Source organism: Phyllopteryx taeniolatus, chromosome 15, assembly GCF_024500385.1.
Source record: "Phyllopteryx taeniolatus isolate TA_2022b chromosome 15, UOR_Ptae_1.2, whole genome shotgun sequence".
Taxonomy (NCBI): Eukaryota; Metazoa; Chordata; class Actinopteri; order Syngnathiformes; family Syngnathidae; genus Phyllopteryx; species Phyllopteryx taeniolatus.
This window is the reverse complement of record NC_084516.1, coordinates 6,640,787-6,783,508: the sequence shown is the minus strand read 5'-3', so window position 1 is coordinate 6,783,508 and position 142,722 is coordinate 6,640,787. Positions and strand designations below refer to the sequence as shown.

At 41.3% G+C, this 142,722-nt stretch overlaps 8 protein-coding genes across 15 annotated transcripts in view; 5 read left to right on the top strand and 3 right to left on the bottom strand.

Moving 5' to 3' along the window:
- LOC133490091 (calmodulin-regulated spectrin-associated protein 1-B-like) overlaps positions 1-8,276 on the top strand; it is a 26,078-nt gene extending 17,802 nt beyond the window's left edge. For all 4 annotated transcript variants that reach the window (XM_061799686.1, XM_061799689.1, XM_061799688.1 and 1 more), the window contains 8 exons: positions 8-89; positions 203-2,429; positions 3,153-3,289; positions 3,361-3,569; positions 3,660-3,747; positions 4,521-4,642; positions 5,625-5,743; positions 5,820-8,276. In XM_061799686.1, coding sequence (XP_061655670.1) covers positions 8-89; positions 203-2,429; positions 3,153-3,289; positions 3,361-3,569; positions 3,660-3,747; positions 4,521-4,642; positions 5,625-5,743; positions 5,820-6,110 — 3,275 coding nt within the window. In that variant the 3' untranslated portion in view covers positions 6,111-8,276. The remainder of the gene's footprint in view (positions 1-7; positions 90-202; positions 2,430-3,152; positions 3,290-3,360; positions 3,570-3,659; positions 3,748-4,520; positions 4,643-5,624; positions 5,744-5,819) is intronic.
- Positions 8,277-8,985: 709 nt separating this feature from the next.
- Positions 8,986-36,423, bottom strand: kcnt1a (potassium sodium-activated channel subfamily T member 1a). 3 transcript variants are annotated; one of them, XM_061799690.1, is made up of 31 exons: positions 35,427-36,423; positions 33,269-33,430; positions 28,612-28,691; positions 27,979-28,117; positions 27,264-27,311; positions 26,649-26,697; positions 25,654-25,713; positions 25,486-25,560; positions 24,584-24,667; positions 24,143-24,237; positions 23,803-23,983; positions 23,549-23,713; positions 22,707-22,843; positions 21,861-21,924; positions 21,636-21,744; positions 20,830-20,938; positions 20,265-20,414; positions 19,559-19,785; positions 17,449-17,665; positions 16,607-16,712; positions 16,324-16,496; positions 15,492-15,563; positions 15,274-15,408; positions 15,008-15,119; positions 14,802-14,903; positions 14,184-14,267; positions 13,604-13,732; positions 12,987-13,272; positions 12,059-12,133; positions 11,894-11,978; positions 8,986-11,262 (listed from the first exon to the last, which is right to left on the bottom strand). In XM_061799690.1, exons 1-31 carry the CDS (start codon positions 35,573-35,575, stop codon positions 11,145-11,147), a joined length of 3,777 nt encoding a protein of 1,258 aa, XP_061655674.1. In that variant the 5' UTR covers positions 35,576-36,423; the 3' UTR covers positions 8,986-11,144. The 3 variants fall into 3 exon arrangements, with proteins under 3 accessions (XP_061655674.1, XP_061655676.1, XP_061655677.1); XM_061799692.1 differs by having other exon boundaries at positions 12,071-12,133; XM_061799693.1 differs by lacking the exons at positions 33,269-33,430; positions 35,427-36,423 and adding an exon at positions 32,010-32,291 and having other exon boundaries at positions 12,071-12,133.
- A 153-nt stretch (positions 36,424-36,576) lies between these two features.
- Positions 36,577-40,544, bottom strand: timm10b (translocase of inner mitochondrial membrane 10 homolog B (yeast)). Its single transcript, XM_061799695.1, has 3 exons — positions 40,156-40,544; positions 39,679-39,774; positions 36,577-37,214 (listed from the first exon to the last, which is right to left on the bottom strand). The coding sequence occupies exons 1-3, from the start codon at positions 40,180-40,182 to the stop codon at positions 36,942-36,944; spliced, it is 396 nt and encodes a 131-aa protein (XP_061655679.1). The 5' UTR covers positions 40,183-40,544; the 3' UTR covers positions 36,577-36,941.
- A 1,281-nt stretch (positions 40,545-41,825) lies between these two features.
- Positions 41,826-47,151, bottom strand: psmd5 (proteasome 26S subunit, non-ATPase 5). The gene is made up of 10 exons (XM_061799694.1): positions 46,938-47,151; positions 45,979-46,123; positions 45,519-45,632; positions 45,317-45,445; positions 44,661-44,770; positions 44,395-44,537; positions 44,141-44,332; positions 43,081-43,190; positions 42,854-42,994; positions 41,826-42,202 (listed from the first exon to the last, which is right to left on the bottom strand). The coding sequence occupies exons 1-10, from the start codon at positions 47,108-47,110 to the stop codon at positions 41,945-41,947; spliced, it is 1,515 nt and encodes a 504-aa protein (XP_061655678.1). The 5' UTR covers positions 47,111-47,151; the 3' UTR covers positions 41,826-41,944.
- A 2,801-nt stretch (positions 47,152-49,952) lies between these two features.
- LOC133465109 (beta-1,3-galactosyltransferase 9) lies at positions 49,953-52,075 on the top strand. The gene is made up of 2 exons (XM_061747558.1): positions 49,953-49,973; positions 50,098-52,075. The coding sequence occupies exons 1-2, from the start codon at positions 49,953-49,955 to the stop codon at positions 51,190-51,192; spliced, it is 1,116 nt and encodes a 371-aa protein (XP_061603542.1). The 3' UTR covers positions 51,193-52,075.
- Positions 52,076-53,250: 1,175 nt separating this feature from the next.
- Positions 53,251-62,510, top strand: LOC133464975 (surfeit locus protein 4). 2 transcript variants are annotated; one of them, XM_061747235.1, is made up of 6 exons: positions 53,251-53,570; positions 56,286-56,472; positions 59,523-59,599; positions 59,682-59,725; positions 59,797-59,983; positions 61,042-62,510. In XM_061747235.1, exons 1-6 carry the CDS (start codon positions 53,523-53,525, stop codon positions 61,306-61,308), a joined length of 810 nt encoding a protein of 269 aa, XP_061603219.1. In that variant the 5' UTR covers positions 53,251-53,522; the 3' UTR covers positions 61,309-62,510. The 2 variants fall into 2 exon arrangements, with proteins under 2 accessions (XP_061603219.1, XP_061603218.1); XM_061747234.1 differs by lacking the exon at positions 53,251-53,570 and adding an exon at positions 53,701-53,855.
- A 2,524-nt stretch (positions 62,511-65,034) lies between these two features.
- Positions 65,035-99,187, top strand: ass1 (argininosuccinate synthase 1). The gene is made up of 15 exons (XM_061800241.1): positions 65,035-65,194; positions 66,469-66,595; positions 67,656-67,724; positions 69,099-69,287; positions 71,145-71,201; positions 71,291-71,365; positions 72,142-72,212; positions 72,294-72,324; positions 80,217-80,307; positions 85,388-85,472; positions 85,841-85,905; positions 89,180-89,311; positions 92,806-92,962; positions 97,948-98,013; positions 98,936-99,187. Exons 2-15 carry the CDS (start codon positions 66,494-66,496, stop codon positions 98,982-98,984), a joined length of 1,239 nt encoding a protein of 412 aa, XP_061656225.1. The 5' UTR covers positions 65,035-65,194; positions 66,469-66,493; the 3' UTR covers positions 98,985-99,187.
- A 15,840-nt stretch (positions 99,188-115,027) lies between these two features.
- fubp3 (far upstream element (FUSE) binding protein 3) lies at positions 115,028-136,651 on the top strand. Of its 2 annotated transcripts, XM_061800215.1 has the most exons (19): positions 115,028-115,183; positions 117,405-117,516; positions 120,451-120,484; positions 120,572-120,621; positions 120,778-120,849; positions 121,992-122,049; positions 122,260-122,422; positions 122,505-122,603; positions 123,766-123,870; positions 124,378-124,480; positions 124,612-124,712; positions 126,263-126,395; positions 130,602-130,762; positions 130,982-131,055; positions 131,173-131,249; positions 131,947-132,003; positions 133,384-133,437; positions 133,531-133,658; positions 135,105-136,651. In XM_061800215.1, the coding sequence occupies exons 1-19, from the start codon at positions 115,091-115,093 to the stop codon at positions 135,111-135,113; spliced, it is 1,683 nt and encodes a 560-aa protein (XP_061656199.1). In that variant the 5' UTR covers positions 115,028-115,090; the 3' UTR covers positions 135,114-136,651. The 2 variants fall into 2 exon arrangements, with proteins under 2 accessions (XP_061656199.1, XP_061656198.1); XM_061800214.1 differs by having other exon boundaries at positions 133,531-136,651.
- The last annotated feature ends 6,071 nt before the right edge of the window (positions 136,652-142,722 follow it).

Here is a 142,722-nt window from a genome sequence, read left to right as displayed (position 1 = left end):
ACCTCAGTGAGGAATCAGTGCAGCTCTCTGGCACGTAAAGATGAGAAGCCGCAGGGTTTGTCACGGGTCTGGCCAGAGAGAAGGCAGAGGTACGCATTCACATTTTACTCTCAGCAGACAATTTAGGTTATTCATCTGCATGATTCAGTACGTTCCCGTACCAGATCTGTATCAAGAGTCCTTGTCTTGTATCCATCGCCAGGCCTTTATCCCAGCCGGCACCCTACGCCTTGCATTTCCCCAATCACGAGGTTGACACAGACAATAGCAGTCTGATTCGCTCCATCAGCAAAGGCAGCTTGGCCTCCAGCATTATGACACCCAGCCACATGCTCATGGGTTCAGGTCGCCCGCTGCACGAGCACAGACTGAGCGGGCAAAGTCTCCTCAGCCACATTCGTATCGAGGACGAGGAGGAGCTCTTAGAGGAGGAGGAGCTAGTCGCCGTGGTACACCCTGCTGTTTTCCACCGACGTCCACTCAGGAGTGACATCGAGCTGGATGAACTGGAAATCCCCCACACGACCTCACCACGGAGGGTTTCTAATACTCTCGACATGGACGTCTTAACCCCAGATGTGCAGGCGGAAAGCTACTACCTGGAGCCTCTGATGCCAGCCATCCCTAAGCCAGCCAAAGAGAAGAGTATCAGCCTCAACAAGGACGAGGAGTGCGGGGAGAGTCGCTGCAGGTCAGGGCTATGTGGTGTGAATCCAGCCACGGATGTTCCACATAAATCACACAGGAAATCACCATTGTCTGAATGTCGTAAATATGCGTTTAAACCCATAACTGTGGTAAAATCCGTGCCCACCCGGGAAGGCTTGACACATACTTCACTTTCTGAGAAAACACAACCACAAGGCTTTTTCCTTCACTTGTCTGGAGAGTCAGACTGTCACAGTCATCTTTCCTCTGATGCAGAAGTAGGGCAAGACTCTGATTCCGACATTGCAGGTTTTGAGGAAGATGACGAGGATGTGGACCTGATCGAGCCAAGCAGGGAAAAAGGAATTGGCTTACTGAGAGAATTCTCAGAGGTTGAGTCTTTTAAGCTGAGACAAGACCTAAAGGTGAGTGAGCGAGACGACAAGGAAGACTGGAGTGGACGCTCCAGCCCATGCCTCAGTACCACATCTTGTGCAAGCAGCTGCAGCGTTTCGGGCAGTGCCAGTGTCAGAATGACCAGCTTTGCCGAAAGGAAGTTGCTTAAACTCAGCCTCCGTGACGGGTTCTCTAGCACCAGCAGCTCACAGAAGACGACGCCCGACCACTCTGAGATTACTCCTTGCGCTCCCTGGCAACTAAAGACCGAAGGTAGCCCCGTATGGCAAGCGCAAGACCCCACGTCTGCTGTGAGTAAGACTATGATGGCGAGTCCTCCAGTAGTGCCTTCAGAGCTGCTGCAACTCCACATGCAGCTAGAAGAGCAAAGGCGAGCTATTGAGTATCAAAAGAGGAAGATGGAGACCTTGTCGGCGCGGCAGCGACTGAAACTTGGCAAAGCTGCATTCTTGAACATCGTGAAGAAAGGCGAAGGGAGGAGCGACACACTCCCTCTTCCTCTCAAACATTCGCCTTCCACCGAACTGTCTGGCTCTCAGAAAGTAAAGAGCCCCTGCTGCAAGGATGACTCTTGTCTTGAGGTACTGAAGGTGCAGGCAAAGGCAGAAGGAAGACCGATACATCGAGACAATCGGTTAAACACCTCGGCTCAGGATAGCGCTTCCGATTCGGATGTGAGTGACCGTACCCGCTCCATAGATCTCCTCAACAAGGCCATCAGCGTTATCCAGCAGCAGATGACGCAGCTCTCATTGCAGCAAGACCTACTGATGAAGAAGAATGTGGCTTCATCTGTGGAACCTAAAGAACCAGACCTGAAACCAACTGCGACCACAACACAGTCCCCCACCTCAGACCCCAGATCCTTCGCCGTCCACTTTGTTGACTTCAACGACAGCAGTTGCGCTCCCACCCGTCGTCCTCCCAAGCTGAGCTCTAGCCAGCGAAGCAAAGCCTCAGAGCCGAAGCAGAGTAACAAGAACAGCAAAGTGTCTGACACTGAAGCTGTGACCTCTCCCAACGAAAACACTGGTGTAGAAAGCCAGGATGCTGAAAGTTCCAGGTTGGATAGAAACTTCAGAAGACGCACAACCTTCAGAGTCCAAAACGAAGCGGACCTATCTCCTGTCAAGGTTCAGTCAGAGGACACGAGGGCCTCCGATACCTCCATCACTCCGTCACATTGTGCAGAAGACGACGAGGTCGACATCTCAGGAACAGAATCTGTCGGTGGTAACAACAGCACTAGGGGAAAAGGTCTCCTGATCGAGGTTGACCTATCAGAGATGAAGGAGCCTGCGGAGGGCGCGAGTCTCGACATCGCAGACAGTGAACAGAAGAACGTGCTCGGCTTCTTCTTTAAGGTAACGTTCAAGACAAGTGTCTTTGTGGTCTAATGCAGTGTTTTCCAACCTTTATTGAACCAAGGAACACCAAATCTCACAACACACCACCAAACAAAAATTAGAGATAGACCAATGTTTTTTTCTGGGCCAATACCAATTATTAGTAGTCAAGGTGGGCCGATAACCGATATTGTTTTGTTGTAGAAGGATTAATACTGGTGTCAAAATTATAAATAAAACAAACTCCCAACACCCTTCATTTAAATGCCTTACGCAGCTTTTCAGATGTGCAACATGTTTCAGTGTTTTTTCTTAGACAATAGACATCTTTGTTTTAAAATTCTAACAAAAAGTGCAGGGAGCACCCAGAGTTTTGTGGTATATTTACAGTTTAAACTTTTAAAATAAGTAATTAACAAAAAAAAAATTGCGGAGTGTCAATTACTTTGCAGCAGAGCCTATCCCTCTCAAAGAGAGAGGTTTACAGCCTGCTGTTGTATGAATGGCAACACATTGTACCTTCTACAATCTAGTGGAAAAGCATTTAATTGTTCTGCCAGTCACTATATGTCGCTGGCATGAATAGATGAGCAAAGGTGCATAATTTGAAGCGAATAAAAACTAATTTTCAGATCGATTAAGTGAAACTGGATAATTTCCAGCAGCACACCTGATGATCTCTCATGGCACATTATTTGTGAGTCACTAATTGATAACAGACGAATCATCCTCCTTTTCCAGGACGACGAGAAGGCCGAGGATGAGATGGCCAAACGTCGCGCTGCCTTCATGCTCAAACAACAGCGCAAAGCCGAAGAGGCCAGGATACGCAAGCAGCAGCAGGAAGCAGACAGCGAACTCAAGCGTGACGAGGCCAGGTACACCTCTGCATTATAATCACAAATCCAATGTCTGTGCAGGGGATGTTAATCTGCTCTTTTTTTTACAGGCGTAAGGCAGAGGAGGACCGGGTTCGTAAAGAGGAGGAGAAGGCCAGACGAGAGCTGATAAAGCAGGAGTACCTGCGCCGGAAGCAGCAGGCGTTGTTGGAAGAGCAGGGTCAGGTTAAGCCGAGCCCCAGGTTCAAGTCCCGCAGGAATAGACCCAAATCGCTGCACCGAGGCGAGTTCAGCAGCCCCTGTAAAGGATCCACCACACGTATGTTGTCTGTTTCATTACATAATCTAATGCAATATGAAGGAGGGACATCCATGAAAACTGCTGAAAAAATAACATGACTAATTTTAGCTGATCTGAGCTGCAGCCTTCGAGGATCCACGTTGTCTTTGGCCACAGAGGCAGACAGCATCATCTCTGAAGAGGCAGAATCGCAGAGGTGAAATGTGCATTTTGTCCAATAGGGCAGTGGCTGTGTTCTAACTGGTTCCAACTAAGGCTAAGGATTTACACTGCATGGCTCAAGGGTTATGATGTTTTTGCTTTCAAGTGGCACAGTTGGAATATGCGTCAAGGCAGTGTAAATAGAAAAAAAAACACATGCAATCGGATATTTGCAGATCGGAATCAGGCGTCTTCCAAATATTTACTAGTCATTTACAGTATGTATCGGATATCTGCCAATGCAAATGCAGCTTACATGCACAGATCAGATATACATACCACATCAATGTGAGTTTGATGTTTTTGAAGAGGGTGGGGCAGTTCATACCTCAGTTTACTTTTTCATTAGGAGCTTTGTGAATACACAGAACAACTTTGTTCTCTCTCAAAATTATCTATTTGATATATGTATATATAATAGAATATGTGTCCCTTGAAATGCACATAAAATAGACCCAAAAAATAGTGTGGATTAATATTGATACCCATTACAATTGCATTGGAAATAAAATAACAAATTTAAAACTAAACATTTTTTTGAATAAACAGGGATAAACTGCCAACCATTTGTGAGGTTGACCACCCCTGCCCCCAAAATAAAAAAAGAAAAAGAAAAAAAATGATTTTAAAAAATTGAAAAGAAATCAAAAAACAAATCCACAAATAGGTGAATTTGTGGGTGCCGAACCATGATTATGCGCAGGTCCACTGTATTGGCATCTAATTGGAATTGGGAACATGGACCTTGAGTGCAAGTTTTTCTTGCAGGGCTGAGTCAGTCTGCTCCATGGATTCCTTCCCTGTGCTGAGCCGAGCCTCCAGCAGGAACATGGAGCGCGACTGGGAGAGCGGCTCCATCGCCTCCTCCATCACTTCCACCGAGTACAATGGTGAGCAGCTACACTGGTAAATATAGTTTTTGATATCAGAATCAACCTGCTCCCCTGCATCTGCAGCTTCACAGAGCAATCACGTAAGTGCTTAGCTACTGCTAATCTGTACATCCAATTAAACTAATTGCAGCTCTGCTTACGTTTTGGCTTTGAGGGAAGGAGGTGTCTCTGCATCATAGTGTCTCTGCATAAGTGTTTCAGACAGTGTAGTCTGTCACTTACATCCAACCTAGCTGACCATGTCATGGAGAAATGGCATCGGTGGGTGGTGATAATGTACATTATGTACAAGTTGTAAATTAATTCCACTGTTACCTAACAGAAGTCCAGGAGGGCTTGTTCAAAGGTGCAAGAATTAATTGATTAACTGACAACTAATCGATTCTCAAATTAATCGACAACTATTTCGATAATCAATTATTGTTTAAGAGACATCATTTGATTTGAAATTGTCCAAATCCTCAGAATTTCAGCCTCTCAACAATAAATATTCTCACATTTCTGTGGTCTTCTGTGAAAGCAGACTGATTATCTACGTGTTTAATCAAAATAAGATATTTGGAAACATCTGCTTTTATTTTGGAAAATAATGATACGAACCAAACCATTAACTGAATCATAATCAATTTATGTATTGTGTATTTTCTGCACCGTCAATTTAAAATAGTGTCCTGTTTTTTTAAAAAAAGGATGGAAATTCAAATTTTATAATTATCAGATTCATTATGAATCGATAAAATAATTAATAGATCAATAAATGTTTTAGATAATTGTTAGTTGTAGCGCTAGTTGTTTGATTTCACACAGGCACTCCAGAAATCCAGCTATTTGTACACAAGCTTTTACTCATTCACTGCCTGCTTTCCCAGTTAACATGGATATTTGACTTCTAAAGCCGTCAATGGCAGTGAATGTGTTAAAAAGTCAAGTTTCCATAATACAATATGCTTGAACTTTTGGTTGTTTTTGCTGGTCCAAGGGCCCAAGCTTTTCAAAGAGCCAAGCTCCAAGTCCAACAAGCCCATCATCATCAATGCCATCGCACACTGCTGCCTAGCCGGAAAGGTGAACGAGGCACAGAAGAATGTCCTTCTGGAGGTCAGTGAGAAAAAAAACTAAATTTCCTCTGCCGGTGATCAATTGCTCTATCGGCAGCCTTGTTTCTTTGTCACAGGAGCTGGAAAAGTGCGAGTCGAATCACCTGATCATCCTCTTTCGGGACGGCGGCTGCCAGTTCCGCGGCGTGTACTCGTACTCGCCGGAGACTGAGGACATCGTGAAATTCACGGGCACGGGGCCGCGCGTCATCGGCCACAAGATGATCGACCGGCTCTACAAGTACAGTTCGGACCGCAAGCAGTTTAACGTCATCCCAGCCAAGTCGGTGTCGGTCAGCGTGGACGCGTTGACCATCCACAACCACTTGTGGCAGGCCAAGAGGCCCGGCAGCGCACGCAGGAAGTGACACGCGGACGCTCTGTACTTGTGTTCTGTTCTGTTTACGACCGTTGGGCCGGACCCAAATAGTCGTATAATGTCTTCAGACTAAACGCTCAAGAAATGCAACGGTGTCTTAAAGAGGAGTCTATGGGAGATTAGAAATATGTCAAATGAAAAATCTCTCAAGTTCAACTCTTTGAAATGTGCGTGACTGTTCATGTTTGTTTCATTCTTTCAGTGTGAACAATAAGCTCCTTGTTTGATTCGAAAACATCAGAAGCTAACATGGTCAACATGGTCGTAGTCGGTCAGTCTGTCCCTTCAACACTGGCGATGTTAGTGCAGTGTTTCCCAACCTGTATTGCACCAAAGCCATTTTACATGAGAAAAATATGACAGTACACCACCAAATAAAAAGTATACAGCCCGGAAAAAAAATTTCAAGACCAAAAAAAAAGAGGGACCTTTTTGGGCATTTTGACCATTTTTCATTTTCTACTTATAAATGCTTTAAATGGCAATATTTGTGTTTGGAATTTGGGAGTTATTTTGTCAGTTTATAGAATGAAACTTAAATGTTCATGTAATGTCAGAGCTGGATACTAAAAAAATATAATTGTATTTCAATTTACTTACAAATGTACTAAGTGTGAAATCTGGGCCACAACGATATTATTCCGTTGTTTGAATGGCAACAAAACACAGGTTAACAATACAGTACCTTCAGCTAGCTAGTGGAAGAGCATTAAATTGTTCTGCCTGTCACTATATGTTGGCACCGTAGATGGATGAACAAAGGTACAGTATTTGTAGTAAATACAGTAGATGATTACCACCTGGTGATCTCGGACAGCGTTTGGTGATCACTGCACTAGGGAATACAAAACAGCGAGCCGAAAGCACTATTTTATTGTTTTTATTTATTATAATTCTGCATGTCACTTTTGTTTGAGCCCGCAGGTACTGTATGTCCTGCGTTCTTTTTGGCACTAGATCCGATGGAGTGATTGTCACATTGCGACAAAGTTGGACCTTTTCGAAACGAACGCTGCTTCATCCATTCCTGGCGGTGATTCTGACTTTTGACCCCGTCCTCCCCCCCAAAACAAAAAAGGTTTGTTTATTGTATTGTGATGCTCAAGGCTGCTGGTTTGTTCCTTCCAGTCCTTCTGATGAGTGCTTTTACAAAGATACACTTTGAGCCCGTGTTTTTAATGAGTGGCTTGGTTGCTATTTGGCTAAGGAAGTGAGGACTGCTGCGTGGTTAACCCCTCGGAATGTTTGAACTTTATTAATTTTTGGGGCAGAAAAACAAAAGGGGGCACTTCAGCACGGTGCAAAAAAGGGGGTTAGCACGACTGCCTCACCGTTCTGAGGTTCAAGGTTCGATACTCTGATCTGGCCTTCCGGTGTGGAGTTTGCATGTTCTCCCAGTGCTTGTGTTGGTTTTCTCTGGGTACTACTAAATTGCCCATAGGTATGAGTGTGAATGTATTTATTTATTTATTTATTTTTTGTCTACATGTGCCCTGACTGGTGACTAGTCCAGAATCTACCCTGCTTTTCTCACCGAGCTCGTTTTTTGGAAGACTTTAAATTGCCCATATAGTGTAGGTGTGAATGTGAGCCTGAATGCTTGTTTGTCTAAATGTGTCCTGTGATTGGTTGGGGACCAGTCCAAAGAGTACCCTGCCTCTTCGCTGAACGTCAGCTTGGATCGGCTCCAGTTTAGCCGCAATGAGAAAAAGTAAAGGCAACCATTTATTTATTTATTTATCTATTGCTGCTGTTTTCTCGCAAGATAAACATTTCTACTGTTGGGGGGCAGTGTCAATTTCGTGCCGTCTGAGATCCTTGACAGGCTCATGAGTTGTTGTTTTTTTTTTGCGACCTGTCACATGAGAACAATGTTTAAATGTAGCTTCAAATGCTCAAGAAGTTGCCTGCTCGGTCCCTGGTCAATTGTAACGTGATGGCGAACAAAACTGCACAATACTTGATTTTTTTTTTTGCTGCATTTTATATATTTTTAGTAAGATATTTTGTACCAGTTAAAGAAGCTAAAGAAAGAAAAAAAAAACAGGCACTGTTATGAGGTTTATTCTGTTACAGTCCCGTTTCATTGTGTCCTTTATTGTGTGTTAACGTCTTTGAAAAATTTAATAAAATGCAGTTTAATATGTCGCTTCTTTATAGTTTCAGTTTCAGTTTATTTTTGAAAGGGGACAATGCAATTTCATAAAACACATGAAGTACACATGGTTAAAAAAGCCAGAATTAGCCAGAAGGCTAGTTTTCATCTGTAGTCCCCTGGCCATGATGTAAAAAAGCAGTAAAATACATCTACAAGACAATATAATACAGGATACATAATCAAACTATACTATTAAGAGAGAATAAAACCATAATTTTTTTGATCATAACAAAAAGACAACATAACATACTTGTCTTTTAGTGTTGGCAGCTATAGGTGTTAACTAGCCACATTTTCAGTTTTTTTGTGAAGGCCTTGTATGTTGTAAGCAGTTTAACCTCCTCAGGTACTGAGTTCCACTCACCAGCGCTCCTCACTGACCAGGCTGACTTACTGAAAGTGCTCCTGCGCAGAGGAATGAGACAGTCACCTCTGACAGAGCCTGACTGTTGCTTTACAAACGCAAGTTAATGTCTTTGTAAATAACTTACATTACAAAAACTCTATCATGAGTATGATGCTGTGCACATAAAAGAAATTCACGTCACGTATTTGTAACATTAAAATATGCAAGAATTCGGATATATAGTGGTCCCTTGATTCACAAGTTTAATTACGATCTCAAATCTTATTTTTCCCCGTTTAAATTAATAGAAAAGCCATTAATTCATTCCAGTTCCCACCTCAAATAAAACACCAGCAAAAATGTTTATGACATGTTTTTAATAATAATAAAAATAGCACTGTACAGTATTGCACTTTAGAAAAACATACAGTAATAACACTATTAAATACAATGTAAAGAATCAAACACTTGGTGCATCATTATAATTCAATGGGCATTGTGCTGCTCCTTCTGGTGTGCACACATTGGCCACCAGGGGCACTATAATACATAAATTACAGCTCAAAGAATGTATGGTTGAGTTGGTATATTGTCTGTCTACATGTGTTGCTGCACCGTTTGTTTAAATATCCTTTAACTAAAGGATTATAACTACATCAACAGCTATGCTAATTTTGTTCGACTGTTTATGCCATTTTGCACCATGTGTTAGCATTAAGCTAGCAGATGTCAAACTTATGTTTGATTAAATATATGAAATTCTCTTAGTTTTATAGTAAACTAACTGGGAGTGGCAACATACAGCTTGAAGCAAGCCCTTAGCTTCTTTTTTGAAGAATTGTTCACTATCTGCCAAACTGCTGATTGTTAAGTTTGTGGCCACCATCTAGCGCCCATAATTTGAAATTTTTTCTCACAAGACACAAAAAATTGGCCAACATTGATGGCTCGTATCACAGATAAGATGGATCACTTGTAAGTCGAGGTACCACTGTAGTTTTTTTAATATGTACAAAAACTAGGGATGTCAAAGTTAACACGTTAACTCATCTCACTGCCGTTATCTCACTCAATATCACAAAAAGATTATCGCTTTAATCGTGTATTAACTCAGATTAATCGCACAATTTATTTTGACCACAAACACTCCTTTGCTTTAACCGCGAATGGATATCTGAAATGCGGTGCAGGTTGCTACAGGGTCAGTGATCAGGTCAATGTTTACGTCAGTGCAAAGATAAGCGAAAATACTACCGAGTGGTGTGCTCGGTGGCAAATCTTCAAAAGTCACCCCGATGGACCTTTCGATAAAACAACAGTAATTTACATATAGTGCAGCGCTGAACTCTCTTTTCATCGAAGCACATCAAGTTTAAAATACCATCTCAAAGCAAAATGTGGTCCTATGTCTGGTATACCTGGCACCTGTGATTAATCAAAATTCAAAAGTGTGATAAATATGATTTTAAAAATATATATATTGACAGCCCTAACAAAAACCCAATAAGAAAATTCACTGCACTTTTGAAAAACGTTCACAGTAACTCATTATTTTCATCAGTAAAAACACTGCACAAGAGACAAAATGATCATTGTTAAGCCTGGTACACACGGAAATGGGGCTAATCAAAACAAAAAATTGTTTGAAGAAATGCGCGTCCAGACGAAAATGCGAAAACACTGAGCTACACAGTATATGGCAGCCCTGTGTGGCACTGTAACACTGCCAAGGCGAAGTCACCCAAAACAGAATAACAAGTCGGGCGATCTAGTCAAACTCACAGTAATGGTGAATGCAAAGCGAGGAATAAAGGAGACATTTTTGTGGACTGGATTTTTGTTGAGATTTTTGCTGGAAAAGCTATTAACATGCTTAGGAGTTTTGTTGTTTTTAATGTTTGCATGGTCACGTGATAACTGACACAACCGTGGGGCAGCATTTTGAGATTTAGCCACTCTGGTACGTAGTTTAAACAATGGTCAGATTCGGGCTCTCAAAACGCTGACTCCGTGGACAGAATGCAAAAAAAAAATATTTTTTTTAAAACAACTTAAGAGATACACTGAAACGTGTTTCCGTGCGGATGGGGCCTCAGTCTTACTTATCAGAATCATCTTTATTTGCCAAGTATGTCCAAAACACACAAGGAATGTAAAGACCTTTACACCAGAGGACTGCCACTGATAATGCTTGGCAACAAAAATACCTATTTTTCCAACTTGGAATTGCAATTTTCTAACAAATTAGCTCAAGATATGCTTAAATTGGACGTTAAATCTATTAACTATGGACAAACGAGTGCCAAATAGATTTGGATGTCTATTTTCACTTTACCTGAGGGAGCACCAAGCCAATAACAATTCAACCAGAACTTAAAGAAGAAAAAAAATTGTCCTTACTATATTTTTGGGCCAATCAAATTCATTCAGAGACTGCAGTGCTGGTCCTGTGTGGGTTCCAAACCTGCCTTGGGACGGACAAGCTTCCAGGTAAGAGGTTGAGGTGGTGGTGGTTGTGATCACAGCTGGGTATCTTCTCTGGTGTCAAAGCTGGACTCGTGCCTCTCTTTCAGGCTGCTGCTGTAGACCGGAGGGTCCTCGGGGACGTGAGCCAGGGGGTCTGAGCGAATCAAGTAGCTGAGGTGGAAAGGTGAGATGAGGTGGGAGGACACTGTCACAAACTGAAGTTGAAATAGATTCCTAATCCTAACGGTAGGCGGCAGTGAAACCCCTTGATTTCTCCCACCCAGTCAGCAAAGAAAGGAAGTGATGAACATGAGAACAAATCACAAATAAATTAGAATTAAACATACTCCCTTCCTATCAGCTATGGATGTTTCCCCTTGTTGGCTATTACAGTACAAAAAATGCTGGTGCAAATCTACAGAGCGTCTAAAAAAACATTGGGATCCAACTCGTCTCCTTTTCATTTCTTAATTGTTGTGAATTGTTGTTGTGAGACATGTTATACAAACACTCACACAAGTTGCTCCTCAGCTTCAGCGAGCGTCCCAATTGGCTATTGTTCTGTTAGCATGCTGACCACACACACATTTGGATTGTGTGGATTTGCCATCGTATATATTGAACAGGTTTAACATTTACAATTGTCGGCGCCAAGCAGGAGCAGATTGGAAAGAAAAATCACTCTGAGCACCTCGCAGCAGAGGATAATCTTTCAGGAAAATTATGCTTTCCGTTGAACAAGTTTACCCAGCAGAATGCAATGAAACACTGTAAGCGACAATTTCATATGAAATTTGCTTACACAACATCATTGAGCTCCAGCCGGGTGTCTGGCGAAGGGTTAATCAGGACGTAGGACAGAGTGTTTTGGTGGTCGTTTTGCTCATCTGAAAAAAGAACTTTAATCAGAAAGTTGTCAAATTTGAATTTGGAACCATTCAATTAAATAATTCAAGATATAGGGTACCTGGGAACAAACCTTGCAGATATCCCAGATTGACTCTGTTCATGACATCGCAGGCTGTCAGAGTGCTCAAGTCCTCTATATTAAAAAGGCAAGACAAAGGGCCTGATTTACTAAGATCCCAAATAGCGGGCGCTAAATTGTGTGTTCACGCTAATAGATTGCGTGCACATGATTTTGCGCTTCTGGTAGCTCTGATTTTCATCGTAGAAAATTTGGGATCGCACTGCACGCTCAAAATTAACTTTGAAGTAATAGAATTGAAAGTGTTAGTGGAAGAGGCAAACAAACATACTTCTGAGTAAAAGAAAAGCAGCACGGATTTAATCATTTTACTGTAACAAGCCCAGCGCAATAGAGAACACGGCCGCGATACTGCAAGGGATCCTGGTTAAAGTAAGCCCTTTTGAACTAAAAATAAGTGTTTTGGCAACAGATTTTTCTAGAGGGAAAAGTTGTTACTACCACCAGCCAGAATGTCTCAGCGTATTGTCTTTTTCTTGTGTTGTGACAAAATCCGTGAACCCACCTCCCTATCCAAAAACTGACCAGGACATAAGCAGGGGAGTATAAATAGTTTTCAAATAATCAAACTGGATTTTCCATTTGTTGGACAACGATGTCTTTATTTTGGAATAGTACAAGGAGTAACGATGCAATTGTGATTCACTAGTCATTTGTTACTGTCAATGGGAATAGCAAATGGGGATTTAGACGGTAAGTCCGAGCCTTGCTATCTGCGTATACTCCTTCCAGAGCATGCAAATTTAATTTGGTGTGCCCAATTAGTAGATCAGGTTCCACATATGTTTGCATTAGCGATCAAGATTGCGCTCATTTTTGCATGTTTAAACGTAAGTAAATCAGGCCCAAACTGAGTTAAATGAAAACATTTGTGTTACAAACATGAACATAAGACAACATTGCTTACCATATCCTGAGGTTGGGAGGCCCAAATAGCTCATGCGGTTGCGCACCAGCTCGGAAAGCTCTTCTCTCTCGGAACGTCGGTACAGACTGAGGCGTTGCTGGGCGGCGCGCTGCCCGTGGTCCTTGGTGGAGTCCCGGCTGGTATCCTGCCCCCGGGTGCTTCTTTTGCTCAGACGCCGCCGCGCCCACTGCATGCTCTTCTTCCTCGGTAGCGGGCATTCCGAAGGGTCACTGAGGCGCTGGGCCCCATCCCTGGTGTCCTTGTATTCATCGACCGATGGCTGAGACTGTGATTCAGAAGACGGGGGAAGAAGTTTCAGTCTTCTGATTCAACAACATCAGAAGAAGGCTCAAAAATTTCTCTTTTTTGGGAACAAATGTGTCATGCCAACCCAAATAGATTCGCCAAGTAATACAATTTTATTTAAAGTTGTCGCTCATGTAGCATTAGGAGCGGCAGCGATCGGTCAAAAACCTCGGCACCACCTGAGTTTCATTCCTGTGGCGACAACATGACCCAAATTTGTACACACAGACACCGTAGTCCATCACTAGTACAGTCATGATAACAGTAAATGTTTGAATGAAAAACACTTCTAAATCCGTCGAGAAAATCACCTCAGACGCGGAGAAAATGTGCGACTCCGTCCGATAGATCCCAATTGGAATTTCCGCACTGGATGAGCAGAGCTTCTGGAAGAGTCTGCCATAGGTACCGATCCACAGATCTCCCTCTGTTACTTTCATCTGAAGCAGAAGACAAAAGGTGGGGTGATACTTTTGAATTGTAATACCGCACATGCAGTGGGGGGGAATTATTTGATCCCTTGTTGAATTTGTAAGTTTGAAATAAACAGTTTCAGACTTTGATGGTTGTAGAATATCAGTCATAAATGCGTTAAAAACAATACAAAAGTTGTAAAATGTATTTGAAACCTTACAACTCAGGTGTGCACAATCTTCCGATCTGAAACGCAAAGCAAAGACTGTCAAAGATTTCAGGGACGAGATTGTAGACCTACGCAAGGCAGGAATGGCTTCCAAAACCAACAGCCTCCATGCGTCTTATGCGTTATTAATGGATATCTGTCTATAACAATAATCAAACAACCATCGAAATTAGAGACTATTTCTTTGTAAGTGAACGAGCTTATGATTATGATAATGATTTGATCTCCAAAAACAATCGTTGACTCACAGCACACAGGTATCCCGATCCTGGAGTGGTGTCCAGCCCCAGCAGCAGCCTCGCAATGAGGATTATGTAGTCCTTCACAAATGACTGACATGCAATCACAGAGACAACACAGTAGGCCTTTTGAGTCCAGTACAGCATTAAACTAGCAGACAGAAGTGAGTCGGCAGGAAAAAAAAAAAGTAGACTGGTAAAAGTAGAAGTACAGATTCAACTTCGGAGTACATACCTTTCTACTTTTACTTAAGTTACAAAAGTAAAAATGAATGTTTACTGTCAACACCTGGTTTGATCACTTGGAACAGTGGGGGGAAACAAATAATTCCGCATACAAAGGTTTCCTTTTAAAGAGAACCTCATGATATATGTTGCATGTTGTTGTTGTTGTTTTTCCCCACCCAAATGTTTGCAAATGTCTTATTTTGATTAAACACAGAGATAATCAGTCTATCTGATCGAGGATTGACAGAAATCTGAGCATATTTACTGTTGAGGCTGAAATTCCAAGGATGACGATGTCTCTAAAAGATGAATCGATGTAATTGTTAATTGATTTGATAATCGATTAATTGTTGCACCTCTATTGGCAGAGCAGAACTCAAGGGAGGAGAATGAGCCAACCTGGTAAAGCAGCGTGTCAAGCATGCTGATGCTGAACACTCGGCCCGCGGCGAAAGGGAGGCGGAACATGAAAGCCAAGTTGGAGCCTTTGTCGCGCTCTTTCTGCGGGGGAAACCATTTTGTTTAAAAGAAAGAAATTATCGAAAGATATTCATTCTTGTAAAACTAATCATTAACATTTCATAACATGCTCTGCTGTGTCTTACCTTTTCCAGCTTGGATAGAGCCAGCGAGTAGCAGTCCTTGGCCCGAAACTGCATGAACCTCATGTTGGACGGATGTGTGAGCTCCGTGATGATGCTGAGGCTGGGAAACAACCTGGAACGAAAGCTGAGGTGAGCAATATAGCTAAATGGACACTACCACAAGCCCAAAGCCGGACGGACCGCAGTGGGTGAGCCGCGATATAAGTGAGCTCTTATTGCAGAATGAAAACATTTTGGCATCAGAGAAAAAAAAGCAAACTGATTACTGAAACATTGTCTGCACGTTGACAATAGTTTTGGCGTCGGCCATGTAGTCTTCCTCTGCGCTCATCGTGCTCTCTTTGTCCACTACGACCAAATTGTCTGCGTATATGATGCCGCACTGCAGAAGGCTGTCGAGACTGAAACATATGGTGACAATCATAACACACACTACTGAACTGTGTGTATGATAAAATAATTATGGAATATGACTCAATCTTACTTGTCTATAGCCCCAGCCATGTAGTAGACCATAGGGAAGCTGCAGATGGCCTCTAGGAAATGATTATCTGGCCTATTGGGAACACAGATTTACTTACTGGTTGACACAGACTATTCTGTTCTATTCTATTCAAGGAAGGAGAAGCGTAGGCAATGAAGTGATTGGCTGACAAAGAAGGAAAAGGCTCAGTAAGGGGATGATTGGCTGACATAGACGGCAATGGGTAGGTAAGGAGTTGATTGGCTGACAAGGAAGGGGAAAGCGTAGGAAAAGGGCTGATTGGATGAAAAACTTAAAAGGGCATTTTGACAAGTTTAAGCAATGATAGCGACTCATAGAAAAGGAAGAATGAAAAACAACAACTCAATCGTTGTTCCCAGCGACCCTGTGATAATTCGCAGTGGTTCCTCTCCACGGTAATTGAAGGGAAGAGGATGCCGAGTGCGATGTTGCTCGATTACCGCCTGTCCTTAGGCGACCCCCCGCCGGCCCTCCCCCAGAACATTATGCATCTGCCCGGTGATGCCGCTCCTGCTGCTCAAAGACCTGAGGCTGTCGTAAGTGTTGCGATTACGTATCCAAGTGTGTGGGCGCAGTACTCAAAGGAGGGGAGTGAGCACCGCGGCAAAGGACTATTGACGGTTACGTGTCATTAAGTTCAAAGCGAGTTGCTATGGTTACTCTCTGCCACGTTTTTATGGTCTTGGCCTTGCAAAAAATATGGGGGAAAAAAAACAAATCCTGCCACAGTGACGAGGAGAAGCAGACTTTGCCTTGGGATGGATTCGTGTGATTTCTACAGAAATTCTGGTGCCGCTGAATGCGAACTCACAGGTTGTCCAGCAGTAAGACGATGGGATTGAGTTCCTGCCGGGGCCTGTAATACGCTCGGAGAGGCACTATAAAGTTGTAGAGACCGTTCCCGGCCGTCTCCGCCGACACGATGATGAGCTTGTTTTTGAAACCGTATGCCTTTGCGTCCTCAAAACTGTTGTGCCTGCAGCCCTGGAAAGAATAGAAGTCAAATAAAAGCAGGTGTGGGATGAGGGAGAAGGGAGGGAAGCTTCAGGACGCAAGAAAAGTACAGAGAACTGAAACAAAGCAGGACTGCCCACCTGGTCCAGACGTAGGCAGCAAAACGGGGATTTCTCAGCCAGCAGATGGCACAAGGTGGGCGAGCTTCCGATGTAAGGAGAGTTAGGGGGGTAACCTTTCACATACCTGGCAACACATCCCAAAATAGTATCGTTAATCAAAAGCCTGCAACGCATGGACTAAGGACAAACGGAAGTAAAGAAAATGTGGAGTTAGAGCTTTAACTCCTACTCTAAACCATCCGACTCTGGAGTCTGTCTGTTTTTTTATTTGTTTTGTCTGTTTGCGTAGTCAGACGTAACTGATGTTGGAGCTGGATGGCCATGATATTACCATCTACTTCATCCCGAAGTGTTTTTTATTGGGTTCCTTTTTGGAATCTTCATTTGTGCACTGGGAAGAGAAAGGTACACACTACAAGTGTCACAATGAATCGAATCAATGACAACTAATCAATCATCAAATTAATCAACTATTTCGATGAATCGTTTAGAGCCATTGTTTAACTTAACATTGTCCAAATTCAGCCTCCCAATTAATGATTAAACACAACCAAATAAACAACAACAATCGGTTAATAAAACATAATTTTAAAAAAAGCTTTTCCAATAAACTAATGAAAAAGAAATGTTCATCTGATTATTCAATTAACAGATGGAATAATCAATTCTACAAATGTTCGATACTGACAGCTCTAAGTACACACATATCGATTTTTAACATCATCTAGACCCCACATACGACGAGGGGGAAAAAAACGACTTTTTACTGCTCTTATAGTTTTTGGTATTGTCGAGATGACCATCACAGCATATCTTACACACACAGGTGTGTGGACGCACAGTAGCAATTATCATCTCACTCTGTGAATGAGTGGCCTCTCTCATCCGTGAAGACAGCGTCATCCTCCAACTGGTCACCAAGGAGGTCACACGGCAAGATTGAGGATGAGTCTGCGATCTCCTGAACCGGAGCGATGCTGGGCCGGCGGCTGCCCGTTTCGTTGAGCGTGGGCGGGACCGCCATGGAGCCAGCGGGGCCTGGCGGGCTTGAGTTCTGAAGGTCCATGGCGACAGTGCCTGTAAGGCGATCCGACAGTTCAGCACCCTTCCCCTTGAAGGCCCTCGCACGTGATATACTGATGTCATGATCATACATAGACTTATTTGTGCACTGTTATGTTGTGTAACCTAACCTCAGTATTCAAATGTTCTGATAATCACGTAAGTGTGAAAACTACATGTCAGCCGCAAAACAGGATGTTTTGTCCCAAGAAGAGATAATGCTGTGACCTTGGATCCACCCTGCTCAAGCTTTAAACACCGCCCTGAACACTGTATATAATCTCGCACTGAACGCTGAGAAAGCGCACATTTGAGCACATTTTGTGCAGCTGCAGCCTTTGCCTGTACAACATTTGTACCCAGAATATTCTGCAAGAAAAGATCTTAAAGAAGTTCATTTCCAGTCTCTGATTCGGACTCCAACATTCTCATCATCCGAAATTCAACGAACACGCGAAGGACTGGCGGAGAGATACCATCCTTCAACACCCTATAACGACCGGCAGACGTGGCAAAAGTACTCACACTCTGTACTTAAGTAGAAGTACGGATACTGCGGTACTTTGATTTCCGTGACTCGCGTATCAAATCAATGTTCCCCTTTGAGATGACCTGAAATGCTATTAATGGTTTGCAGCACCCCCGCCCCCCAAAAAAACGACACATTTTTAAAAACAAGCATTTTTAATAAAGAAAAATAGCATTGTATTGCATAAAAACATAACACATAATAAGAGAATAGAAAGAAAAATGCTGGTTTTATTAAGTGTAATTACTGGTGTGTCGGATGTGTGCCTTTAAGGGGCGTGGGCCAGTGGATGAGTTCAGTAGCTGGAGACATTGTCGCTCCTTGTGAGCAGTGTTGGGAAGATGACTCTGGAAATGTAGTTGGTTACAATTACAAGTTACCCTGTTGAAAATGTAATAGTTGTGTAACTATTTCAATTTTTTTTTTTAAATCATATAACTAAATACATTTGATTACTTTTCTTAATTTTGAATGAATCCATCAACAGGACCCTTGGATGTTTCCTCTAAGAAAAAGTGGATTAACACCATAGCTCATTATTTTTGGAATTACCACATATTTCCTCTTTACACAAGTAATAAACTGATCACAAACAAATGATAAAATGTAAATTCATAATAAAAATGTGGCTGTTGCATTATACACACACTATGTATACATATACCGCTACATTATAAAACATTACATCATGTTGACCTAATGACAAATGTGTATGATTTAGACAATATCTCTTTTATGACAACCCAGATAACTGAATGTTACAAATAGTTTCCCCCTTTTATTAACTTGCATAATGTTCATAATGAGAAGGGGGGGGAAAATTCACTAGACACAATCTTGCTACATGCTAAATTTAGGAAGAATAATGAGGACTCAGATGGGTACGTTTGTACCTGCCAAATTAGTAAATGACAGGTGAAAAAAAATTCACTTTAACTTTATAGTTTTGTTTTTTTTCAGGTTGGACAGAATTTTTGAATACCAGAAGCTTGTGGTTTTAAGACAGACACAAGACAATGCGTTCACCACAAATCAGTCTTGGAGCCCTCAACATCAAACAATTCTCCTAAATAAGGCCATAGATGGGGAGTACCTTGCTGCTCTGAATCGGTTGAGTCATGGTCCTGAATGCGCCCTGGTTCATGTCCTGCCTTATAAGACCCTAAGATCTTAACCATGATTGACTTTATCTCTCTATATTTACGACACTATAAAGTACAGATACCTGTGTTCGAATGTAGGGAGTAGTAGTAAAAAAAGCACACAAAAAAAAAAATATATATATATATAAAATTAAAGTGCAGATAACGGTAAAAACTAAAGTACAGCTACAAAGTATTTGTACCACCGCTGACAACCGATGCGCTCGCCATTCTCACCCATGCTGGCGATGATGCTGTGTACGGGAAGCTGCGAGGGTCCGTCGTAGTGTCGTGCCCCAGTGCCGCCTTTCTGCTCTTCCCCGTTGAAGATGAAGGCCGAGTTCTCCTCCTTTGTAATGTTGATGTAGTAGCAGGTGTCTGTGGCCTCCATAATGTGGCGTGGGCCCGGATTCAGCAGGATGCTCTTGTCCTCCTTCCTGATGCCAATCAGACACACGCCGTACCTGGACGGGACAAAAATTACCTGGTTAACAATGGGTCACTTCAAGTTCATAGTTAATTTTTCAAGTTCATTAACCATCAATGTTTTGTGTTGTTGTTTTTTGGTTTTTGTTTTGTTTTTTGGGGGGGGGATCAAGCCGGGCATCCTAGTCAGCAAAGGTCAGATTATCAGATTTCTCTGTGTGATTTTTCCTCGCACGGGGGCTGACACTGGAAATTCATAGCATATACACATAGCAATAATCAAGTGGAATTTGAGCATGTTTACTCTCTTCCGATCAAAATCAGCAATAGATTATCAGATGTGTCACAGATTTTCCTGAGCGAATGTCCTGTGGTGTGGGGTGCGTTAGAAGTGATTCTTCCTCCCCGATCTGCTTGAAGAACGTTCGACAATCGTAAATGGTAAACCTGTTCAATATAGTTTATCTCCACTCCCTCTTGTGGAGAAAACTCCACCAGCCGCCACTGCTCAACTCACTTCTTGTGCGCGTGGAAAGATGCGTAGGTGAAGCTTTTGCCACGGTACGCCCCAAGGAACTTGCTCTCACTCAGTCGGATGTGGTAGACCTCGTTACCGGAGCAACAGCCGTACATGCGCTGCCACTGCTCTGGAGACTGTTGTCCTTCCCTGCGTGGGGAACAATTATTGTCTTTTAAAGGCAGACTTCTTTTTTTTGTTTTTTTTGTATTGGATCCCAGTCCATTATGCTTAATGAAATGTCAGTAATTAAAAATTAAATATAGGACGAAGTCTATTTGGGGCAGCCTTGCCCAGTCACCGGCTGGTGACTAATACAAAACGTCACTTTTCTTAAAGCACAGTGCTGCAGCTATTGAGTCACCTAATGGTAAGCCATCAAGCTGCTGACGTCAGAGCATGAAAGCAAAATCTGTTTGCATGCTGAGTAGAAAAAAGAATTACTTCCACAAGACGTTTTTTCACATGCATAATAGACTTTTTTTTTTTTTTTTTTTTTGAAATCTCTTTCTTTTTTTTACTTTTTTCATGATGGATGGATGGATGGAGTCACCAATTGACTGACCGTCCACTGGAAGTGTGCACCAGGAGCGTGACCAGGGTGGAGGTGGCAGGACATATGCAGTTAAGGGCCAACATGGCGTACTTGAACTCCTCCTCACAGACGACATGATCTAAAAAAAAATATATGCAGATAACACATTTTGAAATTTCAAAAAAATCCTTATTCATTAAGTATGACAGAGATTACCTTAACAGAGCAATACTGCAGTATTTTGAAAATTGACTCTGTAATAATGCCTTATATACAAATACATTGAAACCCCCCGCCTATTTGCGGTTCACGATTCACATGGAAAATGTCCTCATCATTTCGCATATTTTTGTGATCTTTCTGTAATGCCCTAAAATGCCACAAGATGGTGCAAAGTACTGGCTAAGGGGCAAGTAGTAAAGTATTGTTGAAGTGATGCATCAACTGAACGACATCTTTGTATCTTGGAGAGGAGCTAAATTTAGCTTGGGTTGTTATGGAAGTTCCAGAGAGTCTTCGCCACATGCGCATGTACACATGTACTACCGGTGCATCTTTTTCTTCTTAGCTTATGCAAAAGTGTCATTTTGAGTGAAAATGGTCAAAAAGTCCACGTAGAAAATTCCATGTAAAGGCGAGTTATTGTAGCATACTTTGTTCATCTCGTTTTGAAAGGAAAACAATCAAAAACCTAAAATGCAACAAGTTAGCAGAGTCTTGCTTATGCTCTAAATGTGGAAAAACAAAACCGTTATCTTTTCACTTGAAATTCTGCAATTGAAAATAAAAACTACTCATAGAAAAACACTTTCACTATTTGCAACATTTACGCTCACCTGCAAATTTGACGTGAAACTTGTTCTCGGGTTTGAGTATCTGAACATAAAGTGGACAGTTTGGAGCAAAGTCCTTGACGGCCCAGGCTCTCAGGATGGTCTGATGATCCTTTAGGACATCACAGTATGTTTTTTGTTTGTTTGTTTGTTTATTTATTTTTACATTTTTTTACTTTTGACAGAATAAAGCAACGCTATCACCTTTTAAGGTAAATTTGTTCGTACCGCTGCTGTGCGATCCACCTCGTTACGATTGCTCAGGATGAAGCAGGCCTCGGCGTCATCCATTCTGCAGCAAAAGAAAGATGGAAAAATAATCACAATGTATGAAAACTTTAATTGTTGCTTTATTTTCAGCAACGTATTAGACCTCTAAACTAAATCTAAACAGATCATTTAATTGGCCCAAAGCTAAGGTCGGGAGGAGTAATCGGTTTCGTATGTTTGTTTTATTGGTGCGCGCTTCCCCGTATGTAGGTATGCACTTTTCTATTTATTTATTTTCTATATACTTATTACAAATGATTTTGTGGATCCCCAAGCTACGACTTGCACAGCTCTGGGCGTAACCACTTTAATAAATCTCATTCACTGCCAGCCTTCCCAGTTAACAAAGATATTTGACATCTAAAGCCGTCAATGGCAGTGAATGTATTTTAAGAACCACTGTCTATGGCTGTCTCTCCGTCCAGGATCCAGAGGGGCACTGCTCCCTCTGCCACTAATTCAGAGTCACCGCGGCATGTTTGTAGAGTATGGAGGAATAAATAAAAAAATTAATTGGCCAGCAGCAATGAGTCAGCCAGTCACACCTGCAGTGACATTTAACTGCTCATCTGTTGATTTGGCATCCACTTTCAAGTGTCTTCAGATGCGATTTGCATATCATTAACAGAACCACAAGAGGGCAGTCCCCAACCCCAAACGGTGCGTGGGAGGATTTCAAATGTTGTTATCAACAGGACACACCAGTTGGACACATACCGCATATGCATATTCTCTTTGGAATTGACTAAATGTACACTGTGGATTTAATGTACAATTGTTCCACATTAACCTTCAGTCACTCACTTGGCTCTGAGCAGGTCCTGGTCTTTGAGAACGGAGCCTTGCAGACAGATGACTCGCTGCGACCACAGCGGGATCTGGAGGACACGTCGCACCTGAAGGCCCATTTCGCTCGGACACAGGATCACCACGTAATAATCCTTGAGGAACATACAGCCAATCATGTCAGCACCCGGTAAAAAATAATAATAATCAAACCGATTTTTCACCGAATTAATCCAAATTTTATTATTTATTTCCTACAAATGTTTCAATCTTTTATCTACCCTTCCAGATGCATTTAAACTCAAGGACACTATTTCAAACAATTAATAGTTTACAATAGAAAACTGCAGGACTGATATGTCAACCGCCCCCATGATTACTGTATATACTGTAATGGTTTGGGACATTTTTGCAGTCTTGTATAAAGTACGGGAAAGCCAGTTGGAATGACATTTGACATTAAGTATACCAAATAATTTTCTGAAAGAATCATTTCAAAATGTTTTCCACCATTACTGTCACCTCTAGCCTGTATAAAGTATAAAAAATCTTTTCCAGACGGGAAGTAAAAGTAAACTGCATTCCTGGTGTGTAACGTTATCCTCATTATCACCACAATGGATTTCACCATTGTAGGTAGTGGAGTAAAAGTTGCCAGAAATATAAATAGTGGCGTAAAGTACAGAAACTTGCAAATTCTACTTAAGTACAGTAACAAAGTATTTGTAATCCGGTACACTACAAGACTTTATCTTTGATTGGTGGGCATCCGTGAGATTTTTCTAATGTCAAATATGTGCCTTGTCCTAATACGGTTTGGGAAACACTAATGAAGCCCGGCTGGGAGTGATTCCTGCTACCTGCAGCCTGGGGTGGGCGTAGAACTCATTGAGGAAGTCCATGAGCAGGTCTATTTTGAGCACGCTGACGCACAGGACCACGTGCTTCTCCGTCTGCGCCCGGTGACGGCTGTAGTTGCCCCCCGATTTCTGGCTCTCCATCCACAGGTACATCAGCTCCTCAAACTCACATTAGAATCATTAACCGCACCCCATCTCCTAAATGTCTAATGTTTTCCTCTCCCGCCCAGCCTGGGCCGGCGTCTTCTGCCTACCTGCAGGGGCAGCACCACCAGGGCCACGCAGATCATGATGACCACCAGAAGCTGTGATGGCCAAATGCGGGGGGTGACGTCGCCAAAGCCCACCGTGGAGAAGGTGACGATGCAGAAGTAGAAGGAGTTGAACAGCGAGAGGTGTTTGCCCGCTCGCTCCAGGTGCTGAATTCCACATGTGCTGTTGAGGAAGAAGACATTGGTGCACGGATGCAAATGATTTTATCATCTGTATATGTAATATACAGATGATTTTTTTGAAGACTAAATCACCCGTCTTTGATCGCAAGGAAGGGAAAATGTTTTTATAGTAACTCCAAAGAAAAGGTTCAAGACTGACCCAGTGAAGACCAAGCAGAGTAGAGTACAGATGAGGATGAGGACCTGGTTGAACATAGCCGAGTTGGTCCTCTGGATCGCTCTGTGGACGTCGTTCTGCAATTATAAAAAGAATTGTTTAGAGAAAAAAAAAAAAGGTGGTGTTCAACTTTTCTTGCAAGTAACTCCAGATGAGTCAATTCAGCGTTTTCATCTCATTGAGTTGGCTGGTTTTTTTTGCAAAAACCGGCGATAATGGAAGTTCCCTGCTGCTGCGGAACAAAACAATACCACCACGTGATGATGAAGCTTTAGGCGAGGTTTGCGAACGACGAAGATGAGCAGACGCAGGGAGGGAGTTTGTTAGCACAAATTGACAGAGTTGATTAGTCCGGGTCGGCAAATCCAAGTAAATGACACCAGCTCATTAACAGAAGAACCCAAGTTAATGATGTTGACTCACGATCATGTTCTCCAGAGCGCATTTGGCAAGCCAACAGTTGAGGAAGACCGGAATGAAGATGTTCCTAATGGACGGCCAGAAGATCTGATGAGGAAAGGACGAGGCGGCAATCATGAGGGTGAGTCACATCGAGACATCTCAATAAATTAGAATATGATGCAAAACTTAATTCATTTCAGGAGTTCAGTTCAAATAGTGAAACTCATATGTTATATGATGCAAATTCACTGAACACATAGTAGAATATGTGTAGAATATTTATGAGCCAGTATAGTAATTCAGTAATTCAGGCTTAAGTCGATACCCATTGATTCAAACAGCAAAAAAAGTTACAACCCCAATTCCAATGAAGTTGGGACGTTGTGTTAAACATAAATAAAAACAATACCATGATTTGCAAATCATGTTCAACCTATATTTAATTGAATATTGACTGTGAGTGCGACTGGTCGTTTGTTTCTATGTGCCCTGCGATTGGCTGGCAACCAGTTCAGGGTGTACCCCGCCTCCTGCCCGATGATAGCTGGGATAGGCTCCAGCACGCCCGCGACCGAAATTAATTTAAAAGGAGCATGGAAGAAAACACAGGCACAGTCTACTCTGGCAAATGTATTTCATTTATTAATAAATGATATATTGCAACTATAATATTGTTATAAATAAAGTAATATAATAAATATAATTAACTGCAATATCCTCCTGTTGTCAGTTAGTGGAAGAGCACTTAATTGTTTTGCCTGTCACTATACATCACTTTTATTTTTTTCCCCCGTAAATAAATCACAATTTTCTGACCTATCAAGTGAAATGGCATAAGTTCGCTGATGATGTCACGGCACAGTGTTTAGGAATCATGTTCTAATTTTGTTTTAAATGCAACTGTAAATGTTAACGTCATTTACCGTAATGATGAAGGGGACCGTGTTGATCATCTCCAGGAGGAAGGACACTTGGAACATCTGCTCCCAAATGTTCCCCTTGCAAGTAAACAAACTCTTCCACCACAAATCACCACAAACAGCGCAGCCCGAAACTCACCTATGTACTGTAAATAACAACCAACGTCTCACCTTGTAGCTCAGATACATCAGCAGCATCGTCTCCAGGAAGCTGATGATGGCCACAGTGACCTGCCAATCGCAGGACGTACTTGTCGTTACACTAATACAGTGCAGTTTTTAAGACTAACTGAGCATTAAAGGACTAATTCTGATTTGCTTGTTCTTTGGATTTGCCTCAACAAGGGGTGTCAACAAGAAGCTTTACGTGATTAACATTCATAAGAGTGCATTGAGATACGAGTGACCTGACTTAAGGGTTTTTTTTCAGGGTACAATATTTTTAAAATAGCTTAGCTTTGCCTTATGGAAAGGCAGTTTAGCTAACAAACAATGCAAAATACCATTGACATGCTAATCGTTAGCATCAATAGTCGCGGTTTTAGATACAACGCATATTTGAACACAAATTTATGGAAGAAATCTACTTATCTTCATTTGTGTCTGCATGAGTGTACAGTATTATACTGCCTCCCAGTGGCCAAGGTGGGTACATCAGAAGGAGCAGCACAATTAATTGAATTGCAGATTTAAATCCTGATGCACAAACTGTTTAATTCGTTAATTCTACTTGATTATGTTATTACTCAGTGTTTTTATAAAGTATCACGGTATATAGTGCTATTTTTCCTCAATTAAAAAAACAAAACATTTTTATGTTTTGGTGGTGGAGGCTGGAATTTCAGTGGGGCAAGATGATTTGAGAGGCAAGTGTTTTGACTTACGAGCGTGGTCAAGGAACAAATTAAACTCATATCCCAAGGCACCACTGTATATATTACGCCGGATATAAACTTGGGTTAATTAACGAATCTAAATTGTCCATAGGAATGAGTGTGAATGGTTATTTGTCCACATGTGCCCAGCGATTAGCTGACGACCGGTCCAAGGGTGTAACCCCGCTTTTTGCCCCAAGTCAGCTGGCAAAGGCTCCTGCAGCTCACCCGGGACCCGAATGAGGACAAGCGCTGGAGAAAGTGGATGGATGGATTTTGACTGTGACTCACTTGAATGGCCCAGACAGGAATCTTCCGGTCCACCCAAAAGATCAACTCCCTATTAAGACAAAACATAAAGAGCAGCAATTAACATCATTGTCATCAACTACATCATATGATTATACTGTATGTACAGTATATATTCTATATGCAGTATGCGTACCTATATAAAAACATGCATATATTTGTGTTTAATGAATATCTCGGCGGCACGGTGGTTGGAGCGTCTGCCTCGCAGTTCTGAGGACCGGGGTTCAATCCCCGGCCCCGCCCGTGTGGAATTTACATGTTCTGCCCGTGTCTGGGTGGGTTTTCTCCAGGCACCCCGGTTTCCCCCCACATCCCAAAAACAGGCATGGTAGGTTTAAATTGCCCATAGGTGTGAATGTGGGTGCGACTGGTTGTTTCTATGTGCCCTGCGATTGGCTGGCAACCAGTTGAGGGTGTACCCCGCCTCCTACCCGATGATAGCTGGGATAGGCTCCAGCGCTCCCGCGACCTTTGTGAGGATAAGCGGCTCAGAAAATGGATGGATGGATGAATATCTCTCGACAGTTGTCAATTCAAAGTGAGCATTATTAGTAGCATATTTCCATATTTTTAAAAGGAGCTCCTGATGCTTACCAGTTAATGTCTCGGTCCTGTGTCGATCCGTTCCAGTGGCAGTCCATGCTGTGACGGTAGAAGACATACACAAACAAATAATTATTATTATAGCTGCAAACAGCGCTTGAAGGGGCCTTCGCAGACCATTTTGCAGGGCGAATCTTGGAAACGGTCATAAAAGTTTGAATGCCGTACGTTTGGCAATTTAGCGTCGCCCATCTGTCGAGGATACCCGCTTCCGATTGGAGCACATTTGAGCGGATTTCCCGAGCAGCGTCAAAGTATATGCCCTGAAATTGACCCAAAATGTCTGCTCCAAACCAAAATGGTCGACTTCCTGATCAATTTCGGGCATGGGACCTTGAGACTTTTTCATGCATCATGTTTTAATAGACATGTCCACAGAGTTTCCTCGGGTCCTCTAAAAAAAAAAAAAAATAAATAAAAAAGGCAACTAGTTGTTGGAGAGATGCTAGTGTGCTTGCCGGCTACAGTCAAGGTGCCCTTGAGCAAAGCATCAAAACCTTGGCAATTTCGTGTCGCCCATACTTGTGATTGTACTGTAATTGGGAATCAAATATCCCCGTCACACTTGCAAACTCGCACTCTCATCACATTAAAGCATGCATGTTGTTGCCAGGCAACTGCATGACCTTCACAGAGGATCTTAGAGACGTTGTTACATTATCGTATATGAGTGTTTTTCCACGCGGATGTCAATCATCGCACGGACCTTTTGGCGTTGCCAGCTGGAGCGCTCGACGGGCTGAAGCTGTGGGCGCTCTGACCCGGGTGGTCCGTCACCACTCGGATGATGTAGAGTAGGCAGGTGAGCAGCTTCAGGGAGAAGTTGAACACGCGAATTCTCAGGCCTGAAGGCAACAAAGGAAATCCGGTGTCAAATTGGGGCGTACGCGAACAGCAGGCCAGTGGTTCTCACACTTTTTACACTAAGTACCACCTCAAAAAGTATATTGTATTCATCAATACCAAAGCGGTGGTTATATTCCTAAAAAGGATATTTATTATCATTATACGCCACTAAAATTCTGCACATTTTGAACCTCAACACTGTACTTAAATGATGATAAAATGCAAATAAAAGATGAATAAAATGCATATTTCAGTACTTTTTGCACAACTTGCTGTTCTTTAACAAGGAGCGGAGCGGCAATATTCGCAAAAGGTGTTCACCTGTAAAGGATATAGTGCATTTTAAATTCATCCAGAAATTTCATCCCAAAGCCAAATATCCCATTTTTTTTGTGGGTTGTGTATCTCTACCCATGTACTTAAACTGACCTTTAAACACAAGCTTTCAGATATGCATTGAGTTTCTTAGAGCTATGCAAAGTAGATGACGTACTGGATCGTTGGTTTTTGATGAAGAAAAGCTTGAGACGCTCCTTGAAGGTGTTTTCGTTCACATAAAACTCAACGTGTACCCTGGCAGAGAGAACATGAGCACAAAGAGGCGTTTATTATTATTCATGAAGTTACAATCATGCGTCCTAATTATGCATCTTTGATACCCTGTCTCTTACAGACACCTTGAAGTCCATGTAAAGTGAAAATAAATGTAAATTTTACAAACCAGAGTGTTGTTAACAACCGTGCCAAATTTGAATGATTAAAGAAATTCCCAAGTACATAAAATGAGGCTTGAAATCGTGAAAAATCAAGCCCTTGCCGCCACTCTCAAAGGATGTGGGCGTGTCCGGTGAATCTGGGGAAACGGTGCTGCGCTTTTATAAAAAAAAAAAAATGGAAACCATTTCGTCTAGCAACTTGTTTATGCTGACGCATTCCTACTTGTTTGAGCCGTGAAAATATATCCGTTTAAAGCCCGCAGTGGCTGGAATATATTCTACCGGGTCTTCACAAGAAGAGAAGAAATGAGTTCAAAATCCCAATTACATTAGTATGTGAATTTTTTTTAGACGCATGCAGAGAAATAATGAAGTCATACTGGTTCAAATCGGGTAGCAATGGAAAATCTGTAGGACAAGTTTTTTTCTTTTAAGAACCCTTGGGTAATGGCGAGAATGCCCGCAAAACTGCAGACTTCCTGTGTCTTTTTTTTTTTTGTAATACTTTTTTGTGAGTCTTCCATGATAGACATGGCTACCAAATTTCAGGCTGCTTAATCAAACTGGCTTCGAAGGCTGAATTTCCCCAAATTTCAAGAGGGCACGACAAAGCCATTTATTTAAAAATGAGAATTATTTCTTTTTATTTTATTTTTTTAAAAGGCAGACTTGCATCAACCTTACATTGGATCACATTAGATTGCGCACCGAATGATTGTGAGATGGGTGCAAGCTCCTCATCAGAAACTATTTGGGGTCCCCAACAGTCACATTCGGTGGCGCAGATGAGGTGTGAGCATTTTCCGTGCGTGAGAGAACTACTTGTTGGCGCACCCACGCATCATGGCAAGTTATGACCCTTAATTGGTCGCTGTCGAGCACACAATTACTCTCTGAAGGTTGTCTGCTGTGCAAAAAGGTGCAAACAATCCTGACAGCCCTTGAAAATGGACTGCATTCATTTCATAAGTGTAATGACGTTTTTTTTTTTTTTTTTAGGTAGGATGTTTCATGGCTAAAATAATTCATCCATCAAGCTGCTGCCAAAAGCTTCCCTTCCCAAGCCAGTTTATAAGCAATAGATTAAAATACCTCGGCCTACTTCTGAATTTTCTCCCTTTGTTTTTTACTCCTTTTGTGATGTCCGATGTCTTGAATGCTTTTCAAACATTAGTCCTAAAGAAGGCTGCTGGCATCTACTACTCCTTTTTAAAAGTTGCTTCTCTGATTGTAGCTCAACCAATGACAGAGGTATACAGGTATAATATTTCTATCGCGGAAGAAAAACTCCCTCATACCCCGAAAAAAAGCCTTTGTCTTGCCTCTTAAAAGCAGGAGATCCCGTCGTGCCGAACAATTATCAGCCCATCTCCAACCTCTCTGTCGTAGCAAAAGCTTTGGAGTCATTAGTATCTTCACAACTAAAACATTTTCTTGATTCACATTTTATTCTAAATGCAATGCAGTCTGGTTTTAAAACCAAGAACAGCATGGTGACTGCATGCCTTAAAGGCTTAGATGACGTTAAAGTTGCTATTGACAATATGATTCTTTTTTGCTTTCTTTATTCATCTAGCAAAAGCTTTTGACACTCCAAAAGGTGGTTACTTGGTTTAGGCGCTTCCTCCTTGGTCACACATAGACTGTTAGGGTTGGTGATGTTATATTTGACCCAATCGCCTTAAAAAAGGGCGTCCCACAGGGTTCAATTTTAGGACTACTTATTTTTCTTTTCTATGTGAATAACGTGATCATGATCAGTAAAATCACTTACGGTATTATATTTATGCTGATGTTACAGTTTTGTACTGCTGTGCTCCTCTTTTGAGGCTCGTGTTCCAGATTTAGGGTCTAATTATGTTTCATCGCAGCATGATTTCATTGATGTCAAAAAACTAGTAAATAGATACAAAAATAAATATAATAAATAACACTAGGTCATCTGCCTCTGCCCTGCCTATTTCTACCTTTGATGGTACTCATTTTGAGTTTGCTGCGACAAACAAATACCTTGGCATCTGGCTGGACAACAATCTAGATTTTAAACATCATGTCAACGTATTTGTCACGAGACTCAAGTTCACCATTGGTTTCTTTTATAGGGTAAAATCATGCTCTTCTCCTTCTTCCCGCAAACAGCTGGTTATGGCCCTCTTTCTGTAACAATGACAGTCCCGTGATACAGTTTATAGATTTGCTTGTTCCACTGCCCTAGCTAATCTTGCCCGCTCAAGCATGCCGCTCTGAGATGTATTACAAACCCAGCATATAGGACACATCGCTGTGCTCTTTACGCCTTAGTTTGTTAATCTTTACTTGCTACACGCAGGCAGCAACACAAGTATATTTTTAGAAGAAGGCTATTCTTGATAAGCTTCCATGATGTATCTGCTCTAAGTTCCTGATGATTCATAATTCCACGATCCTCAGATCCAGCACCTGGGTGTGTTTTAAAGTGCCATCCATTAGGACTGAGCCCAGTGAGAGAATACTAGTTTACTTTGGCCCTTGGTCCTGGACCGGCCCTCAGTCGACTCAAACTGACTGCGTCGGTCTCTTCGTATAGTTTTAAATTAAAATTGAATTTCTTGATACCAGTTCCTCCTGGTCTGACGACTAGCACTTTTCTTATTGACTGCTCTCCATTCTGGGTGGATGGTAGTCTATCGACGATAGTTTTCTGTTTGTAGTTGTACTCTGTCAGCCTTGAAAAAGAGACCGAGGTCGCAGTGGGTTTTTATTTTCTGGTTAAATATGCTATTGATTTATTTTTCTTTGACTTTTTGCTTCTTTTTTTGTGTGATTCCACTGTGGCACTCATTGTGATAGTACAGATTTGTTTTGCTTTCAACAGTGGTTAACTTCTTTTGAAGCTTTTCACACAAAAATGTTTGGCCCTAGAGCTGACTACAGTAACTACATTACACAACATTTTATTCTTTGTTTTTTTAAGTATACATTTAATTTCCATTATTTCTTACTGGAACATTTTATTTTAATTTAATATATATATATGTATATATATATATATATTGATGAATATATGAGTATAAGAGAATGAATTCAACTCTTAATTCAAGGTAACACTACACAGGAAAAATGAAACGCATTCTGATTTGACTAACTAGAGAAACCACAAAGGCACAACTCCTCCATATGGTCCGACCGTCCATACCTCTGCCCAGCATCCATACTCCAAGGGTCCAACCTCCACGTGCCTACAGTCGGACTGGTCCAGGTCGGAATGATGATCCTGGGATCCATGGTGGGCGGAGAACACCTGCGCTCAGTTCTAATCCCTAAAAATGCTCTCGAGCACCTCCTTGATAAGAAATCCAAGAAAATGTGGACTTCACGGGCAAACCGCGTACGTGACGAGTCATTGTTTGGAGAAGAAAAGAAAAAAGAAAGGGCATTGGAATATTTTTAGAAACCTACAGTAGATAATCTGTCTTCCCTCTCTCTTGTTGGTGTTCTCTATCAAGCTGTTGCCATAGCAACAATGCTACAGACAGAAGAAGAAGAAGAAGAAGGCAGAGTGGCCATCCAGCATGATTTGCAGCCACAAAGTTGAAGTCAAGTCGAGCTGGTACGGAAAGACGTTTGAGTTTTGAGTCAGTACCCTTGATAGGCAGCTTACGGTCGTACGTGTAGGCCACAAGTGGCACAAGCAGTGGAAAAAACGTCAGTCGTAAGACAGTCGTTCTACTAGAGTGCTGAATTGTCGTATTAGAGAGGACAAAGAGCGTACTAGTACGTGGACCTTATCGTTGAATAAATGCTCAAACGGCTGGCATACTACTATTTGGCTTCCGTACACGAGGCACCGAACTTGAGGATTTTGGTGTGATGGAGTAAAATGCAGACAAGAGGCCTCCGAAGAAACGTAGAAGAGCTTCTTTTTTTTTTTTTTTTCCCCTCGCTGTTTTTGTCTCACTTTGCATGTGATGGAGTGAATCAGTACTTGTCAACACCCCGGAAGAGTCCACTCGCAACCCCACGCCCACACTCCCCCATTATATTAGTCGTGGGAGGACTGCTTGCCATTAATGCTGCCTAAATGGGAGACATCCATTAATAGGAACCCTGCTTGGGCCAATGAATGGATTTAACTTAACAGCTCCTTGACTACCCTTCCGTCAGCCAATCAGCTCTTGATATACCCCTCTCCTTCCTTGCCAGCCAATAAGTTTCTTACCCAACCTTCATCCTCCTTACCATCCAATGAGCTCTGTACTTACCCTTCTCCTATATTAGCCAATTAGCTTCCTTCCTAATCCTTTATTTCCTCGTCAGCCAATCATGTGATATCACAATTGATATTACAAAACTGTGGAGCGTTTTTGAAAGGCTCAACCTAAATTCGGGACACTCAATCTCAAAGCCTGGAAGTACTGGAAGTTAGGGCTCCGTCCACCCTATTGTACAACTTACCTGTCGTTCTGAAAGCTCTGGTCCCCGATCAGAAGGTCCCGGAAGCGGAAGCGAGGCGGCAGCGGGGGCACCTCGCTCTCCGGCTGCTCCGCATTCAGCCTGGAGATGTCCAAGATCACCCCACTGGTGCCGCCCACGGTTTGGAACGTTCCCTTGCAACAGCTGCAAAGAAAAGACGGGAATGGTCAGGGGGCCTACCATGCGCCTGAGGTGCGACATGAGCGAGGTTGCCAGGTTTGCGCACACTACACCAAAAAAAATTACTTTTCTTTCAAAATGAATATAAATGTTAACTACCTTGAAATTGCAGATTTTCCAAAGTAAACAGGCAAGATGAGTTAAGTCATGTAGTTCAAGTCTGAGTCAAGTCCGGTCTCGAATACCAAGTCAAAGTTAAAGTCGAAGTCCATAGTCTTGCTTAGCCAAGCGAGTCCTAAAATTGACGACTTAAGTCTGACTGGAGTCAAGTCATGTGACTCGAATCCCCATGTCTGTCAAAAGCATTTTGCATCCATTCTCCAATCCGCAATCTTCGGGAATCCGAACAGACTGCACTACTGCTACCGCTAATTAAACTCTTTCATTAACCTGTGCTTAAATGTGACCCCGTAATAAAATCAACAAAAGAAAAGAGCAGAATAAGACCTCTTTTGGTCAACAACATACAGAAAATTGAAGCTGATAATCTGTCGAATGGAAAACTTCAAGCCTCATACTGTAATTGCTGGCGTCGGGCCGAAACCTCCTATATGCAAATACCTTTTCACAAATTGATATTATTGGTTATTTCTCACGTGGGTATGTTATTTTACGTTATTGATCAATATAAAGTATTGAAAATGGCTTGCTCTCTTTGCCGATGCAATGTCAATGGCTCAACAAACATACCGTTTTTTTTTTTGGGGCTGGTTTTGTTTCCTTAAAAGTGATGACTTTGGAGATGCAAGCTCAACACCAGCAAATGGAGATCTAACGGAATCCAGTTAAAGTCAAATCACTTTTAACGCTTAAGACGTCCGTTGTTAGTCCCCAACAATAAAGAATCATTTAAGAAACTCTGCTTCTTTTTACATACGCACTCAACAATAGCGACACACTCTTACTATTGTAGTAGTGAGGGACCCTTGCAAAAAAAAAAAAAAAAAAAAAAAAAAATGGTAGTGGGTCGATTCGTTGCTGAATTATTTAAATCAGAAAAAGTAGCACACACATGAAAATGGAAAGACCATAGTCAAATTGAAATGGCACAACAAAGGATTGCATTATGTTCAAACAAATATGGGATTTTTCAAAATGACATTATCAATGGGATTTTCTTTCTTTTTTTCCTAAGGAACAACTGTCTCTTTTTTTTTTTGCACCAATTTAGTAGAAAATGACATTTTAAAAAAGTATTGCAGGTTTTTGAATAGCTTTGACATTTTTGATTAAGTTAAGGAAACGAGATGAAAAGGTAGAGGATATACATAAAAATTTTAAATGGAAAGCTAGTGGTCCAAATTGAAATGTTAACATAAAGGATTTCATTATATTAAGTTGGGATTTTAGTTTTGGTTGATTCTGTTGTTGTCTGTTTATTGGTTGTGTCCTTGTCAGCTACTTGTTATGATTGTATTGTTTATGTAAGCGCATCCTTGAGTTTCATGAAAAGCGCTGTATACGATTATTATTATTAATTAGATAAACATGGAAATTAAAAAAACTACATTTTCAATCGTTTTTCAGTTCGATGGGACAAAAACGTCATTTTTGTTAGTGTGATATTTTAAGTTATAAAAATAGATGAAAAATTCCTCGAGCAAGAATTCATCCAATATAGCCAAAGTGTCTCAAGTGAATATCCCAAACCCAAAGTATCAATAGCAGAAACAAATCCAAATCAAAACATTATAGTTATGCAACATTTCTCAAATGTTTTCCTACATCATCTCAGTTTGTCCATAGTGTCTATTTAGCCCATCGAATTAATTAGATTTGAACATTTTATACACATATTTCCCATGTGGATCCAATGCAACATTCAAACAAACAGAGTGCACATGAAGTTTATTCTACCAAACTTTTAAGTCAAATTGTTCACCTTGCTAACAACTTACAATACACATTTCTTTTTTTAAATATTGATTGATTTTTTTTTTTTTTTTGCGTGATAATTTACCGTGTGTTCGTGCCGTTCGCGGTGCCATCGTCGTGGATAAACGTTTGGTTCTCGTAGCACTTGCTGCACATATTGTCGCCTGGAGAGCTCCCAAGCTTCGGCGGCGTTGAGTCCCCCCTAACCGAGTCCTCTTCCCCGGTCACTTGCATCCAGAGACCCGCGGAGGTGCACTTTTTCTTCTTCTTACATGGGGCTCTTTTGAAAACAAAAGTAGGCTACAACAAGGAAAAAATAAATCTAATTTGGTAATTTTTGTTTTGCCGGGAGTTAAAACGCAATCATGATGTGAGCATCAGGGTGCAGATGTAAAAGAAATAAGACGGACAAACTGACAGACGTCATTTGCAAATCAGTTAATGACTGCAACCAAGTGTCAACTCAGTTCGGGAGTTTTTGGCACGCCCTGCTGCAGAATCGGCGGTACTCCAGCCATTGTAAATGAAAGGACATTTTGAATTCAAGGTTAATTCCAATTAAAAAAAATAAAAATAATAATTATTATAAATTAAAATATATAAACAATTGCATAGAAACATACAGTATACATATGTACATACACAATGTATATAAATACAAATATATACATATACACATGCATACATGTATATATATATATATATATGTATATTATTGAAAGAAAAAAATGGGGCCTTTTTTACATTTAAAAAAATATATTTAGGAGAATTTGTAAACTTTATAAGGGTTCACTTTGCAACAGAACAGCAGGGTTAAGCCATAAAAATACAAAATAGACACCCCATTACATTACATTTTACACCAAATTCTAACGCCACAAGGAAAGTCTAACGCGAAAGGCGTAACAAACAAAAGTTATTGTGCCATTTATCAGCATTTTTGATTATTTTTCTTCTTGTAAATTTCATGTTTTCAGGAGACTCATATCCTGACGATTCCCCCCCCCCTCTCCCATGATTAGTGCCAAGTGTACGTATTGGAGGCAGCTATGATAAAAAATGAAAGGGAATAAAGAACCAACCTGAAAACTGTCTGACAGGATGACTCATCCGAGGAAAAAAAAAAAAACCTTGTGCGGTGAAAGCGCACAAGAAAGCTGTGCTACGTTCACTAATAGACAGCCACTCGCACTTACCGTGTATACGGTGGGTATAAAATGTCTACACACCCCTAATCAAACATTAGATTTTTATTTGATAAAAATGAGGCCAAGATCATTTCAAAACTTTTTCCACCATTAATGTGACTTATAACCTGTACTATTCAAGTGTGAAAAAGATCTTTTAGATAGCAGAAGTAAAAATAAACGACAGCGATAATGTGGTTCCACAAGTGTGCACATCCTCTAATAACTCAGAATGGGGCTGTGTTCAGAATGAACCAATCACATTCAAACTCATGTTAAATGTGACTCAGCAAACACCTGCCACCGTTTTAAGTGGCTCTGATTAACCCCAAATAAAGTTCAGCCCTTCGATAAGGCCCGACTTCCAGATGAGACAGTTCTACATTCCACACAGTTTTCTGTCAGTGGAGCATTCATGTCTCAGTTTGTGAAATATTGACGCCACCGGTCTCCGACTGCGGCGATGGCGACTGCAACTCCAGAGGCGTCGCCGTCGCGGTAGCAGAGGTTTCTGGTCCGAGGGAAGCCGCGGCGGCAGCTTCGGCCGCCTTGGCGTTCTCTGCGGCCTTCCTCTCGATCTCGTCCATCCGCCGCTGCATCATGCGGGGCATCAGCTGCACGTAGGTGCCCATCATGCGGTGGTTGGAGCGGATCAGCTTCCCCGCGCAGCTGTCAACGCAGCGCTCCTACACAATCACAATCATCTTTATTGGCAGAGTTCATTGATACACAAGGGATGCGTCTCTAGCAGTTGGCAGTCAGTTTATAGTTTGGCAAAAAAGACATGCAATGTGTCAATTTAAATGACCTGTTCATTTACTGTATATACTTGTGTACTTAATTGCTAAAAAAATTATATTTACAATAAATAATGTATCTTTGTTCCTCTATTTATGCCAGTGAGGCATAGTGACAGACAGAACAAATAAATAATCTTCTATTAGATGGCAGGAAAGTACATACAGTAATTAATGTATCCACTTTTTGTGACATTTTTTTTTTGTTGGTGTGCCGTGAGATTTTTCAATTGTAAAATATGTTCCCTGGCTCCATAAAGGTTGGAAATCACTTCTCTAGTCAGATCGTTTATTCTAATCAGCCAGGTCAAACCAACATTACAACATGACCGAAATAATGGGTGCCAACTTATTATTAAATTACTTCACCCACACCGAAACATTAGAGCATGATTCGCCAGAACGGCGGCATATTTTCGTCCAACCGCCTGCTAGGCTACATAACGTTTTGTTGCCTCCTTGCGAGCCGTATCGTATTAAACGTACGTGAACATACCTCAAGCAAGGCTTAAACGAACGTCCTCTTCTGTCCTGAGCACCGGTGACCACCAACGCACGTTTTTCCCCATTTTGTCCTCATAATATAGTCGGCGCGATCCACTCGTGTTGTCGTCGCCACGGTAAGAAGTGTATCCGGTCGCATTTGAGTTGACAAGATAAAGCCCACTGATCGTAAAAAACGGGAGGCAGTTGTATCGGAATACAAGATTTTATTGCAGTAGTCAGACATAGTGCAATCTTGAAAGAGCAAATTTGTCTTGTATTCTGATCCAGGCATTACGTGTTGTCTGTTCCACAATGCCGACATGTTTTTTTTTTTGTTTAAATAACTTTATTGGCCGTCAGATATTTACAGGACCACGGCAAAAGACACGCGACAAGGCTAAAAATAAACTAGCTTTTGGGTTCAAATATACTGCGCACGATGGCGCCGCGTAGTAAATGTCTTTTGCGGAGCCGATCAATGACATCATTGATTGGATCGGCGAATTATGACATTAAAGCCGATCAGCATAAAATGCTAATTTCCACTGGAATTTAAAATGAAGACTTTTGCAAACATTCCAACCTGTTAAAAAAATGCATACGATAGTTTTTCCAGACCCAATGAATTGTCATTGTTGCGGTGCTGGTGCGTGGCTCACACAATGAGCTGACAGAGAGTGGGACAGCTACGTCATTAGCCACTAGTGGGCTCGTGGAACGCTGCCGGGCCGGACCAGTGTTGGCCCAGTCCAATACTCCGCTACCTTGCTCCATGTGCAGCGCGTAGCACACAGAGACACTTAAGGTAAAGTTAACTGTTTATTATGTTCGCTAGCCCATGAGCTAACAAGCTAAACAGCTCGCTACACCGCAGTGACGTTGTTTAAAGCATCGGTACCTCGCTCCGAGTTGTTGTGTGTCTGTTAGTCCCCAATTAACACACGGGAAACTTAACTGTTTATTATGTTTGCTAGCCTGCGAGCTTAAAAGCTAAATAGCTCGCTCCACTGTGGCAATGTTATTTAAAACATCACCACCTCCCTCCAAGTTGTTGTGTGTGTTAGTCCCCAATTAATACAAACATGGGAAAGTTAACCGTTTATTGAGCATAACCTCAGCGGCACACATTATTCAGTCAGTAGTTGACTACAGCAAAGTTAGCGAACGTATATTTGATTGACAGCTGAAGGACTCCTCTCCAGCGCCTTCAGAGGACCAACTACAGTCTTGCAGCTCGAGGACGAGCCATATTTTTCATGATTTCAGAGGCATAAAGTCTTTAAAAAAATGTATGCTAACAGGTTTAGTTGTTAACAACCGTGCCAAATTTTAATGATTCAAAAACAATCACCGAGAATATAAACTAGGGTTTGAAAGTTGTGACAACTCAAGCTGTTGTCTCTGCTTTCTTATGCTGTGTACTGTCAAATAGCAGTGTATGCAGACACTATGTAAACGATGGGAGGCTCAGCTCCAAAACTGAATAGTTACTGTGGACTATAGTCATAAAAGCACAGCGCTCACCATTATCTCTCAAGACATAAGGATGCCTACTAAGCTAGAATGTATTTTCCCCAACTATATTTAAGCTACCTATTAGGTAGTAATTTAGTAAATTCTTCTTTTATTTCTGTTTATTCCCATACATTACTATCAATTCCAATGGAAAGATTCCAACATTGAAAATTCCTGGAATTTAAGAACCCTAGCCACAACATGCTGCACAGCACTGACGTCAACTGGAAGATATGAAGTGTGATTAATTAAGAAGCAAGGAGAAGGGTCAGAGAAGGTCCCCAACAACACTAAGCTCCAGTAGCAGAGAGACTATACTGTATGCCTGCGAGTAGATCTCGATAGTCCTTGCCTCGTCCATGGTGAGGTTCCTGTAGTTGAAGTTGCTGGTGCATCGTTGGAAGCAGATCTCCGTCATGCGGTTGTAAACCAGAAGGAAATCACGCAGCTGCCAAAAAAACATTACAGTTACTATTATCTGAAAATTATGGCTGCGGCTGTTCAATATTTTTTGAATCAATTATTCTACCAATGATCCCATCAATTAGTAAAGTAATCAGACAAAAATCCAGTTTGCATTATTAACCACCAAATATGATTTCAAATTGACATTGAAGAAAATGCACAAAAATAAATTGATTATGATTCAGTTACTGATTTGGTCAGGCAAATACAAGTTGGTGAATTTTTCAGTGATTTGTGAGGGACTATAGCATGAATGTATGTACATTTATGTTTGTTTGTTTTTCTGTGAAAAATAAATTGCTTAGTGTCTTCATTGTGTGTGCCTAAAGTGCCGTTATGTTAAATAGAAGAATGCACGACTTACGTTTCTCAGTTGCTGCCCGTGATCCATCGTGCTTATCCCAGGCGGTAATTTTGACAACTAAAACGTGTTCATTAACTTGGAGAGCTCAGCATTTATTTGTTGCCTGTTATATATAAAAGTCAAAATACACCGGGGAGTCATTTAAAAGCGATTCGAAGCGAGAAATGTGACGCTAAGCGCAAGAATAAGGACTGAATGACTTTCATTTGTCGCTGTTTGTTAGCTTCCGGGTTTCTTCTTCGTCGTTTTCTTCTTCTTGTTCGGCGATTTTCATACTGAATTGGATTATCGCCACCCGTGGATCTGTATGAATTACTGCTTTGGTTTAGAAATACAGTATTATAAACGGTTCCTTTTTCATTTTACAAAATCAAATAAAAATTGAACAAAAAGTGTTGCTTTGGCAATCGATGAATATTTCTGCAAAGGTTTAAGAAGCGATACAATTTCCCAAATAAGAAGTTTTTGGGAAATACACATACAAATTACTAATACAGTAATATCTCACTCATTCATTAAACATTTTATATAGTATATATTTTTTTTTTAAATGTCCAATTGTCTGGAAATACACTAGTCCATCTAGGTCACGTCGAGTCCACACATGATGGCATGAGTCACATACAAAACAAATATTTTTCTTGGGGGAGAACTAATAAAAACAGTATCCATTTAGGAACAAACAGCTCCCAGAAATGTCTTGTAAGGTCAAGAAAGGCCTGTGTATGCGCATTTCACTTCACTTTCACAATAAATGTTTAGCAACAAACAGTTGTAAAAGCTTGAATGCAAATGCATTGTCCTTAAAAGTCAAATACAACTGAACTGTACTTAACAGATGCATTGTACTGGATTAAATAAATGTGTAAATCACTTTTACATTATGCACAGAATGAAATTATAATTATAATTCTTTTTTTTTTTTTTTTTTACATACCACCATCCTTCGAGACTCACTAGGTTAGTCCTTAAAAAAATTCATAACCTTTTAAAAACTAAATTTAAATAAATGCATTTTTATATTTTATGATTCTAAAATATTGTATTTATACATATAGAATATTTTTACAAATATATTTTTTTTAAATCTTTAACTTTATTTCACTTATTTTTAACAAAATGTTTAAAAAATCCAGTTTATATTATTGTAAAATAATGTTTTCATATTATATTTAACATTCATTTGTATTTTACTGATATTTTTTCACTGCACACTTTGATAAAATGCATGATAGCCTTTGTGTATGTAAAATACACAGCTCATTGTCACATTGCAACTTTTCAATCACTTTAAATTACGATTCGGGGAAAAAAAAAGCAAATCAGTTCAGTAAGCAAAAATTTATTTAGTCAACGCCTATGAAACAACAATTTACTAACACTAGATGCTAGTAAGGGCAGGTTTGGAGAACTTTTACAGAATTATTCTGTTTAATCCAAAGTAAACTTTTGTCTACTTTGCTTGCTCCACCCACAGTAGACGGCAAAAGCAAAAACGCTTCGCAATTTAGCTTCGCCCATGTGTCTGACATCATTTTGGGGGATTTGGACGTTATGGCAGACATGTCCATCCTATTTTGTGTTGATTGGCAAAACTGGTGTCAGGGGATAATTTATTTTCAATTTTCTGTCAGTTAATAGGAATGACTTCAATAAGTACTAATGAGAAGTGAATGTGAAGCTTTTATAACACCGTGTCCTCCAGTGTTAGTCATTTATATCGAGAGAACGGGTTTATTATGACATGGCACATGTTTGTAAACATCATCTGGTTGGTGGCTGGTACGCATCATTGGGCTCCTTCCATGCCGACTGCGGCCACTGCCGACACGTAGTAAGGTCCTTCTCTTTGGTAGCTCTTCAGGGCAATGTAATTCTGGCTGCCCAGTATCTCCGCTGCGCTCGACGAACTCAAGAGTGAGCTCACCAGCTCAAACTTGGCGTCTTTGGCCTCCTTGCTTTGACCGGTGGAACGATCCAGGATGAACTCCATGAAACCGGGCGTGCTCACCATCAACCTCTGACCCCACGCCTGAGCGGCGACGGCCTGGGACACAAATAGCTGTCAATAAACGTGGCAAGAATACAGTGACCCCCTGCCTATTTGTGGTTTTCTATTCAAAAATCAATACACCTCTATTGAAATGCTAGGCTGTTGTGATTTTAAAAAATGGCTTTTTTTTTTAAATTCACCATTAAAGTAGAACGTGACTATTTCACAACACTTTGTCCTTTAGTAATCGTTTACATTTTACTACAGACAGGAGTTTTCAAGTACAAAAACGTTTTTTTTTAAAAAAACATGAACTGATGAATTAATCTTTAAATATATGCGGTATATACGCAACATAATGAGTGGCGTTACCGGGAAAACATTATTTATGCACAACACCCTTTAATGTTAAATCTCATTTCTTCTATTCCATTATTATCATTAAAAATGAAAACCAGAGTTGGCTTTCCGAGATGTCAAAACATGTAAACTTTGACAGAGAAAGTCAAAATGAAACTGAAAGAGCTTCTGCGACAAGCAAATACATCCACACAAAAATCTGACAATGACAATGAACCGCAATTTAGCAGAGCAATGCTGTATTAATACAGGCAACTATAAACATTTTTAGGGGTGGGCGTCAATTACTCATTTACATTTGTCACCGTTTATTGTAATTAATGATGGCGTTATTAGGGCGCTTACAGTGAAGACCCGTAAGGCGCCACAGTGCAGTTCCGGGAAGGGCTGAGTGCTGATGTCACGAATCATGTCAATGGGATGCTTGGAGAAAAGGCGGAACCAGGACTCGGTCAGCGCCAGCAGATCTTCGGTCTGCTGCTCCGGCTTGAGGGCAAAAAAAAAACAAAAAAAAAAACAGACCATCCAAAGCTGTTTTCTTTCCACCTAAAATTCACAGGACACAAACATACCTGTAAAGTAAGGAGTTGCGATATGGCCTCCAAGCAGCGCGCTCGGAGCTCGGTGGCACCGGAGCTCGTGAGCTGGCTCATCCTTAACAACACCGACTTGAATTTGTCACCTGTCGTCACACAGAAAATAAAGTTTCATTTACAACATAATGAAAAATTCTATCCATTTTTTTCCCCCTCTCTTCTGGTCAAACAACAGCAAAGGCCCGACTATCGGATGTCTCTAAGCGATTATCCTGCGCGATTATCCCGTGGTGCTGGGTGTGTTAAGAGTTACTTACACCGTCGCAATCATGTTAAATCTGTTCTTTACTATGACAAATTGTTATATGTGTGTGGTCCAAACGGAACAGGGTCGGGCCATGGACTCCATGATGACGACGTGTTTATCAAGCGGGGTACACACACACAGACAATCAGGTTGAATGTAGCATTTTTCCCCCTCTACGATCAAGTTCAGCAAAGGCCCGATTGTTATATACCTCAGAGTTTTCCTTGAAAACTGTCGGCACTGACGTTAAATTAAAACAGAGTACAGGTACACGTTTCCTGATAATCGGGCCAATTGTTAGTCTCAATACCCCGTTGGGATTAAAGTCAGCTAAAGCCCGATTATGGGCTGTCTCCATTCTGAGCAATTATCTAGTGGTGTGGGGTGTAGAAAGGGGTGTATTTCCTCCCTGATCTGCTTGAAAAATGGTCAGGGCTGACAATCATAAATGTTAAACCTGTTCAATATTAATGATTACTCATCATAATGTGTAGTTAATTTCTTTATTATGATGATGATTATTATTAATGTTTCTTGTTCTACTCCTCTTTCTTCTGCTCTGTATATTCCGGCAGTCCAGATGCCCTGTGGCACCATGCTGCCCCTCACAGGTCAGTCTTGGTACTATGTCAGAAAATCTGTACATATACGCATATTCGAATTTGACTAGCTATGATGGCTCAACACATTATCGATCTTTCAAAGTATAATTTATTCCTTTAGCTATATTTATAATCCACCATAAAAAAAATAAATCCTGGAGCAGATGCAGCCTCAAAGCAATCTCACCTGTTTTCTGCAGCACTTGCTTCCCTTCCACAGTAGAGCCCAGCAGTCCCAACGTATCCAGAGCCACGCCGACCATCGCTGGATCCGTGTCCATGGCCATCTCAAACACTTTGTTCTGGAAGACCGGGTAGTCTTCGCACACCAGCTGGGGACCGTCCATGAAGGCCAGGTTGCCAAAAAACTTCACTAGCCCTATGGAGAGTATCCAGCAATCACACGGACTTCGTAACCCATATGAAGAAGTATTTTCTTACCTGGGAGATACAAAGAGGAGAAGGGATCAGTGTCTGCTTCTTTGATCATGTTGGAAATCTTGTACATGACGCCCTCCCGTCCCAAGTACTTTCGGCCATGTTGACTGTGGGCAACAGTGGTCACCATCTCAATGGCCGTGGCCCTAAAAATTAATAACATCAACTTTTTGATCTGCAGGACAACTCAGAGGACATACAGTTCAAATAAATCATCTTAAAGGAGACGTTTAATAGAAAATTGACTTTTAAATGTGCGTTATTATGACCTGATTAACACATCGTCTCCTGTCAGTTCTGTGAGCAGCTGAGACAATATCCCGCTGTTGGCACAGTAACCGAGGGAAAGTGGGCACTCCGACGCAATCCCCACAACCAGCTGGAAACACAAACAAACTCTAAATCAGACTAAACTTTTATACAGGCAATTATTATCCTCGCACTGTACAGTACATAACATAGGGGAAATATTTTTTTTTATCCCCTGCTGAATTTGTAAGTTTGCTCACTTACAAAGAAATGTGATGTTATTGGTTGTTTTTTGATCATTATAATTGTCAGAATATCAGTCAGTAATGCATAAAAGCCCAATCTAATAGTTATTAAATGTTGTCCATTTTAAATAAGCTTTTGCAATTATAATGGGCGTCAATAATCCGCAGATTTTAGCTATTCGCGGAAGGGGCCCGGAGCACACCACACACAATATGACCAAACTGTTACATGCCTGATTTTTTTTATCTTTACGTGTGACAGACATACAAAAAAACATTTTGAAAAGATTTGAAAAATCCTTGTGTGTGTAGCAGGTCTAAATCACTCGGAAAAGGTTTTGGAGACAGTGCCGATGAAACCAATGCTCATCTATCTGACATCAAATCGAGCAAATTCAGCTAGGGATCAAATCATTTATTTCTTTATATACCTCATAGACTCTGTATCGGATGATGTCGCCAGTGGTCATCACGTCCTTCAGATCGTTCAGCAAGTCACTGCGGAAAAGTTTTTCCAGACCGGTTTTGGTGCCACTTAGCTTGGACAGGGACTGGATGGCCTGCAGGAGATTTGTTCACGTCATAAAGAATGAACACATTGTAATGGCGGCAAACTTCAAAGCGCTTGCTTACCTGTTTTGCCACCATCATGTTCTCCTCCGCAATGGAGTGGATAACAGATCCAAGAATGTTGCGACTGTTGAGGACTTCCACCGCGGCATCCGGGTGCTCTGCCATCCTACCCACCTGAACAATAAATACGAAGAGGACAGGTTAGTTACCTGCGGGATGTTGGTCATTTGTGCTGCTATATTTTTTGAGTTACAAAATCTTCGGCTCCACTTTGACATTGAAATTTGCTGACTTTCCCTATAGGGACCAAAGTGGCATTCACAGGGGTAGTTTGAAACCGTCCGTGTGTATCAAAACAACACCCACCTGTTGTTCTTTGAAGAGTCATGGGATAATGTTGAAACAGTCAAATTATTATTCCTTTGGATATGCCAAATTGAGCTCAAATGGAGTAAAAACTGTGTCATCTTTTTGTGTTGTAAATATTATTGTTATGTAGCGTCTGTATTAAGGTGGTTACCTGGGTCAAAGCCAGTATCTTGACAGTGTCGTTGGGGTGCGTCAGACCCGCTTGCAGCGCCGCTCTGTAGTTCTGGACCACCTGCAGGGGGCTGCAGGCCGTTAAGATGCGTTCGAGGATGTCCACACACAGCTCCACCTGCTCCCTGTCAATGGGGAAGTTGTCAGTCGCCTCAATACTGTTGTCCATGATAACGTTTCCATGACAATACATTAACCTATACAAGTACGACGGCAGCAGAGTCAAGACCAGAACAAACCGCTTCTTCAACCAAACCATCACTATTCCATATAAATGATTTATTATATATTCTATCTTTTATTCTTCAAACACAAATTTGGAGTTGCACGGAAATTTCATTGTATCTGCAGCACACAATGACAATAAAGGCATTCTGCTCTGTTCTATTCTATTCTTTAAACATCTGCTGTGTGTTGCTTCCCCCTGTACTGCTCTGACCTCAAATTTGCCCCCTGGGGACCAATAAAAAGGGTGACTGCCCAATTGAAATGTTAAAATTCCAGATTTCTTTGTAATTTTATTCAAATCTGATCATTCTCAATAAGTCTCGTTTACAAAAACTCAAATAATTTGGGACATTTGGGTAGATGTGCATCATAACAATAAATCAATCATGGTATTAATCATTTGTTTGAACTACTCTTTCTGAATAATATGCTCCTATAGGTACGTACGAGTAATATAACACATACATGAATTCAATGCATGGCATTTAATTTACAGAGATTCCAGAAACGGTTACCTTAATAATTATCTTTTCTTATCACGACCTAATACAACTGCAAATTTCAAAGGTAGTACGTATGTCTTTGTCCTTATTTCAATACATAATGAGAATCAGAAGGCCGATAAAAGTGCGTTGCATGTCAGAAAAAATAAAGTAATATATAATACGTGATCCAAACAATGACTGGACAGGATTACTAGTGTTTTCCAACCTTTCATTTGAGTTTAACAAAGAGAAGATCACTTCAAAGCGATGCCCGCTAACAAAGTCCCTCAAGGCGCCCAAAGGTATGGATAAAAGTGCAGTTTTAAGGCATTGAAGCTCTTCAATCGGGTCTTCTACGTCGGAGATTTCTTCCAGCAAACTCTCGATGGAGGCGGCCATTGTCTTCTGTTTACATGGAAAGCGGACACTGACAGTTGCGAAAGCAGACCGACTCTTCTTCTTTACCATTTGGCAGCGGACGATGCACACGCCAATTGGCTATAATCGCCATCTGTTGACTCGAGCTGGTAATGCACAAATCTTGGTAATCGAGTTCAATAACTGAAATTCCCCCAAAATTAAAATGGTCCAGAAATTACATTTTTTGAAGATATTAAAACTTTGTTGGAAAAAAATATGTTCTTCTTTTAATTGACTTTTTCATCTTGTGAAAAATATACTGATTCTTGCTCTTCTTATTTTTTTCATTTTAATTTTTCATCAAATAAAACATTTGTTTCTTTTATTGTGACTTTTTTCTTGGAAAAGAAATATTCTTTTATTGTGATTTTTTTTTTTTTAAATCTAAATTTTTTGTTGAAAAAGTATCAACCTTTTTTAATTAATACTGACAATTCTGTTGAAAATATACAACCTTTTGGTTGAAGAATAGATAACTTTATTGTAAAAGAAATTAGGGGATGCCAATGAGTTCAGGGCTAATGATGGGGACCCTTAAACCAGTGATTCTCAACTGGTGGGTCGTGGACACTGAGTAAAAAAAATATATTGGTTGTATTAGTACTGTCATTTTTGATTTTATTTTTTTTGTTACAGTACAGAGCACGGGCGAGTCTAAGTCGAGTACTTTGGGTGGGCTGATGATGATCAAATTTTGGAAAGTACCCTTCTGAAATTTGATCGAACTTTTAAGACCTTGAAAAAGACTATTTGGTGGATGACCAAAATAATAATAATAATAATAATAATAATAATAGACAAAATTATTAGACAAAGTCGTAGGTTGGGCTGAGGCAAGTTTTGTAGGGCTTGACACTGGTACAGAGGCGTACCACGTTCCCACATACATAACAACATATTAGATAAGCGACAGGAAATGTTCCTCACGTTTGTTCTAGTCACTAGTTTACTCCGTAAACAAATACAGTGCAGCTCAGCCTGTGGCTAGCGGGGACCATGGCGAGCAATATGCTTTTAGTGGTATGACAAACTCATTTGCAATGGCATTTACAAATATAACGTACTGTACATGTTTTCAGAGGCTATTTATAAACAAAGAAATGCTTTATTGTTCTCAAGTTCTACAAAAGTGGGTCACGACTTTGCAACAATAGGAAAATTCAGGTCACAGGGTGACTGACACCAGTTGAGAACTACTGGCTTAAACTACATAAGAATTCACCAGGATACATGCACTTGCATGTTGAAGCCTCCAAAAGGTGATTAATTCGTCAAAAGAATAGTAACAAAGAATGATTCCAAGAGGGCCTTCACACCACCTGGTCTTTGGGCCTTAATAATAATTTTCCTTCATATCCTTGCAGCAAATGTTGACCGTTTTTCAGTCTTGTTCATGTTTTATGCACAAAGCTGTCCTCCTCGTGTAACACGTGATGCTGTCTGTGTGCAGTCATCCACGCTGAATAGGGTTTCACGAAAATGGAGACGCGCTCCCTGTCAGCTTGTATTCCCGCCTGTCAAAGGGACAACAGCTTGTGGTTAAACTGCTGGACTCCAAAACAACAAGAACAATATCATTGAACAGAATCATGCAGGTAATATAAATCAGTTATGATTATGATGATGATTATTATTATTATTAATAATAATAATAATAGCAGTGGTAATATTATTATACTTGTGTAAAAAAAATAGTAATGAATTCTAATGATAAATGATTCATTTATATTATAAATTATAAAAGGTAAAACTAGAAGTACTGATTCAACTCCTTTTTATGCAGAAGCAAAAAAGTACAGGCTCTCAAAGTACAAAAGTTAAAATGAATTTTTACTGTGGAAACCGTTTGGCCCGACAAAGACCAACATGTTTATGTTTCTCAGGGAATCTATGCAAATGTGGTGGTACCATGACTGAAAAATAAACACTGTATGGCATGTACAGTTTAACAGTTTCAAGATTCTCACCATTACCTCCATTTTCCTTGACTTAACACACACTGGTAAATCTAAAATCCATTTTAAATGTACTAGACATGGACATTTTAAAATATTTAGATTTTTGTGTATTTTGGGTCACTTGAGAAAAAGTAGCCACATTTCAGGGTGAAAGAATGACATTTAGGGTATTTTAACTGTTGTCTAATGTCAAACATCCCATTTACAAACTTATTAATTTCCCTGAGAATTTGCTGTCGATAGCTGTTTACTCTTCATTGTGATGCAGTTCTAGCCAGACCTGTGTTCAAAGGTGTACTGTACCACTGAAGCACTGATTCTGGTATTTCGCTACCCTGTATTTCATCTTATCTTAGCGCACCGGTGTCCTACTCAAGGCCCGGGAGCCAGATCTGCCCTGCCACATCATTTTACGTGGCCTGCGAAAGCAAATCATGCGTGTCAACTTGCATGATTCTTGCAAAAATCTGAAAACTGTCATATTTAATAAATCATAACATTGAGATATTGCGAGCGTTGGAATACAGAACTTATCTTAACTATTATTGCCTTGACATCTGCATCTGTACCTCCCTGATTGTGGATGATGCCGCCCAAGTATGTGAAAGACTCTCTTTCTTTAAATGGGGTTACCATCGCACGTGATTGGTTCAGCACTACTTATGTTAATCCTCACAGTCTTGGATTTTTCTCTATGGATTGTAAGGCCTACTTGAGGTGAAATGCTGGACCTGCAAGTATTTTGTGTGTTCTCTTTTATCTGGATGTGGTTATGTGACAGTACTGGCAAGTCATGGGCAAAGTTTAGGTCGTCCAGTCGGCTCCATAACCTACATTGGATCCCATTCTTCTTCCCTTCGGTAATGGTTGCCATTAACCAGTCAGTAACTAATAGGAACGATAATAGGCAGTCCTGCCTGATCCCTGTTTTAATCACGGAGGGCTTAGTTATTTGGCCTTTGTGTATGCACTGTAGCTTCATTGTCATGTGTCCCCTTTGTGTTCCAGTGGTTTCTGTGCAAGCTAAGTACTCACCAGTGGTGCTTCCTCCTCTTCAATGTGCTGCTCTTCCACGCACTGTTGTTCGGAGGTGACTTTGTGGAGGAGTATCTCCTTCAACCTGTACCTAAGGTCTACAATGACGGGCTGGTCATTGACATCAGGGAGAAGGCCAGGAAGTTAGACCTAAGTGCCGCCACGGAAAAGGAATGGCGAGCGTACCCCGCCCCCAACCGTGATGCCTGCACATCAGCTGACCTCTTCCTCCTGGCTCTCATCTTCAGCTCCCCTGCTAATATCTCCAGAAGGGATGCAATCAGGAGGACGTGGGCCAACCAAACGCAGGTGCAAGGCCTCCCAGTGCGGGTTCTTTTTTTCATTGGCTCAGCTCACACTTCTCACCTGCAAGAGGCTCTCGTGTTAGAATCGAACCACAGCAGGGACGTGGTTCAATGCCACGCTGTGACTGACTCACCTTTTGGAGGGCCGGTTGAGAGGACGGTGTTAGCGTTCCGCTGGTTGATCACCTTTTGTCCCAGGGCTCGCTTTGTTCTCCTGACACACGACCATGTGTTTGTAAACCTCCCTGCCATTGGAGGCTACCTGCTCGGGTTACGCAGGCACCCAGAGGACCTGTATCTGGGACAGGTGATCCAGGGAAAGTACTCGGATAGGAACCCATCCAGCCCTGGTTACATGCCTCCGAACGTCTACCTGCACAAACACCTGCCGGAATACTGCGACGGCACCACCTATGTCATGTCCCAGGACGTGGTACGAAAAGTATATGTAGCATCCGCACAGGTCCGCGCACCCGTGTCGGCGGATATTTTCGTGGGCCTTTGTGCCCAGAAGGCAGGTGTGGCGCCGACCCACAGCGCTCGATTCCCGGGAGACAAAAACATCCGCTACAACGCTTGCTGCTACCGTTACCTGTTCAGCTCAGCCCAAATGACGAGTCTTGATTTGGATAGGGTGTGGTCAGACCTGGGTCCGAATGGCAGTGCTGGGAAATGCTCCTTGTTCCAGACCTACTATGGCCTTGTGATCTGCAAGGCCCTCACGTACCTGCATACACTGTCCATCCTCGCCACTTCAGAATAAGCGGGGGTCCGCGAGCCATAGCTTGGGGTTCGGCAAAATAATTTGTAATAAATTATCGTCATATAATTTTAAAAAGTGCATTCCTTTCACACCAGTAAAACAAACATAATAAGTCAATAAATTTTCCCTACCATAGCCTTGGAACAATTAAAAGCAGTGATATGAATAATGATAATAATTCACTTTATTTATTGGCGCCTTTCACAAGCCACTCAAGGTCATAGTTACTCGCTTGAGTAACAAAAACACAGTGCTGTACGCTGATGATCCAAGTTAGATTTTTATGCTATCATTGGTACATTTGCCACTCATGTTGATGGTTTGAACTTTTTTTTTTTTTTCCTTTTTACTTTTGAAGCCCATTTTTCAAGAAAAATCCAAACTGTACTGTTTTATATATTTTAGTATTCGGAGTATTGGGACATTTTAAAATTATACATTTTAAAATTATACAATGATATTAAAGTAATATTTTTAGAAGAGTAAACTTGTACCGCTCGCATAACGGGAGCGGGGAGCTCACTTCCGGTGTGCTCAAATGCTGCTATGTTGTGCATTAATGTTGCAATGTTGTCAATTACTGTGGTGTTTGCAGTTCCAATGTGTGTCAATGTTGTGTCGTGGTGTTTTCAATTGTTGTTACTTGTCTAGCCCACTGTACAAATCACGTAAATAAGACTCCTCAAACAACAACATTATACAAATGCACACAAAATTCATAAATGTTTAATACACTTAAATTATAAACATGAACATATTTCCTTCAACAATAAATGACTTTGTAGCCATTTCTATGTACAATCTCGCTTCAGTCAGCTAATGCCCCCTCTTGCCACAGACTATTACACCACCCTACATTATCACATATTTAAAGAGTGACGTTATTTTTCTGTCAGATGGTGTCCTGGAAGCTTTAATTCAATGGATACCGAAAACTATTACTCAATGCCACCTTTCAACAGGAAATGCATAATATGTTGCCATGCATATGGTCCATTGGACCACTCCACCGTGAATTGGCCGCCGACTAGCAGCTACTAGCTAGTGGGCTTCCGGACTAACGTGTCGGCGTTGGGGCCGTTCAATACTCGACAGCCTCGCTCCATGTGCCGCACGTAGATCAGCACAACAGAGACACTTAAGGGAAAGTTAACTGTTTATTACATTCGCTAGCCTGTGAGCTAACAAGCTAGCAAGCTAACAGCAGGGTTGTTGAATAAGTCAGCACCTCGCTAAGTGTTGTGTGTGGGTCCCCACATCACAGAGACACTTAAGGGAAAGTTAACTGTTTATTAAACACAGTGGCACATGCTATTCAACAAGTAGACTTGAACACATTACTTTATGAACAAAAGTATTTTGATTGACAGGTGGCGTTTTCAGTGCATTCAGCGGACACGCCCACACTGTCCTACAGCTGGAAGATGGTGATTTTGGAGCCTTGTTTTATATACTTAACAATGTTTTTATTCATTGAAATTTGGCAGATTTGTTAACAATACTCTTCTCTGTGGTGCGTCAAATTTACAATACAGTTTTTTTTTTCCACTTAACTGAGTCATTAAAACTATAATCTATAACTATATTTTGTTTAAAAAAAAACAGAAGTGATTTTTCACCCAAGCCACTACAGGAGTAGATGACAGAATGCTGATTAAACCTATCAGTTTATGACACATCTTGCTATATGTTTCAATATATATAAATATATATATATATATATATTTAGTGACTATCCTACACATTCCCGCACTGGATCACTTGGTGGCGCTCTAAAATTAAATATTTTTATTTATTTATTTTTTTTAAAGGAGGAACCTAGTGTAAGAAAGCTTGTCAACGACGATTGCTTGCTCTGTTGCGGCGTTTCTGTACTCAGACTTCAGTACAGAGCGCGAGTACCTTTGCCACTTCTGGTTAATAAATAACACGCGCTTATTCAAGTGGGTTTGAAAAAAAAAAAAAGAACAAAAAATCACGGCGTCAGACTACCGGCGAGCCTCATGCGCCTACGTGGCACACTTGGGTTGCAGAAGAGTAAAGGCTGGAAACAAGGCTGAGTGGGGAGGAGACGAAGGAGGAGGACCAGACTGCTGGCTCTTGTTTCCTCAAATCGCGTTGCATTGTGGGGCAGAGGCGGCCTTCCTCTCTGTGTCGACACATTGCAAAGAGCAATAGTCGGCTACAGGCACATCTTTTCAGTCAATAACGTGAACGCGCAGGGGCGTCTCGAACAAGCAAAGACAAAACAAAACAAAACAAAAAAAGCTTGCAAAGTGTGTGGATATAGCCTTCATTATTGGTATTAATCAGCCGTTTGGTCGACAAACATGGGGCAGGAGGATTTCATGAGCACGGCCGAAGACGTGGCAGACCAGGCAAGTTGAATTATTAGCACGCGCGAGCTAGCCCCCGTTGAACGCTGCATTTCCCTTTCACTCAGCGAGGGGGAAAAAAAATGACGCTTAAATACTTGACGAGCCTTTAGGACGGTTGAACGACTCTCCTTCTTGAGGTTAATTTGCATGACAAACCAGTTTTGTGACAGTACCTCCCGTAGTCGCGTCTGCTTTAAATTCCACTTCCATTTCGCTCGAGTGACAAGTTGTCGTTTGTCGTACAAGTCAAGGATGGCGACGCCAGATAATAGCCGGTATCAAGAGGTATGAATCCTAGCTCCTAATGTGTTAGCTAGCCAGCTCACAGTTGCGCTGCTGTCACTGTTGCGTGACTATTGGCTAAGTTAGACCCTCTTTCCGAGCAACTTTTAATACGATAAAACTACTCTCAAGCGGGCATAAATGTGCGTAAGGCGTCATTATTGTGTTTCATGGCATGTGTCCGGAGCTGGAGTGAAAGTTGACTTAACTCTGCTTATTTTCCACGATTTTGTTCATTTTCCACGGCCCTATACGTGTGTAAATTAACGCTGTGAAGGAAATTGAAATAAGTGACGACCCAACGGGGACTATTGGTGGTAACATATTCGGATTGGCTCCCATTTTGTCCATTCATGCTTCTCTCTGCCGCAGTCATGGAAAGACTTGCAAGATGATTGGCTGGCAAGCGTCTGGCTGTGCTGTCGTGGCCCCTGAGTGGGCGGGGGTATACGCGTGCGTCTGTGTCAGTGGAGTAGTGCGTAATGCTAATCTCAAGAGAAATTCAGGACAAATGCAAAAGGCTCGAATTTACTTCTTTCTTTTTTTTTCTTCCCCCTTGGAGGTGCAGGTTTGATAATGACGTAATTTGAGGAGCAACTTTCTAATTTTGAGGAGCATATTTTTTTTTTTGCAGGTTAATCCAACAGCTACCCGAAGAAAGGGTTTTATTAAAAAAAAATACAACAACATAAGGTTCCTGGGGTGCAGCTATTGAATATTTTAGTGTTCGAGTAGTTTACTGAAAATTCAATTGAATAATTGAGTACACAGATAAACTATATTTGTGCTTGGTTGAAGAGCAATTATGAATACAAAAGAGAAAATAGGACATTACACTTAATGAACAGCCAATTGTTTTCCTTTTATATATATATAATCAGCAGTTTTTGTTCCTTAAATTCACATTGTGCATTGCAGCAAACTGTATTTACTTGTTTACAAACATTTTGCAATCATGCAATTTTAAACCCAAATAAAAATAAAATGTAAATTGATTTTAGTTTAAACTTAGCATTTCTTATGAGTATAAAAACATAAGGTATTAATGAATAAAAAGGCATAAACAGCCTCTGTGCAACTTCAATAGGTAGCATTTTAGAATTTTAGCATGGGACACAATGCAGTAGGTTAATGGGTGTGCGTTTATGAGTTTAAACCAACTGGCCAGGAATAAGACAAATATCCTGTATGCTACTAAAAGTTTTTGTAGTGTTCAAACAAAAATTTAAACCACCTATATTGGAGTACATTCGGCACCAGCGCTCCTTGGCATTTTATCCATCAACCAAGAGTGAAAAACACTTCTTGTTCCACCACACACTATTTTATGCTAGAAGTGACAGCTACTGACTGTTGAGTTAACTTCATTTTTTAAATTTTCATCATCTTCATGCCACAGCGCTGTCCTTAACAGATAAAATGAACGCCGTATGAAGTCACATTGTAGTCACAGGCATACTTGTCATCATCATAATAAACTAGCTGCAAATTTGAGGGTAGCCATAATTAACAGAACCGTAGCCCTCCGCAGGGCTAATGTTATGTTAGTAAGGAACGTTAACATTAATCCTCACTGATTTGCGCTACGTTAATTTTACCTTGTCTCAGGTCCTACGCGGCTTCATTCTGGGCGTCTTCGGCGGAGAGCAACGTCATTGTTAGAGCAAATACACGGCACGGTGCTCGCCTTGCAATTCAGTCTGAAATGCTCCCACACGTTCGCCATTTTCTGTTCTCTTTTTTGTTTTTTTCCTTGGATTTTTCTTCTCTATTCGTTTTCGCCATGTTTACGGTCCGTCAACCAAATAGCTTCGCAAAGCTTTTTAGGACTGTCTCCGCAGTTCAGTTATCGGGAAAAACTTAAAAATCTGTGAATCGCAGTTTTGCAAAAATACTGTTTATCCGAATTCAGTGAGCAATTTGAACACTAAAATATTCAATAGCTGCAGCACTACATGAAGTCCTCCAAGGGCCATACCATGGGAAAATATGATGCAGCAATAGAACAAAGTAACAAATGTTTGTTTGTGCATATGATGAGTATTTTATCCTTTTTCCAACAGTTCCTCTGAGGCTTGATTTGCTTTTAAAAGTGCATCTTGGCCTGATTGAGATTCTCTCCGTATGTTACCTGCCCCTGTTGTAGAGATTTGTTTTGGGAGATGTGTAACCTAATGTGTAATTTGTCCAATTTTGATAGGTCCAAAGCAAGAAAAACTCGTTCCCCGGCATGCGGCATAATGACTGTAGCTGACAAGCAGACTCCTCTATGCGTTTTACTAATTGCAGCCAAATAATTTGGCAGCGGAGAATTCTTTAAGCCCAGACAACTTGGCCCAACCCAAAGCAACAATTCTTTTTAGGGTTCTGTTAAGCAATATGAACCTGTTATTATCACATGCTCATGCTCTTATGTCTTTCCTGTTTCCATAGTTCCTGCGGATGACCAAACAGTACCTGCCTCACTTGGCGCGTCTGTGTCTCATAAGCACCTTCCTGGAGGATGGCATTCGCATGTGGTTCCAGTGGCACGACCAGCGGGACTACATTGAGACCACATGGAACTGCGGCTACTTCCTGGCGACGTGCTTTGTCTTCATTAATCTAATAGGCCAGCTCGGTGAGTGGATGGCGATATAATGCAAGTACAAAAAATCCCTATCTTACAAACGAGCTACGCTCCAGAAGGACTTTTGGATCTTAAATTGTTTGCATGTCGATACTTTACCATTTTTCAAATGCCACTAAGTATACCTTGGCACCTGTTCCCAGACTCTCTCTCGCTCTCTCACACACACACACGCATGCACTGGTCTCCAAATAAGAAGCAAACCATGCTTGCCTCAAACTGTTTGTCACTTGTTATACATTAAAGAAAATCAAATAAAAAAAATTATTAGAGCTGTATAGGGCTGCCACAAATTATTATTTTGATGGTCAACTTGTCACAGATTATTTTTGCGATTAGTCGACTAATTGGATCATATTGCGCCTGTGTTCAAATTTGGTCAATTCCATATTTTCCTCTCTTCAACGATGCAATGTCAATGGCTCAACACATGCAGTCCTTTTGGTTTCCTGAAAAGTGAGAGTTTTGGCGGCACGAGCATTACGCTCGACACCAGCGGTATGTAAATTGCAGTTCATCGCACCAGCAAGCAGCAGCTGCTTTTTTTTTTTTTTTACAACCGTCATTAGCTTCCATCTTGAAGTGTATAAGGTATGTAAAAAAGATAATTTCATTTGTAACCTTTATTTATCCAGATAGAACATTAAGAACAGTTTGTTCTTTAAAAGGTTGATCTGGTAATAATACATTCAACTTTTAATAAACTATGCAGCTTGGACCAGCATTCCTGACACGGTTATATATTAAAAATTTAAATAAAGAAGATATGATGGCGTTTAACATTTTTAGCTGTGACTGTTTAGTGCACTTCAAAATGGAACCATAAACTATGCTCAGTCATGTACAATCACAGCTAGGGAACTGGCAATAACTTTTCATAGAGAAGATTTTTAGGGGGCTCTTTTTTTCAAATGTTCTGAATTAATAGCACGTGCTTTGATGACAAAAAAGTAAACTTTGTGAAATTCGGTTGAGAAATCAGCAAGTTGTGATTTATTTTCAGTGCGCATGCCTTGCCAGTGATGACAACATCGCCCCCTTCCAACATGGCCACCCACCACGTCGGCACATCGCTCAGCCGGCGTGCTACAATGTATCGATCTTCTATTCATATTAGTGCTGGGCGATATATCAAGATGCTCAGTTCAATCAATATTTTATTAATGCTCGATATGGAAAAAGGGGATCATCAATTTTATTTTCTATACTTTCCGCTACGCCGCGACATTTCCGCCAACATGGATGAGCAGATGCTAGTGATTAGTTAGCCATAAATAATTCCAAAAAGGTCATGTCTATCATTTGGAGACAACAAATCCATGTAGAAATCACCTGTAGATGAAGCACGTTATCGAGTGCGACGCATGTATCACATTAAAGAGAGCCGTGACCCCGTGCCGCTCCTGTATTGTATACAAAACAGCGGAGCGCATGGCGCATCGTAGTGGCAGTTGAAGTAGGTTAATGAGGCAGTCGGACATTTGGCACATCATTGTGACAGTCTGAGGTTGAAAGTAGGTGAGAGAGACTCTGGCTACAAGAAAGGAGACATTACTAGTTCCAAAATACTTTTCATTTACCTGCAAGGAAAGATATCGTTAACAAATGCTAAAAACACATCGGGGCGCATCTGTAAAACGGAGCTTCTCATCTCCCATTCTGAGGTGGAATTGAATGGGCAGTCGCAGTCAGAAAACCTTCAGTATTCCTGGAGGTCTGTATGGAGTATGCGCTGTTTGACTCGTCACTGTAATGCTGTTTAAAAACTGAGGCGAGTAAAAGTCTGTGCAGATGAGCTGACATGTTAGTGTTGTGATGAACTACGAGGGGCAACTTCAAAATAAAAGCCGAACAAGGCGTTGCTATCCAATGTATTATAGGTTAGGCTTTTATTTTGAAGTTGGCCCTCACAGTGTGTTGGCGGCCTCAGGCGTGTTCCCGTAGCGCTGAGTATGAGCAACCGTTGTGGCAGCTGGCTTGACTTCGACGTTTTGACTACAGGCTGGCCTGACTGCAGTTTATATTAGCTCCATATGCTGTTACAAGTTAGTGACTACCAGCTTGCTGCTAGGCGAGTGCCCAGTAGGCTCGCGATAGCCAGCGGACTACTTTACCAAGGCAGCTTAATATGCATAATTGAATGTCCACACTTGGAAGCTGACATCCTGACACAGTTGCATTTCCTACCGATCCATTTTTAACAAACTAGGCTTGCTCAAATGTAAGGCAACGAGCTAGTAGCTACATTAGCAGTTACGTCACTTTCTCCCTTTCGGCGGAATGAGGGGCAGATTCACGTCACATTCTCGCGACTTTCGCACATCAATGACGTAAAAATGTCGGCCCCTGTAGGTGTGTAGATGCAGTGTTTTAAACATTTTTTTTAGTATAAATATTTTATAGATTTTCGTAAACAGTGTCATTTAAAGACGATAATATATGCTTATTTCCAATATAAGAGATAACTGATTATCCCATCGATTCATTGGATACAAATTTATTTAGTATATTATTAAATCCAACAATAGTAGGCATGTGAGCTGCAGGTATTAGTCTTGTCCACTTAGTGTCAACATCCTCATGTTCTGCTGTAGTATCTGTGAATTTGAGTGTTTATAGCTTTAAATGGCAGGATCTGGGCTGTGTGCGACCTGGACATCAGTGAATGAAAGTGTACATTTGGCTGGCTGTTAACGGGCCAACTCGTTAGCCAGTCTTCGTGTTGAGTTCCTGGGCATGAGTTGTGCCCATTGACTGCTCGTGTATGAATGTGCTTATTATGCATTTGTTTTCTTCCCGTTTGTTCAATAAAGCGATTGAAAGTCCACTGGCGGCAGTGTTCTTGACCACATTACAATACGTTCGAACCAGCGATGGCAGGGTGCAGTATATTAGCCCATTTGGGATATGATTGTTTTGAGTTGTGGTCACGGAAAGAATTGAACTTGTATCTCAAGGCAACAGTGTACTGTTGTTCATAGTCCTAGTATCAACAGTAGTATTCTTTTTAAATACCTTTGTCTTGCTATGTGTCCTCACAGGTGGCTGTATCCTCATCCTCAGTAGAAATTTTGTACAGCATGCCTGCTTTGGATTATTCGCCATCATAGTGCTACAGGTGAGCGATATAATAGCGACAAAATGTTCATGTTGTCAATGTGCAACAAAATCGTGTCTAATCTTTTTGTATCTCCCAACAGACTATTGCCTACAGCATTTTATGGGATGTAAAATTTTTGATGAGGTAGGCCCCACGTAGTTATATGCTTATGTGAATATTGTGGGGTAGTTTTGAATTTTGTCTTTGTCTTATAGAAACCTGGCCCTGGGCGGTGGTCTCCTACTGCTGCTGGCCGAGTCTCGTTCGGAAGGGAAGAGCATGTTTGCCGGCGTGCCGTCTATGGGAGAGAGCTCGCCCAAGCAGTACATGCAGCTGGGAGGCCGCATACTGCTGGTTCTCATGTTCATGTCTCTGGTCCATTTTGACACCAACTTTTTCTCTGTGAGTCCTTGCACAGCCAATCAATTTTAGTCAGAAATCATTGGCTTTTCTCTACTCAAGTCATCATCACACACACATATTGATCATATATCATAAATGTGTCATTTTAAGTGCAATTTAGGCTCTTGAGGCTGAACACTAACCAGTATGCGAAGCTGGTCAACCTCAACCTGATTTGAGATTTGCATATTAAATTTATGTCTGTGCCTGGGAGGTGAATTATTTAAAAACATGTCCTGCTGTGACAGCAACAGCCTAGACAGAAGGTGTGACTGAATAGTGTGTCAATCATTTTCTTGTGCACAGGGCACACGCCGCAGCCCTGCAGCCTTGCGCAGACTATTTTTATTTGGCCGGATCCTTTACCTCCAGTTAGCAACAAAAGTTAAAAACAGGGAATTGGACAGGTCTCGAAACAAAACAGGGATAACCGTCACATTTGTGAGGGGTGTGGCTTTGGTCAAAGACCTGAGGGGTATGTACTTGAAGTGAGGCTACATTCATATCTTGCTAGCAGTTTTAAAAACTTCATCAATTACCCCTTCTGTCCCTTTTAGCCTGGCCTTTGGCTCCTTCGTGTGGCATCTTGGGGCATTATAGAGAGCACAAAAATATGCTACAGTCCTCTTCAAAAGTATTGGAACGGCAAGGTCCATTCCTTTGTTTTTGTTGTATACTGAAGACATTTGGGTTTCAGATCAAAAGATGAATATGGAACAAAAGTTCAGAATTCCAGCTTTTATTTCATGGTGTTTACATCTAGATGTGTTAAACAACTCAGGACAGAGCACGTTTAGTTTGAAGCCACACACTTTTCAAGTGAGCAAAAGTATTGGAACATGTGACTGATGGGTGTTTCTAGTTGCTCAGGTGTTGCCTTTTACATTCATTGCTGAAACATTAGATAGTGCTTGTTTTTGGCTTTGTGTTTCACCTGTGAAAACTGCATTTTGCTGTTAAGCAAACATGAAGACCAGAGAGCTGTCTATGGGAGAAAAGCAACGTGATCCTCTTAGTAAATTGTCTCCCCCCCCTTGGACCTTTCCTCTCATCCACAGATCCTGCAAAACCTGGTGGGCACCGCCCTCATTATCCTGGTGGCCATCGGCTTTAAGACCAAGCTGGCGGCGCTGACGCTCGTCCTGTGGTTGCTGGCCATGAACGTCTACTTCAACGCCTTCTGGACCATCCCCACCTACAAGCCCATGCATGACTTCCTCAAGTACGACTTCTTCCAGACCACCTCCGTCATCGGCGGCCTGCTGCTGGTAGTGGCCCTCGGGCCCGGTGGCGTGTCCATGGATGAGAAAAAGAAAGAGTGGTAGGAAGAAAAAAAAGCGGCTACATGGCACCACCGACCGGGACTCAAAGACACCCCCCTCTGCTCTCTCTATTGGGTCACCTGGATACACAGGGTTTACGCTATATTTTTTCAGTTATTTTTTGGGCCAAAGCCATAGATACTGATTCACCTTTTTTATGTTTTCTCATGTCACAATTCTCATTGGAACATGGATATATTCTTTCTAAACTAGTATGCGATTCCCAATGACAGGAAGGTGAAATAGGCCCATATATTTCAAGCTAAAACTCCTCATTGTCCTGTGAACACATATTTTGTTTTATTGGTGTTATCGTGGATTGGGATTTCCCAGACATTTTGTCGATCTGAAACTTTAAATGTTTCCTCTCGGGAACCCAAATGTAAAATTTTTTTTTCTCTTTTTTTTTTTAAATTATAAATTAATGAAAAAGAACACACGAGAATCAAAAATCCCTTCTGCAAAGAAAATGTGTGCCTGCTTGATGATCCATAAAATTGAATTGTACTCTTGACAATTAGGGACCCATTAAAAATGTAAGTTTGGGAACTCCTGATGCAAGATGGACATTCATACTTTGCAAAGGGTAGGAAAATGCAGTAGCGACTTACTTGGACTCACCAGGTGTCAGGTCCTGCCTTCCTTTCAGCCGTGTACCCTCAAGCCCAGCAGCCGACTGACAAACCATGTTCGTCTACTCTAGGGGAGGGTGTACATGATATACAAAATGGTGGATTGTCATGCTCCATTTGAAAATCGCAACACAGTTGTTAGAGCCAGGACCCGTCATTGGGCGATTTGCTTTGTATGTGCAGTGAACTGTGTATGTTGTAGGGGGGGAAGGGAGGGAGGTTACAGGTGGGAGGCTGTCAATGTTTTGTCAAATGCCATATTCTGTGATCTAGAAAGACAAAGAGGACTAAGCAGACTTTTTGGGGGGGGGGGGTCATCTCCGCTTAGTGTTTTTTGGCTCAGTTAAAGGAAAATAAAATATTCAGTTTTGTTTTTCAGAAGTTTATATTGTATTTTTTGTTTGTTTGTTTCCTTTCAAATTTGGACATTCATGGTAGACAATTAAAGAAAAGAGCTTAAAATAATGAAATCCAGAGTGACTGTCTCTTTTAAGACAAGCTCCTTAAATGGTTCCAAAGGACTGAAAATGTATTGACGGATGTGTAATGTAAATAAATTGAACCCCAATACAAGCTACTCGTACCACATCAAATACTCTGCTCACAACATATTCACAAGTTCTTATGCATTCACCACAGATATTAACCGAAAATGGACTATAACCCTTACCGTTAAACTTCATTTGTCCTTCTCTATGAACATTTGAATGCGCACGGCCAGCTGTTCAGTGTTTTTGTTCTTTTAGCACAACTTTTTTGTTTGCCTAACAAGGATCTAAATGGCCAAATTCACAGCAGGTATTTGATCCACAAATTGACCAGTAAAGTCGCCGGTTTAATTAGAATAGTTATTTAAACAGTCCTCGTCATCACGCTGTTCACATTTTGACATCACGCGACCAAGACGATACCTAACAACAGTTCCTCGGCATTCTGAAGCTGCAAACCGCATGTTCTCAGAAAGAAGTGGGCACTGATCTTTGAGTATCAACAGTAGGTTGCAACAGAGAGACTGGAGGAGTCACAGAAAGGCATTGAAGTGGAGGTCCTGTGGGGGGACACCTGTTATTAATGTTGCTGTTCAGTTCCTTGGAGAACAAGTTGTACAAAAATACTGAAACATTTAACAGTTGGACGTGCAATTAAAAGTATAGTTCTGAAATTTCTCCCGAAAGCCAAATATCCTGAACTTTCTGAGTAGTACATATTCAAGGCCTTATATGTGTATTTGTTTTCAGGACTGAATTGACAACAGGTGCTGCATGAGCGCCTGGATATGTTTTAACAGCTTTGTAGCTGCTAATTGAGCTCATAATAGTCAAAAAAAATTATACCTGCATTTTTGTTTTTCAGATTTGACAATTTTTGAATTACAAAGGTTGGAGGTTTGAACGTATTCGCCACAAAACATTCTTGGAGCTGACAACATCAAACATAAGGCCATGGATGGATAATATCTTGCTTTTCTGCATGTTATTATTATCAACAACATTATCCTTGTTGTTCCTACATGCCTCGTCGCCCCTGTCCCAGTTGTTGTTTTGCCTCATAAGAATTAAAAAAAAACCTAATAATTTATATATATATATATATATACACACACACATTATTTTCTTTGCCAAAATAGACGTTTTATGGCTGCTGTATATTTACCTTTGTTGCTTGGACACTAAAGAAGGAGGAAAGGATCTATACAGGTTGGCCAGACAGGGATAGAGAGGGCAAGGATAGAGATGGAAATATGTTGACTGGTGCCAGTAGTGTGCGAGATAGATGGAAAGAATACTTTGAGGAGTTGATGAGAGAGTAGAAGAGGCAAGTGTGGTGGACCAGGAAGTGGCGATGATTAGTAAGGGGGAAGTTAGAAAGACATTAAAGAGGATGAAAAATGGAAAGGCAGTTGGTCCTGATGACATTCCTGTGGAGGTATGGAAGCATCTAGGAGAGGTGGCTGTGGAGTTTTTGACCAGCTTGTTCAATAGAATTCTAGCGTTTGAGAAGATGCCTGAGGAATGGAGGAAAAGTGTGCTGGTGCCCATTTTTAAGAACAAGGTTGATGTGCAGACCTGTGGGAACTATAGAGGAATCAAGTTGATGAGCCACACAATGAAGTTATGGGAAAGAGTAGTGGAGGCTAGACTCAGGACAGAAGTGAGTGAGCACAACCGTCTGGTTTCATGCCTAGAAAGACTTATTTGTCTTGAGGATGTTGATGGAAACGTACAGAGAAGGTCAGAAGGAGCTACATTGTGTCTTTGTAGATCTAGAGAAAGCCTATGACACAGTACCCAGAGAGGAACTGTGGTACTGCATGCGGAAGTCTGGAGTGGCAGAGAAGTATGTTTGAATAATACAGGACATGTACGAGGGCAGCAGAACAGCGGTGAGGTGTGCTGTAGGTGTGACAGACGAATTTAAGGTGGACGTGGGACTGCATCAGGGATCAGCCCTGAGCCCCTTCGTTTTTGCAGTGGTGATGGATAGGCTGACAGATGAGGTTAGACTGGAATCCCCATGGACGATGTTTGCAGATGACATTGTGATCCGCAGTGAAAGCAGGGAGCAGGTGGAGGAACAGTTCGAAAGATGGAGGCATGCACTGGAAAGCAGAGGAATGAAGATTAGCCGAAGTAAGACAGAATATATGTGCATGAATGAGAGGGGTGGTGGGGGAAGAGATAGCAAGGGTGGAGGACTTTAAATACTTGGGGTCAACCGTCCAGAGCAATGGTGAGTGTAGCCAGGAAGTGAAGAAACGGGTCCAAGCAGGTTGGAACGGGTGGGGGAAGGTGTCAGGTGTGTGAATGAGAAATAGTGAGTATATTGGTAGAAGGATGATGAAGATGGAGCTGCCAGGCAAGAGAGCTAGAGGAAGACCAAAGAGAAGGTTGATGAATGTCGTGAGGCGAGACATGAGGGCAGAGGAGGATGCAGGAGATAGGCTTACATGGAAAAGGATGACGCGCTGTGGCGACCCCTAAAGGGACAAGCCGAAAGGAAAAGAAGAAGAAGCACAAAAGATACCGCACGTTTCGAACCTTCGTTTTGCTGTGTGGCGTAAACGAACTGGCCCTTTAAAAGTGAGTTGGCGGCCCTTTGTTAAATTTGCAGCGCAAGTGCAATGGAAGAGCGGTCAATGGGGGACGTCATAGGCGAGGGCCAATAAGAGCGCAGGGATTGGAGCCAGCAAGCGACAACTGTTATTTCACCAGCGACAGGCTGACATTACCGGCTCGTCTCACAACAGCAACCTTTTGGTGAGTTTATTTCATTTTCTCGTATTTCCTACATTTTGGGGGGAATCACATTTGAGTTTGTTTGTTTGTTTGTTTGTTTTTCTGTCGGCTACCATTTACAGCGGCTGCTTTAAATTCAAGCATCGTGCATTTCGTGGCCGGTGACGTCAATACAAATCTTTTTTATTTTGTTTTAAACGCAGATTTTGGGCTTCTTTTGTTGGTGGTGTTTTTAATGCTTCAGCAACAGCATGACGCATGTGTTATCTGTTGTAATACCCAAGACTCGCATGGGAGTGTAAATTTTGCTTTTAAAAGATTGAAAGCCTGACAAGGCTCGATTTTCTAATGAGGCATTTGTAATCTCTGTAAAGTGTGGGAATTTGTCGGAATTGAATCCCATATTTCGCAACAGATCTTTATCAATGAATGGAAATCCTTGCCACTTGGATTAATGGAAGTGATCAAACCTGTTTATCTTCATTCATGCAAAGCAGTTTTTTTTACTTTATCATTTACATGGGCACGCTGGCTGACTGGTTAGAGCGTCAGCCTCACAGTTCTGAGGAGCGGGGTTCAATCCCCGGTCCCGCAAGTGTGGAGTTTGCATGTTCTCCCCGTGCCTGTGTGGGTTTTCTCCGGGCACTCTGGTTTCCTCCCACATCCCAAAAACATGCATCAATTGGAGACTCCAAATTGCCCGTAGGCATGACTGTGAGTGCTAATGGTTGTTTGTTTCGATGTGCCCTGCGATTGGCTGGCAACCAGTTGAGGGTGTACCCCGCCTCCTGCCCGATAACAGCTGGGATAGGCTCCAGCACGCCCGCGACCCTAGTGAGGAGAAGTGGCTCAGAAAATGGATGGATGGATCATTTACATGGAATCTTTTACTTGTCATGATCCACTTCAGTTTGTTTTAAATAAACACTGTGCAACGATCTAACAAAAGTACTTGTGGTTAATACCATGTAGCATGCGTGTTGAGATACACGTGACATGATTTTTTCGAGATACGAGCGCTCAATGGGCCGATTTATGTATTTATTTATTTTGCTTTCACTCTCGCGCTATATGGTGGCACTGAAGTCAACTCAACTCAATGAGTCGTTCATTTAATTGTCAACACACATTTACACATGACATTACTGTCAGTTATTTCAAAATGACAAGAAAATCTAAGGGGCGAAGGGAAAATTCTTGGTTGGGTATACCTGGAATGACCCTATTTCATTTTCAAGGAGGTTGTCAATGTTTACACATTGACTGTGTTCACTAATGTGTTTTCTCCATCACAGCTTGTGGTAGCAACAAGTCACCATCATGACTAAAGGTACAGTGGTGCTGGCCTACAGCGGCGGACTGGACACATCCTGTATTCTGGTGTGGCTCAAAGAGCAGGGTTACGATGTCATTGCTTACATGGTAAGATTTGAAGGCAGGTTTGCTTTGCTTTGTGTCCCCTCTCGTGCACTTTTCAACCAGCTGATGCAGTTTTGTTCAAACGGCACAGACAGGGCTTAGGTGGTTTGTGGTGCTCATTTGTTGGCGCCACAATAGAACAGATAATGCCACTGCACCACAAGCAGGATTTTTGCATGTGGAAGCCTCGCGGAATCAGCACTTTTTTTTTTTTCTTTTCACACTGGGTGTTAAATCAGCGACTGTCTTTTGTTGCCCTCCCTCGCTGACTCGTTGGCCATTTACAATAGAGCCGAACACAACTGTTATAGGAAAATGCCAGTGATGTCAGAAGTACTGGTATTCAGTACTTAAGTAAAAGTACTGATACTTGTTCAAAAAAAAAACTCTGGTAAAAGTACTGAAGGCACTCCCTTACTTAGGTAAAAGTACAGAAGTACACACTTATAAATGTTCTTAATTAAAAAAGTAAATTGACATATTTCAAGCCAAAAATAAAATACATATAGTGAGATTTTCGGATCCCTCCAGAATGATTGACATGCTTTCTCTGGCGGCAACATTGGACAAAACGAACAAAAATCAAAACAGGTAGGCTTAAATGAAAAGACAAGCATTTATTTGTACTATTGAAACAAAGTTATATACAATTAACATAGTTAAAAATAAGAAAGCTGGATGTTTTGGCAGTGAGCAAATAAATGTGTTGAAGTATTATATGTTAATGCTCAAATGTAACATAATGTTCTCCCAGCGAGCCAAACTTGAACAAGCTAGCTTTCTAAAAAAGTAACGTGGTTCATTCATTGCAGGCACGTCATACACTATTCCCGAATGAATACGTCTTGGTAAAGTAGTTTTTTTTGCAGTAGATTATTATTATTAGATTGCACAAAGAACTTTCACAAGAATGTCTTTATGAGGCTTCCGGATATCTCTAGCCACGCTTGATTCATCAGCCAAAGTGTTTTAATTGTAATCGTATTCCACAGCAGATGATAATAAGTAAAAACGTGTGCATGTGAAGCCTGTTGTGTGTAATTGCCTTTTTCTTCCTGTGTAGGCTAATATTGGACAAGATGAGGACTTTGAAACTGCTCGCAAAAAGGCTGAAAACCTTGGTGCCAAAAAGGTATGTGAGTTGAATCATTACACTACATAATGAAAGCAATACATCAACTTTTAGCCAAAATTACAGTAACAGTGAACGCCCTATTGCGGGGGAAGTGGCACATCACACACACAGGCGCACGTTGGGTCAAAAGTGGGGGGGGGGGACACGTGCCCCCAGTGCCCCCAGTTCCGCCGCCTCTGAGTATCAGTAAATGGCTCATCTACTGTACACCTTATTTTATTTTTTTTGCTATAGTGTTAAGATGTCTTTATTTGTTGTACTTATATATTTTATATTGAGATCAGAAATGTCTTGTCCTCACTGTGGGGTGGTGAGAAAAGCTAATTGGGATTCCTTTGCATGAATGATACATGGGAAGAATTGGCAATAAAGCTGCCTTTGAGCTTGACTTACTAGTACTCTAATTTATGATTTTTTTTTTTGAGTTACGAGCCATATCTTGGTCATTTTCTTCCTTTTTTTTTTTGTGTGCTGCGAGCAAAAATTCGCGTGACCTACAGAAATTCCGCCACTCGATGGCAACACCGAATTCTCAATATCCGGCCACCGTCAGTTCATGTTGGAAGGTGAAAGTAGTATGTGATGTTTTGTGCTTGCATATTCCTTTTTTTTTTCTGTGCACAAGTTGCCAAAGTTCTTTTTTCTAACCGTGTGTCAAAATAGAGTGAGTGCCGAGAAGAAGAAACAGATAATGCCCATTGAATTAAAGCTTGAAATCATGGAAAAACGTGAGCGTACAGACTTGGCGAAGCAGTACGAGCGTAGTACCTCTACGATATATACTATTGTAAAAAGAAATCGATAAAGGCTGTAATGCCAGCACAGGGCGTCAAACTAATTTTTTAAACTGAAGAACCTCTGTCCATGAAAAGATGGAGAAACTGCTGAAATTGTGCAAAGCGGGGTGAAAATGGCAAACTGAAGATTAAGTTCAGTGAAAGTGAAATGACAAAAAAATAAAATGTGCCAATTAAGGTAAATCAGTTTATATCTTTACTTGCTATTTTATGTTATTAGTTAGTTTTTATACAATATTGTACAGTGCTATTTTGTTGTAAAAAACAAATAAAAACATTTTTAATGTTTACACATTACAGGGGCTGAAATGGATTAGTGGCATTTCCATTCATTTCAATAGGGGAATTTAATTTGAGGTATGAGGGATTTGAATTACAAGCATGGTCACTGAGCTAAAACCCAAGTCAAGGTACCACTCTATACCATAAAACACATAAAAAAAGATTGAGATAAACTGCAGATTTCCACGATATACAAGTAGATTTGCCCCCCCCCCCCTAAGAAAATCTGCGATATAGCGGGGGAACGCGACACAGTTCTGCATTCTGCCTTCTCACTGCTTCTCATGTGCAGGTATGCATCGAAGACCTTCGCATCGAGTTCGTGGAGGACTTCATCTTGCCCGCTGTCCAGGCCAACGCCGTCTACGAGGACCGGTACCTGCTGGGCACCGCGCTGGCTCGGCCCTGCATCGCCCGGCGCCAGATTGAGATTGCGCGGCGGGAGGGAGCCCAGTATGTGTCGCACGGTGCCACGGGAAAGGTAAACTAGTTGCTTGCGTTTAGTGCTGTTCAGTGTTTCGCTCAGATCCAACTTTGTCATTACACATGTCACAAATACACGGCAACGAAATGCAGAACAAATTCAGTGGTGAGCAGGCCTAGGTGTGGCCCGCGAAATTGAACTCTGCTTTCCAAAAACTGTGGTTAGACAACAGATAACAAGGCGGCGCAATGACTTTTTCACATAGGGCCAAATAGGTTAGGGTTTTTTTGTTTTTGTTTTTTTCGTGTTAGTTAAAATCATCATTTAGAAACTGGATTTTGTATTTATTTGGGTTGTCTTTGTGAGATATTAAAATTGGCTTGATGATCTGATACATACAGTGTGATAAAAATACACACACACACATACACAAAATCAAAATCAGCAAGAGGGGGAATACTTTTTCACCACACTATACGTCTCAAAAGTCACACAATGCCTGAAGTGCGAGACTTCCACTTTTCTTTTTTTTAAACCTTGGAGGCGCAGTGGGGCAAGAAAAGTTAAGAACCCCCTCCCCCCAAAATGTAAATATGTTTTTAAAAAAAAGATAACATCTGAATCAAGTCTCTCCCAAATGTGTGTAAAAAGCTGCGATGAATTGTGTATCTGCTAATGAGAATGCAATGTACACGTACAACATGTTATCTAACATGCAACATAAAAAAAGTTCATAAAATAATTCATACTAGTATTTTATTGTATTTAGGTAATTTAACTGTCGAGCAGTATATTATATGTAAAAATGCTAAATGGATATGTGAAATTGCATTATCATTTTTATCCTTTCACTTGGTTATAGTTTATTAACAAATTATTTAATAAAATAAACATTTGAAATGTGCTGTACAGTATATATAAGACTGTTCCAAATCAATTGACAAATAATTGAATGAGAAATTATTAAAAATAAATACATAAAAATAAATACATTTGAACTAGCCGAAGGGAATAACACCTAAAATAATGCAAACAGTGTTACAGGGCTTTTGATAATGTAAATGCTCGGTGGGCCAGATTGAAGATCGGAATGAGCCGTGAATTGTCCGTGGACTGTAGTTTGCTCACCCCTTACTTAAACCAATGCCAGCCCGGGCTAATTAAAAAATAAATTGCGTGTAACACAGATGTCAGAGATGGGTCACTTGAAAATGCAGTACAAAAAAAAAAAAAAGAATATATATATATATACATATATATATATATATATCTGAAATAGACACTAAATTGGGCACTTAGACCTGCAGACTTGAAACTAAAGGAGTTCCAGTTGGTAAATGTGAAGGCTTGTTGGCGTGCATCGTAAAAACATTCCATCCATCCATCCATTTTCCGAGCCGCTTCTCCTCACTAGGGTCGCGGGCGTGCTGGAACCTATCCCAGCTATCTTCGGGCAGGAGGTGGCGTACACGCTGAACTGGTTGCCAGCCAATCGCAGGGCACATAGAAACAAACAACCAGTCGCACTCACATTCACACCTACGGGCAATTTAGAGTTGTCAATTAACCTATAAAGCATGTTTTTGCGATGTGGGAGGAAACCGGAGTGCCCGGAGAAAAGCCACGAAAGCACGGGGAGACGCTCTTACCAGTCGGCCACCGTGTCGTGCAAACATTCCTTCCAGCTATATTTTAATCCATGGTTAAATATAGCAGTGAATGGTTGTAACTTAATCATAGCGACCCTCTGCTGAGCTGTTCCTCAATTTCCTTGTGTCACCCGTTGACAAAATATTGACTCAACTTTATTTGCCTTGATTAGTAGCTGCAGGGCCAAGATGTGTACTTTCCAAAATTACATGCACACGTTGCGCACACTGTTGTGTTTTCTGTTTTTTGTTTGCCCCCCTTCAGGGCAATGACCAGATCCGTTTTGAGCTGGCTTTCTACGCCCTCTATCCTGGGGTTAAGGTGAGTCGCTTCATGTGATGGATGCGCAGCGAGCCTTGTCCAGGGGCCCGAAACGAACACTCACCCACTTGTCTGCGTCTGCTTTGCAGATTATTGCACCCTGGAGGATTCCTGACTTCTACAACCGTTTCCGAGGCAGAACAGACCTGATGGCATACGCACAGGTATAAGAAATATTCTGGTTTATTGTTTACAAGCACAAACTAATGACTGTTACCCAAGCACATATGTTATGCTGCTACCAGATTGTCATGGAGCAGTTTGTACACTAGAGAGCGGTCACGTCATGTATTACTACTTGGCTGCTTTGTTGAGGGCTTCCTTTACTGTAGTGTTTCTCAAACTTTTTTCCACAACTCTGTTCCTTTTCTTGAGCCAAGGTGCATATTTTACATTAGAAGAATATCACCTAACAATAATGTCACAAAAGGTATATACTGTATGTGTATACTAAAATAATGATGGTCTGCTCTCAATTTACGCACGCAGTGTAAAATCTTGGCCTATTTAGTTGGACACAAAGCTCTTATTCTGTTCTGTGAAATGGCAACAGGTGGATACACAGGTTATTTGTACCTTCTGTCATCTCGTGGAAGATTATTTAATCCTTCTGCCTGTCATACTAGCATAGTTCGATGAGCAAAAATAATTATGTCCATCCATTTTCTGTCTAAAATCTAAATTTCCAGGTAATTAAGTGAAATTTGACAATCCCTGACAGCACATCTGATGATGTCGCACGGCACAGTGGTTCGGAATCATTAGCTTAACAGGAAAAAAACCAAAAAGACCTCTGCTATAAACCACCAATTCTTCACATATCCACACGACCTCACTGCTACTATAGATAGATACTTTATCAGTATACAGTGGACCCTCTGTTTCCACTCATTCATAGAAAACGTGTATCGTCACCTGTGCATTTTCTGTTGAACTGTAGAAACACGGCATCCCTTTGCCTGTCACTCCATGGGCCCCCTGGAGTATGGACGCCAACCTTATGCATATCAGGTAGGGCGGTTTGAACTACATCGTGCATAACATAGACTATTTTCATCCATTTTTCTCAATATTAACTATGTTACTTTACAGCTATGAGTCCGGCATCCTGGAAAACCCTAAGGTAAGCTGTGCGACACACAGAAGAATAACATTCAAGGCAACACAATATTATAATTTTTCTTGCCAACTTTTGAGAAAAGAGTGTGAGATTCTGTGGGTAGGATTGCTTAATTGCTTAGGATAATCTTTTAGAGACACCTGGTAAAAGAGAAACGAGAGGAAAAATCCTGAGGTTAGGCCTGATTACTAGTATTTGTGTACATGGCTTTTATTTCATAAGAGCAAAACAATATTGGGATATGATGACACAAAATGCTCGGTAGCCAGTCCTTGCCCTGATTTTGACATTTGTGCAATTTACGACTGTTTGTCGGCACAATTGAAATGCCTTGTCCCCTCGGTTTGACCCTCACAGTAGCGCCATAGGAACATTTAGCCCCCACACAAGTGCCTCCAGAGACAAACAACTCTTCCACGGGGTCGCTGGTGAGACACAGTGTGATTTTTGCCGGCGGTCAGAGGTGACGGCAGTACATACAGGTTGCCCCTCGGCGACCCGCAAAGACGTCGGCGACGTCTGTATGCGTCTCCGCTCACCCGGGGTCCTCGCAGGGCCCTGGGAAGAGCTGGGGACACACAGACACTGACTTGTCGTCAGTGACGCTTCGACTAATTCCCGATTTCATGGGAGCCGGGGGAGGGATGGGGTGGGGGGGGGGGGTGGTTAGGGCATCGCGCCCAGCTGGGGCCTTCTGAGTTCCAGCCCCAACTCCTCGGGAGCTCATTGTTCCGGCGGTTTTGCGCCGCCGCGGGCTGCGACGTGGGAGGGGAGCCATTTCACTGTGACACCGTGACACCAAAATGTCACCAGTAACAGTAAAGTACAAAGACAGCGCGCCCAGACAGATGAGTCTCCCCCGTCACACCCACCCTCCTCCCGATGGACGGGGTGTCACAAAGCGGCGAAGGGTCCCGCACTGCCGGAGTTGCGATGCACTGTAACTCCGACCTCTGTATCTCCTTCCCTTTCTCACCGCTGCCTCCTTACACCTCGGACTGTTGATAAATGTTTTGCAAAGAATGTGAGCGAAACGCTCAAAAGCAAAAGATGACGGTATTGTGCTGATAATTTCATTCATAGGGGGGGTTTTATCTTGGTCCATTTACTCCAACGATAAGTCGATTAATGGCATTAAATACAATGAAATGTTTATGGTGCGGGGTTCAGGACAGTAAAAAAAGGATTTGAATACATTACCCCGGGCCAAGGTAGAAAGCGAAACCTCCAAAGTTGAGCCAACACGTGAGCCAACAAAAATACAGCGCTACCTCGACTGCATGACGTCACTGATAAACACAAGACTTCACTCACAGTTTATTGGAGCACGGGCACGCCCCAAGGCTGTGTGCTCAGCCCGCTCCTGTTCACCCTCTTCACCTATGGCTGATCAGGAATGAGGTGGCTTAGCTGGTCTCTGGGTGCTATAAAAATAATCTCTCTATAAATGTTGTAAAGACTCAAGAAATGATTATTGACCTAAGGCAGAGGAAAGAGCAGCTTGCACTGCTTTTGTCATCAGTGGGAGTCAGGTGGAGAGGGTGAAAACCTTCCAACCCCTTGGTACCCACATCAGACCTCACATGGACCCAGAACACAAAGCACAACATCAAGAAGGCTCAACAGAGACTACTTCTTGAGGAAACGGAGGACTTTGGGAATGTCCCACCCCCTCAACTGCTCAACAACTTCTATAGATGCACAGTGGAAAACATCCTGGCCAACTCCATCACAGTATAGTGTGGGAACTGTAACGTACAGGACAGGAAGGCTCTCCAGCGTCCCATTAAAACTGCACCACACATTTGTGGAGTAGCCTTCACACCACTACACCGCATTTATGACAGCCGTGCCACAAAGAAGGAACAGAAGAGATCAGCACACATCCACAACACACACTTTTCAAACTTCTTCCATCTGGCCGACGCTACAGATGCGTCGCGGCCAGAACAACAAGACTAAAAAAAAAAAAACAGCTTGTAACCACACGCCATCAAACTCCTGAACAAAGTGTAAAACAAATATGACCAAAACTCTCCTACTAGAATTGGCTGATTGACCCAGAAGGTCATCTAAACGGGATATCTCATCTCTGTATCAGCCTGTCTCTCCTCCAGTTACTTCCCTAAAGGCTGAGGACCAAAACTTCACGACCCCTCCCCCCCCACACACACACTTGTGGCACAAAATACTCCGACTCCCACCACCTCACCTCCTCCACTTCACTTTGCTTATCACAGTCAGATGAGGAACTGTCCCAATGGTCGATCATATGTTCTGCTGTAGATAAGAGCCGAGCGCAGTTCAGGTTACTCTGCAATTAAAACACAGAATCCTTCCCGATAGCATTTAACACAATGGCCCTGCTGACCCCCCATCTTGTAGCGTTAACTTGTGTGAAGACGTGAGCAGGGTTCCTGCAGCTTTTCAAATACTTTCCGTGATGTTCTACGAAGATGAATGCCTTCTACGTGGCTCGTCTAAAAAAGGAAAAATCCAATTTCATTATCGCTGTTGGACGTTTCTTTGCACACGAGCAGTCGGGGGGCCCAGCACCCTCAGGCAGCCTGACACTCGTCCTGAGTCATTAAAACATCAGCTCACTCTTAATTATAGCCTCCATCAGTGAGCTTCCCCCCTGACCTGCTTTGTTCTTTGTGATGGGGAAGTGGATGGACCACTGCTCGTGTTGACCAGAAGTAAAGAGGCGTAACGACGGCGGGGGGCTCCGTTCACCTTGAGGAAGTGGAAACGTGTTTTCGGTCGCATGGCTAGTTGGAAAGATGGATGGAAAGACAGAAAAGCCCCCCGTAGGGGAAGGAAGTGGAAGCTTGTAGGTGTAAGTGTGTGTGTGAATGTGTGCTTTGAAACAAAGAGATCAGCATTCGGGCCCTTGCGCTCGCTTCCCTTTGGGCGTGCACGGCGGGACCTGTAATACTTAGACCAGTGATTCCCCAACACTGTGCCGCAACAGATTAGTGTGAGATCATCAGGCGTGCCTTGGGGAAACGATCCAATTTCACTTAATTGGCCCCAAAACTATTTATTTACTGCAAATAATATATCTTTGTTCGTCTAGCTACTGTATGCCAGCGACGTACAGTGGCAGGCGTAACAATTAAATGCTCTTCCATTCAATGGCAGGAAGTACATTATTAACCTGCGTATTCATCAGTTGCCATTCATACAAAAGAATAAGTCATGGCATGCACGCACTGCGTAAGTTTAGACAAGGTCATTATCTCAGTGTACAATAAATTCTCATTTATCATGGTGGATACATTCCAGGTGTAAATCAGCAGTAGAGAGAGCATTATCAATTTTTTTGTTTTACCTCTCCCACATGCTTTAAACACATAGAAACTTGAATATGAAGTGCACTTAAACTTATTAAAACACACTTTCAAGTATTCCTTAGTACCTGTTCTCACGTTTTGTTCCCACATAAGAGGCCAAGCATGCTTGCTTCAAGCTGTTTATTTGTTCCTCCCAGTTGAGTTTAACTGTAAAACTAGCACGTAAAACAAAAGTGGGATTATACATTGCATATTTACTAAAATTTTCACTAAACCATACAGTACAATTTTGTCTAACGTACGTCTTCTAGGTTAATGCTATCATCTACTGTGAAACACCATAAAAGGGCTAACAAAAATTAGCTTATTTTTTCCTGTAATTACATACCTTCAAATAACTGCTACTGTAACACACACAGAGCTGCAAAACATACAAACAGAGCATAAAACAATACTTCACAGGCATATTCTCTCTGCTCTGCGAGAACAACGAATATTAATAGAACTCGGTTGGGGACCTTCTAGTTCTTCGTCTTAATTACGCTGCATGTCTTTCCCGAGACCTCGGTGCTGTACGGCATGTTGCAGCAGCACGTGGTATGACACTGAAAGTGCGCTACTCTAAAGTCGGACTTGCCTGTCTACTGTAAAAACCTATCCGCGATAGAGCCAAGGTGTGAACGGTGAACCGCGAGAAATCGGAAAAACACTGCATATAAGACTTTTTGTGGCATTTTTGTTTTCGTGGTGTGCTGTGACTTTTTTTTTTTTTTTTTCCCAATGTAAAATATGCACCTTGACTCAAATAAGGTTAAGAAACTGGGCTCGAGCGCCATCCATGCACATTCACCATTAGGATCCCAAGAGCATCCATTAATTAATGCCAAGAGTGGGCACCTCTACGAAGTACTAAAGTCCCACAGTTCGGTCGAGAGTGGGCATCGAACATGCAGTACAGTCCCAAAGACAAGTCCTTAGGGAGTGAGCAAGCAAAGATAAACATCTATCGAGCACATTAGATTTTTGTCTCAGTTTGCCACGTTTGCATTTTAAAGAGAGGCTAGAAACGTGGTGATTTAAGCGTCATTTCCGAGCCATTGCACCGACGATGTTTTCACCGCGGCCCTCTCAACTCTCCCTTTGCTGAGACACCCCCCCCACCCCCGCCACCGCTGCCTCTTTAGGCCCTGTTGGCTTCGATTGAAAACCAATGAGGCAAGTAATATGTGAAGATAGAAATTTACTTGCTTTAAGTTCATGCGTCAGCCCTCTCCATGGCTCTATGGGCCGCGTTTAGCACAACAATATGGCCGAAGCAAAGACTGCCAAAGGAGTTGCTCTGTGCGACATGATGGTGCGCTTCACGCACCATTTGCCACCAATACCCGCCTGCCCGCCCCCCACCCCCTCCACCCTTCTCTATGTATACCTTTCCTCCGCACCCCCTCCCCTCTCTCTCAGGGCCACGGCTTTGGGACAAGTCCACCTGCAGGGGGTTTCAATTGAAATGCATTGATCTTCAAACACTGCAAACAAGCCTATTCCCTCACTTTTCCATTTTTTTCTTTGTATCCAGCCACCCTTAAGTTTGTGCTCCCATTTTTATTTTTTTTTGTGGTGTGCTCAAATCTGAATATTTAAGGCTCTCACGTCCCTCTTGGAATAGCGCTAACAATATTCATAACAATAGTTTACCATTCTTCCAACAAATAAATCACCTTTTCATTAGGCCTCATCATACCTGAAATCTCAGCAACGTTTGCAATTTCACGTGTAGAAAAAAATGTATCGTAGGAGTCCCAAACATGATGCCCCAAATTCACTCAGTAGCGCCCTCTAGAGAGTTGGGACAAATTTCCCCCTGTCACCAGTTTCACCGATTGACATGAAAATGTGTGGACATGTCTATCATGAGAGGATGCTTGAAAATGTCTCAGGGACCTCAGGGGCCTGTTGAAAAGGAAGTTTGGCCTTTTTGGGTGAATTCCACTATGACAAACTCCAACTGGAGAATTTGCCCAAATGAAACCCAATTGGACGCACGTATCCAAGACAGATAGGTAAGGCTAAATTAGCAAGCTTTTTTTTTTTTACCTACAATATTTAATGTTGACGGAGCATGCCGTCAAAGTTCGATGATCACGGTCACAACCCCTAAAACTCACTCGGTAGCACCCCGAGAAAAAGTTAGCAAGAATTATCGCCTGTCACCGCTTTCACCAATCGACACGAGATTTGGTGGATAAGTCTGTCGTAAGAGGACGTGCGGAAAAGTTCCAAAGACCCATGCTGAAACTGAACAGGAAGTTGGCCATTTTGAGTGAATTCAAGGGCTCATCCTTTTATAAACTCTGACTCGGGACAATATGTATTTTAGGGGTCCCCCAACACAATGCCCCTAAAGTCACTCAGTAGCACCCCCTAGAAAGTTAGAAAAAAAGTTTCACCGGTCAGCACGAAATTTGGTGAATTATGTCTATCATAAGAGGATGCACAAAAAGTCATGCCTGAAAATCAACATTTAGGCAGCCATTTTGTTAGCAATTGGGGCAAATTCCAGGGCTTGTACATTTCTAAACACGGTTTAGGGGTATTCGCCCAAATGATGGCCAATGGGTCGCAGGTATCCAAGACAAAAACACTAAATTGCCGAGCTTTTTTGCCTACGCCATTTAAAGTAAATGTTTGATGATCGTAGCAAGGATTTGCAAACGTAAAAGGGGGTGTGCTTCGATTCCGATTAGTATTGGGACGTTTAGTGAAAGACTAACTCGGGTTCATTTAAATTAAGCACATCCTGAGTGTAGTTTCAACCCCACAAATTAAGATTTTTTTTGTTTTTTTTTAAAGACACTTCCCCTTTAATCACTCCCCTGTATCTAAAATTCAGCCGATCAAGAATATGCATCAAAAGGCTTTTTAGGTTAGTCATTCACCCGTCTCCTGTTTACTCATTTGGCATCTTTTAGGCCATTGAGGCATAAAATTCCATAAAGGGGACACGGGCGCCTTTTCAGTCAATTTTGGTGTTTAGTTAAAAGGAAAAAGCGTTTGGGCTGCTCGTTTTCACCTCGCTGACGGATGTGGATTAGTTATTGTATGATGATTCTGTGTCTGGTAAAGCTTTCCATTTAAATGCACTCAGAAGTTATTTTGCATAGCACCCCTGCAATTTGCCGCAGCTCGCAGGACGCCGTTCTGCCACTGCGTAATTGTTGGGGGGGGCGCGCGGTATGCTCTTTTAGTTCCGACCGAGCCAGACAACTTGGGACGCAAGCATCTGACAGCCGGGACAACTTCCGTGCATTTGGGTGTGCGGACGCCCATTTGGCATGAGGAAAATAAAATAATAGGAAGGACTTGTCAGGCAGAAAATTGATGGCAGAAGATGAAAGTGGTGTCAACAGAGGAAAAATAGATGCAGGCAAAAACAAGTACATCCAAAATCCCTATTCTCCAAAATGTTGTTTAATGATTTACATTCTTCCTCACCAATTGCATCCAAGCATGCCTTTATGGACCTTGCTTCGCCCACTGGGGCAAAATAGGACCTTCCCCAAAACTGTTAGTTGGAAGCATGGAACTTTCCAAAATATCTTGATGAAATAATTTTTTTTTTATTAGTTACAGTAGTTGATGTAAATTCATACAGGTGCATCTAAAAAAAACAATACCATACATTATTATGGAAAACTAAATTTCTTTCAGTAGTTCAATTGACAAAGTGAAACTCTTTTATATAGATTCACTACACATTGTTTTTTTTTATTTTATTATATTTATTTATGTATTTATTTATTTTTGGGGCCAAAAGCAAATGAAAAACCCAAATTAACCATCTTTGGGGGGGTATTTTTAACATAAGAATTTGGTAGCAATTAACCCTGTGAAAAGTATTTTTATTAATCTGTATATGTTTCCATTTTTAAAATTAAACTACAGTACTCATATGAATGAACTTTTCTACCATATCATTATTTATTCAACTGCGCCCGTAGAAGACATTTCCTCCCAGCTTCATCCACTCAGGACTAATGCCTCCCTCAAAAGGTCACCTCCCTTTTTCATAACTGTAATTACCTCTGTTCACAAACAGACAAGTCATCCATACAGTACACTGCTGAGCCCATTTGAACTCTGTTGCTAACCAGAACAGCAATGCCTAAAGAGTCTTAATAGGTGATAATGTTCTTAATTGTCCATGGGTGTGAATGTGAGTGTGAAAGTTTGTTGCTTGTCTGTAGTATGTGCCCTGGAATTGGCTGGGGACCGGTCCACGGTGTACCCTGCCTCTGACCCCAAAGTCAACTGGGATTGGCTCAAGTTGACCCACGACCCTAATAAAAATGGATGGATGTATTTCCCTGCGCTGAAGGGCCACACACACACAATCCAAAATGAAATATTGATTTTTTTTTTTTCCTCCCGCCTCTCTCTACTCCTGATATTTTCAAGTAACTACTTTTCACGCCTCATCATCTCTTTTCTTCTGCTAGCCATGTGTCAATTTAACACAAAAGTCTTATTCTCTGACGAGGTCTCGGAAGGTTGTTCATCAGAGGGAGTGAAAGTGTAACTTTTTTTATGTTCCTTTTGCAGAACCACGCTCCAACTGACCTCTATCAAATGACCAAGAACCCAGAAGACTCCCCCTCCTCTCCTGACGTCCTGGAGCTGGAGTTCAAAAACGGTTTGTGTGTATTTCAACTGTTGAACACTGTTCAGTCCTTTTATCGACAGTGATTTAGTATCACGTACAATAAGGCTGCGCTGAACTCTAATGCTAACCAAAACAGCAACGCTGATGTACGTAAACTCGCATGTGGAGACGACGTGTTCCACTACACTCTGACAGGTGGTCACTCCAAAGTGTTGCGTGGGTCCATATTTACGTCCTGACGAGCCTCATTAGTTTCTCTGCATTTGTTCATATGTGGTCTTTTTTGAAATTTTGTTTTAATCTTCAATTTTCACATTAATATTATTCTGAAAAGATTGACGCATCCCCTCATTTGCAGTTAATTAATTCCCCTCTGCTCGCTATGTGTGTAACTAAGATACATAAAATGCTTTGGCTGGACCACACAATTTGCAAGCTCCCTTCGAAATGTCGTTTGTCTCGAGAGTTGATGTCCAGCCCGTCAGCCGCTCTTGTTACTTAACACCGGCCGCTGTCACCGCAGGGCCGCTGCTCCAACACTGACCTCCTCCGCCACTTTATCACCGCTGGCCACCCAGACTTAATATGCCCAACCTCGGCACATTCGCTGCCTCTGAACCTGCCGTGTTTGGCCGCAGGGCACGCACACATACACACACACACACACAAGCCGGAAGTCTCGCTAATACGTCGCCGCCCCGAGGGGCCCCGGGGGAGACGCTCATTAGATATGTTGTCCACGAGGGGTTCGAATAGTGGAAAGTGTCACATGTTTGCGCAAAGAGAAAATGGCAAGAAACATCCTAGCCGGAGGGCAAATAGCACAGATGTCTCTTCATCCCCTCGCGACTGAAGAGTATCAATGGGGGGTGGACATTGGGGGAGGTGGGGGGGCACTAGCTCCTCTTTTCACATGGCACTTGTAGCAAGAAGTCATTTAAGGCAGTGTTTCCCAAAAGGGTCAAGGCACATATTTTGCATTTGAAAAATCTCGCAGCAAACTACCAAGCAAAAATGTCACACAAAGTTATTACAGCGATACCTTGACTGACTAGTTTAATTTGTTCCGCAACCCAGCTCCAAACTCAATTTATTCATAGAGTGTATCAAATACATTTTCCCAAGTGAAATTATTTATATGTATATATTTTTGCAATGTAGTTATATTGGCTGTCATTTATCCACGGATTTACTGAAGTATGTGTCGGACGTGTGGCTTTTAAGGGGCGTGATCTAGGGAATGATGTAACAGCCTGGAGTCGGGTTGACTGGTTAGTCTGCGTGTGAGTGTCGGCGCATAAAGTTGTGGCCTACAGCAGCTTCTTGCATCGGCGACTGTGGTTCTTCTTGCCCACATGCGCGGGTATTACAGTCTCATTTATCGCAGGGGTTATGTTCCAGACCACGCCCACAATAGATTAAAATATTTTATTTTGATTTATTCTGTGTGAAATCTGGGCATGCTTAGTTAGCGAAAGGTTATTAATATGTATGAATGGCAACAGGTGGATACAAAGATTAATTGTAGCTTTTGCTATTGCATTAAAGAGCATTTAATTGTATTGCCTGTCACGAAATGTTGCTGGCATAGATCAATGAACAAACCATTTAGAGTAAAGAAGTAATCATTTTCTGACCAATTATGTGAATTTGGATCATTTCCCACGGCCCACCTGAAGATGTCTCACACCACATACAGTGGTTGGGAATGTCTGACTTAAGGGAAGTTCGGTCGCGTCACCCGACGGAACGGAGCAGCAAAGCCCTGCCTGTTTTTCGGGTGTTTTTGCGGCCCTGTGCGCCGTTTTCACACATATTCTCTTTGGCTTTTATTGAGCGCCCTGTGACAAAAGCTGTTTTAGTTGTCCACACAAAGCCCCCGAACCTGCTCCTCCCTCCGAGCACAAGATCAGCACAAGAATGTTTTCACTTCATGGCCCCCCACCCCCCGTCCTCCCGCCTTTTTCATCCCTGCTTTTTCTCACCAAAGTTTTCTCACTGATTAAAAAAGAATATTTAACGACAGGAACCTTTTCCCATTCCCCCCGTACTCTCATTTTTTCCATCCCTCCCTCCTTTCACGCCAAAGAAATAGTAAAGAGAGACAGAGAGGGAAAAATGTAAAGCAGTAATTTTTCCTACAACTGTGTCTGCGCGCCCATTGTCTGCACTGTTAGGCGGCGAAAAAAAACTGAAGAAAAGGATCACTGGGAGACAAGAGAGAGAGCACTCTCGGTGACTGATGTGAGCCCCGGAATGATGGAGAGAATGAGCAAAATGCAGGAAAAGGGCCAGCCCCTACACTCCCACGTTCGGCCACTTAATTTATTTGAACTTTTAATCTAATTATTAGCAATCTGGGGGCGAGGGGTGCGGCGTTCATACGAACCCTCTCCTGCACTTTTTGCTGTCATGGGAGCAGCGAGATTCCCGCGATATGCGAATAGCCCGTCAACAAAGCCCTTGTCCAAGAAAATTTGTCAAGTCCTTCACGTGTCAGGTTCCCCCCCCCCCCCCCCTCCCAATGCTGTTGTATGTCAGCTCCCTAACCCAAATCAAGGAAGAACTCCTTTTTTGTGTCCTCCCCTCCACCTTGAGCCCACGTCTCTCATTAAAGAGCACCATTAAGCAGTCGGGTGACAGTGATGGATGCGAATGTGGGTGTCTCCCGGTCAACAAAATAAACTATCGATGTGTGCATCTGATAGGAAGATTGGTAAGTTGGACTCACACGCACACACAAAGTGTCAGCGCTAAAGAGAGCGCGGGTAACAAAGCTGTGTGTTTAATTGAATTAGGTTAAGGCCGGCCCACAATTTCACAGCTTTCACATGCGTCAAGCCTTTGAATTTATTAGCCATTCATTGTTGTCGCCTCCTTTTGTGATGCGTTTTAGTTGACCATTATTGATTTCAATGACTTGTAATGAATACTTGTCACTAGATATTTATTTGAGTTTATTTGTCATGCCTAACAATAATTTTTTCAGGTAAGCGTAAACCAAAACATTTACATTTAAAACACAAGCCATGCTTGGCAATGTGATTAAGTCAACTTTGAATTTGGTTTTAGTAGAATAATATTGATTTCAATGACTCATTATGGACACTTGCCACTAAATATTTAGGTGATTTGTCATTGCGCGCAATTAATTTTCGGGTTAGCATGTATCAAAACATTTATATCATGATCATTAGATGTGTGTTGGTAAATGAAATAGGAATGAAATAGGAACCTCGTTTGAATAATGCACTGGGGCGCCATCTTGTTGGAAAATGACTTGCCGCGTGTTAGCTACAGCTGACAGTTCAGGGACACAGATTACGACGTCGGCCTCGGGATCTCCCGATTGACGGAACCATGAATTCTGCTCTTTACCAGAAAATCCCGAAGGAGAATGTTCGGCCATCAGTTTGTGACCTCAAACTGAAGAGCACTTGGGTTCTGCAGCGGGATAACGATCCAAAATACACCAGCAAGTCAACTTCTGAATGGCTTAAAAAACATTTTTTTTAAATGAAGGTTTTGGAGTGGCCTAGTCAAAGTCTGGACTTGAATCTGATCGAAATGCAGTGGCATGACCTCAAAAAGGCCCTTCCTGCTCGAAAACCCTCAATTTTTGCTGAGTTTGAACAATTCTGCAAGGAAGAGTGGGCCAAAATATCTTCTCAGAGATGTAAAAGACCCATTGCCAGTTATAGAAAACACTTGATTTCAGTTGTTGCTGCTGAGGATCCCCCAAGCAGTTATTAGGTTTGGGAAACAAATACGTTTTCAAACAGGGCCAGGTAGTTTTGAATAGTATTTTTCTTTCCACCATCCATTTTCTTTACCGCTTCTCCTCACGCGGGTCGCGGGCTGCTGGAGCCTATCCCAGCTATCTTCGGGCAAGAGGCGGGGTTCACCCTGAACCGGTCGCCAGCCAATCGCAGGGCACATAGAAACAAACAACCATTCGCACTCACATTCGCACCTACGGGCAATTTAGAATAATCAATCAACCTAGCACGCATGTTTTGGGGATGTGGGAAGAAACCGGAGTGCCCGGAGAAAACCCACCCAGACACGCGGAGAACATGCAAACTCCACACAGACGGGGATTTTGATATTTAAAGTGAATAAATAAGAGTTTGAGAAGGGGGCAGAAATGCTTTTCACGGCACTGTATGTGGTTGTATGTATGTATGCATGTATAGTATATATTATGTATGTAATGCAGGTGTATATGTATTTGTCTACTGCAGGGGTGTCAAACTCATTTTTGTCACGGGCCACATCGCAGTTATGGTTGCATATGACTGTATGATGGCCTCATATTATTACATATACACAAATTAATGGATAATTACTTTTGCAATCAAAAGCCAGTAAAAAAACGACAGCATGAATCAATTTTATTTTAAAAGTGGGGTTGATAACAAAAAACGCTTGCAATATCTCAATATTTTTAAGAGTGGAGACAATTTGGAATTTGGTATTTTAGCAAGAAACACAAAAGTTGATGCACAATCTTGCGGGCCACATAAATTGACATGGCGGGCCGGATCTGGTCCCAGGGCCACCAGTTTGACACCTGTGGTCTACTGTATGTGTATATATGTATATAAGTACTAATGCATGTATTATGAATGCATGTGAAGAGTGCTGCACATCATACATGAAAAAAATACACCATTGACTTTATAACAGCCCATGCAAATTGCTCAGTCAGCCTCAATAATAATCATTTCAAAATGTATACATTTGAATAAACTTATTTCCGCTCGAGTACATATCCATTATATAAACCACAGTCAATATTGGGAAATGTGATGAAATTATATTTTTCCCATTTATTTCCAGCGAGCAGTTTGTTCGTACATCTGAGTGACTTTATAACGCACGCTGGCGACAGCGCCACTATTAATGTAAATTGCCCTTCCACTTAAGTCTTGCCGCTGCTATTTCTTGCATTAAAGAAGCATGTTTGGGAAAAAGGTTTCTGAAAAAAGTGAGCTCTATTTTGTTGAATTCACTGCGGTGAAGCTCCAAACACACACATTGTAATTACATATATACTTCACTTATTATCATAATTTCTCAAATGAAATCATGTTTCCTCCCTCTCCAGGAATCCCTGTCAAGGTGATCAGTGAGAAGCAAGGAATATGCAAAGACACCCCTTTGGATATATTTTTATTTCTAAATGAGATTGGGTAAGCATTTTTTAAATGCATTTTCTTTATTCCAGAATGTGTAGTGCCAGAATTTTCTCTAGTGTGCTTGATTTTTCTTTCAAATTTTTACATAAACATAAAAATGTTTCCAAGAAACAGGGTAAAGCATGCTCATAGTTTGGTTTAATTTCTTCATATGGTATTATAAAACACAGTTGTTGTTGTTTTTTTTGTTTCGTTTGTTTTTACGTTAAAGCAAATGTCTGCATGTCATTTGTTAAGAAAAAGCAGAAGGCGTAATAATCACAGGAAACCAAAATGATTTCTAGACGAATTGAGTGAAATGATTGAATATTTCTGAGTTATTGTTTGCTAAATGAAATGTCAACGCTGTGTGACTCTCTCAGATCAAAGCACGGAGTGGGTCGCATCGACATTGTGGAGAACCGTTTCATCGGCATGAAGTCCCGAGGTGAAAACAATTACGCTTTCATGTTCATCTGGAGAGTGTTCAACCCCACCTCACATTTCCCTTGCTCTTGTATGCTCCTGTGCCGAAACATATCTCTCGATCTCTATTCACCATCGGGAGCTTTTATGCAATTTGCAGTTATTTTACATGAGCGCTTCGAGTCGGTAAAAGCAAAATGCGTCCTCTGCAAGCGTTTGGAATTATAGACTTCTATTGACGTTCGTGTGTGTGTGTGTGTGTGTGTGTGTGTGCAAATATCCATGGAGAGAAGAAAAAAAAAAAAACAACAACAAAAAAAACAACATTTGACTGTGTACGAGTCGGCAGTGCTGTCACTTGTGCAGTTTGTTGTCACTTCATCTCTGCTTGTGACAAACATCACAAACGGTAGGAAATAAGTGGGCGAAAACACACACACACAAACACGCTTTTTCAGCAGCTGTGACACAACGTTGGCAGGTCGAAATGAGGGAAATGGGAAGCCCTTTTCTCTCCCGTCGCCTGCACAAAAGAAGCAAAAGGAAGAGCAACGGGAAGAGGTGGAGGGCAAGGTGCCAGAGTGCTTGAGTAACTCCCACTGAGTGCACTCGACGCCATCCTTCTATAGAATGATGATGAAAGACGGCCGGGGGCTGGATGTCATACTTATTTTTTGTCAGGTCATATTTATCTGTCTCAAAGAATGTTGCCGCAAAGCAATCGGCAATCCTGTCACAGCGCTGTCGGACCTCTGACCTTTCTGTGCACAGGTGGAAATAGTCGGAAATGACTGTATGGCAGACTGACGTATAAGACTCCCCTAAAAACGAGAGCAAGAAAGTAGAGTCCAGACCTCCACCATTGAAAACAACAATAACAGAGAAACTGAAGAAAGTTGTCATCGTTTTTCCGAGATACGAGCCGGCATTGCTTTGAGTTACAAGTGCAAGGTTGAGATACAGGCGCCGTATGGTGGCACTGAACTCAACTCACGTCACGATAAGAAGCACTTTGGCAAACAGTGAACAATCCTTCAAAAAGAAATTGACACAATTGACATGCTAACAATTAGCATCGATAATCACGGTGTTGTACTCCTTTAAGCAACGGATATTTCAATACAAAACAGTGGAGCAAGACATGTAGACCAAAAGTATCACAATACTCACAGCCATTTTCTTTATCCTCTGAAAAGAAAGACTAATGTGCTGCAGTTTACTGAGTCACGGAGAATACTGCTAGCTGAATATGGTCGTTAAAACAACTAGTCTGTCTCTAACAGTTTGGCTGTACGTTTAGTAAATAGTCCCCCACCGACTTTTGCATACCTGTGGTCACTTTATGAGATTAAAACCTTGAAAAGCACTGGAGGTGTTTTCTCCTTAAGCCTTAACTCAACTGCAGATAGCTTCCTATTGTTCACCCGCTGCCGTTAAGCTGTTTTTAAGCCAAGTTTAGTTAGAGGCAGTTTTAACGTATTTATCTGATAGAGGTGAGCCGACAGAAATGTCCCTACGCGCCCTGCGCGGCCCCTCGTTGGATCATGAAAAGACCACGAGCCCTTCAAGCTCAGGTGGCGGCCGTTAGAGGCTTTGGACAATTAGCGGCGCAGCTAAGCTGGGTTTCTGGCTGCCAGCGCCGCAATAAGTGCTTCTCCATTTTCAGGTCAGGGCTGGCGTTGGAGGATTTGCAGCCGCACAGACCGGGAGATTAGATGGCATAGCAGTGCTTTTCGACCTGTAGCCACCTTGACACCCGCCCGACCCCTCCCCCCGACCTTCTCATACTTTTTTTATTTTTTTGATTGAGCTGACATTTGAGTGACAGCTTCATTTCTGCTGTCAGCCACCTCATTTTTTTTCAGACCCTCCCCGACCAGAGGGGGTAAATTGCAGGGTATAGGCAGAGCCCCGGTCCATGCTGCTGGCTGGCAGGGGCCTCCTACCCTGTCATTTAGCCTGCATGGACACACTCTCCATATTTAGCGAGGACGCCTGTCTGTCACACGACAAAGGACTAATATTCATGTAATTCAGCGAGACCTGGGTTTTTATCGGTGCCCCTCCAAAAAAGTTAATCTCACAATAGTTTGTCCAACTCAAATCTATGTGATCCATTCATTGTGAAACACATTCTAATGGGGTCAAATGCATAGTGTATTTGGCAAAATTTGAAGCTTCCCTCAAACTGATTTATTAATAATGATGTTATGGGGAAAACAAGTAAATAAAAAGGAAATTATGTGATGAACACGCACACTAAACCCGAGCTTACAGATGCTAAATAATTATACTAAGAAAGTAAAAGCATAATGTTACGAATATTAATAATAGCTCTGCTGGTCTCAGACTGTTGCGCTTAGGGTTGTGTGTGGCATTCACTAGTTCAAAAAGATCTTAAATTTGAACTTTTTTTCTCGAAAACAAAATTACGATTCTCATAGGATTTATTCCTTAGGGATGTATGAACAGTAATTTGTCAGGTTCGGACCTTTTTCGTAATATTTCTGCTGTTATTGTCATATTTCGACTGTATTCTCATCATAACATTACTCCTTTTTTACTGTGACTTAATTCCCACAATATTCAACTTTTTGTCTCCCTAATATTATGCCTTAAGTCTAAAAAATGTCTACTTTTTTTCCATAAAATATTACTTTATTCTCGTATTTAACATATACATTACACCTATATTATTTTAGTATTTGGAGGCCACTCTGATAACATTGTTTTTTTCCTCTTTTAATATTAACGCTAAAGCCTAATAACATTACACCTTTTTCCACTTAAAATTTTAAGACTTTATTGTCACAGCTTTTTTCCTTGTAATGTTCAGACTTTATTCTCATAACATTCCAACTTTATTCTTTATTCGAGTTTGTTCCCGTAACCATAGGACTTTAGAACTTTTTTGCCCTCATATTACAGCTTTTTTTTCTTCTGGTTTTATGACTGCTCTCCTCATATTGCACCATTTTTCTTGTAATATTACAACTTTATTCTTGTAACATTGTGCCTTTATTCACATAATCGAACTTTATTCTCACAACATATGGCTTTTTCCCCTCTGAGGATTTTCTCAGAACAGTACACCTTTTTCTCTCATGTTTTGCAACTTTATTCTCGTGCCATTACAACGTTATTCTGGTAACATTACTTTTTTTGTTGTACTTTTTTTTCAATGTGCTACTCATATGAATAATACTGGTCAAACTAAAGCTTGATTGTAATACACTATGATACAATTTTGCTGAAACAAGGAATTTTGGTTAATTGTAGTTGTATTTATTTGTCAGGGATTTATGAAACTCCTGGAGGTACCATCCTGTTGGAGGCTCATCTTGACATGGAGACATTCACCATGGATAAGGAGGTGCGCAAAATCAAGCAGGGGCTTGGGATCAAGTTCTCTGAACTCGTCTACAACGGTAAGTCGCTCAAATATGGAAAAAAATATTCCATCTGTGTATGTGTTTATCCGTCCGTCTACTTGACGTGTGTGTTCATGTGGCTCAGGTGTCTTAATCCTCCCTTCTGCTCAGTCTCCACTCTCCTGTGCACCTTCATCCACATAATAGGATCAGTGCCATTAGAGACTTGACTATTCGGCCACTTCAGTTATACCCTCCAGAGGCGGGGATGCGAAGACAGACACACACACGCACACACACACACACACACACACACACACACACATACACACACACACACACTTGTGCTTTAACTCATTCACTGCCAACCTTCCCAGTTAGCATGGATATTTGACTTCTAAAGCCGTCAATGGCAGTGAATGTGTTTTAAAGGTGTCACCCTAAAAAGCAGGCCAGAGACTAAAGTTTAATAATCAAATAGTTAAAAAAATAAAACTGTGCTTGTTGGCTTTTAAAATGGACTAATGGGCCAATTGAGGTAAAAAAAAAACAACAACAAAAAAAGTTAGTGTAGAATATATATATTTTTAATAATTAAATGATAATTCCTTCTCATTTTTAAATTGCATTCCACAAAAATAAACTTAAAAATCTATTAATACACATTGAGTTACTCAAATTGTGTATTAACCCATCTCATCATGTACTGAAACTCACAAAAACAATAATCTCACAAAACTAACTTTTTAAGCATTGATTTAGCAAATAGCCACATAGCATTTATGCTAATAGCACGTTGACAGTAAACGCATTACAGTGATTCCACCCAAAACATTTTTTAAAAAATACACAAATAAAATAAATGCAATAATTTAGGTGACGGGATTGAGCCAAGATTTTAACCCCCTAAATCATAATTGAAAGATTATCAAATATACAGAAAAATAAATAAGTGAACTTCGTTTTGGCCTTCCCGTGGCCTGCAGAGGTTCTCAATGATGCAATTTACCGCGGATCATGTGACTTGTGGAATATGCAAAATTTTTCATCGACAATAATGTGTTAGGGTAAACATGACTTCATTGTAAATTTAAGCACCCAAAAAGATTTTTTTCAAAAGAAAACAAATTTTAAGTATAATTGAGAAAATGAGCAACAAATATGTGATTTTTTTTTTTAAGGATTTAAATTATTATATTTCACAGTAAAGTCTAATTATGGGAAGTGGGAACGGGTAACAAATGCAATTTTTCCAGTGTTTAAAATAATAAATTAATTTAACTCATTTTATTTATTAATTATGCACTTCGCTCAATGTGCAAGTCACTTTTCTTAGTAAAAAATACATTTTACAGTTTATTTTATTGTACATTTGTGCATTTTATTTCCTTCAGGTGCAAATGGCACCATTCAGTGGAATAACCCTTTTATTATTCAATTAATTATTTAAAAATATACTATTGTTTATTTTAGTAAGACATTAACAACTTTGTTATTTACAATAAATTAATAAACTATTTAATGAGATAAATGAATACTGTAAATACATTTTAATTGCTTCATTTTAAAAATAAAATAATGCAACAAGTATTACAGGACTGCTGATAAAAGGCCAGATTAAAGAACAAGCCATACTTTGCCCACCTCTGAATTAAACCCATTGGATTTTAAACATTAATAACACAGCAGATAGAAATACGTGTGTGTGGGCGTGTGTGTTAGTGCGGCTTATTTTAACACCTGCATCTGCTTTCCATTACTGCAATATTTAGTTTCCTCCAGAGACTTTGTATCCCTATCGCGGCCGGCTGAGAGATGGATTATCAATAAAAAGAATAAAACAAGTGCAATCTTTAAAATGCACACATGCATTAGATTTTCGAGTACACAGACAAAACACGCTTATTAATGCTAATGGACAACTAATGAAGCTAGATTACAATAATTAAAGCGATTAGCATGGAGACCGGGGAGGGCTTCGGTCTTTGAACGTGGACAGACGATGAGGTGGAGGTCAGGTGCCGATCAGAGGAGGACCCCTGCCGAGTGGTGCGGGACCTCCTCGAACAAATGCAGACACGAGCCTCTTCCATCTGTCTGGAAAACGCTAAGGGGGAGGTCCAAAATTCAACACCATCACACGTTAGATTTGTCAAACCGCCCGCCGAAAACAAAGTAACACCAATTGTGTTTTTTACCTTTTGCTTTGTTGATATAGTGAACCTCCGCTGTTCGATACTGAACCCCGCAAGTTTCATGTGTGCATTCATCTGACCCACCTTGAGAAACGTCACGCTACTCAAATAAATGCAATTCTGGACATAAAAATTGCGGCAATAACACACACACGATGAGGGTTTAAGTCAACTGATTTATTTATGAAATTTGTACTGGCCCATTCGAGCCAGCCTCTGTAAGGTGCGTGGTTGCCCGACAGAGTCCCAGGCTGGCCCAGGGCCATCGGGCCACCATTAATGTCAGACCCTGAAGAAGCTTCACTGTATTATCCGCTATAAGAAAGAGTGAGACAAACATAATCAAGTCTCTGGGACCAGCAGCTGCAACTTGCGGCGGCCTGAGTGGAGTCCATCATCCGTTTTGCAGAGCATAATTTGCAGTCGGCTTTATTGTTGTCATTGGGGTTTACATTGCTCCACCTGCCCGGAAGTTATATGTCACAATGGTAAAGTGGTATCAGTATCATTGTATCGGAACATTTTACAAGTGCCAGTCCAGATGTATATTACAGTATCAGCAGCGATACCGATACTGGTATCGATATCGGTGTATCCGTAATTTGAAAAAATAAATGTAGCACTTAAAATTGTTTTTAAACGTGAGAGATTCCACACGACATGGAAAAAAAATGGCCTGTGTTTGCTTACTGCTCTTCTCGTGTGTGCCTGTGTGGTGTACTCCAGATGACCAACACTGCACATCACAAACATCATCGTATCTATAAATTGAGTATCCCCTGTATTGGTATCATAGTACACTGCATATGTTTGTTTGTTTTCCCTTCAGTTTCCACTTCAGACGATGCATGCTCTTTAGTGTTTCAGTCTGGAGAGCACGAGGCCGAATAATTCCCCGCAGCATCTGTCGGTTGTCGTTTCTTTTGGGGGTTACTTCCTTCTTCTGCTCTTATAGCAAGTGAAATGCATACTCTGTAGGGTTTAAGTCTGGACATGGACTTGGCCCAACAGTTCACTGCAGCCTTTCACTGGCTGTTGCAGTATGTAATGCAGTAGTCAAGTCAAAATTAGAGTAAATATTTGTATGAAACACACTTCTTGACCACACGTATAAAATAATCAAATGGAAAAAAAGTAAGTACGGCTGTAGCTGAGAACCCCTTCTTGTGCCGCCTGATGAAATATTTGTTACTTCGTTACGAACCTGGAAATGTCACATGTCGGAACGGTGGTAAACCAAGGACCCCCTGGAAATAAAGAAGCCCTTCCACCATAGGAGAAAATGGGGTAAAATCTCCATCGTCTGCTTGTGCTTAGTAAATGTAACTGTTAAACGTGTTGCGTTTCCTCTCTCAGGATTCTGGTACAGTCCAGAGTTTGACTTTGTGCGCAACTGTATAACCAAGTCCCAGGAGAATATTGAAGGCAAAGTGCAGCTGTCCGTCTTCAAGGGCCAGGTCTACATCCTGGGTCGAGAGTCGCCTAAGTCTCTGTACAATGAAGAGCTGGTCAGGTAAGCTGAGAAGAGGATGAACGTGTGTGTGCATCCGTGTGTGGTGTGCGGTGCCCAACCTTTTTGGTTGGTTCGATTTTGATAGATTAGCAGTGAAACAAATAAAAACAAATTACTAAAAATACAATTCACCATTATGCTGAATGTAGCTGTTGGAGCCTTGTGCTTGTTTCTCATCATTAAGTCAGTCCTGCCGTGTCTTGGGGATAATGGGAGATAAAGACACCCGAAGTGCGCTCCTTTTGTCCACCGTACGCCATAATTTCGTTTTGGTCACTGTTATTGCAGAAAATCCAGCTTCATAAAGACAGGATGTGGCAAATGTAAACAAAGTATTAAGTGCTTTTTAAGCAATTTGGAAGGCTTCATAATCTTCATTTGCAAGCTCATTCGCCACATCGTACGCAGAACGGTGCGTGAGAATCACCTAGAGTGATAAATCCGTATTTTAAGTGGAACTGCTGATACTGTCTCTTATATGTAGCTTTCTTTCTCTCGGAAATTGCTGGCTCTTCTTCTTCTGCCTTCTTCTTCTTTTACTTTTTTACGTGCGCTTACTTTTTTATGTATCATATGACTTGACAGAGATGAGCAGTTTGACGTGTACAGAGGCTCAGGCGGATGCACCCAGTTTTCAAAAGAGAGGAGACCGCTGATTTGAAGGCTAGGCAGCCATGTGTGCATGCGGGTGAAAAACGGGTGTTTGCTCACGGGTTGCCAGTTGCGTATGGTCGTTCTCAGGGGCGGGCACAGTGCCGCCACCCCACACGCCGACCGGCCCGCCTGTCGTCAGGTCAGCTCGACCGAGTTCTCCGTCAACACGCTACACGCACAAAAGACATCAGAGGAGCCTCGGGTTCAGTTCCTGGGGGGCGGCCCCCGACCCCGAACCCACCCCCATCCCACTCCTCGACGTACCCCCTGTGACCTCTCAGCCACGCTAACAGTAGGTTTGTTCAGGAGGGTGACCCTCGATGCCCCGTGGGCAGGCTCAGCACTGACCAAAGTAAAAAGAAAAAAAAAAAACTCCATATGCCTCTCCATCCCCACTTGAGTCACACACACTCCACTTGTACCCTGAGTCAGGCAGCTAATAGTGTTTTCAGCCAAAGGAGAGAGAGCTGATGTTCAGCGGGCTTTTAAGAGGAAAGTTGCAAAAGTGTCATGCTTGTTAAGCGGGTCAGGAGGGAGCGATGCCTCATCTGCACAGGCGTTGGGTTTCTCACACTGCTTTGGCAAGCAGACACTATTTTGTTCTGTACAAGAGAAAAGGAGTCAAAGGGGAGGAAAAAAAGAGCTCTTGTTAGTTTCTTTTTTCTGTGAATTCGCTTTTCAATCGCGCAATCGTTGAGGTGGCCTCTTGGTTGGGAGAATGGTGCACGACACCAGGGGTGTTACAACTTTTTCTTTCAAGGGCCACTTACAGAAAAATGGAAGGATGCAAGGGGCACTTTGACATGCTTGACCTTGCTTTTATTTACAGTAACAAGCTGAAACCAATCAATTAGTTTAGTCAAGATATGCTCAGCAATTATATTATTTTTATATATAGTACAGTATATGATACGTATTTACAGTGAACCCCCCACCGTTCACGGAGGATAAGGACTGAGCCCACTTACAGCAAAAATCGGCGAATAATTGACTCATCTTGCCGACCCCCTAAAGGGGTTTGTAATTGAGTATGGATTTCACGAAAAAATGGAGAGGTTCATAAGACATCAACGCCATGCATCTAGCATGTGCACAATCAGGAACCCATGTTACATAAATGACTGTATTCAGTAGAACAATTATTCAACACAAACCACCTTTACCTGAGGCTCATCAACAGTATTTGGTTGGATACTAGCCTCAATAACACTAGCACAAACTGATGTGACATCACACATGGGCAAACAAATATGTGCAGTAGCACTGTACACAAACACTATTAAGTCTTCAGACTCATCTTTTGGCACAGGCGGGGGAAAAAAATAAAACAATATAAATGAATTCAAGTCAACACCAAGACGTTGGGGCGAGATTAAGCTCAGTTGTTAGCGCAAAGTCGCTACCTTGTCGTGTGACTGAGGTGTTGTGTTTCACCGTCACAAAGTCCTCAGGCCCCACTGACAGATGGGCCCAGAGGTTGCCCACAAAAGAGCTCGCTACAAATGTTCCCAAACAAATGACAAAGGCAGCTAGTGATTCATAGCCGGCTTTAGTTTAATGTGCAGTCATAATTCACGAGTAATAATTCATGAGTCCCCTTCCAAACTTTTTTAAAATTGCAATATATATGTACTATAAACATACAATAAAAGAGGGCAGTGTTGGAGTCTTACTTGTATGCACTGTATTTATTGTATTGCGATATTTATATATAAATAGTATTTAGTATTAATATAACTTAATAGTATTTATTATTCCTGTCACAGGGGTAAAAAGATGGTAGCTTTAATTATCTCAATTCATAGATGCTACCATCCATACATAGCATGTCAGTTGTTTCTCAGATTAATTTAAGTGTGTAGTTTTTTTTTTTTTTTGTTTTTTTTACTGCATGTTGTAAACAACACCCGTGTGGAGTATTAAAATGGATTTACAATTTAAAGTTGAACCACAGTGCCATGAGGAATCATCCGGAGTGCAGCGGGAAATGATCCAATTTCCCTTAATTGGTCTGAAAAATATTTTATTTACAGTAATTGATATATTTTTGTTCATCATCAATGGTAGCGACGTACAGTATAGTCACAGGCAGAAATGTTAAATGCTCTTGATACAACCAAATATAACTGTCATTTGTTAGATTTTTGATAAATAATAATTATTAAAAAATGTATTTCATTTGAATGTTTTATTTTTTTTTTCGAGATACAAGCTTAGTCAATTTCTGGCATCCGTTCGAGTTTAGAGGGGAAGCAAATTGAACAATTAAACTATTATCTGCATGTGGGCAAGGAGAGCTACAGTCCGCAATGCACTTTCACCCGTTGATTGAAGGGGACAAGCAGTCTGAAGCGCAAATACAAAATGAGAACACTCGCAAGAAACTGCTGTGGGCCACAACTCACGCCCGGACGCTCACATGCAGACAAATCGGCCAGCTCCAGCCCCTGATGTCACTCACTGGGTCACGTCCCTTAAAAGAACACATCCAACACACAAATACTACAATACGTACAGTAAATACACACCATGAAGACAGTTTATTTCTTTACATTCTCTATTGTTTTGTATTCAACCAATACAGTGTATGTATGCAAGCTCCATATACTGTATTTCCGAGAATGATATACCTTGAAGGAACGGTCGCACACATTTGCTATTGCCTTGCACAACAGCAACACACAAACAAACAAACCCCCCGCCGGCATCTCGCCGTCTCTCCGTGGGCAACAGTAAACGGCATCATTAACACAGTGGTAACACAGCGCGTCACTGCACCCATCTGAGAGCAAAATGTCACCCTCCTCGCCTGTCTGCCGGCTCGCCTCTCAATTAGACGGCAGGGTTTCTGCCAGCAACACACACTCACGCACACATGCTGCCATATTCTCCAAAGCCACTCACTCAGAATGGAGCTCAGAATGCCAGGCAGGGAGCTTTGTATTGGGAGTTGATGACTTTCTTTTTTTTTAATAGTGTTTATCCTATCATTTGTTGGCAATTTCCTCTTTGGCTAAGTGCTCGCGATGAATGAGCGCCAGGCGAAAACACTGGGCGGCCGGGCAGTGTATTAAGCACGACAGGTAGAAAACTGCCGTAATTACACGGCACACCGTCGCATTCCTTTGAGCGCTGGGCACTCCGGAGGGATGGCGATACAGAGCGAGACATTGATTTAGCACCTTTTTTCGAGCCCTGCGGATGTACCCAAGCAGCAAATTAGATCAGGGGTTCTCAAACTTTCTGGACGCCTTACCGAGGAGAAATTTTTCCAACGACCCCCTCATAACCCGACTGAGCCACTGAGAACTAGAATGGGCTAACTCCGTTTTTGTCAAGTTAAGTGCAGAAAAGAAAAGGTCTTGTCCAATAATAGTCTTAGTATATATTTCTGTCAAATGGATTAATATTTCATGAAAGATGATAAATAACATTCACTTTCTGAGTCTTCTGTCGATCTCTGAACCTCACTTTGTGGAATGTTGGCCCAGTGTTGCAATGATGTGTCAGGAAAAGTGATGAGTGCAATAATGGACCGCCTAATTTTAAATACACTACGTGTAAATCTAGTTTTGTTTAATTTGACCGTAACTTTAACTGGAAGTCGCATTAAACAGCTTGAAGCCTCTTTTCTGGAGAATTGTTCACTATTTGTCAAAGTGCTGCTTATTGTGAAGTGAGTTGAGTTCACTGCCACCATACAGCATGCATACATCGTATTTCAAGTCTGTGCTCGCAAGTCGAAGCAAAAAATCGGCCCAACGATGTCTCATGTCGTGAAAAAATCGGGTCATTCGTATCTCAAGGCAACACTGTATTTCACCATTTATTCTGGAAAAGATGCCTTTTTCTTAAAAAAAAAAAAAAAAAAAAATTGTTGAAGAAAACTATATAGTTGTCAACTATAGTTTCAATTTAACCAACTTTAATCATGCATGGGAGTCAAATTTATGTGATACGTCACAATCATATATATTATCTATAGTTTTCGCTTTATTATTGTTCATTATTTTCTGGACCTTCAAGCTACATCTCACGGACCCCCAATTTAAAAACCGCTGCATTATAGCCTCATCTGGCCGACTGGATATGATGGGATTGTTTTATCAAAAAGGAGCATCGTTTTTTTTGTCGTAGTCCAATATTGACTCATTCGGGCCAAACAATGCCAAAGTAGCGCACCGAGAGAGGAATCAATAGAAACATTATTCCCACAGAACACTTTATCAATGATCCAGTTATCCCAGCGGTTAATGAGGTTTCATGTCTCGTGTGTTTATCACTCCGCTCGCAAACATTTCACTTGGTGTCGTTGTCTCCCGTCTCTCTAGCATGGACGTGCAGGGGGACTACGACCCGTGCGATGCCTCGGGATTCATCAGGATCAACGCTGTCAGGTGAGCTCCCCCCCCCTCCAGCGCAACTGCATCGATGGACGAGCAATGCCAAGCCCGAATACTCTTAAAAAAAATATTAGATTTTACCTTCTATGCTGGCCTAAATGCTCTCAGAAGCACTGACTGACATTTACAACCCAAATTCGAAAAATCTGTTCCATGAAATTGTATGGATGTATTCCTAACAGTCAATTTCAAAACGCTTCTCTTAGCTGCACTGCTTCGAGTATGTGTATATGGATGTTAGATTTGTTTCTCTTTTTTTTTTTTTTTTTGGCCAATCAGATTTCAGTCTTTAAAGTATTGTTGCCATGTCAATCTAATCTGCCCCAGGGGCCTTTAGAATCAGCATTGCTGGCCTTTGTAGCTTAAACTATATTAGCAACGGGACTGTGTCTTTAACCAATCTGATTTCAAATTCACCTCAGAAGGCCGGCTAGCTGTCCCACAATGATGTCAGGGTTTTTCTGTCCTCTGATTGGTCCGTCAGAGCAATCCAAGTTCTATTAGCAAAACGTGTCGGTAGCAATCTGCATACATAAATATGTTTAATAATCAGCAACTCTGGTGAGTATGATACATTTATTAACATCATTTTTTTTAATTTTATGTTATTAGATGACATGGCTTAGATTGCCTGCGTGTTATATGCCGTGCTTATATAATATTGATGGTTTCTATAATTGCGACTTGATAATGATGCTGTAAGAGGTGGATTAAATCGGGTACGTCCCCATACGTCTCCACTGAAGGCCCAGGTACTAAATGCACAGCCTGCCACTGTATTTTGGTTTATTACAGTGGTAACTTGGTGTGTCTTCTTATGCCACGCAACGTTCGTGAACTCAAATTGTCATACGCCGGGGCCGCCGTAAACCGAGGACTCCCTGTATGGAATTTACAAGAGATATTTTCACCACAGGCTCAAGGAGCATCAGCGTCTGCAGGGCCTGTCCAGCACCATGAAGTGAACATACGAAGGAGCTACACTACAATTTGAAGTACCATCTCTAAAATATTGACAATATTTGAGATGTGTTTATTCCATTTTAGTGCAACGTAATGTGTTTGAAATTAGGCCACGATGCAGTGTTCTTGATGGAGGCTACTGTGTTCTTATCGTTATTGAAAATAATGGTAATAATGACAAATAAAAGCCAAAATAAGTGCTTTATGGGCATTGTCATTTCATTTTGCCATTTGTCCCTTTATGTTTACATAGTATACTGTCCATTGTGTATAGCTAGATGATTGCACGTGAAAAAACAAACATGAAATACTTAGTTTTTCACCCTCAGTATTTTAGATATGCGTCAAAAGACAAATGTTAATGCTTTAGTGGACAAGAGACAGGACAAGCACTTGGAGAATAATGAAAGATACTTGCAGGCAAGGAGACAATTCAAATAAAACCTTTCGGCTGCTTCTAAGAAGTGTCTATTTCTCCTTAGGCGAGGTTACATGAACAAGCAGCATTTGCGCAATACAAGAAGATCAATGTAATAACATTACCATAAACGTAGCATAAGATTTTGCAGGTGAGTTCTTGGAAGGGTTTATGAACTCAATTTCACCATGTAGGTAAATAAGGATGCAAATACAAAAAAAAATAACTACATACAGGGGAGGTATACAATGGAAGTAAAGGAATTTGGAAAAATCAAGAAAAAGGTACTTATGTCACAGTTTGTGTGACGTTTGGTTTGTCAAACATGTTCTGAGCCGTTCAGGTGAACCTCGACATGATCGCTTCAGTGGTAGTCGCCGGAGCAGAAGTGATGAAAGCTATTTGTGCGCTTTAAACGGCAGCAGTCAGATGAAAAGCAATAGGTCGCACCGACGTGCGCCTGCTCAGTGGGAGGACTCTCTCTGGCTTCAAGAGATTGAGCATTTAAAAAAAAAAAAAGTGATTGTGAGATCGATTCTTGCTCATTTCAACGCTGTTACTAAGCAAAACAGCAGCACCTTTAAAAAAAAAAAAAAGGTCTGCCGGATGAATTCGAATGTGGAGACTTTGATAAGAATATGCTACAGTAGGTAGAGCGTTCCAGTACATTCTGACATGTAATCATGTCACAGTGTTGTTGCGTTCTTGCCTACATTTCCCCATCCATTTTCTATACCGCTTATCCTCGTTAGGCACCACGCGTGAGCTGGAGCCTATTCCATCTGATTTTGGTCGAGAGTGAGGCTACACCCTGGATTAGTCTCAAGTTAATCACAGTGCACATATCCAGACAAAAATATTCACATTCACATCAATTTAGTTTTCAGTGAACATAAGGTGACTTTTGGTGAGAGAACCGGGATAGACCCTGGCCCGGTCGCAAGCTAATGTCAGGGCACATGCAGTATAGACAAACAATCATTCATATTCACACCCATGGACAATTTGGAGTCTTCAATGAAGCCATGAGAGAGGAAGCCGGATTACCCAGAGAAAACCCACAAACGAATTCGAACTGAGACATTTCAACTGTGAGGCAGACATGCTAACCATAAATCCACGGTGGTCCCCGCATCCATATGTCCTTTTTATTTTGTTTTCACTTTCATGTCACAAAAATTGAAATATACTGGTATTATTGTTTCAAATTATTCCAAAATCAAGGCCTTCCCATCTGCAGTTGAGTAAATAAAACCACCTGCGCACCATTTGCAGCATTTGTAGTTTTTCTTTCCCCCAGTTAAAAGTGGGCTAAAGTTAAAAACAAATTCCATTAACGTTAACGTGGGGCGTTCCAGTCATGAACAGTTCAGTCAGTGTATCACTGCAAGGTGTCAGTGCCGGAGTCCACGGCCATAAGGGAACCCCCACCCCGTCAGGTCTGGGCACCCCCCGCCAGGTCTAATGGGCAGTGACGGCTCCTCGGACTCTTTGAGTGCTCCAGGAGCCCCCCCTACCCACCAAACCACCCGTCCACCTCCTCCCAGCTCCTGCTCAATTACACGGCAGGCGTCTCAGTCTTTGCCTGGTCAATTACCGGCCGGCCCCTGCATTTACTGTCACACGCACACAGTTTCCAAGATAATCAGTGTCTGAAATGGCCCCTGTATTCAGATTAGCCAGTCAAGCTGAAGGTGGGAGGAGGTTGGGGGGTATGAAGCGATAGGGGACATCTATCAATCTCAATCTGACTTTAGCACTTGGGGGAGGTCTTAGAAATGTTACGATCCAACTAAAATGTAAGTCTGGAGATAGTCTGTCCATTTTTCTTAGATTTTCTGGGGGGGAGGCTTACTCCCTTTAGTCTCCTCTTTAGAAGGTGAAATGTATGCTCTGTAGGGTTTAGGTCTGGAGATGGACTTGGCCCAACAGTTCAATGCAAATTCTCTCATTTCTACTGTATTCTTACACCATTCAGTCACTTGGTCCCGTTGCAATTGTAACCTAAGATGCCTTTTTGAGAGCAAGCCATTTTCAACACACATTGGTCAATAATTTGGAACGAGAACATACCCACATGGGGACTGACCAATACAATAAATAATACTGGTGCTTCTCTTTCACTCTCTGACCGAGAGACAGCAGGATTTTATGGTAGTAGTCTGATAAAGGGCGATCGCGAGAGACCAAATGTTTCTTGCACTCTGATCCAGGCATAAGCTGACTTTTGTTGCGAGAAACGGTGTACACACTGAACTTGTTGGCAGCCAATCGCAGGGAACAAATGGAGAAACAACAACCATTCACATTTCCACTTGTCGTCAATTTGTAGTCTTCAATGAATCTAAGATGACTTTTGGCGAGAAATGTTATCATTCCATTAAGTAGTACTGCTGTCTTTTTTCACTCTTTATTGAAGTGCAGACATCCTTAATGATGCGTGCTGAGATTACTCACCCATTCACTCATTGGGCGCTTCTCATATTCCATCTCCTCCCTCTTACCTGCACTGACACCTGACCAAGGGAATTAATCATCCTTGACCCTGGCTCAATTATACCTCATTACCCACTCGACATGCGCAACAATAGCACGACATGAAAAGTTGGCGGCCACTGCGTTCGTGGCGCGGAGCCCTAATGGAGTCCCGCGCCGTTCCCCCCGTCTCTTCAGGAGTCGGGGTCAACTAACCTTCAAGTCCTTGTCACTGTGCACAAAGCAAAGGGACAAAGGAGCTCGTTGTTCACCGGCGGGGACTCTGTGACCTCCCTGGCGATGATGAGAACGGAGCCGCCGGCAAACTGAGAGCACTCGGCCATTCAAGACTTGAGACGCACCTGGAAACAAGGTTGTTCCAATTTTAGTCACCAAGGGTCTGATTTACTAAAATCCCAAATAGCGGGTGCTTAAATTGCATGTTCACCCACTCTGGCAGATTGTGCGTACTGTTTGCAACAGGTGTAAAAGTGAGTGGTGAAAGACCAGAGGATTTTGCACGTAAGGTAACTCTGGTGGTTTTCACCCTGGAAATTTTGAGAGACCACCGCAAGTGCAAAATTAACTTTGAAGTGATAGAGTTGGAGGCGTTAGTGGAAGACAAACAAACATATTACTGAGTCACAGAAGATAAATCAGTGGCTGAGATAATTTGGGGGAAGCCAGCAACCACATATAAGCCATGTTTTGCTTGATTTAAGTGCATGGGAATTGTATCTGATTTCTAGGCAGTACTTGCCTGAATGCAGCATCCAATCATATTTTGTTTCTCTCCGCTCATCAGTATGGCACTAGTATGCCGTTCTACGCAGGGGATAATGAATATATGACTGTGAATATTGCGATATTGTCTATTTACATGTTGCTGAATCAATGTTTTCAATCCGTTCAAATGTTAAAGCACTGCAATGTAGATGCTAATTAGTGCTAACATTACGCTAGCAGGTTCTTTCTTTAGGTAGTTTGGCAGTTATAAATACAAAAGGTGACATTTTCGTTGTTTGCTGTTTAGTTTGACAGTATACTTCAACTGGGAGCTCATTAAACAGCTTGAAGTCTCGTTTTTGAAGAATTGTTCACTATTTCAAAAACATAAATAAATAAATGGACCAAATGACGGCTCGTATCATGAAACACTCATTAGTCGGGTCACTTGTTACTAAAGGCACCACTCTAATTTTAAGTGGCCCAGTTGTCAAATCCATGAAGAAAAATCTTCTTTCAGGACACTTTCCTTCATCGACAAGTGCAATTCATGTTTGAGCTTCGGTCCTCCAGAGCTGACGTCAGATTTGAGTGCACGGAACATTGAACTCAACATACTTCCCCTGTCTTTTGTGCTCATTCATGGAGCGGTCTGCGGCGAAAAGCCCTCACGCTCGCTGACCTTTCTTCTCGCGCACAAAGAGGCGGTGACAATGACCACCAGGGGGGTTAATTACCCACAATTACAGGCTGACGTGGCTCGCCCCCGCTCTTTTTGCCGTAACTCAAGCCCAAAAAGCCCCCATTCGCCCGGGCTCCATTATGACGTCTGTGGTCTTACCTGGTAGCCGGGACCCTCCACCTTCCACCTGCCTCAAGGTATACACATAATGTGGCTCAGCTCCTTCAGACCATTTCACTCAACCACCATATGTGTGTTTTTTTTTTTAATTACTGTTAGTTAAGGCATCAAAACACTGCACATTTCACCTAATGCTTAACTGGTAAGTGGTAATGGACCACTCCCTGGAGGTTTGTGGCCGGAGCTCGTGGTGCCGGATTATGTGATGAGGTCATACAAAGTGATTCAGGCAGGCGGATTGTAGATATATTATTCATTTATGATTGTTAGTTCTACTGCTGTTTCTGCACTTAATGGACATAATATTAGGCACACTTGCACGATCTAATGCAAGAAGTGTATCAAAACAAAACAAGACAATACAGTGGGAGCTTGATTTATGAGTTGAATTCATTCTGTGACTAAAATCATGAATCAAGTTCCCCATTGAAATGAATTGAAATGCCATTAATCTGTTCCAGACCCCCAAAAAAATACATTTTGTTATCTTTTAACAACTTATTGTATAAAAACCTAATAAAATGGATTGTAAAGAAATAAACTGCTTTTGTGTTAATTACTCTATGTGTGTTGAATGTGTGGCATTAATGTGTGACATCAGGAGCTGTAGTCGAGTTGGCTGATTAATATGCGTGTGAGTGTCTGGGTGTGAGTCGTGGCCCACAGCAGTTTTTTTTTGTGATTGATTATTCTGTTCAATAAATGGTTGAAAGTGCATCAAATGTATATATATGAACAGGGAATTATCATCTGCCTCATGCAAGTGCCCACCAAACAGATATTTTACTTTACAGTTTTGTGAATTATAGTTTACAACTATGGAAAAACCCCAAATTCACAATCTCAAGAAAGTAGAATATTACATAAGAAACGATCAAAATGACTTCATTATATAAGAATTGGTCTTTTGAAAAATATTTTTATGTGTTTAATAAAACTGTAGTATGAGTTTAACTTTTTGAACTGCAAACTACTGAAAGGAATCACCTTTTCATCCTATTGTAATTTATTCAGATGTACCCTTTATATACTGTATATATAGTGACTGTTTTTATAAAGGCCAAATTTTTGGTAATCTTGGATACAATTATATGGTGGAGGAGAGCGACAGTAGGTGTTTAGCTTACAGATAAAGGTGTCTGCAGCCTCTGCGCGGAATGTCATAATTTGTTCATTGTGTGTGTACAAAACGGCGCCGATGTTCTCTGGAGCGCAAGCAGACACGTTCCCCTCGCTGTGGAAACTTGATCTTCCTGCGAGAACATCAAGAGACCATCTGTGAGGAAACATGGCAGGATACACTTTGCCTTGCAGGCTCTCGCTAACATCCACGGACCCTCTGTGTGTTTGTGTGTGTGTGTGTGTGTGTGTGCGCACATGCATGTATGTGTGTGTTTTCCATTGATGTCAAAGCCTATTTTCTGGTGTCAAAGGACAGCCATTGCCAGCTCCTGTCCTTTAGATCTATAGACAGATGGGGCCATTACATTCAGAAAGCCCCCCCCCCCCCACACTTTGGCATTGTTTGGCCTAAGCGGGTGATGAAATATTGATGGAAAAATAGAAATATTTTGCCTGCTGCTCCATGTTGGAGGTTAATGAGTGTGAAGACTTTCACCGTCTCCTGTTACAACAAGATGTAGCTAGACGACTACCGCCATCATCGACAATAGGAGTCTGCAGGAATCGATAAACTTTTAGCGCTGGATTAGGTTACAGAGCTGTGATTGGTATATAGATAAGATCATCAAACAAATGTAGATATCAGATAAAGATAACCCAAGTAAGCATAAAGTGCCGTTTTTATTTTTTAAGGGGAAAAAAAATATTCAAAGCTACCTGGCACTGTGTGAAAAAGTATTTGGCCCCCTTGTTAAATCATGAATTAACTGTGGCTAATGACATTTTTGGGAAAGCTGAGTTCCTTTTCACTGACCACAACCAAGCATGATTAAATCAATAAATCACTTATATAGAACCTAGTTGACAAAATGAAATCGGCCAAAAAATCTCAAAAAGCTGCAAGAAAATGCCACAATCCAAACAAATTCAAGAACAAATGAGAAATAAAGTAATTGACGTCGATCACTCTGGAAAGAGTTAAAGAACCATTTGTAAAGCTTTTGGACTCCAGTGAACCATGGTGACAGCTATTATCCACAAATGGAGAAAACATGGAACAGTGGTGAATCTTTCCAGGAGTGGCCAGCTGACCAAAATTACCCCAAGAGCACAGCGACAACTCATCCAAGAGGGCACAAAAGAACCAAGGACAACATCCAAAGAACTACAGGCCTCCCTGTCCTCAGTTAAAGTCAGCGTTCATGATTCAACCATTAGGAAGAGACAGGGCAAATTGGCATCCATGGCCATGTTCCAAGGCAAAAACAACTGCTGACCAAAAATAACATAAAGGCTCGTCTTTTACAACAAAACGTGAATGATTCCCAAGACTTTTGGGGAATATTCTATGGACTGACGAGACAAAAGTTCAACTTTTGGGAAGATGTGTGTCTCATTACATCTTGCACAAATCTAACACAGCATTTCAGAAAAAGAACATGATACCAACACTCAAACATGGTGGCGTTAGTGTGATGGTCTGTGGCTGCTTAGTAACTTCAGGACCTGGATGACTGTGATTGATGTAACCATGAATTCTCCTCTTTACCACAAATTCTTAGGGGGAAGATTTGGCCATCAATTTGTGACATCAAGCTGGAGTTCACTTGGGTTCTGCAGCAGGACAACGATCGAAAACACACCAGCAAGTCAACTTCTGAATGGTTTAAAAAAACTAAATGATTTTTTTGGAGTGCGCTAGTCGCAATCAGGACTTGAATCCAATTGAAATGCTGTTCCGTGACCTTAAAAAAAGCCTCTAGTGTAACTGAATTACTGTAAAGCAATTCTGCAAGGAAGAGTGGGCCAAAATATCTTCACAGAGATGTGACAGACTCATTGCCAGTCATAGAAAACACTTGATTTGAGTTGTTGCCGCTGAGTGTGGCCCAACTAGTTATTAGGTTTAGGAGTCATTACTTTGTCACACAAGGTAAGGTAGATTTGAATATTTTTTAAATTCATTTTTAAAAACTGCATTTTATCTTTACTACATCTGTTTGATGATCATAAATATTAAACAGGGGAAACTATGCAAAATAAAAAAGAATTTGAGAAGGGGGCAAATCCTTTTTCATGGCCCTGTAGTTAGCTAGCAAATTGATGGATGATGGATTTTTCTTTTTTTTTACAATACAGTGCTATTTTTTTTAATTAAAAACTTGTAACTAAAAAATAGTGGGTTTTTGGGAGTCTGGAACAGATCACTGGCATTTCCATTCACCTCAATGGGAGGAATTGAGATATGAGTACTTTGTGCTGCGAGCATTGTGTCAATTAACAAATTCAACTCATGAGTCAAAGCACCACTTCAGTAAAGAAGTGTATTTACTTGGTTACTTCCGATCACTGTAATCCAACTAAGGATTGTTCCGCCCTGGTGGAGGTTTGTTCTTCTGAATGCCATCCTAGTCCAAGTCTAACAAAAGGGGTTCTGTTTTTGTGACTAGCATAAATCCGCCGCAATGCGTGGTTTAACTCTGTGCGGATGCGGGTTAGATCTGGTGTTGGTAATTTCATGGACCTGCACTCCCCAGTGCATCTGTTGCACTGACTTCTGCGCCGTCGTGCACGTGAACAGCTGATTTCGATCCTGTCCAATCAAAGCGGCTCCTCTCATTCCCTTTAAATGTGGCAAACTCACAGTCTCGCATGGAGATATCTCTGTGCAGAAGAGGACGATGCGTAATCGCAACGATCCGTGCGTGCATCTCACTGCTCTTGGCCGGTGTGGCAATAGACTATATAAGCAGGTACCCTTATTAAATACAGTATGAGCTGTTGATAAGCACTGGGACTTAAATATGTCCGTTGGGCACACTCTTGCTGTGCCAAGACACCTATTTTAGAGTAGACCGGTCTGCCAACTTGGCAAACGTGCAGAGCGAGCCTTGCGCTTGCATGAAAATCAAGACATGCCAGTTTTTGCACTCCGCCGCTGTTGCACAGATTACGGAAATAAGGCCCGAAGTGGGTAAACCTGTTGAGCTGGAAAATGAACACAAACCTGATTGTGTTCCAACATCAATTCCCACCTTACTAATTAAAAAAACAATACAAAACCTGTCTGTTCTTTAAAAATAGTTTCATCGTGTCAAAGCCTCACCCCCATTAGTACCACCACCCCTCCACCTCCCAGATACCCTGGGGGCAGCAGTGTGTAATGCAGCATGCTGATCTCCAAATCAATAGATTTATCCCTCTCATTTGCTTGTGCCTCTCCTGTTTGCGTTAGACTGGTGGGGGAGAGCGAGGGAGGGGGGGTCCACTGTTGGGGTTTGTCTGCTGGCACACATCCTTTAATCTCTTCGATCCATTGCTGCGATGTAGTGAACGGACGAGGGGGATTTTGGAGGATGCTCTCAGTAGGTCCCTTTGGATCATGTAAATGTTTAATGTCGCTGGTTATTTGCTTGTTTTGCTGTGTGTGTTGTGATGATGGATGGCTGCTGTTCTCTCTTCTAGAGACTGTGCTGGCAACTTTTCAGGCTGTCCGGCCTGCATGGGTGTTTAAGTGCTTCGCCCATGCCACAGTATCTATCGGAGCATTCCAAGCTAACATGAGATCATATGTGTCTACACATCCAATCATCTATCTATGTATCTATCTATCTATCTACCTATCTATCTATCTATCTATCTATCTATCTATCTATCTATCTATCTATCTATCTATCTATCTATCTATCTATCTATCTATCTGTCTATCTAGCTAGCGCTATCTCTAGCTAGCTAGCTTGGTGGTTATCTATCCATCAACCTTCCTACCGTCCATCATTTATCTATCTATCTATCTATCTAGCGAGCTAGTGTTTCTCAAGGATAGAACTAAGACATACTGTATGTGCCGCAAATATTTGTCCACAACAGTAGTCGATGTATCATTGCTTTCTGTTTTTTTGTGAGATGAGTTTGCTGTTGTCAAGTGTGAGATGGAAGAGAAGAAAGCCACCGACAATCCCCGAGTGCAGCGCTCACCTGCCCACCAAAGCGCTTTTCTTTCCGCACGCGGCTGACGTTTGGCTTCGTTCGTCAACTCTTGTTTTGAGTGCCCCGTTGCGAATGATTACCCACAACAACCACACACAGACACACAAAAAAAACACACACACACACACTGACACAAGCTTCTTTTGTCAGCTCCCAGTGCAAAGAGCTCACAAACAACACCATTTAGCTATTATTTCCTCTCAGGCAAACGTTTATCACTAGAAGACTGGTGGACGCCAGGAGAGGGGATGGTGTTGGTAGTAGGGGAGGGGGGTCACGGTGGGACAAATAGTGGAAAACATCCGTCATTTTCACCACATGGTCCCACCTAATTGAGCCATTTAAAATACAGATACACAAGTGGATCAAAGCAAAGTGGCTTGAGGAAGATGGAGGAGGGTGCAAAGTAGAATGGAAAATGGCTAAAAACAAGTAGGTGCATATCTGCCATTACTGGGCAAAACGCCACTGTTTATCTTTGCTGGCTGTCAATCATCGTTCTAATGCACTGGTGTCAAACTCAAGGCCCAGGACCTAGAGCCGGCCCGCGACTTCATTTTTCGTGGCTCATTAAAGCAAATCAAGTGTGTATGACATGTTTCTAGCTAAATGGATTTGTCCTTTTCATTTTGGTCAAATCTGAACCGAAATTGCAATTTTTCTTCAAGCTTTTATTTTCAATAAATTTCTTCTTAACATCAATTGCATTTTGCTTTTGTTTTATTGCCAAAGTGGTAAATTTATCAAATGGCTTTTTTTGCCGGCGGCACAGTGGGCGACTGGTTAGAGCGTCAGCCTCACAGTTCTGAGGACCCGGGTTCAATCCCCGGCCCCGACTGTGTGGAGTTTGCATGTTCTCCCCGTGCCTGTGTGGGTTTTCTCCGGGCACTCCGGTTTCCTCCCACATCCCAAAAACATGCATAAATTGGAGACTCTAAATTGCCCGTAGGTGCGAATGGTTGTCTGTTTGTATGTGCCCTGTGATTAGCTGGCCATCAGTTCAGGGTGGACCCCGCCTTCCTGCCTGATGACAGCTGGGATAGGCTCCAGCACGCCCGCGACCCTAGTGAGGATAAGCGGCTCAGAAAATGGATGGATGGATGGATGGCTTTTTTGCCACTAGCTTTTATTTGTAATTAAAAACAGACGCATATATATATATACACATATATATATATTTTTTTTTGTAGCAACTAGGTTTGATTTCCCCGCATAACAAAAATATAGTCAAATAAGCCATGACTTGTCCCACAATGGATAATAAACAGAATTGAATTATAATACACATATCTAGTAAATCGTATATATTTGTAATAACAAAATAAATTATTTCAATTTCCTCAATATAGAGTCTCTGCATTGGCAATAATGTGTCAGGAGGGAGTGCTGGGATACCTCTGAGGTCTCTGGATGAAACTTTATCCGTTTCATGTTTCCGGCCTTTAGAAATGGATGCCCTTTGCAGACCAACGTCAATTATCAAGCAATTACAGTTTCATGTGGCCTCTTCCTTCCATACTGAGAAGGAGGGGGAGAAAAAAAGAGTGGACAAATGTTGACGTTGCGGTTGTCCAGCTGTGTCTGTGTGTGTGTGTGTGTGTGTGTGTGTGTGTGTGTGTGTGTGTGTGTGCACATGTGTATTCATGGGTTTGTGTGTGCATGTGTGTGTTTGTGCGTGTGTGGGATATTTGATCCAGTCACACACATTCTTGCTATGCACTGATTGACTGGCAGGACTCCAGTAGCTCACACACCTGCTGGGCCTGGCCTGTTGAGGGACGTCAGAGTCAGCGAATGAGAGCATAGATACTCTCTTTGGAGAACTGGACGAGCGAGAGAGTCTTCTTTTCATTTCCCCAAAGTGATATTATACAATAGTCTCCCATTTCTTGACAACAAGAGAGTGAGAACTAAAGAATACAATCATCTCTCGTATATCGCGGTTCTACACAGCAATAAGCACGAAATCCACGAAAGAGTGGAAAGACAGAGAATGTCCAAAGTTTGGGATCATAAATTATTTCATACCTAAAAGTTAAATTGTAACATGCCTATTGCAAAGTACAACTGTCTTAAATTACACAACTTCACTTCTATGGTAAAGTAAACATCCATCCATCCATTTTCTTTACCGCTTATCCTCACTAGGGTCGCGGGCTGCGGGAGCCTATCCCAGCTATCTTTGGGTGGGAGGCGGGGTACACCCTGAACTGGTTGCCAGCCAATCGTAGGGCACACATAAACAAACAGCCATTCGCACTCACATTCACACCAACAGGCAATTTAGAGTTGTCAATTAACCTACCATGTATGTTTTTGGGATGTGGGAGGAAACAGGAGTGCCCGGAGAAAACCCACGCAAGCACGGGGAGAACATGCAAACTCCACACAGGTGGGGCCAGGGATTGAATCCCGGTCATCAGAACTGTGAGGCAGACACTCTAACCAGTCACGCACCGTTCCACCTAAAGTAAACATTGTTAGCTAATTTAATATACTGGTAACCTACTACTGCTAGAAGGAACTGTAATCCCTCCACCCCTGGTGATATCACTGTGAATATTCTCATTCATTCTGAGGGCATTGAAACTATCGCAACTGGACTGTTCTGCTTTTCTTAGAAGATGTAGACACAAGAACATTTACACACGACCTGCCACTTGCCACAACTGACACCGAGTGAGTGAGCAGAGTGGCTAACGGTTTAGCCACTTTACAGCCAGCCAACTGTACATTCTCATTCACTGACTTCCGCGTGACTCAACAGGCCACACCAAGTGGACAAAAATAATACCTGCACCACAGTTTTGGTAACACGTGCATGAGGCTTTAAAATATAAATGGGGACTGCAGAGGATATGTGTACGCCCTGCAACTTGGGGGGTCACCGGCTTGTATCCCCGCTCGAGCGCATGTCGTCGTTGTGTCCCTGGGCAAGATGCTTAACCCACGTTGCCCATTAATGAATGTGGTTGGATGTTTGCCCCAGGGCAGCTGTGGCTACACAAGTAGTTTACCAACAGGTGTGACTGTGGAGTGAGTGAATAATGCGTGCAATTGTAAAGCATCTTTGAGTGCTGTTATGTAAGTTGTATGCATTATTATTATTAAATCATAACATAAATGTTTGGTCGCTACTTCGTGGATTTTGTCTATCGCGGGGATCCCAGATAAACGATGGATTATTGTATACTGTAAAAATGTAAAAACCCATTCAAAAAATAACTGAAAAACCTGCGATATAGTGGGGGCACAAACGATGAACTATGATATACCAAAGGTTCACTGTAAACAAAAAAGAAAACACTTGACTTTGAGTTATTTTGTTTCCCAGCTACCCACCCGCTTTGAACACATCGCAGAGCACATGGTAGCAATATGTGAGCGGGATCATACTTCAGTCATGCTAATTTTGGGAGAGGGGGTGCTGGTCTGTGAACAGCTGTAGATTCCCATTCAGTCTCTCCCATTCTCTTGTGGAGATGATGACTTGGCCAGAGGCTGACGTGGAAGAGAAAGTGATATGTGCAACATGGAAACGTTAACAATCTTCGTGTGTGTGTGTGTGTGTGTGTGTGTGTGTGTGAGGGGCGGGGGGGTTTGAATGGAACATGGTTTGAGCAGCTGTACATCATGAAGGGGCAACCGCCTTTGTACCATTCAACAGCCACCTTTATAGAATCTATAACATTAACTAAAATGCAGATGTGTTACTAGGGCCCGAGCAGCGACTGCTACGAGTTCCCTATTGTCATTTAAAAAAATATTTGTAATTGTAGTTTTTAGCATTTGACCTCCAAAGATGTTATTTTACTTAATTTATTTCAGCATTTTGGTTTAAATTTTATGAATATAAATATGAATGTGTGGAACCATTTACATTAATCCATTTTTATGTCAATGGTTGAATGCATTTTCTTTTTTGTCAGGGCATTGGATTTCTAATACTTGTTTTTATGTGTATTGATTTGTAATTAGTAATTGTTTACTGTAAATGTACTGGTTTATATTAATTGTCTGAATATAGATGTGTGATATAAATCATTTATAAAATATAAAAAATAAATTCATACATTTTTATATGAGTTGTCTGAATGCATATTTTGATTTTTTTTTAATCTCTAAAGAATGCATATAAATAGATTTTACTTTCAAATATTGCTGTATTTCCATTGTATTTTATATATTGCATTGTGAATTTTAGTCATTTTTTAAAATATATTTGTAATTATTTATTTTAAATCAATGTTAAGCTTGATTATCTGGATGCATATTTTATATTTATTTTTTAGTATTTAATTATTTTAATTTTATTTGTTAGTAATTGAAGTATTTGGTGTTTTTTTATTATTATGATTTGTTTTATGAAATGTATTCGTTTGTTTTTTATTCGAATATGTGTCTTTCATTTTAAGAATATTTATCTACTATAAATGTATTTATTTATATCAATGACTCATATGCATTTGTTCTGAAAAAGAAGACTCCCAGCCAGAAGCTAGCTACAGTGTGTGCAGTACTGTATAGCTTCCAGACCACACACTGCTCAATGTTGCTTCTCACTGAGGTTTGGATACAATTTATGAAGCGGGGGACTATTTTGCATAAAGATTTGGGGAAATTTGCAGCAATTTCACCTAGCTTTTTCTTCTGTCTGGCTTCTGGCAATTTCCAGATGTGCAATGACAGATGTTTCCACATGTGCAGAAAAGGGGAAAAAGCAATCATGTAAGCATTATTCTGACACTTTTTCGACAATGGTCGACAAGTATCACATTCATGATTCATGATGGATAGAGATTTATAACCACTCTTATTCATATCATATTGAAAAAAAAATTCTTGGTCATTTCACTTGATGTTCTGTATTATTGTGGTTGTTTTTTGGAGAGGTGTAACTTATGTACATGTGAACATTGTATAGCTAAACAAAGTGCTAATCAGTGTTCTGGGCAACTGAAGTTGTACATCAAGCAAGAATGGGAAAGAATTCCACCGACAAAGCTTCAACAGTTAGTGTCCTCAGTTCGCAAACGCTTACTGTGTTGCTAAAAGGAAACCTGATCTAACACTAGGGATGTCCCGATCCAACTTTTTTACTTCCAAACCGACACCAATATTGCAGCCTTGAGTTCTGGCCAATACCGATATTGGTCCGATCCGATATCAACAATAATCATCCGTACTTTATTTATTTTGTAGTCATATATATTTAAATTGCAATGTAACCACCCTTAACTTAAACGTAAGGATATTCTACATTTGAATAGATTAAATAAAACAATAAATTTGAAAACCATGGAAAAATAACTTCAATAAATAATAAATACAAATTATACTTTTAAAGTGCACAATAAAAAAGTTCAATTTAGTTATTATTTACTATCAGTATATGGTGGGAACAGTATTTGTTTTCTCCACGTGCGGCAATACATTTTTGAACGTTTTGCAAATGGGGTTTAGTTTTATTGACAATGTGGTGGCGGATAGGAATCATGTAGTGAGACTCGAGCTGCTTAGCTGTCTGTGTGTTCATAGTTGGCATCGCTGTTCCTGCTGTGCACGTCTTGACCTCTGAGGGGCAGTGTGGCCCACGCAATGAGATACACACTTGCAGTAACAAAGAAAGTAGAAGAAGTCACGATTGCCTATTGTCAATATAACTCGTTTTTTGTTTTTGTTTTAAGAATATATGCCAGAAAGTATTGTTATATTGCATGTTTGTATGCGTTTATACAGCGTTTCTGTTCAGTATTCATTATTTTCAGAGATATAAGTTCTGCGAGTTCAATGGTAATTTTCCTTAGATTGTCAATCAATGATGGTCAGATTACAATATATACATCAATTTTCTTTACCGCTTATCCTCACAAGGGTCGCGGGCTGCTGGAGCCTATCCCACCCTGAATTGGTCGCCAGCCAATCGCAGGGCACATAAGAACAAACATTCGCACTCACATTCACACCTACGGGCAATTTAGAGTCCTCAATCAACCTACCACGCATGTTTTGGGGATGTGGGAGGAAACCGGAGAAAACCCACCCAGGCACGGGGAGAACATGCAAATTCCACACAGTCGGGGCAGGGATTCGAACCCCAGTCCCTAGAACTGTGAGGCAGATGTGATAACCAGTACACATTATATATATATATATATATATTTTTATATTTATATATTTCAGCGAACAGTTTATGATATATATTTACATTGTTTATTGTTATGAGTTTATTATTTGTGGCTAACCTTAACCCTGACATTTCCAAAGTAATCTTCCCAATACTCGTGCCTGGCCAAGCACATAGCTGGTCATATTTTTTATCTTAGTTAAATAAAGTCGGGGTCAAATAAAATAAAGGTATGCGTTTCTCGTCTTGCTGTGTGATTTTTCATCATCCCGCGAGATTTCGCTGCGCTCGGAGCTTGGGCTTGGCACATGTGCTCTTCTCCCCCCTTCCTCCCCTCCCCTCCCCTCCCCTCCTCCTCAAGTGAGCCTCTCAGCTGCCGAGGCGAGTGATGATGATGGCGGAGCTGGTTCAGGGACAGGCCTCGGTGGCTCAGCCCGGAACGAAAGATGACTTCGCAGACACGATACGCCGGGTGCGACAGGTAAAAAAACAACAACAACAAGACTGGTCGGGTTGGGAAAGCCCTGCAAAAGAAGCGCACGCGAGGGAGAGGATGGCAACAGTTTGGGTTGTGTGGGACCCTCACCTCACCCCCCACCCCCTCCGTCAACCACAAACCATTCCTCATGCACCCAGCTAGCTCGTGAGCTAACAGCAACTAGCTGAGTTAGCGTAGCTGAGCCGAGCAGATTAAGAGTTGTAATGTACAGCCGAGACCCGACTACGCTGTGTCGGACGGAGCGGGCCATCGGCGTCCCAACTCGTTTCCCCACGCGGGACCCTGACGCCTCTGGAAGTTTTAGTTAGCGCAACTTTTGGCCAAGTTACGTCGACAACCTGTTGTCAAGCCCTCCCACCCCACCCCAAGAAGTTGGCTGCTAGCCTTAGCATGTTAGCTCCCCTCTTTCCCCACGACACCGAGCTCACCCACCCGGCCGTGCCGGCGGCTGACAGCCTCCAAGTGGGGCTCAACTTTAGCCGGAATGTCTTGACACGCTGTCAGAGAGGCTTACGAAGCCGCCGCTGCCCCACTTAGGTTATACCCCGAAAACAACACACGCTGTCACTTTAGACTCTTCAAACCCTGCTACCCATCAACACGTCGCCGTTTAAGCCGAACGCGGCGCTTATTTGTCGGACTCGTGCCGTACTTTGCTCGCGGTAATAAACACGGGCGAGCGAACTAGCACGGGTGGCTAACTAAGCTCTGCTAGCTCAGCGTGTCTGGTGGCATCTTTTGGAGAGTTAGGCCATGTCATGTAACGTCACCTGCCCCAAATAAGACTCAGACCACGAGTTTCTTTCCACGGCAAATGCCAGTGAAATATTATAACGCCAAGCACCCTACATTCCTGTTTCCCCTTGCAATGGCAAGACGTCAGCTAGTGTCTACAGTAGACATGGCCGCCATAGTTTAAGATCACTTGAACTTGGTTTACATGGGCCTACAGTCTAAAGTCTTGTTGTAGTAATTCAGAGATTTGTTTCTAAATGCATTTACGTTTGAGGATAATTGCTTGATCATGGGTAAAGACTGAGAACCTTGTAGTACTCAATTATGGAGATATAGCGTTAAACTGTTTTTTACTCTTTCAGTAGCAAAGTGACAAGATTTCCCAAAAATGACATGTCTGTCAAAATGCTGAGTCTGGTTGGAATGGCCACTTCAATCAGAGTAAAACGCACCAAGAATTTTTAAAATCAGATGAATGTGACATTCTGTCAAGTCAGGAAGGAAGGTTGCCGACTTTGCTTTTTTTTTTTAATTATTTTTTTAATTAATTTATTTATTTTTTACTAACACGCAGTGTTTGCATTTCGAATCCATTTTTATTATTTGAAGTATTGGAAAAATGCATGACCACTGTAGTCACACTGACTTTCACTTGGTTAACAGGGCCGCCTAAATTTCTTAGTTGATACACAATTAAATGAAGTTATGCGCTTGGTCATGAAATGATTTAATCTCTTACATCAAGGGATCACAGTATATTGTGACCACAATAAAATGCTCTACCTTTAGGTACCAAGTGATAGCAGCTATACAGTCGACGCAAGGTCAACAGTACACTGGAGTTGTACTGTCTGGATGCTTATTTTTAGGCAACTATTTGCTCTGCTCACCTTCTTCTTTTAACACCAGTTGTTCAAACTGCTGCTGCTTTTGGAATAGATATTGCTGCAAAGCTGGATTTACATACTGCAGCTTCAAGTGCCCAATTGCAATTTAAATTCCTATATCGGATTTGACTGCATGTCCTCGTACATTTCAAGTGCCGCATATTTGAAGGCTTTTTATTTTTATTTATTTTTTTATTTTATTTTATTTTTTTTAAACTTGGGCAGCAGCTATTGAATATTTTAGAACAAAGTATTCTACAAATTTTTCCGTCAAGAGGAAAACTCGTAGTTAGTACATACTGTAGTTATTATGCATGTAGCATAAATTCAACCTCAACTTCTGTGCAACTTTGGGGGTGTTTTCACCCCCAAAATAGCAAAATTGTACAATTTTGTGTGTACCAATGAAATTATTAGTCGTTATTAGCGCGTTAGCATCTACTCCAAAGTGTCATGTTCACATGATGACCAAACACCTCTGCAAGACGGCACTCGATTGCTTGGTGGTGGTTGTTTTTTGTTGTTTATAAAGCCAAAGAGACTGTCACCACTCAATGTGCCTTCCTGTGATTTCTCTCCAGATGGCCGCCAAGATGGGAGGAGAGCAGATGCCAAACCTTCACAGTTCCTCACCCGTCATCGACCCCTCCCTCTATGGCTTCGGAGGCCAGAAACGCACGCTGGACAATGGAGGCAAGTCTCGTCTTGTGTATATACGTTAGTTTATATCTCTGGCTTGGTGATCTGGCAAAAAAAAAATAAAATCCCAATTAATTTCTTCATATTGTCCGATCTTGATTATTACCACAATTTTTAATGGGTTTTTTAAAAAACTTTTTTAAATAGCCAGTTTTAAAGCATCTGTACTGAAAACTAAAGAAGATGGAGTAGTTCAACATTTTATTAACATCTTCTGTTAACAACACTCCTTAAAGTCAATATTTAAAACAGGAACCCCAACATGCATACTAAGCAAATAAAATAAATTTATAAAAATATAACTAAAATTTTCACTCAACAGTGCAACGAATACAGAAAATATAACAACAGTGCACTAGTTTGAAGTCCCGAGTATTTTTGGAGGTACAACATACAAAATAAACTGCCACCTCGGGGATAATGAAGACACCTTGGATTGTAAACATTATCATTCTCCAATTATGAGGCCACATACCCTGTTAACATTGCTACTTTAATATGTGCATCATTTTTAATAACAGTACAGCTTAACTTGTTTTGGCATTTTACAAACCACTTGCATAATGAGACAATTGATTGTTACTTTGGTCTGATGGCCTCACCACTAGCAGTGGCTAATGCTACTTGTGCAGGCAGCAGTGAGTGACAGGCTGTACTGACTGCACTTGCATATTTATTTATTTTTGGTTTCCCACATAATCACTTGGATGATACTTCAAATGAAAAAACACAGTGTTGCCCGTTTTTTAGGACGCTGACATACCTTGCACATCAGCTAGTTAATACATTGTTTCACGTTGCTTGGGTGACAGCCCCCACACAACCGGCGTTGCAAACTCGCGGAGCGGCCAGCCGCCTCTGTCACTGATCCTGAGCCGGAGCAAAGAGCCGTGGTAGATCGAGGGAATACGCACACAGCTGATAATCGAGATCGACGGGAAAGTTATCTCGCCCTTCGATCCTGATCGTTTATTCGACCAGCCCTACTTTTATCCCACAATCACACGAATAATCATAAAAGCAATTGACTTGGCCTTCTGTCATGCACCAAGTAACCTCGAGGTCCCTTTGACAACCATGTTCATTAACCATCATTTTACAGTACATGTAAGTCATGAATTGAAGAGTTCAAACACCAAAGCAGTCATCTCAGTTTGGTTACTGGTTAAAGCTAATCATTTTTATGTAGGGTATTCTAAGTTCATTTGTATTCAGCAATTGGGAGGCTCATTCGGGAAAAAAATAAAAATAAAACTTTATTGGAAAGGTCTTTCAAAGAGGTCTTTGTCATTTAATCGCAAAACCAAGACTACTCCAAGAGAATCATTTAGTTAAAAAAACAGTCAATTCAGAACATAACTATAAAATTACACTGACATGGTAAGAATTATGTTTTGTGAATAAAAAATTAATAACCGTTGTGTATACTAGAACTACCATCTCTTGAACTAACCCTTAACCTGAATTTAAAGGAGCCTAACCCTTAATCCTAACCTTTCAAAAAGACAAAAAAGTCACATTTATAGCACAGAGTCTGTTATCATCTTCGTTGCTGCTATTCTCAAGATCCTGTCGACCCACTTGATTGGGTACAACATCGGCAAAGGCTTCCGTAGACCTGATCAAAAACACCTAATCTCACGGAGATATTGGGAGTTTCAACTCTTTTTCGAGAGCGGCTCCTTCAGGCTCGGCTCTCTAAAATGAGCCATCTGCCTCTTTCGGCTCCCAAGTGCTCCCTCAATTTTTGTGTTGCTTCAATCAATTACATGATAATCCAGAATGGCCACTAATTTTAAAGGGGATCTGCATATTTTTCTATCCACAATTTAAAACAATTATTTGGTGTCTTAATAACATGTAATAGGTGTTTTAACATTTGAGTCGCTTTAAGACACTGGCACACTGCCCCTGGATGTAGTTCTTGCTCATGTGGTGTTCAGTCGTTTTCTTTTGTGTGATGAGTATGCCTCTCCACCTGCTTGAGTGAGCGAGAGGTTTGTTTCTCCGGATCTGTGGTCTTGTGAAAATTCTCATGATGTTTGTTGTGACATTGTATTCAAATGCGCAATGAAGTTGGTCGTATTAAAATTCCACGGTACTATGCCACCATGGAAAACTTGCACATGCCAAGTTATGCACTCATTTGCAATGTCTTTTTTGGGACTTAAATGAAAAATACTGCCGTAGGGCCAACATTACTCTTACTCCTTGCTGCTACTTTGTTAGTAGCTTAGCATGCGCTGTTATTGTGAGCACATGAGCTCTGCATGACGTGATCCGGTCGCTGCTAGATAGAAGTGCTGGAGTGGAGCCTGGAATAGACTGCTTGTATAAGAGTGCGCATATCGGAGATTTTAAATGCAGTCCGATATAATCCGATACTCGTTATGCGGTATCAAATATTGGATCAGGACACCTCGTGTAAATCCAGCCCAAGTAAAATAACTGCGACACTTGGCCTTTCCAAGGCGTTTACGTTCTACATTTCAGTTGCTTCCTTGTCTGAATTTGGCACACCCCCTCCTTGTATTTATATTCATAGCTGTTTCTATGTGAAGCGTGAAGTGCAATCCATTTCCAGAGGATGTGGAATGAGTGCAAATCAGCATAAAAATCATCCACGCTGGCTACAATGTGGGTTTTCACATCCATAACGGCATATCCTCCGCTGACCCCCTTGCTCAGTGCTACCTGTCAACATTCAATATGACTGACCCAACTGCCAAACTTGTATTTTTGATTGAAATTCTGTCCGCTGCACCCTATTTCCGTCCCACTGCGTGTCAGGCAACAACATAGTGGTTTTGCGGAAGCATTCGCTCCATCAGCACAAATGGCGTTTCCACACTGTAATAATCGGTCTCACTTTTATTTTCCATTATTTCTTGCATGCTAACGGACTTTCTGTCTTGTGGTTTCTCTCAGTAAGCAACCATCTTGGCGCAATGGTACATCAAAGGTGAGCAGCGTGTCCCCTTGTTCTAAAGCTAATTTTTTGGCACTTTCCTCGCTCAGGTACTGTATTGATCGTGTCATCATCTTACAGGGCTCTCACGACAGAAGACTTCAAAGTGCCTGATAAGATGGTGGGATTCAGTAAGTGGGCTTTGAGTTCATTACAGTTGCTGCATTTGTTTCATGTGTAATCAATCAGTATTGACGTTGTACTCAGCTCTTGGGTCATTGCGTCTATATTTAAACAAAAAAAAAAACAACAAATTATTATTATTTTTTTTCATCATTTCCAACCAGTCATTGGAAAAGGAGGAGAACAGATTTCAAGAATCCAGCTGGAATCTGGCTGTAAGATTCAGATAGCTTCAGGTGAGTTCACGTTTCATTACAGCTACATTTGGTTCACATCAGTGTAGAAATATTTAGAAATAAGTTTTTTTTGTTTGTTTGTTTTTTTGGTCATCCCGTAGCTAAACCTAATAGATATTTGATTCATTATACGACACTGAAACAGTAATTGTGTAATTCAAGACACATGCATTTTTTCAAACTTTAAAACAGTTACCAGGTGTCTTAATGTCTGTGATATGCTTTTGTCAAAATACCCCAAGGATCATATTTTTCACCCTCATATTCGAGCTTGACTGAAGTTACACTGTTTTGAGGGGGGCGGTCTTGTCTCATGCAAATTAGACACTGCTCACCCTTCCATGTCAGTGTATGGTTTTTGTTACCATGACAACTAGAGGTAGCGCTACTTGTTGAGTCCCCTGTCTCAAGCTAGCCTCACTACAGGCGGTAACAAAAGTATTGTGTATTTTAACTTATGGAGGCAGCGCTTCATCACCAAGCCGCCAAATTACACGTTGCAATTAGTATGTGGATCTGTGCATGCAGCGTTCACATCCGCAAACACAAATTGTGACATCACAATCCACCAAATTTTAGAAAGGCTCACTCACAGGCACATTTTGAAAATTAGCCAGCTAACAAGTATGACTTTAATGGTGTAAAATCAGGATTAAATTCTACTTTAAACATTAAATTATATATATAAATATGTTATAACCACTTTTATCATGTTAAATTATTTTGTACCTGGTAAAATTTTTACTGTAAAGTTATTTTTTCCTTTTAAAGTGATGGCTTTAATTGTGTAAAATTAGGACATCTTGCAACGTTAGTTTTTTGGGGTTAACGAGGAACCTTTTCGCAACTTTATTCCTGTAAAATGGTGCGATTTTCCCCTTGTAATTATTTAAAACATTTTCATGTGACATTGCAACTTTTGTCAACATACAACATACAACATCCATCCGTCCACACTTTCAGCAATAGTCAGATAAAAGATTTACTTCATTGTGTAATTTCTCACCTGATGGGTGGGCAGGTACTCCTGCGATCAAACTGTTTGTATACAAGCAATTAAAAAGTAAATTTTCCATAATACGGCCCCTTTAAAATCAATGTTGCTCTGTGGCGGTGACGTTTTTCTTTTGGTATTCCTGCAGACAGTGGAGGCATGTTGGATAGACCCTGCACGCTGACTGGCAGTCCTGAGAACATTGAGTGAGCCCTCACCACTTTTATTGTTTGAATAAAAACTGTCACAAGCAGTTTTGAGCTGCTGAGGGCACAAATGCGTCTCCTTTCATGTCCTCTCACAATCGGTCACTGTGCCTCCTTAACACCACTTTTTTTTTTCTCTTGGGACAATGGAACATGTGACTAAGCAAAAAAAATAAATGGGGTGATTAATACACCACTGCCACCACACAGGCAGGCCAAGAGGCTGCTGAGTGAGATCGTGGAGCAGTGTCGCTACGGTCCGGGCTTTCACTGCGAGCTAGACGGCAATGGCGCCATTCAGCAGATGCTAATCCCTGCCAACAAAGTGGGCCTGGTGATCGGCAAGGGGGGAGAGACCATCAAGCAGCTGCAGGTGCGGACGCTTCTCAACCCAAGTTAGAATGAAGTAGCTTTGGTCTTCATGTTATGTCTGAATTTGTTTTCCCCCCACGTAGGAGAGAACAGGAGTGCAGATGATCATGATCCAGGATGACCCCATGCCCACTGGTGCAGACAAGCCTCTGAGAATAACTGGAGACCCCCACAAAGTGCAGGTTTGGCCAGCTTCTTCTCCAATATTACATCTTTTCAATTTGAATACAGGGGGTCATCGGTTCACGACGGTCCTGACATAGTTTGACATTTAAAGGTTATGATTGGCCCGTGGCATGATACGTTGAACATATGTTCAGATACTGCCTTACTTGTTTTATGTTCATGGCCCAAGTGTTTTTCCACAGACATATTTACTGTATTTATGACATTTCAAGGTTACAACCACTGCCTAAAGAACTAGTTCATGCAACGGTGTACATAGAAAATGCCCCAAAGTAATTTGTTTGAGAAATTATGTTAATCTTTATAATATAGGTGCCTTAAGCATTCATTAATTTTTGTGTCCATTTATACGTTATTATTGTTTTGTTTTGTTTGAGTGGTCTGGTTCATGTTATTTGTGCATGTGGAGTGATGTCACAGTGGCTGGAGGATCAGAGCAGGGGACTTAGTTGGTGGAAGATGGCGTGTGTACTCAACTCAACTTTATTTCGCCCTTACTTGCTCCGCCATAGTGTGTTACTAAGAGTGTTTTACGCAGCATTCATTAGTAGCTTAACAGTGTTTTTTATAGATGTTTTCTGAGTGTGCTCATTTATTTATCCTATTTTTGGGTGCTCTTATCTGTAATCGTTTCTCACTTAGAAAACCATACACTTAGCCATACTGTACATAAACATGCACAGAGAGAGGTATTCTAACACTTGAAGTAAAGGAGGAAAACTCACATCTGCCTCAGAGTTTATTGCTGTCCCTCCTCCAAGTCTGGCCTCAAGCAGTGTTTGGCCAACACGCTGAAGTAAAGACAGTCACACTTACCCTGGACTAGCAAGAGAGGAGAATACTGTACCTCCATTATAGATGAGAATAAACTGTCATGGGACACAAGGAAGGCATGCTCAATTACTGCTGTACTTAATTTTTTTTCCCCCCATTTGATTTATATTTGTAGCCTAGAAGCCTTTTTCATGTTTCGTTTTTACTTAACTACTTTGTTAGTGATAGACTACAGCACGTTCCGACTTCGGGTTATGTCGCCATAACAACAGAACTCAGTCTTTAACTGTGGACCCCCTGTATTTATATATTTTTTTTTTGGGCTAAATTGTTTGACTTTTTTCGGGGGGTTTTCTTTCCCTCTTTTCTCTCTCCCCCTTTCAGCAAGCACGTGAACTTGTGGTCAAGCTAATCAGGGATAAGGACCAAGGAGATTTTAGGGTGGGCAGGGCCGACTTTGGATCCAAAATGGGCGGAAGCAGTCTGGATGTAAGATGTTTATGTGCATGTTAACACAAGTCAAATTGTGTGCGACTGCATTTGGTTTTGTAAGGGTACTTGCAGGTGTAGTTCAATAAAATAGAATATTGTGGAAGTCAAGGTAAGCAGTTTAATTCAAAAAGTGAAACTTGTATAAATAGATACATGATACACAAAGTGAAATGTTTCATAACTTAAGTTTTTATAATTTTGATGATTATATTTTACAGGCAACAAAATCCACAATTCAGCAGCTCAAGAAATTAGAATAAATACAGTCCACATGATTAGTGTAGAAAATGGGTAGCAATTGGCCTTCTGCAAAGTTTTTTACAATGCATTTACTTAATCTGTATGAGTTCCACTTTTGAATGAACTACTGAAATAAATTTACTTTTCTACCACTTTCTAATTTATTGGGATACACCTGTCTAGCACATGAAAGAAGAGACTCATGCAGACCTACAACAGATGACTTCAGCTGCATTTTTTATTTATTTTTTCCTATTTCATCAGGTGGTGGTGCCCAGATTTGCAGTCGGCATCATCATTGGCAGGAACGGAGAGATGATCAAGAAGATTCAAAATGACGCTGGGGTCAGGATCCAGTTCAAACAAGGTCAGACCATATAGGACAATTTGAACCCAATTAACTGTGGTACTTTACTCATTTAGCAGGAATCTGCTCCTTTTGTGGCACCTCACTGAATAGCCATGCTCTCTGACCTTGTGTGTCCCTTGACCTCCTAGATGATGGAGTCAGCCCAGACCGTGTTGCCCAGGTGATGGGCCAGCCTGACCACTGCCACCACGCCGTGCACCTCATCAATGAGCTGGTTCAAACTGCCCAGGTATGTGCACCACCTTGTTGGAAAAAGTACTAACCACGTCTTATTGCTTCATTCAGTCCGGGAAGGCCATTTTATGGGCTAATACAGGGGTTACTCCGTTCAGGACATTACAGAAATACGATGCTTCAAGGTTACGCTCACCACCCAATGAACCAGTTTGCGCAGCAAATTTAAGAATACGTTGTCACACTGCACAAAAAGGCGTGCTCGGTTAACACTGTACTTATATTTTTAATTTGGGTGTTTTACGATTCGATAGTGCTACCTTGTGCCTAAGCTTATGACGTGGAGCGAGCGGGCTTTAGACACACAGCCGCTTGAGTAAAGTGAAATATAAAGTAGAGCCACTTTCAGCCATTATTTGTATGGGATAAATGGTGAAACACATCAATTCAACATTTTAAAAAAATTAAACACCGCAAGGAGCTACGGTAAGCCAAAACGTCCAGACACTCACACGCCGAATGGGGAGGTTCCTGATGTCACTCACTAGGCCACGCCCCTTCAAAGCAAGCACTGTTATTACCTTGTTGGAATATCAGTGCAAAGTAAATATTTTAATAGCTTTGTAATTTCTGTATTATTTGAAGCGTTATTGTGCAATTGCAATGCCTTGATTTTAGTGAGGTTAGTACACAGTCATAGCCATGATAGCAATTGTAGTAATTTCTTAAAGGGGCTTAAATAATGCAATATAAAGGTGCTAAATATGAAATAATCATACCGAAGAATAAAAAACTGTTCTAACAGGGCCACCAGAACTTGGCTCATGTCAGTCCACCACTCAGAAAGGCTTAATGTCGGACCCTAGCGTGGAGCTAGAATGGATTAATGGCATTTCAAATAATTTCATTGGAGAGACTTTTTTTTTTTTTTTTAAATGAGTTAACTGAGTTACAAGCTCGGTCGAAGAACAAATTGAACTTGTAAGTCATGGTACCACTGTATATTCTGAAAAAGAAATCTAGACAAAAAATATTACAATATTAGATGAAAGAATATGCAAACACTATGGCAAAAATAATTATATATATATATAAATATTAGGGGGAAAACTTCAAAATATGACAAAAATATCAGAGAGAGAAAAACTTAGGGGCCCTCGTAGCCAAGGTGTAAAAAATAAAAATTGAAAATACTATATTGGTGGAAAAATACACAAATGCAATAAAACAAAAAAAATAACTAATATTAGACATACAAAATATGACATTTGAAAGGGGGAAATAAGTAGGCACATAAAAGCAAATACTGAGGGTCCTCAGTTCACGACCGTCTCGGCTTAACTGCATTTTGATGTTACGCATGACGCGTAATGAATTAGTTTGTGCAGCTGCATAAAAATACAAAGTGACGTGGCACAAGAAGTCAACGCTCACTTTGCGCTGCACTTACTGTTTTTCATTTGCTATTTAAATTTTTGGTCAAAGTGTTTTTCCATACAGATTCACTGTAAGTATGACCCCCTTATGAAAGGAACTTCGTGGTAAACGGAGCACCTTCTGACTTGTTTTTCAGTTTTTGACTAGTCTTTGCTCTTTCTTCTACAGGAGCGAGATGGCTACGGCGGCGTGATGGGACGCCGCAGCCGAAGTGATTGTAACATGGGCGGCGGTCTCGGAGGGCTACAGGAAGTGACATACGCCGTACCCGCTGACAAATGTGGCCTGGTGATCGGCAAAGGTAAAAAGACATTTAAAGCTCACATTTTGACTGTCGTGTGAGCGTTACAAGTGTTCTTACTATGAGCACAGTTCTGTACATCCAACTCAAGTTGTCAAGTACTGTACATCCAACTCAACAGATTGCCTCGCCCCCACCCACCATCCTTTGAATTAGTGAGTGCCGCTCTGCCCTTGAGTGTAACCGACGAGGGGCGAGTGACCACCCCCTATTCCACCCACCCCGCAGGCCTCATGTATACAGCACAAGTGGCATTCATTGGCATCACTAAGGGCTTAATGACGGGGATAATGCGTGTAATGTGACATTAATTGTTAAAGGTGCATAATAACAGCCCTCAATCATGTGAAAGGCCGCCTGGCATCTAATGAGCCTCTTTCAGCTCGATAGAGTGCAGCGAAGGAATGAATAGGACGAATTAGCTTATTGGCTATTCATGCCCACTCTATTGCCAGCTATTTAAAAGTCATTGACCATTGCATTGGAAGGAGGCGTGTGTGCGTGTGTGTGTGTGTGTGTGTGCGCGCGTGCATTTCTCTTACTGTGTGTGTGTGTGTGCTGTGATGGTTGGGGGGTGGGGGGGGCTCTTTACCTTTAAATAAAAACATGGCAATAGAAATGTCAAGTGGCTTTTGTGCATGTAGCAGGCCAAGGGAAACAAATAAACCTGGGCGTTGCGCCCCCCCCCCTCCCCTTTGCATTAGCATATGAAGTGGGTCAATATGGTCGTGATGGCGGTGGGTCTGGCCGCTGTCAGCCGACTCTTAAAGGGCGCGGTGATTAATATCTTTACGATGCCATATGTAGCCCGCTGCCCCCTGCTTTTGACCCCCAACACCCACTCGCACACAGTAGCTCAACGGCGCTTGATGGATCAAGCCACCCACCAACCTGCTCCCACATTAAAACAGGCTTAAATTCATTGCCATTTTCCACCCAAAATATCCTAACTAAATGTTCCCTTCTGTTTTATTCCCCCTAAAAGTGTGATCAACAAAGACAACAAGTGGACATGCAAGCTTGAAAAAGTCTCTGAAAATTGCTGGTTATCACTCACAATCACAGGGAAGCATAACATATTAGTAACATGAATGCGAAAGTAATAATTTGACCAAATGGCACAAGACTCCATTGTCCAACCAGTCATTCATGTAACCGCTAATAAAAATATAGTGAGTTGGAATAGGCTTCACAACAATATAAATACACTTTTTTCACCCCGCTTGAGTTGTTGTTAAGCGTCCTTGGGTGCCTTGAAAGGGAATTAAACAAATGACAATTTTAATTACAAAATAGTAGCTCACCAGAAAATGTGAAAACTGTTTTTTTTTTTTTTTTTTTTTTTTTTAAATAAATGTTTGTGTATATAAAACATTTTAAACCGGGAACCATGCTTGCAAAATATTGTTCTTTTGTTTGTTTGTTTGTTTGTTTTTTTACTGTTATTGTTTACTGTTGTGACTAAAGGGAAATAGACTGACTTTTCGCTTTAACTTAAAGCTTTACATTGTGGTAATGTTGTGATTAGTTTAGTCATTTATCTTTTTAAATGTGTCTCTGTCCAGGACCGGATGTAATAGTAGCCCTCAAATCCATCGCACTATTGTCTGGAAAGTGCAGGCCAGGTAGACTGTAGACTACTGGGGAAAGGAGGAGCTGCTGCTTAAACACATATTTTTCTCAGATACACCAGAAAGATACCTTAAAAACGTTAAATAACAACAGTAAAAGTTTGTACCTTGTGTGAAGCTTGTGGGTGTGTGTGTGTGTGTGTGTGTGTGTGTGTGTGTGCGCGCGCGTGTGTGTGTGTGTATGACCACTGAAACTCACTACTGTGTTTCTAAATTAAACTAAGTTTCAACATTCAAACATGGTTTACATAAAATAAAAACTTTCAGGATACACTAAATCATTTTTATTGAATCAAAGCTAAAATATTAAACATGACTGATTTCAATTTTGGTAATGAACTTTTTAATTTTCTTTTGTGTGCAAAGTTATCTCTTATAAATTTAACACATTAATGAGAAGAGTGGTTAACAGCACTGCCTTCCTCCTACCTCCCCACTCTTTCGCCTTTCTCTCCATATCCGTGCATTTACAGCTGACAACGAGGCCCTCTAAAGCACCTAGGACAACACGAAGCCCCGGTCCACACGCTGGCTGGCATGACAGCCATGGCAAAAAAATAAAAAATAAATAAATAAAAGTGAAATTGTGATAAAAGTTTTAACGCCAGATCTCCACAATGGAGCATTACATAATTTCTGATAACACATTCAAAGACTAAGAACTATCTTCAAATGTGTAGAATGTATTTCAAAACAAATCTCTAGTCCCTTTACAGATTTTTTAAGAACAATTTAGTAGCACCTCACCAAATGGGCGTGACAAGGGTCTCCCCCTTCAGCACCAGCCGCTAACCAGACCCTCTGAATACCGTCACCAGTTGCACTTTTGTGTGCCTCCCTTTCTTGCAGTGCACTAAACCAGTCTCATTAATAAGACCTGTATTATCTGCGCTGACTCAAGGCCAGTCCATGAAATGAATAGTCGGCCTCTTCATCGCTCTCTGCCGTCTGACTGCGAGAGCTCATAATGGCTTCATTAAGGCAGAAGTTTAATTTGCTTGACAATGCCTTAATGGGCCATGCGCAGTCTGTTGGCGGTGTGGAAAAAGGCTCCGGGTGGAGGAGAGCTTTTTGATGAGCGTTTCACGCGGGGGTCAGCCCGGGTCATCAGAGTGTCAGCCACAAGTGAACAAATGTGTAATTGATGTCAGGACGGCCCCGGTGTCCCCCTCCCAGCCCCCCCGGAAAGCACCCTCGGCCCTTTTCCTTGCACTTGGTTCAAATGCGGAGGGGCGCGCGAAGAGGGGTGGTGGCAGTTGTTTGGCCCCCCCACTTCATTCACTCCCTGCGCTCATCACAGAGGACAACACCAAGTCAAGAAAGAAAAGGCTAAAAGAGACAAACGATATCCCAGGAGGAGGATACGCTTCAATTTTGGCCCAATTCTCCTGCCAACTATGTTTCATTTCTCCCTGCTGGTTTAATTGCTCTCCCCACACGTCGGGACACTGGCATCTGATGCCTAGGAGGGGGTAAGGGGTGCAAGAGATGTCCCTCTTTTGTTTCCCGATTTGCACGGATGTTACCAGAAAATGGTAGTAAAGTGGTGAGACGGCTGGCAGTCGTCATAAGGTAGCGTTGCAGCGCGCATCGTTCCGTCATGTGACTCGACATGATGCCAAAGACGTCTCTTCTCACGTGGCATTCTACAAAAGCTGGATTTACGCGGCGGTCTGAATGCCAATTCCTATTTAATGCCTACATTCCGTATGGCTGTCTACATTCATAGAACACGTGAAACAACCCACGTGCAGGTGCCCAAATTACACATGAATAACTGTCAATGTCAGCACAGAAGTAAACCAGTGATACACAGTACAAATATATGATGCATAGCATTTAGTTGGACTGACTCTTGCCCCCCCATTGAAAAACTACAGTAGCATTATTCCCCCCATTGACAACGGTAGGATATATACATATGTATGCTTTCACTGTAATTTAGATCTACAGTGAGTGGGGTTTTTTGGGGTCTTGTCGATTACGCGATTTCTGTCTCTGTTCTCAACCGGGTAGCCGAAATGCTCCCATACTGCTTGCTTGAATGAGTTTGTAGGGTCCGCAATTTCAAGGTCATTAGTACTAAGAGCCATGGTTCTTGCCCTTACATAGTTGAAGTAGCGTTGGTGTGAGTCACAGTTTTGCTCTCACTGGTTAGATGACCATCACTGGAAAAAGTATTCAAATGACACGCAGTTAGAGGCTTACAAAGAGCTGGCATTTCAGTCTCTTTTGCCAAGCAGCAGTCGGAATGTTACAAACACAATGAACACCAGGAAGGACATTTAGCTTTGAGCAGTTTTACAGATCACACACCTTTCCCTGTGGGTTTAGTTCATCTGCAAAGTTGAAGCACCTACTGTTGCCAGAAAAACGTATGTCATTAATCATGATGAAAAATAACAATGAATTATCTTTCTAATGCGAATGTCAGAATCTGAAGCAAAAAATTTTTTGTCATTGAAATCTTCCAGAAGAAATTTTATAAATTGGTGACTTTGATTAAGGCAGAAGTGCCCTACATACACTGTAAATGGGCAGTCGAGAGACGTTAAGGTGTCCGTTGCGTTCGCAGGCGGCGAGACCATCAAGAACATCAAAGAGCAGTCTCGAGCCCACGTGGAGCTGCAGCGAAACCCACCGCCCAACACTGACCCCAACGTGCGCATCTTCTCCATCCGAGGCACACCGCAGCAGCTGGACAAGGCTCGCCAGTTGATCGACGAGAGAATTGGGGTAGGTGGTCTGGCTATTGTCCCCCCGCATTTATTCATGAGCGCGCATGTCACCGCTGTGAGGGTGTGGGGTGCTGTTGCGTGGTCACAGGGATGACACCAGAGGTTACACACCAAGAATCCATCAAATGGACTTAATGGAGTGCACCAGTGCCCTTTGACCTTGTCTGTTGGCTTCCTTTTTCAACACAAGTGTGGTCTCTCACTCTGTCCGCTGCAGGCTCCCGGGATGGGAGGAAACAGCAGCTTTGGCATGAATCCTTACAACCAAGGAGCAGCCACCCCTCCTCAGCAGTAAAGTCAAATTTTTTTTATTCTTTTTTTTTGGTTTTTTTTTTTTTTTTTTTTTTGTGTTTTAAATATTTCAAAAACGTACTAAACGTGCACTAAACCCACTTCATCTTCTCACAGCGGCGCTCAAACGTTCATGACCGGAGGATGGGGGGCAACCTTCCAGATTTGGCAGCCTCCAGGCCAACAGGACCACAGTGAGTTAGACCAGTGATGATTAGTGTTGTCATTATAACAAAATTCTGGCTTTGATACTATACCTATATAAAGTTCCTCAATAGAGAGAGTGAAATGATAGTCAAAAACCCAAAACATCAGTAAAAGCAATGGAATCATAGTTGGTAAAACAGGAAATTTCTCCTGATTGAAGTAAGCAATTTTAAACTAAAAAGAAGCATTTTGGCAAAAGCGGTTGCTAAAATGTGCAGGCTATGGATCATTTTCAAATAATCAAATTGGATTCAGTTGTGACTCGCTAGTCATTCATTACTGTTGATGCGAATGGGGATTTAAACAGTCAGTCCGAGCTCTGTTTATGTTCCTTCTTGAGAAAAGAATGTTAACACAGCTGTTCAGCTAATGAACTAAAATGACTCTCACAGCTGCTGAAATTTGTAGCCTTATTAATTTCCTCATCCGTCCAAGAACAGGATTGCTTATCACAAAATAATTCACTCATTTCACTCGGAGGAGTCTTTTTAAATGTCACATGCAAACCTCATTTGAATTTGTGATCAAATTAAGGAGGCCGGTAAGCGAGACCGTGTAGCTTTATAATTTTTTGTCGACTTGGCCTGGATGTCAGCCATGTTGGGAAAATAATTACAGATAACACTGCGTGAGTCATGTTTTTCCGTGAGGTGTGGAAGATCGGTGTTATCTGTCTGTTTTCAGGTCACAATGGATCCCAGACAGGCCAGATGGACTGGGAGCAGTATTACAAAAAGCTAGGCAAGCATGCTAACTGCCCTTTTTCTAACACACACTCTGCCGACTACATAATCGAAGGTCAAACGCGTTCCGTGATGGTGGCGAAAGTTCAATTTGGTTGACTCAAAACTTTCTCCTATTGAGATCAATTGTACTTGGACTTATTAATTCCAGAGTTCAAATGATGGTAAAAACGTTAACTGTACAGACAGTGTTAAACGCACTCTAAAGTCGAAACGTGGATTTTTAAAGATCCTGCAAGTGTTGTTTACACTGAGCATCCAGACTGCCTGAAAATACAAAGAATAGTTATAGGAGAAGAAATAGAAAAAGCCAGGTTAAATGTTCTCCTTGTCTATTGTAGTGAATGACTTGAGAGACTTATTTGTCACCGTAAATATTAAGCAAGTTCAACATTTACGATTGTCGGCCCGACCGTCGAGGAATGAGATAAACTATATTTTTACTTGGTTAAAGAGCAATTATGAATACATGATAAAATGAGCCATTTCACAAAATAATGAACGGCCAATTCATTTTATTTATTTTTTTTAATCAGTTTTATTCCTTAAATGCACATTGAGCAGCAAACTGTAGACTTATGGTCAATAAACATTTTCAGTGAGGCAATTTCAAACAAATAAACAAACAAATATATTTGAGTTTTAGCTATCCATTTCTTGTAAGTATAAAAAAACAAGGCATTAATTAAAAAAGGAATAAAAAGCCTTTTTTCTGCTACCTCACTTGAGCAGCTAGCTTTTTTTTAGCATGTGACATAATAATACTGTACGTTCATGGCTGTGTGTTTATGATCTTAGACTAAACTAAAATGACACCTCGAGAGGAAACACAAATATCTTACGTTTGGGTTTACTCAGTGTAGCCACTAATTGATCAGATGCTAGTACACTTGCCATATTTCTCACTGTGCTTAACTATTGGCCTACACTGAGCAAAAGTGTCCCTTAACTAATATGAATTCACATTATAATCGCGCACATACTGTCGTTCTCACCATTACAATAAACTGGCCACAAATTCACTGATAGTTTTCATTTATTTATTTTTTTTCTCTCTTTTTTGACTTGTCTGGCATCATTGTCATCATCCTCTTTGTTGGGTCTGCAAACTATAACTAATAACTAACTATAGCAAACTATAATAGTGCTCCTCAAGTACTCGTTGCAGCCATAATACAAATTAGAAAAATTTACGATTGTCGGTCCGTACCGTTTTCCAAGCAGATCAGGGAGGGGGAAAAAAATCACATTTAACACACCTGACACCACAGGATAATCTTTCCCAGAGAACCAATATTCTGGCCTCTGGTGACTTTAATCGTAAGGGGAGGGAAATGCTGAAATTGAGGTATTTAAAGGTGGTTGTTGTCTGTTGCAGGTCAGCAAGGACAACAAGCCCAGAGCACCGCTCCAGAATACAACAAAGCCTGGGGTGAGTTAGTGAGTGTAGATTACATGCATGCCAGCATCTCGTCTTTACATGTCCTCAACTGTATTTGCATTTATTTATTTATTCGTTTGTTAGGGCACACTTCGACTCCTGGCTCTCAGCAGGCTTCAAATCCAGACTTCAACGCCTGGGTGGACTTCTACAGGCAGCCCATGGCCTACTTCAACCAGGGCGCCCAGCAGTCTCAAGCTCCGGGCCTTCAGGTGAGATGCACAATGTATTCTCTCGTTGACAACAGTTCAATAGGGGGAAAAAAAAAAAAAAAAAGTCATGAATCTCTCCGAAATCCCCCGCTGCCACAATCCCCCTTGGCATGTGCATGAAACACCCTTGCGCGACAGTTCACACAATTCAGCTGCCAGAATACTTGACAGCTACTCTACAGTATGCAGCCAATCTGGATGAAACATGGTGTACTTACTGCACTATGTAGTGGAATTCAATATAAAAGCTGTGTCAAAAAAAACATGGCTTTTTAGATCACGCCCACGTTTTGACAGTAACATTGAAGACAGTGGAGCTGAAATATTTGGTTTAGAGGGGTGGGCTAACGGCTCATGGGCCAGATATAGCCTTCTAAAGCAGGTGATCTGGCCCACCATGTCATTCTAAATACATTGAACCCACAAATGCTACAATGTATGATTATTATTTTCTTGCATAGATGTAAATAGATTATTCATCTATTTTTTTGGGGCGTTTTTTTTTAACTGAGCCCAAATTTGACATGCCTTTAAGCTGCTCGTGTGAAGTCAAAGAAATGGAGCAATTTAGGTACTATGATGCCCTCACATGTGGCCATGGGGAGCCAGTCACCGATGCACTTTCAGCCCCTTATTGCTTGGGCAATCGGTCCAATAAGATCAATCACAAGAAGCTGCTGCTGACCACAACTCTCGTCCTTACGCTCACACGCAGCCAAAACAGCCAACCTGACTCTAGCTTCTGACATCACGCTCTAGGCCACTCCCCTTAAAGGCACATATCAACACATAACTACTACAGTATGTACAATATTTAACCAGTTTATTTGTGCAAGTGCTATTTTTTTGTAAGGTGTTAGTGTGAATGGTTGTTTGTCTATATGTGTCCTGCGATTGGCTAGCAACCAGTTCAAGGTGTACCCCCCCCTCTCGTTCCGAGTAAGTTGGGATAGGCTCCAGTACGCCCACGACCCTCATGAGGATAAGCAGTAAGGAAAGTGTGTGTGTGTGTGTGTGTGTGCGTGCGTGCGTGCGTGCGTACGTACATGTATATATATCTGTGTGTGTGTGTATATATATATATATATATATATATATATAATATACACATACATAAATATACGCAGGCGTGCTGGAGCCTATCACAGCTATCTTCGGGGGAGCGGCAGGGTACATCCTGAAGTGGTTGCCGGCCAATCGCAGGGCACATATAAACAAACAACCATTCACACTCACATTTGTGTGCGTGTGTGTGTGTGTGTGTGTGGACAGAGAGAGATAGAGAGACGTATATTTTAATTGTTTTTTCCTCTTTAAAAACTGCATAAACGAGCAGCACTTGAGCTGCATATTGTGTATGAAGTGGGAGCGATTGCTATTTTCATCAGTATCAGTTTCCACATGTTGCTGTGTGTGTACTACTCCATTGTGTGTGTTGTCCCTCAGGATCACTAGAGAAAGTCTCATCGCAGAGGATGAAGACTGCCCTCTTTTTTCTTTTTTTTTTTTTCTCTATAATTTTTTTTTAGACTCGCAGCGCCTTGAAGATTTTTCTTAGTGGGAAACACTAGCTGTAGAATGACATTATGAAAAAATATATTTGAAATCAGCAGAACCTTTATTTGTTACTAAATGCTTATGTACACTGTTATTTTGAATAGGGCGTGTTATCTGGGATCCGTTTTTTGTTTTTCGCCAAAATGAAAAGCGTGTGTGTAACATTTCAGAGGCAATACGTATATATGATCTGTTTGTTCCGTTTCTTGCGGCACCATGTTGATTCCGCTTAGCAGTCTTGAATACCCTTTTTTTTTTTTTTTTTTTTTTTTCTCATAGTGTCTAATTCAGTGAAATGAAACTGTGATGTTTTGTTACAGCAGAATGTGTTTTTTGTTACATGGTTTAAAGCGAAGAAAAAAGCAATAGTTCTAATTTAATTGTGTGTCGTATGCTGTTCTTTCATGCATTGTCATTTTATTGTACTCACACACACGGGGGGAAAAAAGGTGCAATATCTTATTTCACGTTTGAAATACAAAGATGGCTTCTCTAATATTTTGTCTGACTTTTAACTTGTAGTTTTATGATGTTTTTTTTCTCTCGCTTGAGGATAATTTATTACATGATCTGATTATATAAGACTTAGAGGGATGTTTGCCTTTGCTACCTTGTAAAAGTGTGTATATATATACTGTATATATATGCTCATGTATCTGACTGTTAATTTAAAAAAAAAAAATGTTTCATATAGAAATGATCTTTCCTACCACCAGTATTGTAGGAAAAGTGTCCCTCTTTTTTTTTTTTTTTTCTCGGTTCTTATTTTCTTATACTGCTCCAAGATTGTGAATGTGATTGAAATTGGATGTTGCATCTTGTTATGAAGAAGAAATATGTTGCCTTTTTGTTTTTTTGTTTTTTTTTGGGGGGGGGGGGGGGGTTGTACGTTTTGTGCGTGTGTTCAAGACTGCTAAGCCTCTGTTTCCTTCTACCTTTGCGATGATTGATTGGTTTTTGTTATGTTTTAAGAAGTGTTATGATCGAAAGATACGCTCTCCTTCGGTACCTCCCGCTTTTGTCCGATGCTAATAACTTTTTAATTATTTTTTTATTTCTTTGTTGTGTGATCTAATATAAAAACATTGACGATGTTGCGTCGTCATGGAGATCTGATTCTTGTATTAACGTCATTTCTTAATGAAAAGGGATATAATTTGAAAAAAATGTCTATGGTGGGTTTACTTTTGGTGTACAGTTAACCATGTATTAAAAAAAAAAACATCCAGACTACCTTCATTGTGTACTGTTATACAAGCTGTTTTTTGTTGGTTGTATTTGTTTTTGATGCCTGAGAGTTCTATTGTGTAAATACAACCATGATAGGCCAACTGTGTATGTTTTATTAGCAGAAAATCTATTTTCTATATAGCCTGTTGACAGTTCTCAAAAGTCAGAATAAATTTTCCGCAAGCCTCTCTTGTGGTTGACCTCCATTTTAGTTCTCGCTCCTAACTTGTTCATCAACACGTTACGTCTGTGCACAAATTATTCATACGAACTGTGTACAGTACACCGCATATGGTACCAAGGTTTTTATTTTTATTTATTATTTTTTTTTGATCCATTTGTTGTTTTTTTGTTGTTTTTTTTACCCATTTTTCTTTTTTTGGGGGGTGGGCAACTCCGAAAGCGCTTATTGCTGGTTTATCCCCGCTTGAGAATATTCCATAATGGTCGTCAATTTTCACTATTCACGGTTGAACGGGCCCTCGCACCTCCTTTTTCATGGCCAATCTTCAAAATCATCAAAACTTGATGCCTGAGTTAGATGGTTAAGGTAAAAAAGCTCCTGTCGTCCCTGGGGTTTGCGGGCACCGGGACATTTCTCAACCAACACCGAGCCGGATCATGCCGGCAGTGTCAGATGCAATTATTTCCCTGGCCCCAATTTACATCCAGTCCCCATACACCCATCACCAGCAAGCTGAAATGAAACAAGGATTTCCCAAGCATATCATTGGAGCCGCTCACATTTCAATTAAAACAGGCCAGTGATGTGAACAGGAAAGGATTTTTCATTCAAAAAATGCACAAATGTTGAAAATGACAACAAACAAACAATAACAAAAAATGATGTCCACCAAATTTCATGTTGATGGGTGGAACTGGTGTTGGTCTGATTTTTCGTTCCTTCTCATTTTCAAGGCACCAAAATGGGTGACTTCTTGTTCAATTTCTGCCGTGGCTCCTTCAGAATTTTTCATGTGCCTGTTACGATAAACGTGTCCTCCCAATTTCATGTCGATCAGTGAAAGTGGTGTCGACTTTTCCGGTGAATGGGTTTTGTTGGGAATAGAAACATTCTTTCCAGGATACACACGCTTGCAAAAATTGGTGCATTATCAGGCATGTTGAGGCCCAGAACGAGCGGAAGAATCATCTTAAACGGCGCTTCCAAGAGTGCCTTGGCACCGCCTTGTCCTCGGGGCTCTAATAATAAGCGACATGTTCCTCCCGTCTGCCCCCTCCCGCTCTACCAGCGCACGTTTGCGCCCGGCAGGGGGGCTCCTGCCGCACTGGGCCCCGTTGTCGCCTTTGCATTGATGCACTGCAGCTGTTTCCAAATCCGAGCCTTGATTTTGATCCTCTTCCTCTTTTCCCTGTGGACACTAATGACCCGGTGGTTCATTGTGTCTGGCTAATAACGTTCTTGTTCCAGGCTCATTCCCAGAGCTTCAATGAGTGCAGCCTCTATTGTTGTTGATATAATTAATTCATTGTTTGCTTATCTGCGACATCATCTCGTGGCTAATAGGACTATTAGTGCTAAAAAGAGAGAAATTGACAATATTATTTCAAGATTTCGACTACTCATACAATGACTCTCATTTTTAAAAATCTGATCATCACAACTTTGTGTTAAATGGTAACAATATTCTTGTAGTGTTACAGCTTTATTCTCATTAAATTATGCAATTTTACATTATTGTATTTTTTCAGAGGACAAAAAAGTCAGGTCTGAATGGTATGAAGTTATTTTGTTTTTTTGTTTTTTTAAAAAAAAGGTAACATTACGAGAGGTGGTAGCGTTGCCAGATTACGTTTTTTTTTTTTTTTTTTAAAAGACAAATTTGGGAATGTTGAATGTTAGCGTTTTGTTTTGTTTTTCTCAGGAAAAAAAAAAGTTGTTTAATCAAGCAAATGTAAAAAGTCCCACACATACAAACACACCATCATGACACCCGCAGCTAGTGTTGGAGAGCTGCCATTACAATTCAGCTAATATTAAAAATGTATTAGGGAAATATTTATTTACAAAACATTACTACTTACTATGATTATACTAAAAAATAATAAAAATCCCTGCTATTTCGGGTATTCATGTCAAATCAAAACTGTATTCTTGCAATATTACCACTTTATTGTTATATTACTTTTTCCGATTTAAGCAAGGATATTCTTTTTTTTTTCTGATAGTTATTTTTTTTTATTGTTAAATTATGTACGTTTATACTATTTTCATTTTAAAATGTCTTGATATTACAGTTGTTAATTTAAAATAAACTATATTATTGTGCTATTATGACTTTGTTCTCGTATTTTACTAAGGTTTCTACTTTGTCCTTTAATTACTGCTGTTTTTCTCTTTTTACAACTGCTCGCATTTTTCTGGTTACGGTGTTCATATCAAATTAGTTTATTCTCATATTCCGACTTTATTCTTAAAACTTTATTCTCTTTGTAGAGCTATAATTTCAATTAAATTTCAACTTTTCTCTCTAAAACACAGTATTCTCAAATTTGCTTTTTTCGTGTTGTAACAGTTCTTCGGATCGAATGACAACATTGCTCTTATAATTTTTGCTAGCCTTTTCCTGAATCCAGGCCGCCACGTGCAGTAAAATGGAATAGTCCATTGCATGAGAAGGCAGGGAGCGGCACTCGAGACAATTATGATGGATTAAGATTTTTTTGTTGATTCAAAAATTGCTTTAAGTGGAAGACAACTTTATTAAACAGTTTTTATGAGTGGTTTGGGTGCCCCTGGTATTCTCAGCACCCCAGGCCATTGGCTGTGTTTGCTTAATAATGGTAATGGCTACTCCTAAACACCAATTTATTTATTTTGTTCTGTTTCGCATGCTGCAGGTTTGAAGTATTGATGTCAAAATGGTGAATGGTTGCATCTTTAATAGCTTTGCATTGCACTTAGGTGAAATTTCAGTGAAATGCCGTTTACTACTAACACTTGATTCAGTAGAGCGCCTCCTCCACTTAATGCTTTATTGACATGTTGCCCATTATGACGATTTTATATGTGCCCCCCGCCCCCTCCCTCCTGCCACCCACCCCCATATGAAGGCAGGCAGGTGTGGTGTGACAAGGGGAAGAATGGTAGAGCAGGAGGGGGGCGCACCTCTGCTCTCACCTTTGCATCAGATTATCTGATCTTCACTGTGGTGCACACACTGAGACACTCACTATACGGCTTAATCTCATTTTAATGACTCCTCTCTTGTCAAGTGTGTGTGTGTGCGCACGCCCTTGTGTGTGTCTGTGTGTGTTTTGTCAATTGCAGGTTGCAGGTCCGACTGTTCATCAAAGTACTGCAGTTGAGTGGATACGTTTTTTGTTTTGGTTTGGTTTTTTAATTCACCGGTCACCTTTTTTAGGACACCTGCACTGCAATCTTCCATTATATTAGTTTCTTTGCACACCAAATATGTTGGGTTGGTTTGACCTGCTGCATGTTTGTTTTGGTTGTTTAACTAAAATGAATAATAAATATATTTCCTTTTCGAGTCGTCGAAATACCGATGGAACTTTGGTACCATAGACAAAAAAAAAACTCGTTTCGTCAGCTTCCCTAGTCGGAGTCCGTCAAAGTATGAGACCTGGAATTTGCCAACGGAAGACAACTGCAGGTTATAATACATTATTGCAAAGCATTCTCTCCTGGTTATATTATATATATTATAATATACTCTAGCGTGTAGCGACCCTGCAATTGTTACATGAATTGGTTTTGGAGTTTTACAATTTACGACCGTCTGTGAGGGAATGAACATGTCCAAATGTGATTGGATGAATTGGCCGGAGGATGGCAGAAAGTGAGGAAGCGAGCTTGTATTTGGGGGGGGAAAAACACCCAATGACATCATCAATTAATCGAACTTGACTCGATTATCATCACCTTAGCGTCTACCACACAAAATCTGAAGTCGTGCAACCCCTAGTTAAGGATAGACATGTCCACCAATTTTCATGTCAGTCGTTAAACTGGTGTCTGGGGCGGATAAGCTACAAAGTAATTTTCAGCGTTTTCTCTTCGGTACGCCGAGGATACGTTCAATCTCATCAGGATAGCTGAACTTTCCAAAACTGGTGAGTTTCTGGGCACGTTGAGACCCCAAAAAGCTGATTTATTCATCAGAAGAATGATAATGAACAAGAGAACTAAATAAGACTCAAGTGGTGTTTAAACAAAAAAAGTACTTTATTAATATCAGCATCCTGAGTGCTGTTTCTAATACTGCATTTTGTTGGTCATATTGACCTTAACGCGACTGATCCCGTCAATCAAAACTGAGCTTTATAGGGAAAATTTGACCTCATTAGATGTTTGCAAGCGTGCCCGACGTATATAAATGATTATTCATTGAACATTCAAATGTATTCCAACATGTTTTGTTGTTCTTAAAGGGGAGCAAATCTGCATTTATCCTGCTTTATTTCCCTCTTCTTCTCTCCCTTCTCTTTGATAGCTTTCCCAGCAGCTCTTTGAAACGCAACAATTAGCGCGCGTCTTTGTGCAATAATTGTCAATCATCCACACGAAATTGATAGGCTTTAAATGGCCGGGAGAAAGGCCCCCTGACAATGGGGCCGCCTGAGCGGGGGGATGACATGACCAGCAGCCGAGGTTAATGCATAAATAAGCAAATCAAATCCATGCCTGAGCCCAATTCAGGGCCTTTAATTCCTCTTTAATAAAGAGCCCGGCCCCACCCTGATTTTTTTTTTTTTTTGGCCTGATGAATGCCATCAATGTAAATCAATCTAGATGAGAAAAGGAATAGGGGAGAGTGGAGGGGGGTGCCCAAATTTCATCTGGGAAAAAAAGGGGAGGCTCATAAAAAAGCAGCTGTTTGCGCAGTAATCTTTTTACGTGCCCTGTCACTCACCTTGCCTCTTTTGAGATCTACTTGCCATCTATACCTCCATATTTAACCACTCCCCTGCCCCCCCCCCCCCATACACACACACCCACACCCACCACCATCACCAATCTCACTCTTCTTAAAAAAAAATCCCATTTTTCTCCCAATCCCCCTTGTAGCTGCTGCAGTGAAAAGAGGCGTGCATGGATGTCAAATTGTCCTCAAAAGCCCCCATGAAAGATTGATTTGCGACACTTTTCAGGGGTGCTGACATCACTTTGGGGGAAAAAAAACAAGGTCGGGGTCCTGCAGGGGGTGGGTGGGGGTGGTGGGGTGCTTCTGAAAGCACGAAGCAGCGAATGGAATAAAGATGTCCTAAATAAAAAGAAGGAAAACTGCCCGTTTAGCCGCACTCCATCAAGCCTGAAAAATAGGGGGCTCATATATACTCATCTAAACGTGGGGGGTGGGGGGGGGGGGGGCACACACAACAACACCCATGAATATTAAACCGTTTTACTTCAACAAGTGCAGCCTGTCAAAGCAGCTTTGCATGGGAACAATGCTGTAAAACAACCCCCCCACCAACACCTTTTCATGCCCCCCCCAACCTCTCTCCTCATCCCCAATCCAAGAAATATATTTAAAAAAGAAAAAAAAAAAACATGAGCGTGTTTCTATTCTTGTTATTCCCGCGCTTAAATAACATTACAGGCACATGAATAGCAAATGCACTCAGGGGAACAATAGCAACCACCGCTTTGGAAATGAATTGTTGTTTTTAACAAAACAAAACAAAAAAACTTCACGTGCATCACTTTTCTTGATTTTGTTTTTTTTAAGGCAATTTTGTAAAAAAAATAAATAAATACAAATAAATTAGAAAACAAGCATGGTAGTTGTGTTTTGTTACATTTTACAACCACTCCCTGTATTTGTATTTTTAGACTTCACCCACATTTTGTTTCACTTTTTTTCTATTTCATTTAAACAAAAATGGTCGTTATTATTTACTGTACTTTTTTTTTTTAATTGTCTGCATTTGTAAAAGTGACCCAGTTCAGTTAACTTTTTTTTTCATCATTTATATTTTTGTTTTTTTCTAGCAATTCACAAAAGAAAAAGACACCCACTGCTCAATTTTTTATTTTAAAATGTATTTTTATCTTTAATAGTGTGGAAGAAACTACTTCTGAAATGTAACAATTTTCTGCATGTGCATCATTAAAAAAAAAAAATAATTGCCATACTTGAGAGAACAAGTCATTCAGGTCTAAAATGTTTTCTTCTCTAGTTTTGTAAAGAATCTTTGTTTGTAAGAATAATTTTGTGCACTCATGAGCAAAAAAAATCATCTGCTTTTGATTTTTTCCCCTCACTTGCATCATTTTAGTCTTTTTTTA

Bases quoted from the DNA above. Each gene is read 5' to 3' on its own strand.
- kcnt1a (XM_061799690.1), bottom strand. From the start codon at position 35,575: ATGCAAGTGACCGGGGAAGAGGACTCGGTTAGGGGGGACTCAACGCCG. The intron at 27,312-27,978 runs GTCCGTGCGATG...CTACCGTCACAG, and splicing joins CCAGCTGGCAACGCCAAAAG to CATGGACTGCCACTGGAACG. The intron at 26,698-27,263 runs GTAAGCATCAGG...TTGTCTTAATAG, and splicing joins CAGGACCGAGACATTAACTG to GGAGTTGATCTTTTGGGTGG.
- ass1 (XM_061800241.1), top strand. From the start codon at position 66,494: ATGACTAAAGGTACAGTGGTGCTGGCCTACAGCGGCGGACTGGACACA. The intron at 66,596-67,655 runs GTAAGATTTGAA...CTTCCTGTGTAG, and splicing joins ACGATGTCATTGCTTACATG to GCTAATATTGGACAAGATGA. The intron at 85,473-85,840 runs GTAAGCATTTTT...TGACTCTCTCAG, and splicing joins TTATTTCTAAATGAGATTGG to ATCAAAGCACGGAGTGGGTC.
- timm10b (XM_061799695.1), bottom strand. From the start codon at position 40,182: ATGGATCACGGGCAGCAACTGAGAAAC. The intron at 39,775-40,155 runs GTAAGTCGTGCA...TTTTTTTGGCAG, and splicing joins ACGGGCAGCAACTGAGAAAC to CTGCGTGATTTCCTTCTGGT. The intron at 37,215-39,678 runs GCAAGGACTATC...GTGATTGTGTAG, and splicing joins GGAACCTCACCATGGACGAG to GAGCGCTGCGTTGACAGCTG.
- psmd5 (XM_061799694.1), bottom strand. From the start codon at position 47,110: ATGGCCGCCTCCATCGAGAGTTTGCTGGAAGAAATCTCCGACGTAGAA. The intron at 45,633-45,978 runs GTAACCACCTTA...TTTATTGTTCAG, and splicing joins AGATACTGGCTTTGACCCAG to GTGGGTAGGATGGCAGAGCA. The intron at 43,191-44,140 runs GTGAGATTGCTT...GTGTGACGACAG, and splicing joins GCAAGTGCTGCAGAAAACAG to GTGACAAATTCAAGTCGGTG.
- LOC133465109 (XM_061747558.1), top strand. From the start codon at position 49,953: ATGGTTGCCATTAACCAGTCA. The intron at 49,974-50,097 runs GTAACTAATAGG...TTTGTGTTCCAG, and splicing joins TGGTTGCCATTAACCAGTCA to TGGTTTCTGTGCAAGCTAAG.
- fubp3 (XM_061800214.1), top strand. From the start codon at position 115,091: ATGATGATGGCGGAGCTGGTTCAGGGACAGGCCTCGGTGGCTCAGCCC. The intron at 117,517-120,450 runs GCAAGTCTCGTC...GGTTTCTCTCAG, and splicing joins ACGCACGCTGGACAATGGAG to TAAGCAACCATCTTGGCGCA. The intron at 122,050-122,259 runs GTGAGCCCTCAC...GCCACCACACAG, and splicing joins GGCAGTCCTGAGAACATTGA to GCAGGCCAAGAGGCTGCTGA.
- LOC133464975 (XM_061747234.1), top strand. From the start codon at position 53,718: ATGACAAACCAGTTTTGTGACAGTACCTCCCGTAGTCGCGTCTGCTTT. The intron at 56,473-59,522 runs GTGAGTGGATGG...GTGTCCTCACAG, and splicing joins TAATCTAATAGGCCAGCTCG to GTGGCTGTATCCTCATCCTC. The intron at 59,600-59,681 runs GTGAGCGATATA...ATCTCCCAACAG, and splicing joins TCGCCATCATAGTGCTACAG to ACTATTGCCTACAGCATTTT.